Source organism: Mobula birostris, chromosome 1 (genome assembly GCF_030028105.1).
Source record: "Mobula birostris isolate sMobBir1 chromosome 1, sMobBir1.hap1, whole genome shotgun sequence".
Classification (NCBI taxonomy): domain Eukaryota; kingdom Metazoa; phylum Chordata; class Chondrichthyes; order Myliobatiformes; family Myliobatidae; genus Mobula; species Mobula birostris.
The window spans coordinates 111705656-111849834 of record NC_092370.1 but is presented as its reverse complement, the minus strand read 5'-3'; the positions used below and the strand labels follow the sequence as shown (position 1 = coordinate 111849834).

The window sequence follows — 144179 nt, the reverse complement described above, 5'->3', positions numbered from 1 at the left end:
GCCTTGTGAACTTTACACATCTGTGCACATATGCTCCAAGGTTCCAGTTATTGTATATTCTTTATCTTGTTTTGGACTCTGTCTCCCTCCCCTTTTCCAGTCGGATAACTTTACCCATTAACATTTACCACTTCCTTCCCAACTGACTAAACTAGAATATACTCAAAGCTATCCAGCATCCATGGAGCATGGAAGGTAGATGTGGGGAAGGTGGTGGAATATGTTGGTTCCGTGACAATTACTGAAAAAAAAATTACTGTGTAATCACACAAATTTTCTAGTGTTAAATAATTCAGTGTAATCTCCTTACCCTTTTACACAGTAAAGTTTTACAGATAAGATCTACCTATTGAGGCTCAATGGTAAAATGTAGCGAAGATAAACCAAATGAATGATTGTACTCATCTTCACATGAAGTGCCAAATCTTCAACATGAACCTTGCTGCGCATTATCATGCAATACGTGTAAATGAGCTGAAAACAACTTTTCATTCTTTCTTTGATAGCACTTGAAATTTCAGTTTGATGTTATTTTCATAAAAATAAAACAATCTTACGGATTTTATGTAGTGAATTTATTCCAGAATTTGGAAAGTGGAAACTAATTGAGCGTGGGCTTCAACTTCATCAGTTTCCCCCTATAGCTGTAAACTGTTTCTCAATATCCTGACCTCTCGGCCACTTTTTCCTGGGCTAGGCTATTGCTTAAACTAAAACACTTAAGTTGCAGTGTCCTTCCGAAATTCAGAATTATTTGCCATGTTCTGGATATTAGTGGAATTTCATCAAGTTCAGTGGAACATTTTTGAGTTGAAGTTGAAGGAGATTTAGGCTGACAGGTCTTTTTGGATAGATTCCTTATGTTTTTTTATGAAATATATAAAAACCTAACAGAACCCAGTTTATCAAATTCAATTAAAAAATCTTAGTATTCTTAGAAACCTTTGCTAGTATGTGAGTATTCCATACTAGGTAAATGAGATCATTGCTGGGACATTTAAAATATGTAATCTAACAATATGGATATGAATTCATCATCATTATATGCCATGTCTTATGATGTGGGCGACCATGGTCTCATGACAATGATAGTTCTTGGCAAATTTTTCTACAGACATAATTTACCATTGCTGCCTTCTATACAGTGTCTTTACGAGATTGGTGACCCCAGTCGTTATCAATACCCTTCAGAGACAGTCTGCCTGGTGTCAGTGGTTGCATAACCAGGACTTGTGATATGGACCAGCTGCTGATATGACCATCCACCACCTGCTCCCATGGCTTCAAGTGACTCTGATTAGAGTGCTACAAAGATGCTACACCTTGCCCAAGGGTGACCAGCAGGGTAGCGGAGGAAAGAAGCACCTTATATACCTTCTTTGGTAGAGACTCGAATATGACTTAGGAAGTTTTCAGGTGACAAAATGGTAGTATTGATTGTGGTGAGGAAAGTTGTAGGCTACAGCATGATATATAATGAGTTGATAAGGTTGACAGAACAAAGACAGATGGGATTTAAACCTGGCAAGTGCAAAGTGATGCACTTTGGAAGGACTAACAAGGGTAGTATCTACACAATAAATGGTAGGGACATACAGGGTAATGAGGAACAGAGGGCCCTTTGTATACAAGTCCAAAGAACCCTGAAGATAGCAACGCAGATGGATGAGGTGGTGAAGAAGATCGCATGACATTTCCTTTCACTAGTCAAGGCATAGAATACAAGAGTTTTTTAAGTCTTGGTATAATTTTAGAATGCATTGGTTAAGCCATTGTTGGAGTACTGTTTTCTGTATACTAATATAGGAAAATGTCATTCCATTGGAGGTGGTGCAGTGGAGATTGACCAGGACATTATACCAAGATAATGTTCTGGTAAATCACTGCACCACCTCCAATGGAATCATATCCTACCTATATTAGAATACTAGAGATTTTTTAAAAGTCTTGGTACAATTTTATAACACATTGGTTAAGCCATTGTTGGAGTACTGTTTCTCATTGAATGATGTAACTAGCTTCAGAGTTTGATGTTTAGCTGGATGAATCATTACTGCAGACAGAAGTATTTAATATGAACATCATAATTTCCTTTTTTTTTAAACTTTAGGTATCATGAGATATAAAGTTTGAAGTGCTTTTACCTGTTCACTTTGCAATGGCAATGACAGCCCGGCTCATGCCCAGGTGCATCCGGCACCTGAGTGCTTCGTTCCTCACTGTTCCAGTCTCCGCTACTGTGCTAACTACCTGCAGGCGAATCATGCCTGAACAGTACTGGTCGTCTGTGCCGTTTGCTGGTGTGCATATGTCTGCTGTTTGCCACCAAACTGACTTGCCTTCTGCTGCTGAAAAACCCCTCAGCCAGCACCCAGAGGACACAAAGATGAAGGAGCTGATTGAGTTAGCCCAGAGTGTAGAGGAGCTCCTACAGATTCCCAGTGACCAGAAAATCAATGGGAACCAAGCAGCCTCAGTGCTTATTCGTATTTGTGTCCTGAAGATAAGTCAGAAGCTGGACCCTCAGGATATCATGGGGGACGAGCGCTTCAAGCATCTTTTGAACACCATTGACAGACAGGTTGGTGACTTTCATTTTGTGAGAAACTTGTCTCATCAGGGATGATACATGTAGTGAAATACTATGTTGTCAGTGTATCACCAGCTGGAATAATAGTTTTTGGGTATTATACTGTCAGAATTATAATCCAGGCATGGTGAAGTTAAAGCATGATAGTTTTAAGAATTTACATCCAATTTATACGAACCTAGAATGTATATGCAGCCAGTAGCAAAAAGTGAGCGTGAAGGAGTCAAATGTCCTTCATGAATACTGGAAACCTGATGTTCATACTTGCTTTATCTTTTATATTGCTTCTGTTTATGATTGATCCTAAATTTCCTCCCCCACTACTTTCCTCCTCACTTGGTTTCCCCTATCACTCACCAGCTTGTACTCCTTCCCCTCATCACCTTTTTCTGGTGGCTTTCCCCATCCTTTCCAGTTCTGATGAAGTGTCTTGGCCTGAAACGTCAGCTATTTATTCCTCTCCATAGATGCTGATTTCCTCCAGCATTTTGTGTGTGTGTTGCTCCGGGTTTCTGGCAACAGCAGAATCTCTTATGTTTATGCCTTATTAAATCACTCTGTTGCAGTAAGGTAATCAGAGATGGGCAATAAATTTTGTCCTTTCTAGAGTATCCAAAAATGAACTTAAAATAAGAATAGAAAGTAATGAAAGCATTCAGCAGGTTAGGAAACATACATGCTTGAGAAAGAGAATTGATGTTTTGAGTTGATACTTTTATTAGAATAAGATAAAATCAGAATTTAAAAGATTTTTTTTTATAATGGTGGGTTTGGAAGGAACCAAAGAGTAGGCCTGTGTTACAGACCTGGAGTAATTGAATGACGGAAGTGGTGTTAGTGCCAGCTGTAAGAGTAATAAAGACTGCTGATGTAAGTAGAAGATGGATGAAATCTGAAATAACCAGAAGAGGGAAGAATAAAAAAACCTTAATGTTAGAAATATGAGAATATCTGAAATTGTCTTAACTTATTCTTTAGTGCAGAACATTTTAATATAAGTAGTTGGAAGGTGAGATGCTGTCCCTCGGGTTTGTATGAAGCTACAGTGAGATTGGGAATTATAGTGAAAAGCAACTGGAAGCTTAGTGTCTCCCGTACATAACAAAAACATTGTGCAGAACAGCTGCGCAACCTATGTTTGTCTTTTTCAGTCCACATCATAAATTGGTCAAACTTATATGGAAAGAGTTTGAGGTTCTGGATGATGGGATAGGAAGAAGTGAAAGAGCAGACCTTGGATCCCATGTTCCTAGACATTCTACCATGTGGGACCTTGTCAAATGCCTGATGGAAATCCATATGTCAATGTCTATTGCCCTACCTTCAATAACCTTAGTTATCTCATCAAAAAATCTATCAGATTAGCGAAATACGATTTTTTTACACAAAACATTCTATCTCTGATTACTTTCTACGTTGACAAATTTACATAAATTCTATCCTTTAGAATTTTCTCCAGAACTTTCCTACCACAGAAGTAAACTCACTAGCTTGCCTTTATCCAGCTTATCCTTGCTGTCCTTCTTGAATAAAGGAACAATATTGGCTGGCTATTCTTCACTATTCCCTTGTCTTTCACATTGTGAACATGCTTTCTTTTGTCCTCTTGGTAATTTCAGATTTAATTCATATCTTTCCCTCAGATGTCCTTTTTTATATTCATTAGCCTTTACCACCACCTTGTATCATTCAGTCTCTCTTGGTCTCCACATTTTTTTTCCTCTGCAAAAATCATTCTTTTGTATCTTCATTATTTTGAGTTATATTGAAATGTTGTTACCTGAATTGCTAATCCTGCTTCTTCATCCAGAAATACTGCCCAACCTACTGAGTGTTCCCAGCATTTTCTGTTGTCCTTTCCTTCATCTTCAGTACATTGCTTTTGCTTTATGAATGTAAAATACTCATGTGGAAATCTGTCTGTGGTTGAAGAATTCTGTGAATAATCACTCTAATGGACAGTTTCATATTCTGCCAAACTGACTTTCACTCTCACCATTGTTCAGTTGTGCTCACTTGGTCCCTCACTTTTTCTCATGTAAACGCACAACACCTTCACAGTAGTGCAGTGGTTGCACTGGACCTGTATTCTAAGGCATGTATAGTTGATCTGGGAGCAGAAATTAGAATTTTAATTTAATAAGTGTGGAACTAAAAAAGTTTATTATCATTAATGAAGATCGTGAATCTAGTGGGTTATCTTAAAAATATAGTTTACTTCCCTAAGGGAGGGAAATTTACCATCATTATTCTGTCTGGCCTAGGTTCTTAGATCACATCTATGTGCTTCTCAGTAAGTTACCAGATCAAGAGGATTTGTTAACTTTTAGTCCCTTTAATTTCTCCACTACTTCTCCTCCTTTGTATCCCCAATACACTCAGACCCCACTTAACATAGAGGATGCATTCCTCAGAGGTGGAGCGCTATGTAAAGCAGTGCTATGCAGGGTCTGAGTGTTTGGTCTTCTGTATTACCTCAGCTACATATTTTTTTCTGCATTTTCCTCCAATCTCTGCCTTTAAGCTCCACATGTACTTTGAATATTTTGCAGGCAGTTAGCACCAACACAATGGTTGTGAAAACTTTTTCATAACCTTTCTTCCTCCTCTGTCAATATTTCTTTCTCTCACTTGTAGAAATATTTGGATACAGACTCCCTGCATTTACCCTTGCTAGACTGCTCCACAAGATGCAAATTAGTAATGTGGCCACAAGCCATCATCAATTATTTTTGTACTGCTGGTTTGAGAAATATCTACAAAGGGATATGACCCAGGCCCATGATTCCCTTGTGTTGTAAAGACTTAGAAATTTCTCAATCTGCTCTGAATGTGAGTGATGATTCCAGGTCTTCTATCAACCCAAGGTACGATTCTGTCAACCTACTCTTGATCAACAAAGTACAATATAAATGGACCACAGAATGATTCTGTTCATCTGGCCCACCACAGTAAGCAGACAGCTACCTATGCTTGCCAATCCTTTGAGTGTTCTTAATGCTTTTAGGTACTGATTGGCAAGGCCCTGGGGAGCTTGGGCCCTTCCTGCTGTGCCTGGCCCTAGAAATATTTTAACAAATCCAAATGAAGGGTCTTAACCCATAATGTTACCCATTCACTTTTTTACTTAGAGGGTAGTGCCGTGGATGTGATCTACATGGATTTTAGTAAGGCATTTGACAAGGTTCCACACGGTAGGCTTATTCAGAAAGTTAGAAGGCATGGGATCCAGGGAAGTTTGGCCAGGTGGATTCAGAATTGGCTTGCCTGCAGAAGGCAGAGGGTGGTGGTGGAGGGAGTACATTCAGATTGGAGGATTGTGACTAGTGGTGTCCCACAAGGATCTGTTCTGGGACCTCTACTTTTCGTGATTTTTATTAACGACCTGGATGTGGGGGTAGAAGGGTGGGTTGGCAAGTTTGCAGACGACACAAAGGTTGGTGGTGTTCTAGATAGTGTAGAGGATTGTCAAAGATTGCAGAGAGACATTGTTAGGATGCAGAAGTGGGCTGAGAAGTGGCAGATGGAGTTCAACCCAGAGAAGTGTGAGGTGGTACACTTTGGAAGGACAAACTCCAAGGCAGAGTACAAAGTAAATGGCAGGATACTTGGTAGTGTGGAGGAGCAGAGGGATCTCGGGGTACATGTCCACAGATCCCTGAAAGTTGCCTCACAGGTGGAAAGGGTAGTTAAGAAAGCTTATGGGGTGTTAGCTTTCATAAGTCGAGGGATGGAGTTTATGAGTCGCGATGTAATGATGCAGCTCTATAAAACTCTGGTTAGGCCACACTTGGAGTACTGTGTCCACTTCTGGTCACCTCACTATAGGAAGGATGTGGAAGCATTGGAAAGGGTACAGAGGAGATTTACCAGGATGCTGCCTGGTATAGAAAGTATGCATTATGATCAGAGATTAAGGGAGCTAGGGCTTTACTCTTTGGAGAGAAGGAGGATGAGAGGAGACATGATAGAGGTGTACAAGACAATAAGAGGAATAGATAGAGTGGATAGCCAGCGCCTCTTCCCCAGGGCACCACTGCTCAATACAAGAGGACATGGCTCTAAGGTAAGGGGTGGGAAGTTCAAGGGGGATATTAGAGGAAGGTTTTTTTACTCAGAGTATTTGGTGCGTGGAATGCACTGCCTGAGTCAGTGGTGGAGACAGATACACTAGTGAAGGTTAAGAGACTACTAGACAGGTATATGGAGGAATTTAAGGTGGGGGCTTATATGGGAGGCAGGGTTTGAGGGTTGGCACAACATTATGGGCTGAAGGGCCTGTACTGTGCTGTACTATTCTATGTTCTATGTTCTATGCTGTCTGACCCACTGAGTTCCTCCAGCATTTCGTTTGTTGCTGCCGAATCCAGTATCTGCAATCTCTTGTGTCTCCAGTCATAATCACACTTCATAGCTGTGAAAATGCTTAAAAGTTCTTGCACATCTAGGATTGTGTCAATTAACCAAAAGTATAAATTACCTGAATCTTCATCTCTCTCTCTGTCCCACCTGTTTTTCCATTGTACCGAGTGGGGTTACTGAACTGCACTGCATGCCAGGCGCAAATTAAGTGAGAATATTTTCCACCATAAATGCTAGAAAACAAATCAAGGACAGTTTATATGTTGCTTTTTTTTCTTTTCAGGTTTCAATCGTATGGAATGGGAACTTGATCAGCTTGCTACGGAGCCTCTTTTTCATCGGAATTGATGCTAAAAACCCAGTCCTTCGGTCTATTGAAAACGAGGTCCACTGGCGGCTGAGACGGCTAACTTTTAAACATCTCACTTCGCTTCTTGACTACTACACCAGTTTTGCACAGTCAGACCAACAGAAGGTGTTGCTGAGTGATATAATAAAACATGTGGAATTGAGGTGGGCAGAGATCACGGATGCAAAGACTGTGGCCTTGTTAATGACAAAGGTTGGACACCTGTCAGATACGCTGATGGACAAACTGGAGGATAAGGTATGCAGGACTCACTCAGTGTATGTTATAATCAACATAGGAATAACTAGCATCCTTGTACAAGATTGACCTTGTTCTTTATTGTGCTGGCAGCATTGTCTCAGTGTTGACAAGTCCCACCCCAGAGATTTCAGTGTTTAATTCACTTCTACAATGCTGTGGAAACAGCACTGTTGAGGTTGCTGCTTTCAGAATGAATTATTCAAACTTGCCCAGTCTGCTCTCTCTTCTGGATGTAAAGGATCCCATGGCACCAAAGGAAGACGAAAAATGTAGTTGTCCCAGTGTCATAGAGTCATATAGCACAGAAACAGACTCTTAAGCTCAACCAATCCATGCCGAACAGTGGCCATCTAAGCTAACCTCATTGACCCTTATTCCTCTAAACCTTTTCCATCCATGTGCCTGTCCAAGTGCCTTTTAAATTTTGTCAATGTATCTTCTCAACCACTTCTAGCAGTTCATTTTATACAAGGATCACCCTCTGGGTTAAAAAAAAGTTGCCCCTCAGGTTCTTACTAAACCTTTGCCTCCTCATTTAAACTTATTCCCTCTAGTTCTTGATTCCCCAGCCTAGGGGAAGAAAAACTGCATTCACATCATCTATGCTCCACATGATTTCGTACATCTCTAAAAGATCATCCCTAATTCTCCTATGCTCCAATGAATAAAATCCTAGCCTGCTCAACTCTTTTTCTATTACACAGTCCCTTGAGACCTGGCAAACATCCTTGTAAATCTTCTCTGCATTCTTCCCAGCTTAATGACACCATTCCTATAGCAGAGTGCTCAAAGCTGAAAACAATATTGCAAATGCAGCATACTCAGCATCCTGGCTGTTGAAGGCCAGCAAGCAAATAGCCTTTTTCACCACACTCGCTACTTACGACCTCATTTTCAGGGAGCTATGTACTTCTTCTTGATCCCCTTATTCTAAAAAATTCTCTAGGACCTTACTGATTACTGTGAAAGCCCTATCTTGATTTGACTTTCTGAAATATAACACCTCATCCTTAACTGAATTAAAAGTCCATTTTCCTTCATCTGCTCTTGATCCCACTATAATTCTTGATGACCATCTTCAGTGTATACAACACCTACTTTAGTGACATTTGCAAATTTACTAAAAGTGTCTGTACATTGTCATCCAAATTATTGATATACATGAAAAATAGCGATCGGAACACCACTGGTCACTGACCTTCAGTCTGAAAAGCAACCTTTCACCATCACGCTCTGCTTCCTACCATAAAGCCAATTGTGCAGCCAATTAGCTCTCGCTGGATACCCTTTGATTTAACTTCCAGTAACAGTTTATCAAGCAGAAGCTTATTAAGGGCCTTACTGAAGTGTATATACAGTTGCAAGAAAAAGTTTATGAACCTTTGGCAATTACATAGTTTTCTGCATGAATTACTCAAAATGTGGTCTGATCTTCATGAAGTCACTATAATAGACAGACACAATCTGCACACAAACAAGTGTACTACTTCTCGTCGATACTGACTGCACTATTTAAACAATCACAATCTAGGTTCAAAAAACTATGTGATCCTCTGGGATAATGCCTCTACAAAAACTATCTGGAGTCAGGTGTTCCAATCAGTGAGCTGGGATTGGAAATGCCCTGCCCTGTAAAAAAAAAAGACACACAAAGTCAAGTTACTGACAGAGCCTGCTCTTCTGAAGAAAGATCTGTTTATGTGTACCATGCCTCAATCCAAACAACTTGTAGAGGACCTTAGAACAAGAATTAGATGCATGAAGCTGGAAAAGGCTACAAATATATTTCTAAAGACCTGAGTGTTCATCAGTGTACAGTAAGCGAAATTGTCTCCAAATGGAGGAAATTCAGTTCTGTTGCTACTCTCCCTTCTGTTAAGATCATACCAAGAGTACGGTGTACAATGCTGAAGGAGCTGAAAAGAACCCAAAGGGTTATGGAGTACTTGGAGAGACAGGGCATGACAGGACAAAGTCAGCATGGTTTCCTTAAGGGAAAATCTGGTTTGACGAACCTGTTGGAATTCTTTGAGGAGATTACACGTAGGATCGGTAAAGGGGATACAGTGGATATTGTATATTTGGACTTTCAGGAGGCCTTTGACAAGATGCCACGCATGAGGCTGCTTACCATGTTAAGAGCCCACTGTATTACAGGACAGTTACTGACATGGTTAGAACATTGGCTGATTGGTAAGAGGCAGCTAATGGGAATAAAAGGATCCTTTTTTGGTTGGCTGCCAGTGAGTAGTGGTGTTCCGCAGGGGTCGGTGTTGGGACTGCTTTTAATGCTGTATATAAATGATTTAGATGATGGAATAGATGGCTTTGTTGCCAAGTTTTCAGATGATATGAAGATTGGTGGAGGGGCAGGCAGTGTTGAGGAAATAGGCAGGCTGTAGAAGGACTTAGACTGATTAGGAGAATGGGCAAGAAATATTGTGGGTGATGAATATGTGGAATTTGTTACCATAGGCAGCTGTAGAGGCCAGGTTGTTGGGTGTATTTGAGGCAGAGGTTCTTGATTGAACACTGCGTCAAAGGTTACGGGGAGAAGGTCAGGGAGTGAAGCTGAGGAGGGGAAAGAGGGATCAGCCATGATTGAATGGTCGAGCAGACTCGCTGGGCCAAATAGCCTCATTCTGCTCCTATGTCTTATGGTCTTATGGTGTAACAGCAAAAGACTTGCAGAAATCTCTAGGACTTTCTAAAATCTCTGTTCATGTGTCCACTATAAGAAAAACACTGAACAAGACTGGTGTTCATAGAAGCACACCACAGAAGAAACCACTGCACTCCAAAAAGAAAAAAGTTTCTGTACGTCTCAAGTTTGCAAAAAACCTCTTGGATGTTCCACAATGCTCTTGGGACAATATCCTATGGATAGATGAGAAAAAAGTTAAACTTTTTGGCAGAAGTGTACACCACTATGCTATGTTAGTGTGCAGTGCCCTGTTTCCTCCAAACGTCAAAACCTCATCCCAACTCTGAAGCATGGTGGAAGGAGCATCATGGTTTGGGGCTGCTTTGCTGCCTCAGGGCCTGGACAGCTTGCAATTGTTGAGGGAACAATAAATTCAAAATTGTATCAAGGCATTTTACAGAAGACTGTCAAGTTAGTGGTCCATCACCTGCAGCTTAATAGGAGTTGTATGATGCAACAAGACAATGATCCGAAACACAAAAGTAAATCAACAGCAGAATAGTTTAAAAAGAAGAAAATTTGTGTTTTGGAATGACAAGTCAGAGTCCAGACCTTAACCCAATTGAGATCACAAACAAGAGAAGATCTGCAGATGCTGGAAATCCAAGCAGCACACTTAGTAGGAACTTAGTAGGCCAGGCAAATCTATGGAAAAGAGTACAGTTGACGTTCTAAGCTAAGACCCTTCAGTAGGACTGGAAAAAAAGATGGAGTCACAGTAAGAAAGTTGGGAGGGAGGGGAGGAAGAGCCACAAGGTGATAAATGAAATGGGGGAGGGGGGTGTTGAAGTAAAGAGTTGAGAAATTGATTGGTGAAAGAGATACGGGCTGCAGAAGGGGATATCTGATAGGAGAGGACAGAAGGCCATGGAAGAAAGAAAAGGGGGAGTAGCACCAGAGGAAGGTGATAGGCAGGTAAGGAGATAAGGTGAGAGAAGGAAATGGGAATGGGGAATAGTGAAGGATGGGGTAGGCATTACCAGAAGTTTGAGAGATTGATGTTCATGCCATCAGGTTGGATGCTACCCAGGTAGAATTTAAGGTGTTGCTTCACCAACCTGAGTGTGGCCTCATCGCGACAGTCGAGGTGGACATGGACTGAGATGTCCGAATGGGAAGCGGAATTACAATGGGTGACCACCGGGAGATCTTGCTTTTTCTGGCAAATGGAGCATAGGTGCTTGACGAAGCATTCTCCTAATCCGCAACACACACAAGATGCTGGTGGAACGCAGCAGGCCAGGCAGCATCTATAGGAAGAAGTACAGTTGACGTTTTGGGTCGAGAGCCTTCGTCAGGACTAATGGAAAAAAGAGATACTAAGAGATTTGAGAGGGGGAGACCTGAAATGATAGGAGAAGACAGGAAGGGGAGGGATGAAGCCAAGAGCTGGGAAGTTGATTGGCAAAAGGGATACAAGGCTGGAGAAGGGGGAATATCATTAGGATGGAAGGCCTTGGAAGAAAGAGAGGAGGAGAGGAGCACCAGAGGAAGATGGAGAACAGGCAAGGAGTTATTGTGAGAGGGAAAGAGAGGAAAAAAAATAAAAATTAGGGATGGAGTAAGAAGGGGAGGTGGGGAATTAACGGAAGTGAGAGATCAGTGTTCATGCCATCAGGTTGGAGGCTACCCAGACGGAATATAAGGTGTTGTTCCTCCAACCTGAGTGTGGCTTCATCTCGACAGTAGGGGAGGCCATGGATTGACATATGGGAATGGGAATGGGACATGAGACTAATCCGCATTGGGTTTTACCAATATACAGGAAACCTTACCAGGAGCACTGGATAGAGTATGTCAGCGGTCCCCAACCACCGGGCCGTGGACTGGTGCCGGGCCGCAAAGCATGCGCTACCGAGCCGCGAGGAAACGATATGATTTGGCGATATGAAAAATCTTTCCTCATTTTGGCACCTTTCCTCATTCCCTGTCACGGCCTCTGTTGAGCCATTACGCACGCGAGGTCATTACCCACGCATCATCCATGTCAGCGCGGGAAGAGGATCAACTCCTCGAGCTTGCAAATGAGGGCGGGCTGAAAAGTATGTTTGACATAACATCTCTGCCGGCATTCTGGATCAAAGTCAAGGCTAAGTATCCTGAGATAGCCACAAAAGCACTGAAAATGTTGCTTCCATTTCCAACATCATATCGCTGCGAAGTGAGTTTTCTGCAATGAAAGCAACGAAAACTAAATAGCGGAATAGATTGGACATAAAGAACCCCCTTCGAGTATCGCTGTCTCTCATCACCCCTCGATGGGACCGTGTTGTTGCAGGGAAACAAGCCCAGGGCTCCCACTGATTCAGCGATATTGGTGTGTTGCAATGATTTTATATATTCATATGGGGAAAATATGTGCTGTGTGTTTAATATCCAAACGTTACTTAAAATGTTATGATGCTATTGACTTACTTATATAACCATATAACAATTACAGCACGGAAACAGGCCAACTCTGCCCTTCTAGTCCGTGCCGAACGCTACTCTCACCTAGTCCCAGCAACCTGCACTCAGCCCATAACCCTCCATTCCTTTCCTGTCCATATACCTATCCAATTTTTCTTTAAGTTAAATATCGAATCTGCTTCTGCCACTTCTACTGGAAGTTCGTTCAACACTTACTTCAAGCTCCCCTGTCCTCCCCTGATTATTGACTTATCGCTATATTCCTGCGAGGAAAATATGCGCTGTGTTTAATATTAAATTCTTTAGATAAGCCCTTTTAGAAACAAAATTGTGTATTAGCCACTTATCACCTATATTCCGGTGGTGATTAACACCCGCCCCCCCAACAGAATCGGCATAAACGATTTGTAGAAAAAAAATCGGCAGGCACAAACGCGCAGGTCACGCATGCGCACTGGTGCCTGCGCAAGGCTTCATGGTCATTGTAGTCTTTCTTGGGTAAACACAACGTATTTAACTGCTACTCTTGTCCGTTGGCAACCTCACCCCCCCCCCCCCCCCCCCACCCCGCCGGGTCGGCCGGTCTGCAAGAATATTGTAATATTAAACCGGTCCGCAGTACAAAAAAGGTTGGGGACTCCTGGAGTAGGTGACTCTTTAACAGACTTGCAGGTGAAGTGTAGCCTCAACTAGAAGGACTGATTGGGGCCCTGAATGGTAGTGATGGAGAAGTTGTAGGGCCAGGTGTAGCACTTGTTCCACTTACAAGGATAAGTGAAAATGGGCCCTCACCCAATCCTCCCACCACCCACCAAGGATAGGGTTCCTGTTGTCCTCACCTACCACCCCACCAGCCTCTGCGTCCAGCATATAATTCTGCATAACTTCCGCCATCTCCAGCAGGATCCCACCACCAAACACATCTTTTCCTCTCCAGCCCGCACTTTCTGCTTTCCGTAGGGGTCACTCCCTACCCGACTCCCTTGTCAGTTCGTTCCTCCCCACTGATCTCCCTCCTGGCACTTATCCTTTTTCCCAGTCCTGCTGAAGGGACTTGGCCTGAAACATCAACAGTATTCTTTTCCATCGATGCTGTCTGGCTTCCTGAGTTCCTCCAGCATTTTATGCGACCCAATTGAGATGCTGTGGTATGACCTGAAGATGCTGTTCATGCAAGGTATCCCAGAAATATCGATGAACTAAGACAGTTTTTTATGGAGGAATGGTCTAAACTTCCTCTTCGCCATTGTGCAAATCTGATCAGCAGCCACAGTAAACGCTTGGTGGAGGTTATTGCTGTTAAAGGATGTTCTACCAGTTACTAAGTACAAGGGTTCACATACTTTTTCCAGCCTGAACTATGAGCAATAAAACAATGTGTTCAATAAAGACATGAAGAGTACAATTATTTGTGTGTTATTGATTTAAACTGATTGTGTTTGTCTATTATTGTGACTTAGACGAAGATCAGACCATATTTTATGAGTAATTAATGCAGAAAGACAGGTAATTGTAATGGGTTCACCAACCTTTCCTTGCAACTATATACCACATCTACCACCCTGCCATATCAATCTTCTTGCTTGCTTCTTGAAAGAACTCATGAGATACGATCTCCCACACACAAAGACTGTCCCAATGCTTGGACCAGCTAAAGAAGCTAATCTGGACTTTATTTTAGTGTTATTTGTAGGCCATCGCTTAATACCAGTTAATCACCTTATTTACTTGATTCCAACTGAAAACACTTGTCTTCGTAAAAGCAGACTTCATTTTTAAATCTCTGGAGTATTATGAGATTGTGAAAGGTGCTATTTAATTATAAATTTTTTCATGTTTTAGTCTTCTGAGTCTACATGGAATATGCATTCTCACTGTGTATTTGTCAACTTCATGTTTCAGAGCTTGGAACTGGCTGAACATTTCACTCCTGATGACACAAGAAAAGTGATGCTGGCCTTGGCATTTCAAAATCGGCGCTCTGTTCCTTTGCTACGTGCCCTGTCATACCACTTCATGCAAAAGTACTTTGATCTCAAGACTGAGTTACTGATTGACATGGCTTTTGCTTATGGTAAGTGCAAATTCAATGACAGTGCAGCATATAAACTTAACCAAATGCAAGTGAAATGGCTGTGTGGGTTTCTGCAATCTGTGTTTAGCTCTGATTACTAGGTAACCAAGTTTGTAAGCCTAGCACCAGATTCGTGAACAGACATTCTACTCAAACTCAATTTTGAGAAGAGGAGGGGGAAGGGTTCATCCCATAATACCATGTCATGTTGCAACATTTAAAAAATAAAGTATCTGCTTTTCAGAAACAAAGTAGTTTAATAAAAATAATAGCTGCTGAAAGTTTAATACTGGCTTCTTATAATCCCACAGGAAAGCTGAATTTCCAACAGACACAGGTTTTCCAGCGGCTGGCCTCTGAACTTCTCCCCAGGGTACCGGAGTTGAGTCCCCTTGATATCATGCGATGCACAAAGTCATTTGCTTACCTGAAGTGGCTCAATCTACCTTTGTTTGAAGCTCTAGCACAGGTGAAGTTGCAATCATTAACATTGACATTGGAGCTAGTTTGATCATTTCCATTTTCCTATTTTGCCTTGATCTTCTGTTCACTTAAAAGACTTGGTTGGGTCTGCCTAACATTTAGCAGCTAATAATGTGTTACATATTACCTTGTATAATACTGTTCAGTGTCTTGCTATGACCAATAAACTTTTGTGATTTTAATTTCTGTACGTAATTCGATGGAGAGCATTCATGCCCTTTCCAGGTACCATAATAAAATTATTGATTTTTGATGCTTATGATATCAATTCATATTTTCCAAAATTAAACTGAGAAAGTAAAATGTAAATTGACTCTCTTGAAGACAATGTGCTTCATAATCCTGTCTACAGATTCCTGGTTTCTCTTTTAGAACATAAAATAGTTTAGTTTAGAAACAAGCCCTTCAGCCCACGATGTCTGTTATGAACATGATGTCAAATTAAACTCAACCACTTCTGCCTGCGCATGATCCATATCTCTCCAGTCTCTTCATATGAATCACAATACAGGAAGGAGATAGAAAACCTTGTCACATGGTGTCATGACATCACATTCTCTCGCAGTGTCAGATAAATAAAAATGAGGTCATTGACTTCAGCAGGACGCACCAGTGCACATGGTCCTGTCATCATCAATGGTGCTGAGGTTGAGACGTTGAGAGTTTCAAGTAAATAAGAGTGAACAACACGATTAGACTTGAGCTGGTCAACTAAGTTGAGGTCACTGCTAAGGAGACTTGCTGGTACCTCGACTCGGTCCATAGAAAGCATCTTATCCAGATGTACGTCAGCTTGGTATAACAAATTCTCTGTCCATGACCTCGAGAACATGCAAAGAGTTATGGACACAGCTCAGCACATCATGAAAATCAGCCTTCCCTCCTTGGAATGTGTTTTCTCGCTGACTTGTTAAGCCAGCCAGTATAATCAAAAATCCCACCCACCCCAGAAATTCTCTTTGCTCCCCTCTCCCTTTGAGCAGAAGATACAAAAGTTTGAAAGTGCATACCATCAATCTCAAGGACAGCTGCACCACTGTTATATGATTAGTGAATGGTTCTTTAGTATAATGAGATGGACTCTTGACCACACAATCTACCTCGTTGTGACCTTGCACCTTACTGTCTGCATATATTGCACTTTCTCTGTACTGTAACACTAATCTGCACTCTTATTTTTTTTATCTGGCCTCACCTCAGCTTCTTGACACTCTAGAGAAAACAGTTGGCTTTTCCAAGTTTGTCCAATCTCTCCTTATAGCTTAAACCCTCTTATCCAGCCAATGTGCATGTACACTTCTGTACCCTTCCCAGAATCTCTAAGTTCAGCTTACTCAAAACTTGGCAACATGACTTACTGACTGTAGCACTCAATGCCCTGACCAATGAAGGCAAACATGTCATGCATCTTGTTTACCTCTCTATTGACTGTTTTACTTGATATAAGCACAGAATGTCATATAGTCCATCTTGATTGGTAAATTATAAAATTTGTACACGGATGGTATATGCAAAGAAAAGGCAGTTAGAGGTTGGTATCTAATTGAGAAATACAACTTTATGTATACAATAGTGGATCTCTGGGAGGGAATACTCATTTATTTGGGAGCTTTGATCAAATTCAGATGGTTTATGAACAGAGTATTATACCTGAAAGTGAGTTATGGGCATGGTGTATATGTAGAAAATTAAGTATTTAAGAAGATTAAGGAGAGTACCTAATACCATTCTAGAGACTGTAAGTTTGTTCATTTCTGTGTTTTTTGACTTTGGAACTTTGGAAAACGTGCAGATAAATTAATGTATTGCATTATCGTACTTAGTATGTATACGAGCACTGTGACGAGATGACTGAAGTGCAGCTCTGTAACATCATCATGGCCTTCGCTCGTCTTAATTATCAACCAGCCACTGGAGAGACCTTCTTTGCTAAGGTGGGGATGGTGATCTTTGAGAGGGAATGTATTATCTTTATGACAACTGTATCACAGTGGTAGCTTGCTTTATTCAGAGTTAGAAAGTGGTGATTGGTAATATAGTGGAATGTAAATGTAAAGTGTGGAAGGTGCGCTTGAGTAAGATTGTTCTTGTTCTCAGCTGTGATGGCTGTATTTAGTCTCTTCGAAAAAAATTCAGCATTTCAGGACTTATAATCCAGTGATAGGAGTGTGGGTGGTGGAGGAATGCTGAATTTCTTTTGCTCTTTGTGTTAAAATAACTGCTTCGTAATCAAGTTCTGAATTTAATTTACTGTATGTCCCTGTGTTTATAATTCCCTTACCAGAAAAAATAGTCTGCTATTAAAAGATTCCACTACTTTGATGAATGTTTCCTCCATATCTTCCAAGGCCAATCTATCCACATTGCTCTGATCAACTGAAGTACTGTCTTAATTACTGCTCTTCACTTTTGTATTTGTAACTTTAAAATAATTTTTGCAGCTTGATACCTAATTTAGTTTTAACTTATTTACTGGATATAGGCATTATAAGAAGACAAACACTTATTGTCCATGCATAATTACTTTTGATAAGGTGGTGGTGAATGACATTCTTGAACTATTGCAATCTTGGTGAAGCTACCCCCGTAGTCTTGTTGAGTAGGGAGTTCCAGGATTTAAAACCAGCAAAGATGAAGGAATAGTTATGAATTTCTGGGTCAAAATGGTGGGTGACTTGGAAATGTTGGTGTTCCTTTACTATTCCCAGCCCCTCACTATTTAGTCTTCAATATTTCTTTGATCCAAAGCAGATCTCTTTACTCTTGGTTTCCCTGGCTATGTGGAACAAAATTGGCTCTTGTTTGCTCTATACCCTGTCTGTTATCAGTAGGGCCAGAATATAGCTAAATTGATCACTATTATGGTTTAATATCACCATAAGAAACATGAGAAATAAAAGCAGGAGTAGACCATTTGTCCTTTTGTGCTTGCCCTGCCATTCCATCAGGTAATGTCTAATCTTTTACCTCAGCTGCATTTGTCTGCACTAAGCCCACATTCATTAATAGTCTCATTTCTAAAGAAACATGCGGATTGGTTCACTGTATCGATGGCTATTGGCACCCAGGAGAATGTGAAGTGTATTGTAATTTTGTTAATATTCTTTTAAATTTTTTTGTGAAATAGTAGCATTACATTAGAAGCAGTTGGCAGGACCAGTGGAAAACAGGATACTTTAAATAAGATCTAATTTTATTTTTGGCTGTAGATTCACAGTAAACTTAACAGTGTCCTGTTGGAGATGGATCCATTCCTGCTGGTTGATTTGGTATGGTCACTTTGTATATTACAACAGGTTAATCCTGTTTACCTCCGTCATGTACTTCAACCACATTTCTACCAAAGAGTTACAGGTGAGTCTTGTACTTCAGTGGTTTGTTTAAAATTCTTGTTGAATATGGAATCTTGAAGGCCCAAGTTCAGAACTTGTGTTCGGATAATGTACATTTGAACGTCTTATGCATTTATAGACAACAGAAAAATGAAAAGGCTGGAATTTGTCATTGAATTGCTGCTTATTAATCAGTGTATTTAGGGTTAGGATCTTGCCGTCCTCACCTAGTCTATATTGCGTATAACCCTAATTGTAGGATAATTGTGGAAAAACAGATTAATTGTTTATCATTGTTGTAGGCACTTGAAGTACGTATATACAAGATGTCACTGGGTTATGAGCGCCTGACGTATGGACACCCATACAGTGTCTTGAAAAGTATTCAGCCCCCAAGGCTTTGTTCACATAAATGAGAATTACAACAGGGATTTTGATCAATTTAACTGAGAATTTTTATTTGTGAATCACATGCTCCTTTTTCCCCAGCACAGCTCCAAAAATGGAGAATTGTAATGCATGAAAAACTAAAAATTCAAAACCTGAAATGTCAGCAGTTCAAAGGAATTCATCCCCCTTTCCTCAGTACTTCACTCCCACAGCTATCACAACCAGTAGTCTTTTTGGATAAGTTTATTAGCATTGCATGAAGTAATGGAGCATGGTTTTCCCATTCCTCCTTCCAAAATTGCTCAAGTTACGTAAGATTAGTTTGGGAGCGACAGCGGACAGCAATCTTGAGGTCTTGTTAGAGATGTTCAGTCATGTTAAGGTCAGGACACTGACTTGGGTCACTCAAGGTCATCAATTTTTTTTTCATTTGAAACCACTCCATGGTTGCTCTGGCAGTGTGCTTTGGGTTGTTTTTCCTGCTAAAAGACCGACTTCCCAGTTTAAGCTTTCTGGCGGAGGCTAGCAGGTTTTTATCCAGGATCTCTCTATATTTAGCAGTAATCATCTTCCTATCAATCCTGATCCGGCTTCTGAAAAGCGTTTCCATAGCATGATGCTACCTCCACCATACTATGGTGTTAACTGGTTGATGCACAGTATTAGAATTGCACCACATGTACCAGTAAAAAAAGCATATCTTTGCCCATAAAGACTTTGCAAAGCTTTGCTCAGAAGATACTGTAAGGATATGGAAGAAAGTTTTGTGGTGGGATGAAACTAAAGTGGAACAACTTAGCCTCAATACAAAGTGTACATGTGACTTAAATCTAATACTGCACATCAACCAGGTAACACCATTCCTAATGTTTTTGGGGACTCTACTGTGGGGGAAAATAAGAGCATGTGATTCAAAAAAAAATCAGTTAAATTGATCAAAATCCCTTGGTTGTTATACTCATTTATGTGAACAAAGGATTGAGGGCTGAATACTTCTTCAAGGCATTGTCAGTAAAAATGAATTCTCATAATACTACTCAGTTACAAAGTCTTTTGAATGACTTTAGAACTGAATAATACCCATCACCCACCCTCTTCCTCTCCGCCATCTTCCTGCTCTCCTCCCCATTTAGTAATTGTTTGTTAATGTAACAACCCATTGTAGTTCATTTGATATAAAACACTTCATCAAATATGTGAAAAGTGGCAAATGGATGTAACAGAATTTAAACCATCAGTTGAATTGGCTAAGCAAAATGTGTAACCATTAATAGATTTTTACAATCGTAACAGTAATTCTCCTATTCCAAGAAAATAAAAGGTTGTTTCTCCCTTTTGCTAAAGATAAATTGAGTCTGTTCTAGGCAGGCTCCTAGTGCCAGCCAGGTGTGTTTAAATTACCAAAGGTACCTTCAGATGGGGCATTAAATCATTCAGTAAATGATTAATAGCCGCCTTTGCAAGAGAAAGAGCTTTCTTGGTGTCTCGAGTAATATTGTTCCTGCAGCTATCAGAAATGAAACTCAGGACATCCCTCAGGTGAGTTGGAGGGGCTCAGTGGGGCAAGCAGCACCTATGGAGGATGAGGGACAGGTGATTTTTCAGGTCAGGACTCTCTTCCCTCCATAGATGCCACCTGACCTACTGAGTTCCTCCATCTCCACCTCCCTTGTCTGTTGCTCCAGACTTAAGAGTATCTGCAGTCTTTTGTGGCAACATGAAATTGTTATCTTTGTCACGTTGCCTACCAGAAACACAATGCCAGGCTAATCTCTGAGTGAACTATTATAGTAACTTAATCACAAGCTGGAGAAAAATCTGCAGATGCTGGAAATTCAAGTATCACAAACACAATGCTCCAGCATTTTGTGTGTGTTACAATAGTAGTTTGTTACATGCATCATCTGTGGGTTGCAATCATATCTTAGAGGAACAGTTTCCAGTCGGATTGCAACCTGTTGACTTGTTAATTTGTTTGTATTTCTGTTGGTACCAGAAGGGACCCAGCCACAGAAAGGGGAGAACTATAAACTGAAGTTGGTACATATCAATGCCACAGCTCAACTTGAATGTTCTGACTATAGTGGTCCCTTTTTGCCAAGTCAGTGCCTGGATGTCTGGAACTCAGGAGCCAGGAAGAAGCCAAGTCCACTAAGTAGTGGTGTATGTGAAGCTTTGCAGTCTGCCTTTGGAGACCAGACCAAATATCGCTGTGGTGTCAACACATTGTATGGTTGGGTTATTGGTGAGTTGTAAAATTGGTTTTCCTTTTACTCTCTTCCCCCTTCCCCACCATGCACATAATTTTAGCCCCTTGTGCTGACCTTTGGAAAGAGAAACACAGTTAACATTTCAGATCGAAGACCCTTCATCTATTTAAACTCAAGTTTAGACTGACATTGTAATGCAGGAGGGATGTATTAGAGGCTGTTAAATCAAAGCCTTATTCACAGTTCAGGTGGCTAGGAATAGAGAGGCTTCAATTTAAGATCAGCATCACAAAAATAAGGGGAGAGGTCTGGAGCAATTTGGTACGGGATGCTTGTTTGGGATCTTAAAAGAGATATCTTAAATATCTGGAATGAGGAAGTAAAAATAAATGGAGGATAGAACAAAATGGATTACTTTTGAGAGACTTAGCAACTGAATTGTTTTTTTTAGTTGTTAAAGACAGGTGCAAACACTTAAAGAAATCCCTAGGCAATATTCAGTTGTGAGTCAGTTGTTCTGATAAATTACTGCGCCCCTTTTCTCAACTAATATTTACTTGACCATTGCAGTTTGTGAAACTTTGCTGCAACAGAAAAGTTAAATGGTTTGTTTTGCATAACAATCATCACTATGCTTTTTACATCTTTCAACGTAGTAACATCCTATTTAAACATAGGCAACCTATACATAACAGGGACTTCCATCTCTTAAAGAAAAAGCTGCTTTGTGATTTTCTGAAATGTGAGACCCCTTTTCTCATGGAACTGGTTCATAATGCATTCCTATGAGACGTTTGCCTCTCATTAAACCATTTTTCAGTGATAATTAAGTGACTCACCTTATTTAACAACTGAGCCAACACTCGTGGCTTGTGAAGTAGGAAAAGATTTAGCAAATGAGGATATCAGGATGTAATTTGAAGGTCAGGGTCCATGGGAGAAAGGGGGCATAAAAGGAGTTCTAGGGGCTAATAGGTTAAAGTACGGTGACTTAGCTTTAGTGGAGTATAGGCTGAGGGATTACTTTGGACAGCCAAGGGTCTTGGCTGTCCACAATGTAATCAGAGAAATTGCTTCTCAAATGAAGAGTGCAGCACACTGCACTCTGAGATGTCTGTTCATGTGTCCTCAGACTGGAGAGAGTGTGGCAAAGGAGGGGGTTTCACTGAGACTGTGAACCCAATTGATGCAATGATGTCATCTTCAAATCTTCGAACCCAGAGTCTTGAGGGAATAAAAATACAAAGTGACAGCATTTGTTGTTTCTTTTGTATTTTGTGTTTACTTTTTCCGACATAAATTTTGTAAGACTGAATTTTATTCTGTATCTCAAATTTTTTGGATAGAGATTTGTGAGTTTTTAAGGACAAATTTCCATAATCCCAACAGTTGTAGTGCAACGGTCACCCATATTCTCTTTCACATAGTGACTAAGTATAGCTGCTAGAGACACCCGTTGATCAAATACAGGTTTCCCCCGCTGTCCGAGGTTAGAGCGTTCCTATGAAATGGTTCGTAAGCCGGAATGTCGTAAAGCGAAGAAACAATTACCATTTATTAATATGGGAAAAATTTGAGCATTTCTAGACTCAAAAAATAACCTACCAAATCATGCCAAATAACACACAAAACCCAAAATAACAGTAACATATAGTAAAAGCAGGAATGATATGATAAATACACAGCCTATATAAAGTAGAAATACTTTTCTGCAGCACCGTCTAGCGCAGCGAAAATCTCACGGCAGCACTCTCGGCGGAAGCGTTCTCGGCAGAAACACGGCGCAAGCGTTCTCGGCAGAAACACTCTCTCCAGTAACCTTTAAGCTACGAAGCTGCCAAATCATACCAAATAACACAAAAATACACAACCTATATAAAGTAGAAATAATGTATGTACAGTGTAGTTTCACTTACCGGAATCGGGAAGACTCCAATAAATTGCAGTTTCGTCACAGTTAAACACTTGTTTATACGAATAACCATCTTCTGTAATATTTTCTTCAGTTCTGCTGGGAACTTTTCGGCAGCTTCAGTATCAGCCAAAGCACTCTCTCTGGTAAACGTTAAACTATGAAGCTGCCCTTGCCTCAGAAACCGATCAAACCACCCATGACTACCTTTAAATTCCACTTTCGCAACACTTTCATCACCATCATCCAGTGCTTTCTGTTTCAGCTTATTAAAAAGGCTGACTGATTTCTCCTTAAGTAAAAGAAAACTTAACGGAACACCACTTGTACACCCATCAATCCACTCAAGCAATAGACTTTCCATTTTATCCATTATTGGATGCCAACTAAGAGAGACCACTTTGCTATGAGCAGAACCAACAGTTACATCGACAGCTTTCAAAATTCTTTCTCTCTGCATATAAATAGTGCAAATGGTGGACGCAGGCAAGTTCAACGCGTGAACAATGACCTTACTTTGTTCACCACAATCGAAACGCTTAATTATGTCTAGTTTTACGCTAAGCGTAACACCCTTACGAGTTCTTTTAGGCTTTTCCAATACGTTAGAACTCATCTTGCTAACGGATGCACAAAATAAATCGAGATAAAGCACGTGTTTAAACAATGGCGGCTAGAATGCAGTTCCAGGGGAGGAGCTCGGCTGTTCGGGTGCGCGCTGCCTTTTTTCGTAACAGTGAAAAGTTAGCAAAAACAGGTAACTAATGTAGATCTTTCGTAACAGCGAGGTGACGTAAAGCGAACGTTCGGAAAATGGGGGCCACCTGTACACTGAATGTCAGATTTCACGTTTGATTTTAGGCTTGTTTTCTTTTTGGCATCTTTTCTTTAGTAGTATGCAAGGTGTTGACGTGACAGGAAACTCTCTTGCCTGTAATTCTAAGTAGGGTTTTACCAGCAGAATGCCATCTTGCTGTGGTTCCATGTCACCTTGATTGAAATACTATTACTATTAAAAGGTTATGGTTTCTTTGTCTGCAGATGGAGAAGTTCTGATGGATTCTGAGAGTAAGCCTCTTGCCCTCCAGGAGTATACAGCCTTGCACATACTTCAACCTGAGGGGACAATGAGCCTTCCCTCTGGAGCCAAGAGGTAAAGAGTGAGCATAAACTGATACAGTAAATAGCTGCATGTCAATTGGAATTTAGTGTTCCCCAAAATAATAGAAACATAGAAAACCTACAGCACAATACAGGCCCTTCAGCCCACGCAGTTGTGCCGAACATGACCCTACCTAAGAAATGACTAGGGTTACCCATAGCCCTCTATTTTTCTAAGCTCCATGTACCTATCCAAAAGTCTGTTAAAAGACCCTATTGTATCCGCCTCCACCACCGTTGCTGGCAGCCTATTCCACGCACTCATCACTCTCTGCGTAAAAAAAAAACTTGACATCTCCTCTCTACCTACTCCCAAGCACCTTAAACCTGTGCCCTCTTGTGGCAGCCATTTCAGCCCTGGGAAAAAGCCTCTGACCATCCACACGATCAATGCCTCTCATCATCTTATACACCTCTAATAGAAAGTAAAATAATGGAAATGTTACTGTAATGATGGAGGCTACTCAGCCTATTCACCCCATATTATCTCACCGCAAATCAGTCTGTTCAATCCCACTTCTCAAAACTTCCTCTCAATAATTTATCTAGTTTTCCTTTGAAATTGCCAATTGAATTTATTTCCAATTGATCATGTAGACCAGGTGATGAATACTTGCTATGAGAAATGGTTTTCTTCATGTAACTTCTAGCCCTTCTGCCAATTGTTTTATTTGTTCTTGACCAGTAGCATTTAACATGGTGCTGATTCAAAGATTTATAAGGAAAATAGAAGCTCATGACGTAAGAGTTGGTTGCTAATAAATATCAATTAAGTTTAAATGGTTCTTTTTCTGATTGGTCAGATATCATCTGTGGTATGCCAGAAGAATTGGTGTTGAGGCTTCAACTTTTTACAATTTTACGTTTTATATAAATAAATTTGGATGAAAGCATCAAAGGGTATGTTGCTAAAATTGTTGATGACATGAGGATTGGTGGAAGGTAAGCTGTGATGATTTGAGGGAGTTAGCAAGGAATATATATGGATTAAGACTGGGCAAAGAAGGAAACATGAAATTGTCCATTTTAGTGGGAAAAATTGTAACTAAGGGTATTACCTAACTGTGAGAGATTACATAGTACTGAGATTACTAAGTATCTGGGTGCTTTAGTGCATAATTCGCAGAAGTCCAGAGTGCAAGTGCAACAAGTAATTGGGAAAGTGAATCAAATGTTACTGTTTGCTGCTTGTGGAATTGAATATAAAAACAGGATGATTATGTTGAAGTTGCATCAGGCATTGGTAAGACCTCATCTAGAGTCCTCTGCACAGTATTGGTTCAGAGGAAGTTTATTAGACCACTATATGAAGTAGGCAGGTTATCCTGTGAATACAAGGCCTAGCCTATTAAGGTTAGATAGGCTAGCCTTTATATTTACTGAGTTTAGAAGAGTCAGAAGAGATTTAATTGAAACAGGGTCCTAAGAGTTATCGACAGGATGGATGTGGAGAGAATGCTCCCTTTTATTGTGGGAGATTCTGAAAGTAGTAATTGTTTAAAATCAAGGGGTCACATATTTAGGACTGGTGAAATAAAAATTTATCAGAGTGTCATAAGTCTTTTAAACTTTCTTTAAAGGGCCATAGAAGCAGAAGCTTTGCTAGGTAGATGGATTCTGGAAATGTAGTGGAGTGACAGGTAGTGTGGAGTAGTTTGCAAGTTGAAGTCACTGTCAGATCAGGCATGATCTGATTATATGGCTACACATCCTAATTCAGCTTTTTTATGCAGTTTTGTATTCTCTTTTTAACTGCCTAGATTCTTTTTGATTTTGAAACTTCTACCATGTCACCTTTCAACCTTCTGGTGTGCAAGGAGAACAACTCCAGCTTCTCTGGTTTATTTATAACTAATTAAAACTTTGTAGTCAATAGGTACTGGGCTTCTCGTTGCATCTTTTATTGGAGCAATTGAAGAAATGCATGTGCTCTTATAGCCTCAATATTGGAACGAAACTGCCTTTAATGCTAATTCATTTTACCCTTCAGTGATCTTTTGCATATAATTCACAAAAGCATGCAATGAGGCTTTCTGCATTGTATACTACCCCCAGAACAAAGCAGCTTATCTGCTTGCTGTATTTCATTCCCCCCCCCCCACCACCTCCTACATTTGGGGGTGTGGGCAGAAAGCCCAGATACTCTGTGAACAGATCCCCTTGTATTATTACACAGAGCCCTTCCACTCCCATCAACCAAAGAAATAAACTATACCGGAGAAAGTAAATTCTTCATTCACTCTTTTATGATTTCCATAGCTTTTATTGTTACCTGAAGTGGATGGTAAGGTCACGTAGTTTTTGCTGAGGTACAGTGGTTGGTAGAATGTGATCCTGTCTACGAACTGATTGGCAGTTATTTATTACCTTTAACAAACAACACAGGATGTCCTTAAGTGCTTTTAAGTAAAGAAGCAGTCTTTAAAAGTTAGTTACTTTGTCAAAAGTAGCATGTTAGAAGTTTATGGCCCCTGTTCAGTTGGAATCAATATATCTCAGGTTAGTAGCAGCTCTATATTTCCCCAGTACTCATGGGTGACGCTGACTTGAATATTGGAACAAGCATGAAATTTGCTGTGCCTACAATTAAGTAGAGTGTACGGATGCTGTAAAAGACATCAACAAATGTGTAAGTTATTGTGGAATAGTTTATGTGACAACTTCTTGTGATACATTCTGTGTGGACTTACTTTATTGTTGTTTCCATGCAAGTTTTGCAGTTCTAGTCTCCATCTGAACACCTCTTTAAATTCACAGATTGGCGCTCATGGCTAGGGAATATCCAAATTACATGTCACGAAGCCGAGATTTGTTAGGACGGTTTGCAATGGCTCGTCGGCACTTGAAGGTTGCTGGATTCTTGGTTGTGGATGTAAGTCTCCAACTCTGAAGTGAGAGTAAACCATCTTTCTAAAAGTTCCTAAAATGCACAGGAGGAAAATCAAAAATATTTAGCTGGTAGCTCATGAGACAGGTATCAAAAAGCATTGGAGAATATTAACTGTTGCTTATGTTTGGCAAGGATAATGTCCACAAATGCCTTGAAAACAAAGACTGAACACCAGCAGAATTATAGGAGCTACCTGTATTAAAATGGGATAAAAACAAACAAGGGTCCTCTCTGCATATATTTTAACACTCCACAGATTTTTGGGCTTTAATATTGCTTCTAATAGCTTTGTACCTTACCTATGGTGTTTTTTTTTTAGGAGGGAAGGATGAATCAGTATTAACAATTTAAGTATCAGAACAACTTAAGCATTCTCAATATTATCTGGCAGGAATCAGGTGCTAAAGAATCCTAATGAATCTCAAATAGAGAGTTCAAATAGTCAGTCCCAGACTCTTAATACTATACAATAAACAGTTTTGATTTTTAAAAATATAATTTCTCATCCTCTACTGTAACAGTGGCATTCTGTTTGTCTCCTGTCTTCTGTATGAATCCAGTTTCTCTGCCACATTTGTCCTTCTCTACCCCTTCTAGTCTGTTTTCTGCTAAGTTCTTAATCCCTTCTGTAATATTTCTACTTATAGTATACTTATTTAAATACTAAGCAATTTTAAAATAAACTAATTGTCTTTTTATCAGCACTTCATCCTCATTGCTGTACTTTATACTTGACACTCCTTCTGTGGCTTCTGATCCACTTTAAGCGCTGCTTCTTGGTTGTTAAGCTCATTTACTGCTATATTGTTACCTTGTCTGTTGTCTCCCAGGAATTTTTTTGCTTTTCTTTTAGATTTGACCTTGCTTTCTTTTGTAATTTTTTTTTGAGTTCAACCTGTAAATCACCTACTGTTTGTTGTAAATGTGAATAATGTGATTCATTCTATTAGATTCTTGCCTTTATTTGTAAGTTATTCAATGCAATTGGACATCTGTCCTCTGAACTTATTTAGTTCTGAACTGGTTTTTTCTTCTATGTAGATATTAATCTCTGTATAAATTACACCAATTGCTTGCTTAAAAACCATCAGATATCTATTATTTAATATATTAATTGCACAAAGCCCTCAAGTTGAGTACAAATAAACCATGGATAAGTAATTTCTTCTGTGCATGATACTTGGGTGTTGAGAAAATAATGTGTTTGTTGTACCCATCCACTGTTTTGGCTCCATCTTTCTCTGCAGGTGCCATATTATGATTGGCTTGAACTGAAGTCAGAGTGGCAGAAGGTTGCATACTTGAAGGACAAAATGAGCAAAGCCATAGCAGAAGAAATGGCACAGTGAAGCACAGAGATCTGCCTCTCTGCGCTGTGAATCTTGCTTGAAGCTAGGTTGTGAAGACAGAAGTTCCTTCTAGAATGCATGTGATAAAGAGCAGTGGAGCCAATGATTTTCATTGTACATACTATATTTTAAATTAAAGGAATCCATTGGTTCTGCAGTTTGTATTTGAGAGGTGGAGAGATTTTATTTGCTAAGTATATGCAGTCCTGTTTAGCTTTGGAGCACCCAGCTCCCTATAATTCCCAATTTCACCTTTTTAATCCCTTTGCGTGGAAGTAAAAATACTTTGTTTTATCCAATTCTATACATAATGAGTAATGGTGACCAATACTTAAGATTCAAAAGACCAAATCATTAGAAGTCAACTACACTTTAAAGTCTGAAGTTTGAATTTTTTTTGTATTTTGGAGCAATAAAAAGTTTCCTTTGTTTAGATTTATAAGACCAGTAATTTTATTGCTTTATTTCCCCTCATTCCTTCTACACCTTCAAATCTGCATTCAATCAAGACAAGATATGCACTGAGCTTCTGCCTAGCCTGGGTTCAAAGTACATAAACGTAATGATATGCAACCCTGAGATTCATTTTCTCGTGGGAAATCACAATAAATTCAAGAAACACAGTAGGATCAATGAAACACTACACCCAACAGGACGGACAAAAACCAACGTGCAAAACAAACAACAAACTGCAAATACAAAAAGAAAAAAAAAATAATAAGTGAACAATAAATATCAAGAACATGAGATGAGGAATTCTTGAAAGTGTTGAATAGGTTGTGGGAAAATTTCAATGATTGGGGCAAGTGAAGTTATTCACTTTGGTTCAAGAGCCTGATTGTTGAAAGGTGATAACTATTCCTGAACCTGGTGGTGCGGGTTCTGGGGATCCTTGATGACGGATGCTGCTTTTCTGCGACAGCAGTCTGTGTGGATGTGCTCAATGGTGGGGAGGGCTTTACTGGACCATATCTATCATCTTTTTGCCAGCTTTTCCATACAAGGGCATTAGTGTTTCCGTACTTGGCTATGATGAAACCAGTTAATATACTCTCCACCACACATTTATTGAAGTTCATCAAAGTTTTAGATGACATGCCTAACTGAAAGCAGAGGTGGTGATGTGCTTTATTCATAATTGCACTTACGTGCTGGACCCAGGTCAGATTCTCTGAAATGATAACACCGAACAATTTAAAGTTACTGAACCTCTCTGCCTCTGATTTCCCCAATGGGGACTGGCTCATGGACCTCTGGTTTCCTCCTCCTGAAATCAATAATCATCTTGGTCTTGATGGCATTGAGTGAGATTACTGTTGTGGCACCACTCAGCCAGAGTTTTTCCCTCCCATATGCTGATTTGTCACCACCTTTGATTTGGCCAACAACAGTAGTATCACCAGCAAACATAAAAATGTCATTGGAGCTGTGCTTAGCCTCACAGTTCTAAGTATAAAGAGAGTAGAGCACACAGCCTTGTGGTGCACCTGTGCTGAGGGAGATTGTGGAGGAGATGTTGCCAATCTGAACTGAATAGAGTCTGCAAGTTGCATGTGGAGGTATTGAGGTCTGGACTTGAAGCTTATTGATTAGTTTTGAGGGGATGATAGTATTGAATGCTGATCTGTCATCACTGAAGAGCATCCTGATGAATGCATCTTTACTGTCCAGCTGATCCAGGATTGAGTGAAGAAGCAACGAATGGCATCTGTTGTTGATCTGTCATGACAGTAGCTGAATTAGAGTTGATCCAAGTTGCTTCTCAGACAAGAGTTGATGAGCTTCATCACCAACCTCACAGCACTTCACAGTGGATGTAAGTGCAACTGGATAGGTTACCACATTCTTAAGCACTGGTATAATTGAAGTCTACCTGAAGCAGTCAGTACCAAAAACTGCTGAAGTGAGAGGTTAAAGATTAATCGGTGAACACTCCAGCCAGTTGGTCAGCACAGGTCTTTAGTACTCGGTCAGGATGGGCTGGATGCTTTCTGTGGGTTCACCCTCCTGAAGGATGCCCTCACTAGTAGTATGCCTGAAGTTTTAGTGTGTGAAGGAAAAGAAGTGGGTGCAGTTACTATTACAAGGGAGAAGGTGCTCAAAAAGCTGAAAGACCTAAAGGTACGCAAGTCACCCGGACCGGATGAACTGCACCCTGGGGTTCTGAAAGAAGTGGTGTTAGAGATTGTGGTGGCATTAGAAATAATCTTTCAAAAATCATTGAACTCGCATGGTGCCAGAGGACTGGAAAATTGCAAATTTCACTCCACTCTTTAAGAAAGGAGGAAGGCAGCAGAAAGGAAATTGTAGACCAGTTAGCCTGACCTCAGGGGTTGGAAAGATGTTAAGGAGTCAATTGTTAAGGATGACACAGAACAAGATAGTACAAAGTCAGCATGGTTTCCTTCAGGGAAAATCCTGTCTGATGAACCTGTTGGAATTCTTTGAAGAGATTACAAGTAGGATAGCTAAAGAGGATACAATGGATGTTGTAATATTTGGACTTTCAGAAGACCTTTGACAAGGTGCCACACATGAGGCTGCTTACCAAGTTAAGAGCCTATGGTATTACAGGAAAATTACTAACATGGTTAGAGCTTTGGCTGATTGGTAGGAGGCAGCGAGTGGGAATAAAAGGATCCTTTTCTGGCTGGCTGCCAGTGACTAGTGGTGTGCCACAGGGGTCGGTGTTGCGACCACTTCTTTTTATGCTGTATATAAAAATTTAGATGATGAAATAGATAGCTTTGTTTCCAAGTTTGCAGATGATATGAAGATTGGTGGATGAGCAGGTACTGTTGAGGAAACAGGTAGGATGCAGAAGGACTTAGGAGCATAGGCAAGGAAGTGGCAGATGAAATACAATGTTGGAAAATGCATGGTCATGTACTTTGGTGGTAGAAATAAATGTGTGGACTACTTTCTAGACAGGGAGAAAATCCAAAAAATATGAGATGCAAAGGGACTTCAGAGTCTTTGTGCAGAGCACCTAAAGTTAACTTGCAGGTTGAGTTGGTGGTGAGGAAGGCAAATGCCATGTTAGTGTTCATTTCAAGAGGTCTAGAATACAAGAGAAAGGATGTGATGCTGAGGCTTTATAAGGCACTGGTGAAGTCTCACCTTGAGTATTGTGAACAGTTTTGGGCCCGTCATCTTAGAAAAGTTGTGCTGGCATTGGAGAGGGTCCAGAGGAGGTTCACAATGAAAGGGTTATCATATGACGAACATTTGATGGCTCTGTGTCTGTATTTGCTGGAATTCAGAAGGATGAGGGGGGATCTCATTGAAACCTTTTGAATGTTGAAGGGCCTAGACAGAGTAGATGTGGAAAGGATGTTTCCCATGGTGGGAGTCTAGGACAAGAGGGTACAGCCTCAGGATAGAGGGATGCCCTTTCAAATAAGAGATGGGGAGATATTTCTTTTGGTGAATTTGTGGAATTTGTTGCCACATGCAGCTGTGGAGGCCAGGTCGTTGGGTGTATTTAAAGCAGAGATTGATAGGTTCTTGATTGGACATGGCATCAAAGGTTTTGGGGAGAAGGTTAGGAACTGGGGTTGAGGAGGAGAAAATAAAAGCATCAGCCGTGATTGAATGGTGGAGCAGACTTGATGGGCCAGGTGGCCTAATTCTGCTTCCTATGTCTTATGTAGACCTCAGAGACTGAAATCACAGGGTCATCCGGGTCTGCGGGAGTCTGTGAAGGTTCCTCCATGTTTTGATGGTCAAACTGAACATAAAAGGCGTTGAGCTCATATGGAAGCAAAGCCTTACCTATGTTGCTTAGTTTCACTTTGTAGTGGGTAACAGCATTCAAGCCCTGCTACAGCTGTCCAGCAGCCTTGAGTAATTCACATTTGGTCCGGAATTGCCACTTTGCGTGTGAGATGGCTTTTTGGACCTCTTGACCAGACCTGAATGCCACTGATCCGGCCCTCAGCAGACTGTAGATCTCAGAGTTCATCCAGGGCTTCTGGTTAGGAAAGACTGAGTTATTTTTGGGGACACCCTCATCTATGACTGTTTGTATGAGGTCTGTAGCAACCGTGGTGTATTCGTTCAGATCCTCTGCGTCCTTGAACGTGGTCCAGTCTGCTGAATCAAAGCAATCCCACAGCTGTTCCCAGCTTCCCACAACCACTTTGTTGTCTTTATCTCTGGAGCCTTGCTCTTTAGCGTCTGCCTGTATGCAGGTAGGGGTAGGACAGCTAAGTGATCAGATTTCCTGAAATGCAGTCAAGGCAAGGAACAGTTGGTGTTCCTAATCGTAATGTTACAGTCGTTGAGTGTGTTGGGACCCCTGGCATTGCAGGTGATATGTTGATAATTATTGGGCAAAGATTTATTCAAACAAGCTAGATTGAAGTCCCCGACAAAGATGTGAAAGTCATCTTTCTTGTTTGCTAATCTCAGCAGTCACTACATCGATCACTCTGTTTAACATCTGCCTTTGATGGTATGTAAACTGTGGTCAGGATCACAGAGGAGAACTTTCTTGGTCAGTAGAATGGTCGGCACTTAATCATCAGATGTTCCAGATTGGGGGAACAAGAGTGGACCAGACTGCTACTTCCAAACACCACAAAGCATTTATCATGAAACACAAGGCTCCACCTTTTGCCTTCTCTGAATTACATATCTGGTCCATCTGGTGTATCAAGAAGCTCTTGCGTCTTACCACGCATCTGGTGTGTCCAGAGTGAGCCATGTCTCTGTGAAATACAGAACATTGCAATTCCTCATTTCCCTCCAATACAACAATCTTGCCCTTAGGTCCTCAGTCTTGTTCTTCAGTGACTATACATTTTCTAACAAGATGCTGGGTAGACAAATGTTTAGTCTGGCTTGGAGTTCTCTCTTTTGGTCATGGTGATGTCCCTTCAACCACTTAAGCATTTGAATGTCAGGTGAAGGCAGGATCGGGTTGATGATCTTATCTGAAGTAAGAACACTGGTTGAATTAAGTGTGAACAACCAATACTTGCAGGCTAGTATCCAAAGAGAAGCAGCTTGTTTAGTGAAATGTATATCATGTTAATTCTTGTTATTGACTTGATTTCCTGCAGCACATAAGCAGGACCACTCCCCTACCCTATTCCTTTACTTTTTTCAGATAAATGAATGATAAGTACATAAAATTTGACAGAGATACAAGAAACGACTTGAATGGATGACCAGGACCATTGTTGGAGAGGAACATTTTAAGGATTACTTTGAATAATGAAAGCTGGTGGAGAGATTTAGGCAGAGAATTCCTGAGCACCGGTAACTGAAATCATCAGTGGTAGTTTTGGTACAATTATATTTTGAATAATCACAAGCCGGATGTGGAAGTGGATGGACATCTCGGAGAGCAGTAAGGCAAGAAGAAATGACAGAGGTAAGATGGGGAACTTTGAAGACAAGGACAAGAATTATAAAATCATTAAGTTGCTTAAGCCAGTTCCTTCTGAGAATTTTGAGCACAAGGCTGATGAGTAGTTAGGGAAAGTCTTGAATGGCCTAAAGCTTATGGAGTTTAGAATGACCACCTGGAATTTCCCTGTCTGCAGTGTAGAAATGTGTGGCTAAGGGTTTACAACAGATGAATTGAGGTGTGTACTGAGTTGGGACATATTAGAATAATAGAATCACTTAGCAGAGAAATAGGCCATTTAGCCCAACTCGTCCATGTTCACCACTAGTGGGCACCTGTCTGTACTCATCCTGCAACCCAGGATATGGTCCATACTGTGCTCATTTAGACATTCCTTAAATCCTGTCAGCAAACTTGCTTCAACCACTATCAGTGCATTTCAGGTACTTACCACACTCAGGTGAAGGTGGTGTTATGAAGTGACATCACGGTTCTGCATTAAGATGTGGTCTGGAGTTTATTTCCTGGTCAAATATAATGTCAAAGTTACATACAGTATGATTAAGACACTAAGGAATAGAATTAGTAACTAGCAAACTAAAGTTGTGATAATGTCTAAAGAAAATTAAAAATATCAATCTGGTTTATTATCACACATCATGAAATTTGTTGTTTTGTGAGCAGTACAGTGCAAGACATAAAATATACTATAAGTTACAAATATAAATAGTGAAAAAGAGAATAACATGGACCCTTTCAGAAATCACATGGTGGAGGGAAAGAAGCTGTCCTAAAATGCTGAGTGTGGGTCCTCAGGCCCACCTCCTGCTCATTGGTATTAATATGAGGAGGCGTTTTCCAGATGGCGAGAGTCCCTAAAGATGAACGCTGCCTTATTGAGATACATCTTTTGAAGATGTTCTCATTCGTGGGGAGGATTGCGCCTGTGATGGAACTGGCTAAGTCTACAACCCTCTGCAGTTTTTTCAGTCCTAGTCATGGGAGTCTCCATACCAGGCAGTGTTGTGCCTGTCAGAATGCTCTAACTTTACATCTGTAGAAGTTTGCAAGAGTCTTACCAAATAGTCCCAAACTTCTAAAGTACAGTCATTGGCATGCCACCTTCATGATTGTATCAATGTGTTAGGTCCAAGGTAGATGCTCTGAGATGACGACTCCCAGTAACTTGAAGCTGCTCTCTGTTCCACTGCTGACTCCTCAATGAGGACTGGTGTGTTTTCTCCAACTTCCCTTTCATGAAGCCCATAATTAATTCCTTAGTTTTGCGAGGTTGTTGTAACACCACTCAACCAGCTTATCTAGTTCTGTACGCATCCATGTGGACGTCTTAGATTAAGCCAACGACAGTGATGTTGTCAACTGATTTATAGATGGCTTTTGAGTTCAAGATTCAGGATTGATTAATGATATTTCCAGTACACAAGTATAAAGGAGAACAAAATAATTGTTACTCTGGTTCAGATGCAGTCAACAATACAATAAATATAAATACATAAATTATATACATAGACTGTGTACACAGCAGGTACAGGAGTGTCTGTGCCTAATATGACTGGCAGGAAATGATAAGGTAGTGGCAGTGGGGTATGGGGTGAGTTAGTGCGTGGAAATGTTGATCAAAAGTTTCAAAGATACTTCTACTGTCAGAGAAATGTATACAGTATACCGTGCATCCCGAAATTCTTTTTCTTCGCACCCATCCACAAAACAAAGGAGTGCCCCTAAGAATAAATAACAGTTAAATGTGGGAACCCCAAAGCCCACCCCAGCTTCCCCCTCCCCCCAGGCATAAGCAGCAGCAAAGCAATGATTCCCCCCCCCCCACCAGCAAAAAAAAGCATCAGCGCCCCCCCTCTACCCAGCACTCAAGCGTGCAGCAAAGCATCAATAAAGACAGACTTGCAATACCCCAAAGACTACTTGTTCACCCAGTAATTCGACATACTACAGGCTCTCTCTCTCCCTATTAAGGGAAAAAGAGGTGACTCTGTTTCACAGCCTCATTGCTTGGGGGAAAGTAACTGTTTTTGAGTCTGTTGGTCCTGGTGTGGATGCTGCATAATCTCTTCCCTGATGGGTGTAGGACAAACGGTCCACGAGCAGGGCGGATGGGATCCTTCATGATAATACTGGCATTTTTCTGTATATATGTCCTTTATGGTGGGTAGGCTTGTGCCCATGACATGTTGGGCAGTTTTATCTGCCTATTGTAGAGCCTTGCTGTCCGCCGTAGTGCTGTGATGCAGTGTTAGGATGCTCTCTACTACACATCTGTAGAAGGTCATGTAGATGTGCATAGTCCAGCACGCTTCAGCCTTCTCAAGAAGTAGAGGCATTGATGAGCTTTCTTGATAATGTAGGATGTGTTCTGGGACCATGAGAGAATGTATGAGGTGTGCACTCCCAGGAGTTTAAAACTTCTCGCAGTTTCCACTGCTGTGCTACCAATGTAAAGAGTGGTGTGAGTTCTTCTGAAGTCAATACCCATCTCCCATGTTTTGTTGACATTGAGGAAGAAGTTACTTGCCTGCACCAGGTCTTGAATTCTTCCACCTCCTCTATGTAGGCCTTCTCATTGTTGTTGGTGATGAGGCCCACCACTGTTATGTCATTGACGAACAGTCATAGTGAACAGATTGTACAGCAGGTTTAGAATGAGTAAACTAGTGAATTATATAGTCAAGGCTTTAAACCAATAACATGGGGGAGAGGGTGGAAGTATTCAGAAAAGTAAGTTTTAAAACCTGCAAGTGAAATGTCAAATGGCTACAACAGCTTTGTGTAGAATAGGCAATGCACATCTGGAAGAGACAGAAAGTATGGCAAAGGTAATGGGATAACACTATCTACTGTGGCACCTAGGGAAAATAAAATCAAAAGTCATACTTAAAAGGCACTGCTTCTGAATGTGCATAACAGATAGAAACTAATAAGTTTCACTAAATGGCTATTGCAAGTCACAATTTCAAAATAACCATGCTTGTGAATAAAGAATTTCATGAAACTCGATTGTGAGAGATGATGGACAAAATGGAAATGGATGATGGACAGTCCTGAAAATGGGACAAAGGCGGTTAAATTAATGGAACTCTAGGAAATAATTGGGAGATGCTACAAAAAACAAGGGAATTTTTTATAAGCAACACACATCAAAGTTGCTGGTGAACGCAGCAGGCCAGGCAGCGCCTATAGGAAGAGGTACAGTCGACGTTTTGAGCCGAGACCCTTCATCAGGACGAAGGGTCTGGGCCTGAAACGTCGACTGTACCTCCTCCTAGAGATGCTGCCTGGCCTGCTGCGTTCACCAGCAACTTTGATGTGTGTTGCTTGAATTTCTAGCATCTGCAGATTTCCTCGTGTTTGAATTTTTTTATGCCCTGAAACCATTGTAGGCATCTGATAAATTAGGAAATTAGAGGTAAATGTAATAAATAAAAATGTAATTAATAATAAGAAGAATAATGAGCTGGGGGTTTATAATGCATTGGTCAGACTGCAATTAGAATATTGCAAGCAGTTTTGAGCCTATTATCTAAGAAAGGATGTGCTGGTATTGTAGACGCTCCGGAGGAGATTCACGAGAATGATCCTGCGAATGAAAGGGTTAATGTATGAGGAGCATTTAATGACTTTGAACCTGTAGTTGCTAGAGTTCAGAAGAATGGGGCTGCCGGAATTCTCATTGAATAGTGGATGTGGGGAGGATGTTTCCTACAGTGGGGAAGTCAAGGACCAGAGGGCACAGACTCAGAATAGAACAATGTCCCTTTAGAACAGAGATAAGGATGGATTTCTTCAGCCAGGCGGTGGTGAATCTATGGAATTCATTGCCACAAACCGCTGTGGAGGCCAAGTCATTGGGAGTACTTAAAGTGGATTTTGATAGGTTTTTGATTAGTAAGCGTGTCAAAGGTTATGGTGAGAATGGGTTTGAGAGGGATAATAAATCAGCCATGATGGAACAGACTCGATGGACTGAATGACCTAATTCTGCTCCTATGCCTTATGTTTTTTTTTTAATAATACACCACTTTAATCTGGCAAACAAATTAACAATGATAGCCTGGAGTATACAATACAATTTTCAATATCAGTATATCATGGAACAACCCTGGGAAGAGGCTATATAAGAATGTAAATAATACAATAAGGAAAGTTCAATTAATAATTTTCCAACATCCTAATTAACCTTTTAGGGTGAGTGGTCATATCATGATAGAACTTTCCATGAACATTGAAAATTATTTAGTTTAAATCTAATCTATGATACAAAGGCATTGGGGGCTGTGTTAGTCTGGGAAACTACATTAAGATACATGGTAGTGGACAAACAACAGCTAACATTTAAAGAATTAAAACACTAATACACAGTTTATAAGATTTTTTTCCCCTTTTAAATGCTCAAAAACTGAACAACGTAAGTGGTCCTATCATGGCTAACGAGAGGGGTTAAAGGCATTATCAGATAAATGAAAAAGGCTTTATAATATTGTAAGAAAAGGCCTATAAGTCCTAAGGATGGGGAACATTTCAGAATTCAGTAAACCAGTGAGAAAATCAAAGAGAGGAACTAAAATATGTGAGTAGCTAGACGCATAAAGGCCTCTACAGTCCTGCAACAAAGGTTCATTAGATAAATAAAATCAAAAATAGAACTGCAGATGTTGGGAGTATGAAATAAAATGCTTGATGAACTCAGCAACCAAGCAGCATCCGTGGAAAGAGAAACTGAGTTAATGTTCCAGGCACATCAAGGCACATACTCTTACCTGAATGAGGTGTTTTATGCAGTCCCTGATCATCAGTGATGATTTGTTTCTATTCTGGGGTTATGGGTTCTGAAACGGCTCGTGAGCACGTGTGAGATCTGCATAAACTTCCACAAATGCGGCAAGAAGGAACAGTTGAGGAGGATGGCCGTTTGGTTTGTGAGGTGGTGGACTCCTTCCATTGCTTACTCAGGTCTGAGTGAGTGTTGCTCCAACACTCAGTAGGTTCCACTGTACCCATGACAGAGCAGCCTCTTTATTTGGCTCCGAAGCATTTCTAATGCTTTCACTAATGGTACACTGCGGCTGCCATGCCTACCATCTAACGTTTGCACCATGTTGCTCATACTTCAAAATCACTGCAGATGCTGGAAATACGAAACACAAATACAAACAACTCAAAAATTCAACAAGGCAGGCAGCACCTGCAGTTTCTTGTTTAGGCTAATAGAATGGCGCTACCCAAGTCTGCAGCCTCTTGGAGAGATTGAGGTGAAGGAACCCTTAGGAGGCAGTGATCATAACATGATTGAATTCACTGTGAAATTAGAAAAAGAGAAGCCGAAATCTGATGTGTCGGTGTTTCAGTGGAGTAAAGGAAACTACAGTGGCATGAGAGAGGAACTGGCCAAAGTTGACTGGAAAGAGACACTGGCGGGGAAGATGGCAGAGCAGCAGTGGCTGGAGTTTATGCGAGAAATAAGGAATGTGTAAGACAGGTATATTCCAAAAAAGAAGAAATTTTCGAGTGGAAAAAGGATGCAACCGTGGTTGACGAGAAGTCAGAGCCAAAGTTAAAGCAAAGGAGAGGGCATACAAGGAAGCAAAAATTAGTGGGAAGACAGAGGATTGGGAAGTCCTTAAAACCTTACAAAAGGAAACCAAGAAGGTCATTAAGAGAGAAAAGATTAACTATAAAAGGAAACTAGCAAATAATATCAAAGAGGATACTAAAAGCTTTTTCAAGTATATAAAGAGTAAAAGACAGGTGAGAGTAGATATAGGACCGATAGAAAATGATACTGGAGAAATTGTAATGGGAGATGAGGAGATGGCAGAGGAACTGAACAAGTATTTTGCATCAGTCTTCACTGAGGAAGACAGCAGGATACCGGACACTCAAGGGTGGCAGGGAAGAGAAGTGTGCACAGTCACAATTACGACAGAGAAAGTACTCAGGAAGCTGAATAGGCTAAAGGTCGATAAATCTCCTGGACCCGATAGAATGCACCCTCTTTTTCTGAAGGAAGTAGCTGTGGAGATTGTGGAGGCATTAGCGATGATCTTTCAAAAGTCGATAGATTCTGGCATGGTTCCGGAAGACTGGAAGATTGCAAATGTCACTCCGCTATTTAAGAAGGGGGCAAGGAAGCAAAAAGAAAATTATAGACCTGTTAGCTTGACGTCGGTGGTTGGGAATTTGTTGGAGTCGATTGTCAAGGATGAGGTTACAGAGTACCTGGAGGCATATGACAAGATAGGCAGAACTCAGCATGGATTCCTTAAAGGAAAATCCTGCCTGACAAACCTATTACAATTTTTTGAGAAAATTACCAGTAGGCTAGACAAGGGAGATGCAGTGGATGTTGTATATTTGGATTTTCAGAAGGCCTTTGACAAAGTGCCACACATGAGGCTGCTTAACAAGATAAGAGCCCATGGAATTACGGGAAAGTTACATACGTGGATAGAGCGTTGGTTGATTGGCAGGAAACAGAGAGTGGGAATAAAGGGATCCTATTCTGGTTGGCTGCCGGTTACCAGTGGTGTTCCACAGGGGTCCGTGTTGGGGCCGCTTCTTTTTACATTGTACATTAACGATTTGGATTATGGAATAGATGGCTTTGTGACTAAGTTTGCTGACGATACGAAGATAGGTGGAGGGGCCGGTAGTGCTGAGGAAACGGAGAGTCTGCAGAGAGACTTGGATAGATTGGAAGAATGGGCAGAGAAGTGGCAAATGAAGTACAATGTTGGAAAGTGTATGGTTATGCACTTTGGCAGAAAAAAATAAACGGGCAGACTATTATTTAAATGGGGAAAGAATTCAAAGTTCTGAGATGCAACGGGACTTGGGAGTCCTCGTACAGGATTCCCTTAAAGTTAACCTCCAGGTTGAGTCGGTAGTGAAGAAGGCGAATGCAATGTTGGCATTCATTTCTAGAGGAATAGAGTATAGGAGCAGGGATGTGATGTTGAGGCTCTATAAGGCGCTGGTGAGACCTCACTTGGAGTACTGTGGGCAGTTTTGGTCTCCTTATTTAAGAAAGGATGTGCTAACATTGGAGAGAGTACAGAGAAGATTCACTAGAATGATTCCGGGAATGAGAGAGTTAACATATGAGGAACATTTGTCCGCTCTTGGACTGTATTCCTTGGAGTTTAGAAGAATGAGGGGAGACCTCATAGAAACATTTCGAATGTTAGAAGGCATGGACAGAGTGGATGTGGCAAAGTTGTTTCCCATGATGGGGGAGTCTAGTACGAGAGGACATGACTTCAGAATTGAAGGGCACCCTTTCAGAACAGAAATGTGAAAAAATTTTTTTTAGTCAGAGGGTGGTGAATCTATGGAATTTGTTGCCATGGGCAGCAGTGGAGGCCAAGTCATTGGGTGTATTTAAGGCAGAGATTGATAGGTACCTGAGTAGCCAGGGCATCAAAGGTTATGGTGAGAAGGCGGGGCAGTGGGACTAAATAGGATAAAATTGATCAGCTCATGATAAAATGGCGGAGCAGACTCGATGGGCCGAATGGCCTACTTCTGCTCCTTTGTCTTATGGTCTTATGGTCTAAACCAAGAATGGTAAAGCTAGTAAGCACACCATGCTCAGATTCCCCTCCAGGTCTGCCTGGAAATATATTGCCACTCCTTCATTGCCACTGAGTTTAGGCCCTGGGATTCCCTATCACACAGCTTTACGGCAAAATCTTCATTAGAACAACAGCAAGAATGACAAGCCAATTTGCTCTTGGGTCAGGGGTGCGGTGGAGGTAACCAGGTATAGACAGTAAATGATTACCTTGGTAATGATGCTCCATGCCCAGTACATGAAAAAAAACTACAAGTGGAAAACCGTATCCTGAAGTGACACTGAGGTGTTAGAGAAAGAAAGAAACATTATGTCTCAAGTAACTAATTCTTCAAAATGAACTCTTGGGATTCATGGGCATGAGTCAGCACAAAAACACACTGACTGGAGTTGAAAGTAAAGTCCTGCTCAAGAATGAGTGGAAGACTACAATTGTTTATTCCTTCATTCTGAATCCCCATATACAGGGGGTTTATCATGTTCATTAATTTCTCCTTTGCTACTATTAACTTATTTAAGTTCCTCATTTTGTTTACCCCATGATTCCTCGGTAGTTTTCAATTGTCTTCTACAATGAGGACAGATTAACATTATTTCTTTAAGTTTCTGAAATTCCTTATTGTTAACATAATACTTGCTTTCAATTGACCCATCTTTATCTTTTGCAAGCTGTTTCTCCTAATATACATGCAGAACCAGTTACAATACTGACAATACTGTTTATTTTTCCTCAGTTTCTACTTTCTCGCTATTCAATAGTTGTATTCAGATCTCAGTTTTGAAGATGATGCAGGCACCTTGAAGGAGTTAAGAGGTGCACAAAACATTTTGGACTACCTAAGCCACATGTAGTGTTTGTTAACATGTAGTTGCTATGAACTTTCCTGTTAACCTTCAAGTTAATATGACCCTCAGGATAATGATGTTATTAATGGCATTTGCCATTGAAGTCTATTGATATTTTCTACCAGGAAAGGAATGGAGATGTTCCGTGTTAAAAGTTCCACTCCTACTTTTTTTTTCAAAAAAAGGGAGTGGAAATGTTTGAGATCTTAAGAGTTCCTCAATGCACTATGAAATGAAATTTTGTAGCAGTGTTTTAACTGTTGTAATATCCAAAATAAAACAAACAACTTCTGCACACTAAGTATCTAGAAATCAAAATAAATAAATATATCATCTATTTTGTTGATGTTCATTGAGGCATCAAGGTTACCCCAGCACATCACGAAGAACCTCCCTGTACAATAGAAAGGGGTCCTCACACAGCTGTCTTGTCAAGGATCATTGTGGGGATAGCGAAAGATGTTAACTGGTTAATCTCCCCCCATAAGTAAAATAAACTATACTCAGGTTCTGTCAGAAAAACTTCTTTGCAGAACACATTATAACTAAGATTCAAATCCCAGCTTCAGTGTAATGTGACAAAAAGGCTACCTTTACCATGACTTGTAGAATCTAATAAGTTATCTTGGAATCCCAACAATCTAGCCTGAAGAAGAAAAACATCATCTTTAACATTGCTAGAAATTATAGGAAAGCTTTACTTAAATCTGACTCTCGTTGCACTTGGTGCAAGTGCCTCCGGTGAAGGGGAGTATTGTGTCCATTCCAGGGCAGCTCACCTACCTTTGGTCCCCGCTGGACATTCATCTCTCACCTGTGGCTCCAAGTAGTGGAGTAGCTGTTTGTGGGTGGCAGCATCCACACCCTGGTACTCTGCTTCGAGAAGGGTGGGGGGGGGGTGGAGGTCTAAACCAGGTGGGGGTAGCCAGCAGCCTCATACCCCAGTGAGATAGGGGCATGTCTATCCTAACACGCGAAGCCAGCTCCGGCAGACAGGGCAGATGAGATTTTCAGTGAGATCCAATGGCCTGGAAGGTGGTACTGCAGTGCTCCAGAGAGAATGAAGGGCATGACAAGGCGCAGAAGATGTCACGGTCATCCACTGTAACCAAGGAAGACCCCAGTTTGTGACGCTTGTTCATACCACTGGACTCGGACTTCCGAACTTGAGAGAGTGGAACTATCCAAGTGCAGGTGCTTTTCCACTTTAAAAACTCTGCCTGTCATTGTTGGACACGAAGGACTGCCTTAATCTGATAGACAATGTAGAGGGGTTGTTCCTGTATAAACTATATTGCACTGACACAGGCACAAGGATCCATCTGTGTAGTATTTTTACTATTACTAATCTGTAGAATATGAGGTTAGATCACACCTCGATGCCAAATTCTGTCTTAAGAGCCAGCTGTCAGTCAAGTGAGTATCAATATGTTGTTTAGTCATGAAAAAGATAACAATTCTGCAATGAACATTAGAGAATCAAACCAGCCATCCCTACATGCTATGAAGGGCTGAAGGGTCTGTGAACACGCTGCCTGATCCTTTATGACTATGACATGATTGTGAAGGGCAACAGGCTGAAGAAAACATTATTTTCTCCATGTCACACACCAGCCTGATTGCATTCTGCATTCCCTAATCATCACTAGATCAAAATCCAGCAACTCTTAACCTAGCAGTTTAATTAAACCATCTTCACCCAATGGACTGCAGCAATTCAAGAGAAAGGTCTTCTCACATTCTCCAAAAAGAATAAACAGTAAAAATGGCCTTCCAACAACGCCCACATCGCGAGTGAATTCTAAATTAGACATAATGCTTTCAGCTAGGAATGAACAGTTCCAGGAATGAGCCTGGGTTATGGGAAATGTGTGGCAGCAGCTCTGTCTGCTGTGCCACACTTGGTTACAATCCAGCAGGAAGGGGAGAAAATGAGGGAAAAGAAATACGGAGGAGGAAAGTGTTGGGGTGAGAGAGGCTGGTGAACGAAAGAAGCCATTTTGCTTTGAAGAATTTGTAATCACATAGCACCTTTCAGGATGTAGTGAAATACCTTATAGCCAGTTACCATAATTTTCTAAACAGGTCTTTCTTGAGATTTTTGTGCAAGATAATGTACAAGAAGCTGCAGTAAGTGACCATTAAATCTGTTTCAATGATACAGTTGAGGGATAAGTAATGGCATGTATATGAGGAAGAATTCCCCTGTATGAATTAATAATCATATTTTGTTTGATACCGTTTGTTTTTATAAATGTTTGGGATATTTGACTACATGATAAATGTTCAAAATCTGCAGGTTGTTTTTGACAATGTCGACAATTATGAATCCTTGTTCTCAGGTGAACAGGTACAACTCATACAACAGGAGCAGGCCCAGTTTAACATCATGTCCTTCATGAATTATCTTCCATGATTGCTCTCACATTTGTGAAATTTACCTTTTATAGTCTTAAGGTGTTAAATAAGTATTAACAATTTAATAGATTTTTTTTCCAGTGTGTGTATGGTGGAGGATGCCTTCTTAAAACATTAAACCACCTCACCTCTTTCCCACTGTTGACAGGCCCACTACCTACTTACAGCATTTGAAGAAAGCAACACACATAAAAGCTGCTGGTGAACGCAGCAGGCCAGGCAGCATCTCTAGGAAGAGGTGCAGTCGACGTTTCAGGCCGAGACCCTGCCTGGCCTGCTGCGTTCACCAGCAACTTTTATGTGTGTTGCTTGAATTTCCAGCATCTGCAGAATTCCTGTTGTTAGCATTTGAAGAAATATATTTTTCTGATTTCTAACATTATCAGCTTTCTTTTAAACTAAATCATCCCTTTTGGTTATTATCTGAGCAGAAATTAATTATCTGAGCAGAAAGTCTCAAATTTTCACTTTAAGAGAAGGCTCCCTCCTGGATTACTGTGTCTCTCCACAGGCCCCAGATCACCAGCACCTTTCCCCACCCCCATCCCCGTTTCTCCAAATGCCAACCTCCCCAGCTGTCTCACTGATGGTCTTTGTGCCTTGGTGATTATTGCGAGTGACACCCCTGCTGGTTCTTAAAAAGACACTGCTTGAATCTAAATGAATCCTTAATGAGGGGCAAAGAACGAAGGCTCAATAAAGACTGACACTGGAGAAAGTAGAGCAAAATATGCTTCATCTTTTAACTTTTGAAAAGATCAGACTGATGCAATAGGACGCAAGTCCTGAGAAGTGGCTTTATTTTCTGCAGTATTGATTACAAGCAAGCTGTCTCTTTTTCCTGTCTCTCTCTCTCACTCTCTCTACAATTCTGCAGTGCCTGGTACACACCCTGATTTTCTTCTGAATCCTGCTGACATCATCTAGCATGACACAGCGAAGTACAGTAGAGTGCACTGTCAGAAGGGATGCTGGTGCAGTGCACGCTCAGTCCCAAGCACACACACATAAATACACACGCAGGATCCAGCACACATTTCGGTCTCTCTCTCTCCCCCCGCCTTCTTTGCTTCCCCCTCCCCCAGCTCAACAGCATTGGTAAAAAGAGGTGGAGAGATATCAAACGACACAAGCTGGCTGCTCTACCTAAACAAATCCGCGGCATTAATCCTGAGATCCAGCTCAACAATGCCTGGGGATGCAACGAAAGATGCAGCAAATGTACATCAGGAGTTCCAACCCAAGCAAAGGAGCCCAGGTGAGTCAGTGGGGTGAATCAGTGGAGGGGGTGAGGATTTGATCTGGTTTAATATATATAAGAAAGTCTAAGAGGATTGCTGTTTAACAATCTTAACGTTGCACCCCTGCCTTCTGATGTAGAAATGCAGATTTTTTTTTGAACAGGGCACTGTCTGACAGACATTTTATAAAAGGGGAGGGTAAAAACATGAATCTGTCATCATTCATTAAAGTCTGCTTTTAATGGTTTTGAAATCACTATTAAAACACCAATAACAAATAAAACTGTGAACTGCAGAGCCTTTCTTCAATTGGGTTTAATCATTTATCATTAATATTAAAAATAAATCTCTGCCAGCTTCCATGATTATACATAGAACAGTTTCAGTTTGTGGGTTCTGGTATAAGGTTGCTAGGTGGTGGTGTCAGATTATATAACACTTATGAGCTTTGTAAATACACACTCAGGGATGCCTATTTTAAAATACAGTGCACATACTGAAGCCCAGTAGAAACGAAGGCCAAATACTGTTTACGGAGCTTAGATGAAATGAAATTCTAGTTTGACGCAGCTGGCAGAAATCTGAGCGAAATGAATGATAAAACAAAGTGAGGATGATCACAAATGTCTTTGAATATACAAGGCTGTAATCAAATTGAAACCCAAACAACTCGGCCCACAGCCAACAGACTAAGGTTTAAAGATGCCTTCCCATGTCGTTTCATCCTGGCTTGGTGGTAATGTTCAAATCTCAGGTCTCACCAGGCCGGGATGAATCATGTGAATCAAGCACTCTATCTAGGCCGACATTTCCAATGTCATGTGGAGGGAGTGCTACACTTTTGGACTTGCAAGCTTCAGATAAGGACAGAGAGCAGGGATTGATCTGATCTCTGAGGAAGATGATGTAAAATATCCTGCAACAATCAGTGGGACAAAACAGGAGAACAGTTTCTCAGCAACACACATCAAAGTTGCTGGTGAACGCAGCAGGCCAGGCAGCATCTGTAGGAAGAGGTACAGTTGACATTTCAGGCCGAGACCCTTCGTCAGGACTAACTGAAGGAAGAGCTGGTAAGAGATTTGCAAGTGGGAGGGGGAGGGGGAGAATTCCTCATGTTTGCGAACAGATTCTCAGTCCCATTCTGTCTCTCACATAACCACTGAAGGAGATTTGCTCTTTGATGTTTTATGAAGTTTACTGGCTGCCATATTTCCCACGCTACAATAGCGGCTGCAATTTTAAAATTCCTTTACTGGCTCTAAACAGTTTCAGATAAGTAAAAGAGCAATAGTTTATAAGTATGTTTGCTTCAGAGTTTATCTGATAGGTAACCATTGGCATGGATGCGCAAGAGCTTGGCCTGTGGTGTTAAGAAGCCTGAGGGAGTGCTGCCTTTTCAGAAGTACCAGCCTTCAAAAAAAGCCACGTCAACACCAATCCATTCAATTCAGATGAATGTAAAAGTGTTTGCAGATCTATTCAAACACTTATTACTCCAACGATGTCACTGTAAATATGGAAAGGATAATTGATCCTTCATTAGAAAACAATAGAATGCTCCTGTAGCTCTCCTCTTGAACAGAAAAATATCTCATGGAGATGAACAAAACCAGGGAGCAGCCATTTTTGGCCACTACTGACGTAAAATATCTACCATGTTTCCTTCTACTGTGATGTTACTGTGTTCACTGTCTGCAAAACTCTAAATTCAAAAGAAGATTTTAAGCTCTATCTGATACAGGTATCCAGGGGTACCCTCAGTATAGGGAAATTGTACTGTATCCACCTACTATTTAAGGACTTGCTTATTTCCCTGTTCCGTCTCTCTGGCAAGGTCTAACTGTCAATACACACTGCTTGGTGCTGGGCTACCCCTTCCTACCAAGGAGGGGATACTTCCAGTTAATGAAGTAGTTTTAACACAGTTTATTTTATTCTTAATGATACACATTTAAATTTAGATAAATAGTTCTTAACAAACATTTAAAACTCACAGGGGATTTCTGATTTATAAAACATTTCTGAATTACAAAAGATCTGTAAACTATGTCCAAATGATTTCCAAGGTACAAATTTTACAAACTAAAAGAATGTACCAATGAGTACAGATGAAGGAGTCATCCAATGCAGACTGAGGAATGAATTTTAGTTCTTCTGTCACTCTATCTTTCTGTCATTTCCCTTGTAGGTCCTAACAATCCCCAATGCTTTCTAATATTTATACTGTTTTGCTACTAGTTGACATTATTTGCATATGATGTTTCTCAGATATGTTTGCTGGGTTAAAGTAATTCACATGGATGGTCTAAAAGATTCTGGGGATAGAGATCCAAGACACCCAAATTCAATACCATGGTGGCTGGCTCTCTGAATATACAAATATCCCAACTATTAATAGATGAGCTACAGTATGTCTGTGCCTATGCTTGATGTGCTAAGTGACATAATCCTATTGTCCTGCATTTTGCTAATGCAGACAAGCCGCCTCGTGGTCACTTCACATATCCCTTGAGCAGCCAGTCAGCTGCTGTGGGCCAGCAGCCTGTGCTGTGTGAACAACACTGTTTGCAAGGCTGCGCTTTTAACTTCAAAACTAATTGATGCTTGCAATTTACATTAAGAACCGAAGACTGGTTCTTGTTTACAACAAGAAGCTGAGCAAGAGATATTAGTTAGAAGTTTGATTTTGTCACCAACAGATATAACCCTATGGAAATGTCATACTGCTGTACTAAAAAGCTAAAGTTAGCACAAGGCTCTCAGGCCCTGGAAGGCAAATACCTGTTGTACTGCAGTCACTGCACAAGCAGATGGCAGAAAGAGCCCAGAAATAAAGAAATGTATCTTCTTCATAGGACGACCCTCAGGGCATTGGAAAACTTGGTTTTATTATAGCTCTGTGGGTTGTGAAGAGGATAAAGAGACCTGTGTAGGACTTGGCTGCAAGTGGGGTAGTTAATACTTGGTTAGTTAGCTTGGGACATTGTGTGCATCTTTTACTGCTTGCACAAAACCAACACATTCTCCTGTGGAAGAGACTGAAGACAGCCAGTGCCTTTCTAAATGGTTATGAGCCAGGGATTTCCACCAGTTCATGAGAGTCTTCCACTTCTACAAGGAGGCTTTGAAAATGTCCTTGAAGTATTTTCTCTGACCTCTAGGAAATGGCTTGTCATGTTTGGAGCCAAGAGGAGAGTGCTTAGTTTTGGAATTCTGTCTGCATGCCAAACACCAATAATGGCCTGCCACTGAAGCTGGCTGAGTGTCATCAGAATCTCGAGGCTGAGGATATTTACCTCAGAGGACACAGACTGCTGTGGTCAGCCTTTACTGGCAGTGGAGTTGGAGGAGTTTGTGGAAATTGCAGTGATTGCTTTTCTTCAGTCATCCTCGCAGGAGACAGAAGTGCGGTGGCATTCAGGCAGCCAGAGGCTGTGCTGGAGATCTAGAGATGGGTGGTGTATTATATCATGAATGTCTGCCTTCATTGAAGGGTGGCTCCTGTGATATGGGAAGTTTTCCAGTGAGTCTCCATGGATCTTGTTACTTAAGAAGTGGGTTCTCCTGTAGTTGGAGACTAGTAGAGGACAATGCCTTCCAGATACTTGGTGTAATCCTTAGTGCTTCAGTGCTAGAGTTCAGTGTGACTTGGAACAGCGGTTGTCCACATTCAGTGAATCACTGATTGAAATTGTATCTGCAGTGTTTATGAATATTCTTGGCACAAAATGGCTGCTAGTTTCCTACTGGGCATGTGTTCACGACATTAAGAATACTTTTTTAAGAAATTTATCAATGAGTAGCTAAGCTGGTGGGTTGCAGCTCAGAATATAAAACATTGCTAGAGCTTGGAAAGTTTGTAGGAAAGATTCATTTGGAACAGAGAACAGTTAGAGAGCATATAGTTCAGAATTTAGAAGTCTGTTGATAGTAGAGTGGAAATACCGAGTGGAATAAGAGATTTTATGGTTATAAAATGCTAGAGTAGTATGTTGGATTTTAAGTGAAATAATTAGTTTTATTTTCAATTGTAAGAACGTAGTGAGAAGGATGTGAATATATAATGTACATGGAGGAGCACACATAACATTAAAGAATGAAGTCTGCTCACTGACTGCGGTTTCTCCAGGTGCTGCCTGTCCACTACAATGCAGGGCAGGAAATTTACTAACTTCCTGGGCACAGAAGTTCATGCATTGTTACTGCCATTCTCAGCAATGCTGAAATTACAGCAATTAGTGAACAAATCGCTCTCTGTGCATATCTGAAGTAACTCGGGGGATTAGGGGGTGTCTGGAATAGGCATACAGAAGAGTGTGGCAGTCTAGAGTGAGTTGTGCAGAAGATGGGCCTGAACAAGTTATGAGTAGTGAAATAAACTTAAGGTGTGCTTGAGGATCAGGCACTGAAGAGATCATCTTTGGAGTTCTGGGTATAGGACTGTTTTCCCTATTTAAGGAAGAATGTTAATGTATTGTTAATAATTTTTAGATTACTGGAATAATCTCTGGAATGGACCCATAGTCTTATGCTAAAAGACTAAACAGAGAGGTATTACATTCACTGGTCGATTGTCAATGGCAAGATAAATGTACATAAACATCTTGCAAACTAAAAACAGGACAAGCTTTAAATTTTAAAGAAGTCAAACCATTAAATCACAGTTAAGGATTTAAAATGGTAATAGTAATCGGTCCAATGGGGAACAGGAACACCTGTTTTGGCTGAGTTGCTTATGTGAAAGGCTGGGCAAGTTAGACTTGCTGGACTTCAGAAGAGTGAATGGTGACCTGATTGAATCACATCAGATCCTGAGAGGCCCTGACAAAGTGTTTGTGGAGAGGATCTTTCCTCTTGTGGCTAAATCTAGAACAAAGGTAAAAATAAGTGGTCACCTGTTTTGGACAGAAATGATAAACACAAGGGATTCTGCAGACACTAGAAACAGTGTTCTTACTGATTGTATCACTGGCTACATTAGTTTCTGTGTGAACGCTGTACAGTAATGCCATCAACGATTGTTCGCTATTTCCCTCACAACAAACCATGGGTCACCAGTGATCTAAAGGCTCTTCTCAACCACAGAGAGAGAGAGCCTTTAGATCAGGAGACAGGGAGGAATTGAAACATGTGCAGAGGGAGCTAAAGGAGAAGATCAAGGTGGCAAAAGAGGAATACAAAAGGGAGCTGGAGAACAAATTTGGGCAGAGTAAGTGGACAATTTGGGCAGCACCATTTCCAATTTAACCGTCTCTTTCCTATGTGTGATGGACAGTTTGCAGAAATCCACCATGCCATGCAAAGTACTAAGTGCAGTCCTCATGCAACTGTACAGAAAAGTGAAGCTCACCTGAAACTTAACATGGACACCTACCATCTCCTGAGAACTCCCTGTGGTCACCCGCCATCTCCTGTGAACTCACTGCGGTCACCTGCACAGTGGAAATAATTGGACATATGGAGAGGCATGAGGAACATCACTGGCGTCAATCGGCCTAGCTGTAGAGCCTTGTAATGCAGCCGTGAATGGGCTAATGAGTTAAACCAATTCTTCAATCGGTTTGATAACTGTCCTCATGACCACAGCCCCCTCACCAGTCCAGGTGCCGAGGCACCCAATGCTCCCTCAGCACTAACACCTCCCCATGTCCCTCCTCCCACCATCAGTTCAACATGTGGATGAATAACACAGGCAACCATTGTCTACACCCCTTCCTTGCCCTGCACCTACCATCCACACTTCCACATACCAACTGCTATTGTCCCGATCTTCACCCCTCCAACCCTGGCCCCCAATTTCAGCCAACTCCCCAGTTATCATGGACTCACTTTCACTACTGAGCAGGTGAGGAAGACTCTGGGGAAACTCAGACATGGCAAAGCATTGGGATCAGATGGTGTGAAACCCAGTTCCTCAGGGAGTGAGCTGAGTGGAGTTCTCCAGAGCATCTTCAGTTTGAGTCTCAGCCTGGAAAGGGTCCCAGCTGTGTGGTCCCAGTGCCCAAGAAGGGCCAACTGAAAGTCTTGAATGTCCACCATCCAGTGGCCCTGACCATACCCTGTATACCTTGGACTTTAGATACAACACTGAGTCATGTCATCTCCAGAAATTCTCTGATGACTCAGCAATAGTTAGGTGTATAAAGGGAGTACGGGATGATGTTTACAGAGCCCTGGTGGAGGACTTTGTCAAATGGTACAAGCCGATGGGGTTGGACTTTAGGAAGGCTAAGCCTGCACTGCTCCCTGTTACTATTGATGGTGAGGATGTGGATGTGGTGAGGATCTACAAGTACCTGGGGGTGCACCTGAATGACAGACTGGAGTGGAGCGCCAACACAGAGGCGGTGTACAAGAAGGGCCAGGGTCACCTCTACTTCCTGAGGAGACTGAGGTGCTTTGGAGTATGCAGGCCTCTCCTTCTCATGTTCTACCATTCTGCTGTCGCCAGTACAATCTTCGATGTAGTGGTGTGCTGGGGAAATGGCATCAACATGGGTGATGCCAACAGGCTCAATAAACTGATGAGAAAGACTGGCTCTGTTATAGGAGTCAAACTGGACCCACTGGATGCTGTGGTAGAACAAAGGACCCTACGGAAAATCCTGCCAATAATGGACAATATTTCTCACCCTGTGTATGCCACCTTGGCTAACAGAGGAACACTTTCACTAATAGACTAAGGCTACGTCCACACTAGACCGGATAAATCCATAACCGAAGCTTTTTCTCTTCGTTTTGACCCTCCGTCCATACTGAAACGGCGTTTTCCTCCCCCAAAAATGGAGCTTTTCAAAAACACTCTCCAGAGTGTTTAAATCTGAAAACACTGGATGGCCATTGTAGTGTGTACGGGGTAACCGGCTAATTTAAAAAATGCTGTCATGACGTGCCGGAACAAATGGTGGTGGCAGCGCAGCATTTCATTGTCTTCTTGAACACAATCTCCAACACCACAACAATATCTGACAATAGATGTGTAACAGCCTAATGTAACATTGTATGGAAATACAAGACAACACTGATGCAGACATGTTTTATACATTTAACAAGGTGCTTTATTAATGTATTGCTTGTGCAAACATTCAATAGATGCAATTGTCACTTTTGCCCAGTAACTCGTTTTATTGCACATGTTAAATACAGCAAAATAATACACAAAGACATGGCAAAAGTAAAGACAAACAAATGAGGTAACAGCAAATTTCACTTTTGCATTTAGTTGTAGCTGTTGTCCCTTTCATCGGTGAAGAGACTATGGCTGTAGGAAATGTTCCTGGACAAACCCGCACCAAGTCTTTCGTTTGGCAAGTTCTTTTTAAGTTTTTCTAGTCTGTAACTGGACAAACGCACACCAAGTATACCGATTCCTCTTCGCTTGTTTTCTGTGTGTCCTGCGCATGCCCAGTAGGAGGAGATTCACCCAAATATCCGTTTTAATGTGGACAGCGGTATTTTTAAAAACACCTAGTGTGAATGCCTGTCGTTTTTACGCAAAACCAGTGTTTTCAAAATTATCCGGTCTAGTGTGGATGTAACTGCACTGCCCCAAAGAGCGCTATAGGAGGTAATTCTTACTCTCTGCCAGAAGACTCTGCCAGAAGTGATGACCTCTTCCTGTTAGACTGTTTAAGGTAACTTAATTTTTTATTATTACTTACTTCTCTTCCAATGCTTGTATATTTGTATATCTGTGCACTTGTAATACTACGGTGACACTGAAATTTCCTTTGGGATCAATAATCTATCTAGTGAGCAATACACACAAAATCCTGGAGAAATTCAGCAAGTCTGGCATATCTATTGAGGGAAAAAAACAGTCAACATTTTGGCTGAGACACTTCATTAGGACTGGAAAGGAAGGGGGCAGAAGACAGAACAAGTTGAGGGGAGGGGAAAGAGTACAAGCTGGCAGGTGATAGGAGAGGCCAGGTGAGGGAAAAGATGGAGGGGATGAAATAAAAGCTGGGAATGGACAGATAGAAGAGAAAAAGGGCTGAAGAAGGAGGAATCTCATAGAAGACATTTTGGGAAGGAGCAGGGAAACCAGAGAGAAGTGAATGTGCAGGCGAGGTGAAAGGGAGTGTGGGTAAACAGAATGGGGAACAGAAAAAGGTGGGGGGGGAAGATGTTGAAGAAATTGATGACCTATACCGCCTCACACAACCCACTCACCTTCCCCCTCAATTGGTCACTTATGAGGAGTGTGAGTACCTGGAATAAGTTACTCAGGTGTTGGGGAGTGTCAGCAGTGAGTTACACAGTAGACAATGAGAATTATGAGATATTGAGAGTCAGGAATGAGTGACGTGGAGATAGTGAATGTCGGGTGAGAGCTACATGGGGGATAATGAGTGTTGGGAGTGAGTTATGCGCGAGATCCTACCTTAAAACAACATTAGACCATAGAATCCATGGGAGCAATCCCATTCATCCCATACCTCTGTCTTTATTTCCCAAAACTTCTGTAATTTATTCTCTCTCACACATGCCTTTCAACTCCCTTTTGAATCTTTTTACTGTTAACCTGCACTAAGTGGTAACTTAAAGTATCCTATTAACCTACCAACATTCCCAAGCATGCATTACTAAATCACAATAAAAGAGGACTGCGTGTCCTCATTATCTAATCTAATCTAATCTTTGGGACGTGAGCATAAATTGGAGTACCTGGAGGAAACACATACAGTCATGGAAAGCATGTAAAAACTCTTCAGAGGTAACTCCCAAGGTCAAGATCGAACCTGAGCCTCTGGGGCCACGAGGTAGCAGCATAACAGTTGTGGGAGTGTGTCTCTCACAGAGATGGTGGATAACTGGAGCGAATCACAATAGGGATAGTGAATATTCCCATGGTAAGATCCCAGAAGATAGTGAGTGACCACAGTGAGTTCACAGGAGATGGCGGGTGACCACAGGGAGTTCACAGGAGATGGCGGGTGACCATGTTAAGTTTCAGGTGAGCTTCACTTTTCTGTACAGTTGCATGAGGACTGCACTTAGTACTTTGCATGGCATGGTGGATTTCTGCAAACTGTCCATCACACATAGGAAAGATGCGGTTAAATTGGAAATGGTGCTGAAATATTCACGTGGATTTTGTCAGGACTAGACAGTCTGAGTTATAGGGAAGAGGTTGATGAGGATGGGTCTTCATTCCTTGGAACAAAGGAGACTAAGCGGCAACCTCACAGAATTTTTTAAGATTATGGGAGGCAGATCTATGGTGGAGGGAGATGGTCTTTTCCCCAGGGAAAGGGAGCCCAAACTGAGGGGATAGGTTTAGGATGAGAGGGGAAAGCTGTGAAATGGATCCAAGGGGCAACTCATTCATGCAGAGGGTGGTGAGTATATGGAATCAGCTGCCAGAGGTAGTGGTTGAAGCTGGTACATAGTATAATTTAAGAAGCACTTGAACAAGTGCAGACAGTGACAGGGCTTGCAAGGATATGGGTCGAACACAGGAAGTTGGGATCAGCTGGGAAGACACCTGATCAGCTCGGCCCTGTTTGGCTGAAGGGGCTTTATCTATGGTGAATGGCACTGTAACCATGGTGATCCAAAAGCAAATTTACAGGGATAATGGATATTGGAAATCAAGTTCATACACAGTGGTGAGGTCCTGATGGAGAATGACAGGAAGAGCAAGAGCAGTAATTGAAGCAGCGATCATAGCAGGGGATAAAGAATCATATCAGGCAAGCAAAGGAGAAGAGTAATGGGAGTAAGACAGTGAGAAAGTGGAGATTCAAAGGGGAGAGATAGTGGATGAGAAAGAGCCAGTACAGATTTAGAGATGAGAATATGAGAGAGAAAAGGAAACTGCAGAGGTAGAGGAGAGAAACAGTGAAAGAAGTGGCAGATACAAAGACAAGGAGGAGAAATACACACCTTGGTCAGCATCATGGCATCCATTACCACATATGGCAGAGTGCTGGGTAGTTAAATGCTATTTCCCTTTGCATTTTGGAGCTGCGTATTTCCGTCAAACCTCACCAAATTATCAGCTTATTCATTGAAATACTATTCAAAGGTCTTTACTCAGGCAATAATACATAGACGATAACAAGAAGTAGGGCCTCACTAAATAATGTTTCATATACTCCAGCCTAATAATGCTTTCACTAGCCCATTTCTTCATACTACACTCAGATACTCCTTACAGAGCCCAATATACTGACTAATCACACCTGAAAATCACATATTCAATTTGAGACTACAGATCTGTACATTAATGATTACCAGTGCTTCACCGCTAACTTCACTATTCCACTGAGTGGGAGTTCTAGCCAATATTTATCACTTAGACAATGTAATAGAACAAATTATTTAATCATTGCTATTTGTGAAAGTTTGTGAGAAAACTTAGAAGCTTCTAAATATCAAACATATCACCAAGGCTCTCTTTTCCAAGAAGAATCTGGTCTGTTTGTGCAATCCCTTCATATAATGCACTCACACAATTTTCTCAATCATCTGGTTGCTTTTACTGAATCTTTTCAATAACTAAACTCATCTTCCTCTACTAATGTCACCATGATGATGCATAAAGCACTCAAGTCATTTGACTAAAAAGCACCATGGTTCCTTTACTCTTTCAGCTCAATATCAACCTTTTAAAATGTCCCAGTCTTTGATCTCCCTTTTCCGATGCAACCAGACATTTTTATTGTGAGTTTACCATTTATCAGTCAGGACTCCTGCATCTCTATTACTATTTTGCAATGAAATTAAGCTTCTTTTATGAATTTTTACATTCCTTTACACTAAAGTCATCCACCATCTGTCTGCTTACTTTCCAAGAGCAAACATATCCTCCTTTAGCCTACCCTGTTTAGCTGTAAATTTCATCTGTCACCTTCATTAACTTTGTAGTATCTGCCACAGTATTGCTGATAAACTGCAGACATAAATTAAACAAATAGGCCTCCATGGACTCCCACTGATGTTGGTCTTTATACTATTTTTATAACCTTCTGGGTTCAATTAATTATCGAGTGCAAACTATTTTCAATGTTACTCACTTTACCTTCAATGCAAACGTTTCCAGAGGAATTGTATTAAAGATTTTACCAAAATCCAAATTCATCCAGACCCTCATATTCAAAACTCTTAAAGAAAACCCATAAGGCAGGCTGTTAATCTGCAGTTGTGTTGGGTCTGTGGTCTAGAAACGGCCACAAAATCCAAAATTGAGTCCATTATTAAGAGATTTGGGGTACTGCGAGGCACATGATAAAATAGACCAGAGTCAGTATGGTTTCTTAAGGGGAAACCTTTGCCTGACAGACCTGTTGGAATTCTTTGAAGAAATAACAAGCAGGATAGACAAAGGAGAATCAGTGGATGTTGTTTACTTGGATATTCAGAAGGCCTTTGACAAGGTACCATACATGAGGCTTCTAAAGAGGATCAGAACCCATGGTATTAAATGAAATATACAAGCATGATAGGAAATTGGCTGACTGGCAGGTGGCAATGAGTGGGAATAAAGAGAGCCTTTGCTGGGTGGCTGTTGGTGACTAATGGTGTTCCACAGGAATCTGTGATGGGACTGTTTCTTCACATGTTATATGTCAATGAAAGGGATAGATAACATAGAAGTAGGAAAGTTGTTTCCATTGGTAGGTGAGACTAGAACTAGGGGACATTGCCTCAAGATTCAGGGAGAAGATTTAGGATGGAGATGAGGAGAAACTGTTTTTCCCAGAGAGGTGAATCTGTGGAATTCTCTGCCCAGGGAAGCAGTTGAGGCTTCTTCACTAAATATATTTAAGATACAGTTAGATAGATTTTTACATAGTAAGGGAATTAAGGGTTATGGAGAAAAGGCAGGTAGATGGAGCTGAGTTCACGGACAGATCAGTCATGATCTTATTGAATGGTGGGGCAGGTTTGATGGGCCGGATGGCCTACTCCTGCTCCTATTTCTTATGTTCTCATGATTTGGAAGGTGGAATTGATGGCTTTGTGGCCAAATTTATGGATGATACAAAGATAGGTGAGGGAGGGTGGGTAGGATTGAAAAAGGGAGTCTAGACAGATTAGACAAATGGGCAAAGAAGTGGCAGATGGAATGCAGTGTTGGAATGATATAGGTATTGGAATGCACCTTCATTCAAAATAACACTATCCATTTTCATATTGTTAAATAAAAGAAGCAACCAGAAAGAAATACACACAAAATGCCTATCTTGCTTCGTAGAGCAATTAAGGAGAATAAGGAGCTTTCCCGATCAGGTGAATGAATGTAAAAAAGTTGTGTAGTTTGATTGATTTAACGTTAACATTTCAAGATAACACATTATATTTCAGCAAACATGATTCAGATTGTGTTTAGATAGTGCTGAGCAATGGCTTCCTGGAGATGCTTGTTCTCACTTAGCCTCTCAAACTGCCTCATATGCCAAAAGAAATCAAAATGCTCATTTGGTTTGCTTTTACATGTAGCCAACCACGAACAGTAAGAGTGAAGCCACACTTTGTTCCACATCATAGAAGACTCTGAGGTTCATGTGTTTTAAGGATATTTGTGTGTGTGTTTTATGGTGAGATTTCACTCCTATTCTGTACTCTTGGGCACCATTTCACATTCATAAACTGCTACAATAATGCTTGAACTCTTAGCTTCTAGATTTTTATCACTAGGCCAGAATCCATCATCCATCACCTCTTGGGAAAATTGATTGTTTCTGGGGCAAGGACACATTTTTATGGGTAAATTATGCCCTCCAGTACTTGTGTGAAGCTGTGCCACTGTTACTTACCGAGGGTCTCTGGATGTGTATTGCACCTTCCTCCATGAATCCCCTGTAAAATTCATTTAGTCATATTTCAGTCACAGCCCACAAAGCTGAGACGCCCTTGACCAGGGCAACCAATGCCAATCCGTTACCACGATGTCCCTTGTTTGTTCTTGACATACTGTTTTTAGTAAGGGATTTGATAAAGCCCAAATTTTCTTTATAATAAGTAATTGGGAGATTGATCAGAAAACTAAAAGCTTACTGCATCTATGAAGGTGTGCCAATTTAGATTAAAGTGAAGGACAGTAGACAGCACGGTTTTAGAATCAGGGATATGTTATAGGTTACCTAGCTCCATTGCTAGTTGATGTATATCAATGTTATGAACTTAGTTGTCTAATATTAAGTGTAGGTAAAACCATAAGACATTGGAGCAGAATTAGGCCATTTGACCTATCGAGTCTGCTTTGCCATTAATCATAGTTTCTGACAGATCATGTTTTTTTACAGTTTCATTGTTTTTATTTCCTGATTAGAGAATCAATGATTGTTTTGCTTCAGGCCGTGGTTGTTTTTATAATGGTCTCTGATTTGGTTTTCCATGAAAGCTCGCCATGACCTTGCAGGTGTTAAATTTAATAGCTTCATTTTTTTTCGGTTGATGTTCTAATGTCCTTGCATAACTTGTATTTGGTCGAGGGTTTGTTAGTCTGGCACTGGACCCTCATTAACTCGTACACTTGTTTGACTTTCTGGGTTGATTGTTTTGTCTGGTTTTGGGGGAGTAGTTAGCATGGCATGAATTCTTTCATTAAAGGGGCAATGCTGCCCCCCCCCCCCACAGTGCTCGGTCATTATTGATCCTAGTTTGGACTGTTTCTGACCGAGGTTTTCTGTTCTCTGTGTCCTTGTGTTACTCAAGGTTTGATTTAGTTTAACTCTTAATCTTACTGTTTACTGCTCTTTATAGTGATTTTTTTTGATATTTAGAAACTTTTCAGTTCATTACTTTTGGAAGAATCTTTGCTTGACAGATCTTTTTCCATACATGTGTCTAAGACTTTTGCACAGTACTGTATAAGGGGTGCTGGAGTAGCAAATTGTTCATGCTGGAATTAGCTTTTTTAGAACAAAGCCAACAGAGGGGAGATTTAATTATAAGAGGGATAAGAGTGTACAAGGAGCTATTTTTCCTAGTTGAGGGGGGTCAATAACCGGAGAACGGAGATCAAGATAATTGGTGTGGAATTGAGGAAAACATTTTTCACCAAGGAAGAGTAGGGGAATGGAACCCAGTGAGGCTGTTAAAGGCAGAGATTCTCAGGTCGTAATTATAAATGAGAATTTGAAGCTGTAATGCACGAGGACATGGGCAGTGAGCTTGAAAGTGGAATAATCCTTGTTGATCTAAAATTATTGCCAAGTGCCCTATTTTCTGTTGCTGTACTTTTCTAAAATTCGCTGATTCGTTTCCATGAGTACTTTAATTCAGTCAGGGATGCTATTTTTGGATAAATGAGAAATACCTGCAATTGAACTTAGAAAATACCGAAAGCCAAGACACATTTGCCTCCCAGTAATTCAACAGTTTCTCAGTGACACTACTGGCTGTTTTGCACTGACACTGCCATTTTACATTGGTGCACTATGCCCCACCCAACTCCTTACCTTCATTTTAGCAATTTCCTGAATTCCCTGAACAGATATCCAGAACTTTATCCATATTGATAATCTGTTCCCTTTGTCTTCAATTTATCTCCACTATTACCCTTTCCCATAAAATAAGTGAAGCAAACAAGGGAGTGAGATTAGAGCGAGTGATATTTAAGTAACAGCTAAACTTTAAGTGTGTCGGCACTGAGCAAAAGAGCGGGATAAGAACATCAGACTTTACCTGATGATCTACTGCTGTTTTTCAAAAGGCACATCTGAAATTTTCAGAAGTTTTAACTATTTGGCCTGGCAGAGTTTTTATCTTCTCTGGTTGTGTTATTGATATAAGGTCAGGTTCAGCTTACAAAGTATTATCCCCGAGAGGTGCTCAGTCCATTTAAACTATCGCAGAGGATGATTACCTTAGACCTGAAATAGAACAGTGATCAAACTGCTTACTTAGAATGACTTTAAACACAATGTCATTGAACCTTGTTGTCATGTGACAGCATGCCTGCGCTGTGCTTCATTTCTAATTACAAAAACAAGGAATTAACCATGAAATTGGCATTATAACAAATATGCTAAAATAATCTGAACAATATTCCAGGAAATGTTAGAATATTTAGTTTGCAGCAGGAAAGAGTAATGAATGAATGAATTAATGATTGAACAAATGTTGCAATTCTCAAACAAGAAAGATACTGCAGAGAAATTTGAGACTGTAGTTGCTTGCACTACATATAAATCAGGAAGCCCACATAAAAGTTGCTGGTGAACGCAGCAGGCCAGGCAGCATCTCTAGGAAGAGGTACAGTCGACGTTTCGGGCTGAGACCCTTCGTCAGGACTAACTGAAAGAAGAGCTAGTAAGAGATTTGAAAGTGGGAGGGGGAGGGGGAGATCCAAAATGATAGGAGAAGACAGGAGGGGGAGGGATAGAAATCAGGAGCAGCTTTAGGCCATTCAGCCCCTCAGTTCTACTCTGTCAGTTAATAAACTGTTGATCTAATCGTTTCAGTCAAATCACTGCAACCTTTTATTTCCACGTTCATCGAGAATGTATCCTTCTCTGCTTCAGAATTACTGAAAGACTCTGCCTCCATTGATCCTTGAGGGAATGAGTTAAAAAAAAGCACTGAAAATTTGCATGATAGGCGGCGCTTCATTTTTAAACAGGGACCCTTTATTCCAACTTCTTACACAACATCCTCTTCACATTCCCAAATCTCTCAGGATCTTACATTTTCATTCGCTCCCCTTTACTCTTCTAACCTCCACTGAATATAAGGCCGGCCTGTCTGACATCTCTGCACAAGACGGCCTGCTGACGTATTAGTCTAGTAAAGTGTGCCCCTCACCCTCGCATTCCTGCACTGATAACCTTCTGAATGGCTTCTTATGCACGTGTTTAAATAGGAGACAAATACTGTATTCAGTACTCCAGGCATGGCCGCAAAATTGTGGGCCAAATCTCGCCTTGCTCTGTGTTCTAGAATTCAGCCAACACCCAATATAATTGAAGTATAGCCTCCTTTTGAATTCAATTCAGCCAGCAGGGAGCAATGACATTTTATTACCTTGCCTAGTGCCTTGTAGTGCCTGAAAACTAAAGATTTATGAATTGTGCACAATGACATCCACACTGCTTCACATTCTAGGGCTCTGCATTTGGATGATATGCCTTTTTCACTTTTTCTGCCCAAATACATTTCTCTTATCATCTATCTGCTTTTCAGCTAAACTATCTACATCCCATTATGGCTTCCTTAGGCCTTCTCCACAATTCACTTTCTGACCTATTTGTGTGGCATCAGCAAATTTAGAAAGCAAACCTTCACTGCCTTGATCCAGGACGTTCACTAAATTGTAAAAGGTTGAGGGTCCAGCATTGGTTGCTATGTCAGAGCACGCAATCCCTTCCCTAAATATCTTTCTGCACCCTTTACTTTGATGAGCAAAAGAACATACTTAGTGACAAGTGAGGGGAACAATTTTCAACCTAATCATTCTACGCTGGTAGTTATCTTGTGCAAAAATTAATAGCTTTAATCATATTTGAATATTGCGTTATTCCATCTCTTCACTCACTTCACTCGTTCAGCTATTGAATCGTAATTGTAAGTACCAAAATAATTTTTTTGCCTTAATTACTAATATTTTGAAAAAGTCAACAACCTGACACAAGACAGAAAATGCTGGAAGTTCCCTGCCGGTCAGGCCACACCTGTGAGAACCAAACGAGTAAATGTTTCAGCTTGACAACCCCAAAACTGTTTTGTGTGTTTATGAGGGCAGTGGTGGAGCTCTTTCTTTCAAAGTTGTCCCAATGGCGAGGAGGCTCCAATGTTGAGGCTGCCTCATCTAATCGGGTCCTGACAGAGGAGCTCCTACAGGATCTCAGCATAGTATTTGCTGAGGCCTACGAGTTAGGAAAAGCCACGTTTACAAGGGATTACAGAGAACTAATAGTTCCTGTGATCTCAGAGCAAGAATGGCACCTTTTAAATGAATCATATAGGACAAATTGAAGGATTTTATTTCACTACTGAGCAGGTGAGAAGGGTTCTGGAGAAATTCAGACATGGCGAAGCATTGGGACCAGATGGTTTGAAACTCAGGGTCCTGAAGGTGTGTGCTGAGCAGCTGTGTGGAGTTCTTCAGTGCGTTGTCAATCTGAGTCCCAGCCTGGAAAGAGTCCCAGCTGTGTGGAAAACATTATGTGTGGTCCCAGTACCCAAGGGCCAACTGAAAGCCCTGACCTCACACATCATGAAGTCCCTAGAGTGGCTGGTTTTGGCTCACCTCCAACCCCTGGTCAGATCAGCTTCGGTCCCCTGCAGATTGCCTACCAGGAGCACATTGTAGTCGACAATGCTGTCACCTACCTGCTGAACAGAACCTACTCCCATCTGGGTAAGCAGGGAGGCACTGTGAGGATCATGTTTTTCGATTTCTCAAGTGCCTTCAATACCATACAGCTCTCACTGTTGGGGGAAAAGCTCTGTTTAATGCAGGTTAGCACTTTCGTCATATCCTGGATAATGGTCTACCTGACTGGCAGACCACAATTTGTATGCTTTAAGGGCTGTGTGTCAGACATTGCTATAAGCAGCACTGGGACCCCACAGAGGGCTGTATTGGCTCCCTTCCTGTTTACCCTGTATATCTTGGTCTTTAGATACAACACTGAGTCATGTCATCTGCAGAAATTCTCTGATGACTCAGCAGTAGATGGGTGTATAAAGAGAGGATGAATACAGGGCCCTGATGGAGGACTTTATCAAATGGTGCAAACTGACTCATCTGTAGCTCAACATCAGTAAGACAAAGGAGATGGTGGTGGACTTTAGGAAGACAGTCTGCACTGCTCCCTGTTACTACTGATGGTGAGGCCGTGGATGTGGCGAGGACCTACAGGTACCTGGGGTGCACCTGGATGACAGACTTGAGTGGAGCACCAACACAGAGGCTGAGTACAAGAAGGGCCAGAGCTGCCTCTACTTCCTGAGGATCCTATGGAAAATCCTGGCAATTCTGGACAATGTTTCTCACCCTCTGTATGCCACCTTGGCTGAACAGAGGAGCACTTTTAGTAATAGACTAAGACAACTGTGTTACTCCAAAGAGTGCTATATAAGGTCAATCTTACCCTCGGCCATTAGGCTCTATAATGAGTCAACCTATAGCTGGGGAAGTGATGACCCCTTTCTGTTAGACTGTTTGAGGTAACTTATTTTCTATTCTTTCTTACTTCTCTTCTAATATTTGTACATTTGTATATCTGTGCACTTGGAATGCTACTGTGACGCTGTAAATTCCTTTGGAATCAGTAAAATAACCATCTGTCTATCTATTAGGTAGAGGAGGTACCTAATAAAGTATTTATGTATGTTCATAGTCTTCTGCTGCTGTAGCCCATCTACATCAAGGTTTGCCATGTTGTGCCTTCAGGGATGCTCTTCTGCACATCACAATTGTAATGTGTATTTATTTGAGTTACTGTCACCTTTCTGTCACCTGTCTAGTCATTCTCCTCTGACCTCTCTCATTAACAATATGTTTTCATCCACAGAACTGCCACTCACTGGATGTTTTTTGTACCATTCTCTGTAAACTCTAGAGAATGGTGTGAGTGAAAATTCCAGGAGATCTGCAGTTTCTGATATACTCCAACCACCTTGTCTGGCTCTAACAATTATTCCATGGTTAAACTCAGTTAGATCACATTTCTTTCCTATTCTGATGTTTGGTCTGAACAACGAAACCTCTTGACCATTTCTGCATCCTTTTGTCCATTGAGTTGCTGCCACATGATTGTTTGATTAGATATTTGCATTAATGAGGTGTACCTAATAAAGTGGACACTGAGTGTACGTCAATATCTTGGACAGAATACCAAAGAGATTACTGGAATGTCACCAGGGAAGATGGAGGAGAAGAAACAATCTAGGATTGTTCTCAAAGCATTGAAGATACAATGGAAATGCTTACAAATCCAAACCATTTCCACTGGCATGCTAGTCAATAACCAGAGAACCTAAACAAGGTAATTGATGGAAGAAATTCAGGTGAGATCAGGGTTTATTTAATGATTATTCAGTGCAGTGTGTAGGTGGGAAGCAGGGTAGCGGCTGATTCTAAAGTAACTACTAAAAGAAAATTGGCTAGATAATTGGGAAGGTAAATTTGAAGCTCCACGTGCAAAAAGAAATAGTGGAGAGGAACCATTTCCAAATAACTTGAAAAGAAGTGGCAGAAAAGTAGCGGCCAGAACGGTTTCCTTCTACACGCTATGCTTCCACTGATGAAACCTGGTGAGAGAAGCTTTTTTTGAGCCACAGGATGATTTCTCCACCTTCACTCATCATGTACAGGAACGGCAATGAGATCAGCGCATCAAGGCAGAATCAGTAATTGGGTTAAAAGCTTTTCCTGTCTGAGTGCAGTAGAGAAGCTTAAAGTGCATCAGTTAATCAATAGAAAGGTTTCTATTTCAGCTCAGAAGCCGCTGTAGATGCAGAGTTTTGATTGCACACTGGAGAAAAGCAAATTTGCAGCATCCAGCTCCTGTAAATGTACAAGCTGCAGATGATGATGGAGTGATTTGCTCGCATCTGGTAAGGTACAGTTCATGTATTGCTGTGTCATCCCTCAATGTACGCCGTACTCTGGGGATGTGATTCGCTCTCAGGTAACGTACAGATGTTTGCACGTTCCTTGTATCTCAGATGTAAGGAATGAGTCATTCACCTCCAGTGCCACGTTACTAGTGTGTATCTCAATGTCAACTCCTCTGTGTAGCGTCCCTGCTGGCCAAAGGGAAAGTTTCACCCAGCCTGCTATTGTAATACCAATATCTAATGTTGAATTCCTATGCACTACAAACCAGGTGAAAATAGCAAATCTCTGCTTGAGGAAAAAAAAAGTGTGGCTGTTCTGCCGAAGGGTTTTGGCCTGAAACATCAACTGTACTTTTTTCCCCATAGATGCTGCCTGGCCTGCTGAGTTCCTCCAGCATTTTGTGTGCGTTGCTCGGATTCCAAGCATCTGCAGATTTTCTCTTGTTTGTGGTTATAAATGTTTATTTTGCATCTTATTGTTTATTTTATATTGCGCTGAATGAGTGACACATTAGCAATGATTTGCCCCAGCAATGCAGTCTGATGATCATGCCACACCCCTCAGCCGGAGGGTACTGTATCTCCAATCTAATGGCTGTGCAATTTTAACTGATCTGCCTTTCAATTGTTTTCTTCGAAAAGCAGGCACACAATAATGTCTCAAGCCATTATGGCGTGATCCGGGAGCTCTCTTTGCGATTGTTCCAGAATGTTCCTTGCACGAGAACACAGAGACCTAATTAAATCTCTGAGAGATGGCAGTGCGTTTCAATAAGGTGGGGACTCAACATGTGTTGTGACACACACTGGAACAGTGCTGCCTTCCGGGCAGTTTGAAAACAAGCTCTCCGAGATGATCACAAGTCAGTTTCCTGCTCACACAATAGCGTCAGATCACCACTCATTGCTTCCTTTACAATGATGATAAATTGCTGTTTATTGATCACTGCTGCTTCTTCCCATAGATGTATTACTGATGGAATCAGACCTCACTGCAGCTGGTCTGTATCTTCAGGGGAAGGTTGAAATTGCAAATCTCTTAACTATGTTTCTTTCCGTGACTCTGATTTACTTCTTTTCCCTACTGCATTCACCGTGTTGTAGAGGCTTAGCCGACCCTTCATGCTCACCGCCAAATCCCTATCTTCATTAATCTAATCTTCCATCATTTGGCCCAAAGCCTTCAAGCATTAGCAAACCAAGGGTTTGTCTGGATACTTTGTGCTGTGAAAGTACGTAGAATCACTGCCCAGTCAGATAGTGTGTTCCAGATTCCAACACCCTCTGATAGAAATAGAAAATCTTCCTCAGATCCTCCCTAAACCTGCTACCCTTTACCTTACACTAGTGCACTCCAGTACTGGGCACTTCTGGTACAATGAGAAAAGTTTCTCACTCTCTACCCTTTCTATGCCCTTGTAATTTTGAACACCTCACTCCGGTCTCCATTCAGTCTCCTGCTCTACAAGAAAACAAACCCAAGTTACCCACTCTCTCCTCATTAAGGAAATGCACCACCCCGGACAAAATCCTGGTGAATCTCCTTTGATCCCCCTCCAGGGCAATCGTGTTCTTCCAATAGTGTGGCCACCAGAATTGCATGTGGTTTAACCAATGTTCAATGTTGGATCTGATCTGATTGGATTTGACACAAAGCTAATCTTATAATCTGTTCTATAAAGTGGGACCATAACCTCCTGCTCTCAATTTATATGCCATGATAATAATGAATTGTATATACCATCTTTCCCACTTTATCTGTCTGTACTGCCACCTTCAAGCATCCTTGAAGATATATACAAAGTTTCCTCTAATCCTCGATATGCTCTGGGCTCTACCATTCATTGTAAATACACTAGTTTTATTAGTCCTACCAAAATACATCACCATCTTTGAATGGTGCTCTCACCTGATCTTTGATCTCCTTGGGATAGATTCCCTTCATGTACGTCTAGATCCTTCAGTCTGGGGCAGGGCCTCAACTTTGACCTTCACCTTGGGATGGTGTCCATCATTGTGGTCAAAGTCCTTTGGTGTTTGAAGCTGACTCACCAAGGAGCTGTGAAGATGACATGACAGTTAAAAGACCACGCCTCTGCCTGCATGGGACTTCCTCCACTGAAGTGCTGGGGTTTTGTGCTCATTTCTCTGGGCAGGGCTTGAATCCATGACAAAAGAGATAACATTCAGCCAGAAGCATAACACCATGATGCTTGAAATCCAAAATAAAAATAGCGTTTCCAGTATCTGCAGATTTTCTCTTGTTTGGAGAAATAGGAAGTGCCGGATCAGGCAGTATCCATGAAGTGATAAACAGAATCAATATTTCAGGCTGATGAGCTACGATAACTTCACAAACTAGAGAAAATCTGCAGTTGCTGGAAATCCAAGCAACACACTCAAAATGTTGGAGGAACTCAGCAGGCCAGGCAGTATCTATAGAAAGAGTAAACAGTTGACGTTTCGGGCTGAGACCCTTCATCAGGACTGGAGAAGAAAAGATGAGAAGTCAGAGTAAGAAGGCGGGGGGAGGGGAGGAAGAAGTACAAGGTAGTAGGTGATAGGTGAAATCGGGCGAGGGTGAGGGGTGAAGTAAAGAGCTGAGAAGTCAATTGATGAAAGAGCTAAAGGGATGGAGAAGGGGGAATCTGATAAGAGAGGACAGAAGGCCATGGAAGTAAGGGAAGGGGAAGGAGAACTAGAGGGTAGTAACAGTAAGGTGAGGGAGGGAAACGGGAATGGTGAAGGGGGGGTGATGGGCAATTACTGGAAGTTTGAGAAATCAATGTTTATGCCATCAGGTTGGAGGCTACCCAGATGGAATATAAGGTGTTGCTCCTCCAACCAGAGTGTGGCCTCATTGCGACAGTAGAGGGGGCCATGGATTGACATGTCGGAATGGGAATTAAAGTGGGTGGCCACTGGGAGAGCTCGCTTTTTCAGGCAGTTGGTGCGTAGGTGCTTAGTGAAGGTGTCTGCCAATCCACCTTGGGTCTCATCGGGATAACTTCAAGCACTTTTTGATATTATTTAATATTTAGCCACAATGGGCTTGGAAGAGTGGAGAAACCATGCAATGTTTATTTCCCAGAAAGAGTATGATACCACTGAATTTTTGACATGAAGGACGACCAGTCATGACTATACTGTATATATATAAAGCCCCTTACAGAAAACTGCATGTTGGCTCACAACCAGCCTGTGGCTGAATTACTACAGAAAGACTGTGTAGTAATGATCGCAGGAAACCTCCGAAGCCTTGAACAGCTCTCACTCACATTAAGCATTTTAGATTTATGGAATCTGTGCAATCATATTTCAATGTTAATATCAGGAAAACCGTATCTGACTGGCAGGTTGGACATTTTGAGTTCAAACCCATCCATCGTGGTGTTGGAAATTGATGTGAGAAAATGTTTCCATTTATGCATGAGACCGAAACAAAGGGCACAAATATTAGATAACCATCAGAATATCAGATGTTCACTCAGCCCTGGAACATTTGGACAGCAAAGGTGTATACATCAGGATGCTCTTTATTGACTACAGCTCAGCATTCAATACTTACATCCTCTCAAAACTAATCAATGAGCTTCAGGACCTTGGTCTCAATACCTCCTTGTGCAACTCGATCCTTGATTTCCTCACTTGTAGACCCCAAATAGTTTGCATTGGCAATAACATCTCCTCCACAATCTCCATTGCCACAGATGGACCACAAGGCTGTGTGCTTAGCCCCCCGCTCTGCTTGCTTTACACTTACCACTGTGTGGCTAAGCACAGCTCCAATGCTATATTTAAGTTTGCTGACAATACCACCATCTTTGGCTGAATCAAAGGTGGTGATCAATCAGCATATAGGAGCTGGTGATGAATCAATAACCATGGAACTGATTATTGACTTCAGGAGGAGGAAACAGGGGGTCCATGAGTCATTCCTCATTGGGGGATCAGAGGTGGAGAGGGTCACCAACTTTAAATTGCTTGGAGTTATCCTTTCGGAGGATCTGTCCTGAGCCCAGCACATGTGCAATTACGAAGAAAACACAGCAGTCCCTCCACTTCCTTAGGGTTTGTGAAGATCCTGCACGTCATCTAAAACTTTGACTAACTTCTATAGTTGTGTGGTGGACATATTGACTGGCTGTATCACAGCGTGGTATGGAAACACCAATGCTTTTGAATGGAAAATCCTACAAAATGTAGTGGATACGGCCCAGTCTATCATGGGTAAAGTCCTCCCCAACATTGAGTACATCTACACGGGGCGCTGTTGCAGGAAAGCAGCATCCATCATCAGGGACTCCCACCACACATGCTCTCTTCTCACTCACACCATCAGGAAGAAGGTACAGGAGCCTCAGAACTCTCACCATCAGGTTCAAGAACAGTTATTACCCCTCAACAATCATTCTCTTGAACCAAAGGGGTTAACTTCACTTGCCCCGTCACTGAACTGTTCCCACAACCTATGGATTCATTTTCAAAGACTTCATCTCATGTTCTCGATATTTATTGCTTATTTTATTTATTTATTATTATTATTATTATTAATTTTTTCTCTCTATTTGTATTTGCACATTTTGTTGTCTTTTACATATTGGTTGTGGCCCTATTATGGTTATTGGATTTACTGAGTATGTCTGCAAGAAAATAAATCTCAGGGTTGTATATGGTAACATATGGTTTCTATTCAGTGGGACTAGGCAGAAAATGGTTCGGCACAGCCAAGAAGGGCCAAAAGGCCTGTTTCTGTGCTGTAGTTTTTCCTATGGTTTCTATATATGTACTTTGAAAATAAATTTACTTTGAACTTTGAGAATGTAGCTGGCTGTTCTTCTTACAGAGAGTGTTAGAATGAGGAGCATGCTGCCACGTGGAGTGGCTGAGTGGTTAGCAATGAGGGGAGGTTTGGTGCTCACATGTAGGAGAAAGGGATGGACGGAGAAACGGAGGGATAGGAAGAAAAGTATTAATAAATAAAGCATGCATAACAGCGTAAATAATTGGTGCCATGTGAGCTATGACCTGCTTCTATGCCATGATTTCAAGAACACAGAACATCCCGACACTGGAACGGGGCCCTCTGCACTGTGATGTCTGTGCCGAACACAGTGCCGATAAACCAAATCCTTTCTGGCTCCACGTGATCCATATCCCTCCATTCCCGGTTTTTATCCATATGCCCATTTGAAAGCCTCTTAAGTACTATTGTACCTGCTTCTACCCATACCCCTGGCAGGCCAGCAAAATCTACTTGTCTGATAAAAGGAGTAGCTTGTGAGATCTCCTGAAAAAAAGCCTTGAAGCAGCTGGATTGACCTCACATTGATCACAGATACATGTTGATGAAGTGGAGTGCCGTGATAGTCTGGGCCTAGACGTGATTGCAGCTCGCGCTATACGGCCAAGTCTTGATAATCTTTCAAGCAATGGGTCAAAGCATTTTGTGATGAGAAAAGCCCACCTTTAATCGGGGGGGTGGGCAAAACAAAAATTAACCTTGCCAGTAATAAACAGAAATGCTGAGAATCAGGATCAGGTTTATTATCACCTGCATGTGACGTGAAATTTGGTAATTTAGCAGCAGCAGTTCAATGCAATACGTAATATAGAAGAGAGAAAAAAAATAATAAATAAGTAAGTAAATCAATTACAAAATGCTTGGGAAGTTCTGCCGCCTGATTAGCTGCGTACCCTCTGTGTTTTTCTTTTAAATTCTCAGCACCAGCAGCATTTTGCCTTCATATAACCTTGCCAATGTGGCTCACAATCTGAACCAGGAAGAAATGACTTTAAAATCAGACAGAACCCTTTATTATTATGATGTATTTGCCTCACTACTGGCTTGTGATTTCTTTTCCCCCTAACAAATCTCTATTTTTCAATATATATTCAGTCCTTGGAGACATTTGCTCCTTTTTGAATGGCTCCTTGCACCCAATGCATTGTTTAAATCAACTCACAGACAATCGGCAGGCCTGGCTGCAGAGGCAGTGCCATCTGTTTATACCCTGAGGCCTGTCTATGACGAAGGTGCCATCTGGAGCTCCTCCCCTTACCTCCTCGCACTGCAGCCAACACACTGCAGCAGCTCTTTCTAAACCCAGGCTGCTGAACAGAATTGGCATGGCTGCATTATCTGATAATGCAAACAGATAGCATTCCACTCATCCCCTGTAATTAGCCAGCCATCTGTCCTTGCTGCAAAAAGGGGAGGATAAAAGACACGCACCAATCAACTATGACGAGGTGGAGGTAAAGGATGGATTTATGTAACTGAGTTTATGCCGAACCGGTTAATCTGCTTGTTTCTTGTATTCCTTGTTTCCCTGACACCTTATTTCACATTTTCGTGAATAGTCAAAGCTGAGGACGTAGCCAGTGCTTAAAGGTAAGCAAAAATCAAAACTCACCTGCAGAAGAAAATGTTTCAGTGGAGAAGTAGTTAGGTTCATGGAATGTGTTTCTTTGCAAGATGGTTCAAGAAGTTACCAGGAAACGGGTGAAGACAAGGCATTGGATGTTGTCTATATGGACTTTAGTAAGGCATTTGACAAGGCCCCACATGGGAGACTGATCAAGAAGGTTCAGTCACTTGGCGTTCAGGATGAGGCAGTAAATTAGATCAGACATTGAGTTGGTGGGATAAGACAGAGAGTGGTAGTAGAGGGTTGCCTCTCTGACTGGAGGCCTGTGACTCATGGTGTGCTGCAGGGATCAGTGCTGGGTCCTTTGTTATTTGTCCTCCAAATCAATGATCTGGATGATAATGTGGTTAAATGGATCAGCAAATTTGTGAAGATTTGGGGTATAGTGAGTAGTGATGAAGGTTATCACATCTTACAGAGGGAACTGCATTAGCTGGAAAAATGGAAGATGGAGTTTAATTAAGGTTTTGAACTCCAGTAGGACCAACCCAGGTAGGTCTTTCCCAGTGAATGGTAGGGCACGGAGGAGTGTGGTAGAACAAAGGGATCTGGGAATATAGGCCCATAATTCATTGAAAGTGGCATCACAGGTCGATAGGGTCATAAAGAAAGCTTTTGGCACATTGTCCTTCATAAATCAATGTACCGAGTGCAGAAGATGAGATGCTATGTTGAAGTTGTACAAGATATTGGTGAGGCCTAATTTGGAGTATTGTGTGCAGTTTTAGTCACCTACCTACAGGAAAGATGTAAGCAAGGTTGAAAGAGTGTAGAGAAAATTTGCAAGGCTGTTACCAGCTCTGGAGGACCTTAGTTATAAGGAAAAATTCAATAGGTTAGGACTATATTCAAATCAGAATGTAGAAGATTACAAGGGAGGTGACAGAGGTATACAAAATTATGAGGGGTATAGATAGAGTAAGTGCAAGCAGGCTTTTTCCACTGAGGTTTGGTGGGACTACAACCAGAGGTCATGGGTTGAGGGTGAAAGTTGAGAAGTTTAATAGGGATATGAGGGGAAACTATTCACTCAGAGGGTTACAAGAGGTGGAATGAGTTGCAAGCACAAGTGATGCATGTGAGCTTGATTTCAATGCTTAAGAGAAGTTTGGATAGGTACATAGATAGTAGGGTTATGGAGGACTATGGGCCCAGTGCAGGTCGATGGGAGTAGTCAGGTTAAATGGTTTCAGCCTGGACTAGATGGGCTGAAGGGCCTGTTTCAGTGCTGACCTTCTCTATGACTTTAAGACGATAATATCAATTTAATCAAATTGGATAGATTTCTTCCTGAAAGTTATATTTTAGGATAAAGTACATGAACATTTTAACAGTAAAATGTGAAGTACAGGTGACTTTTGACCCATGGTCTCCAAGTGCTGGATTTTCCTTGACTTGAGATTGGGTCTGTTATGAGCTAATTGGAAAATATTTGAAATACCTCACCAAGGGTGTGTACTGAAGAAGAACATTATGAGTTTGCATCTTTTAAGGATGCCCCTGCATGCTGTTATATTTTAGTAGCAGAACAATTAATATTCATGTTACAAGTGTATCAGGGAAGGACTATCTCCAACAAGGAAGATTCTCAACACCTACACTTGACATTCAATGGCAACAGCATCATTGAATCCCCTCAGTAGTATTTTGAGGATAACCATTGATCAGAACTTCAGTTGCACATACATACACAGGGTGCAGGAGCGGGTCAGCACTACAGGGAGAGATTCACTAGTGCTTTTCCACCATCTACAAGTCAGGAGTATGAAGCAATACTCCCTACTTGTAGAAGTAAGTGTACTGTATACCCTACAATGCTCAAGGAGTGTGGCATTACCCAGAATAAGGCAGCCATTTACCACTCTAAAGATTTGTTCCCACTGGCATGCAGTAACTGCAGTAATATACCATCAGCACGACGCAATTGGGTTACTTTTCAAACTACCCTGACTAAAATTCTCAAGCTCTGGCCTCCACCTTTAAGACAATCAAGACCATTATGTGCTGAGTCAGACCGGCCATGATCATATTTGTTGGGCAGAGCTGGCATGAGGGGCCAAATGGATTACTCCTACTTCCATTTTCTTATGTTTCTCTGGGAACACCACCACACAACATCATGATTTGGAAATATATTACCTGTAAATATACTGCAAGACTTGGAAATATATATCCAGTAATATTGGAATGATACATTTCCAAATCATATTTTTATAATATACGAGGGGTGATTGATAGGTTCGTGGCTTAAGGTAGAAGCAGTCAATTTTAGAAAACCTAGCACATTTATTTTTCAACATAGTCCCCTCCTACATTTACACACTTAGTCCTGTGGTTGTGGAGCCTAAGGTAGAAGGAGGTGAGTTATACAGCTCTTGTTACATGCACATGCAGTTCAACTCTGAGTGATTATGCAGAAAGTTTGAAGTTAATAAGTCATCTCCTTCTACCTTAGGCCACGAACTTATCAATCACCCCTGGTGAGTTATTAACTTCGAACTTTCTACATAATCACTCAAAGAGTTGAACTGCATGTGCATGTAATGAGAGCTGTATAACTCATCTCCTTCTACCTTATGCTCCACGACCACTGGACTAAGTGTGTAAATGTAGGAGGGGACTATGTTGAAAAATAAATGTGCTATGTTTTCTAAAATTGACTCCTTCTACCTTAGTCCACGAACATGTGTGCATGTGCGTATGTGTGTGTATGTGTGTGTGTATATATATATATATATATATATATATATATATGATATCCTAAGTCCTGCAACTTCCTCACAGAGCACAGTAGGAGTCTGCAGTAAAAAGCAATAGTAGGTCAAGGAGGCATCTCACCACAATCCTCTCAATGGGACAACCAATAAAGACTTATGTCGAGAACCAGAATCCCAGAAATGATTAAAACTAAGACATTGTACAACACAGGGCATACATAGCACACGCTTAATGATGCAGACTTTGATTGGTTGGTATGGGAGCCACCCGTTCACACCTGAATGAAGGTCAGGAGCCCAGGGGCTCCACAGATAAATAAAGGGTGGTGTCAATGTAGAAGCAACGTGGAAAATGGACGTGACAGCCTATCTCACTAGGATGAGTATTTCAATTCTATCTGTATTCAAACTTTATGAAGATGTGACTATTTGACTGTCCAATTAAGAATTGCTGCTTTGTCTGTGGTTTAAAATTGTCCTGTCTAACTGGATTTAAATTTTTATTTAGTAATCACACCACATTCTTCTGTAATGGGCTTGCAATAAATACACATACAAATAGAATTTTCCCATGTCATGGTCTTTTTAAGATTCCTCATTGGTCACAGCATCGAGGAATATGGTGAGAGGGCAGGTGTATGGGGTTGAATGGGATCTGGGATCAGCCATGATGAAATGGCACAGCAGACTCGATGGGCTGAATGGCCTAATTCTGCTCCTATGTCTTATGGTCTTATTTGACATGCTACTAGCAGAACTGAGAGTAGCTTACCAGCGTATATAAAAGGAGTTTTATTTCTCTTTTAGTCTCAGGTATTACACATTTAAATTTTTGTCTTGGATTTATTTAAGAAATGTGCGTTATTGTGAAACAAACCAAGTGACAAAAAAATCCTTTCCAGCAAACCAGCACAATTTTCCGCATGCCCACCTTTCATATGTACTGTTCTATGGTTCTACAAATCTAAGATTCATTAGAAAGTCACTCCAAGCTGAGGGAGGCCAAGACATTTCCTCCAATCTCCTTCCTCCCTCTTCCCAAATAACCATTTAAAATTGATTGTCCCTTGCAACTAATTTCCAAACAAAAAGTATATTACATTCCCAAAGTCCTGAAGAAGGGTCTTGGCCTGAAATGTCAACTGTTTATTAATTTCCGTAGATGCTGCCTGACCTGTAGAGTTACTTTAGATCTCCAGCATCTGCAGACTTTCTCATTTATAATATATATTCCTTTTTCTGAAATTAAAGCCCTTGGATTGAAGGACTTGCCTTTTTTTTTTTTAAATAACAGGATGTTACAGTGCCAGAGAGGGATTGATCTGGGCCTAAAGACAGATTTTCAATGGGTTAATATTAGTGGATGTAAAGATAAGTGATTAGTTTACCAAAGCAACAATTTAATATTGGATAATTGCAGTGCAAGTTCAAACCATGATAATTTGAATTGCTCTTTTTAAATAAAATATAACTTAAAGTAAAAACAATTCTCTTTTCTATCACTTCCTTAAATGCTTGTTCTTTATTATCTGTTCTATGCTCATGAAAATATTTTATATGGTTCATAAAAATCTAAACCCTTTATAATTCTGAACCCTTATAGTACATTCAAGCTGACTTTAACATTATCTGTTTTAACCTTGTAATCTTGTCCCTGACACCACTTTGATAAAACTCTGCACACCATACCCAAGGAGCTTCTTTGTGAATAGCTTTGAAGTTGTATGCACTTCGGGGTTCCTTGTCTTAGCAAGAAATAACTGGAACAGAATGAAATCTGTGGGGGCTAAGTGTTAAATTGTGACATTAAATTATTCATGTATTAAATTCTTAAAATGCTGTAGGGTTATCTCATTGCCATGTTTAAATTGAACTAAAGGATTTGACAAGATAGGCAGAGAGGACTATTTATTTCTAAGGCAAAGTGGCATATTCTTAAAATTAGAGCTGGATTGCTCAGGAGAACACTTCTCTCAGTTTTGCATGAAGTGCTCCCCTGAACAAACCAGGCAAAGGTAAAATATTCAAAGTGAGATGGGTACATTTTTAGCATGGTTCTTATGTGGAGTGGAATTTGGGTGATCGAGTCAAGATACCAATTAGCCATGACCTTATTGAATGGTGAAAAAAAATCTAAATAGATTTTAGTTGCAGTCAATTACATAATTGTATTTGGAGTGAGATGAGGTCAGGCATAAAGTATGTCACTTTTGTGGAAAGACTAGAATTATTTATCAATGGTAAGTAGTTAGGGAGAAAGGTTCTCTTCCCTATATTTACCTTTCCATCAGTACTCTGTTTCTTGGTAGGCATCTTGCCTTCTATCCCATTCAAATCTGGTATACAATTCCAAAACAATGAATTTTATCTTCCAGCACAATCTTTCATTGCAGCAGCTTATCAAAAGCCTTCTGAAAACTAAATACAGAACCTACATTGATTCCCCTATATTTATATCTTGTATTGCTTCTTCAAAAGACTCCATAGTTCTTGCTGACAGGAATTATGACAGGGGAGCCCTGCACTGACTTGTCTTACTACTCCTGGTGGTCACCCATCTATCTGAAATCTGTACATTAGGCATGACCACCTCAGCAAAAGTTTAATTTATAATCTTATAGTTTTCCAGTTGATTCAGCTCCAGCTCCTTGACCCAGACTGTCAAGAGCTGCACCTGAGTGCACCTCATACTGGTATCATCATTAGGGAGACCAAAAGGTTCTCTGACTTCCCACAATCTGTTGGTGGAACTTTCTACTGACCAACCATCCCACCAACACTGAATCAAGGACTTAGGGTCAACAACAAAATAAAACCTTACCTGTGCCTCTCAATTTGTTATCTCTATACTGTTATTTCTACTCCCCACACCAGAGCCATCCTCATCCTCTTCACACTAGAATCTCAACTCTCCTCTCCACTTGAGCCTACCTTCTTTAAATTGGCTATTTTAATTACCTAATTAGTCAATCAATTATTAACAATTTGTAAATGTGTCTCTTTTAAGGCCAAGTTAAATGAAACTCACCAGCAAGTTCCAAGACCTACCACTTTTAAACATTGACATGTTTCTCTGCAAGTTCTGTTTTCTAATAAGTGCCTCTGGTGTCTTCTGTCTGGTTGACTCCAGAAGGTGCTGCTTTAAGAACATTTTCTCTCATTCCTTTCCCTGAAAATGTATTGACCTTGAGTATTATCTCTGCTTCTGTCTCAACAGATGCTGACCAACATGCCGAGCATTTATAGTGTTTTCCATTTTTATTTTGGATTTCCAACATCTTGCTTTGTCAAGGTTTAACTTCTTGATGAGACCAGGACCTTCATTTCCAACACCCATTCACTCTCATCCTACCATAACTCCATTTTATTCTCAGCAGCACTACTCCAAGTCTACTATTTACCTGGCGGACAGGGGCAAGTTGTAATGCCTATTAAAACTATTGTTGAACCCCACCTTATAGTGAATTAGCCTAATAATTATTTGCATCCTGGGGAAAGTCCATTGATTGTTGATACTAGAGGCTTATGGATAAGAATAGGAAATGACTCATTCTTATTACTTTTTAAAAAAAGGATGTCTAATCGTATCCTACTGATGGAAGCATACCCAGAGGGACTGTCAGAGAGAAATTGAATGGGTTTGAAAGTGAAAATTACCACAGCAGCTGTAAGCAGTGTATAAAATTAGGGAAAACATTTTGGAGCTGTGTGAAACCCTGGTTTGACTTCATTCGGTGTATTGTGTGCACTTCTGGTTGCTCTATAGTGGGAAAGATGTGGGCGCTTTAGAGAAAAACTGTGAATGAGGTTCATTAGGATGTTGCTTGGATTAGTATCAGATATAATGAAAGGCTGGGGTGGCAGAGACCTGATAGAAGTATATCAAACTATGAAAGTTTTATGGTGGATAATCTCTTTTCCAGGGTGGAAATGTCAAATATTGGGGGGCGGGGTGGAATTTGAAAGATTTGGATGTACCAGGTGAAGGTATTTGGGCAGGCACATAAACAGGCAAAGTAAGGAAGGATTTAAGCCATGTGTTGGCAGGTGGGATTAATACAGGTTGGCATCATGGTCAGCACAGATGTTGTGGGTTGAAGATCCTATTCCTGTGCTATACTGATCTGTGTCCCATGAGTGCAGAGAAATGGAGCCTGATAATTCAGGATAAAATATAATGAACAAAATTCTAATAAAAATGTTGTAAACATTTTTACTCTACGTGTTAAAATTGGCTTATTTTGTCACGTGTACAGAGCTATAGTGAAAAAGTTTGTTTTGCATTCCATCCATACAGATGATTTTATCATATGGGCCCTTTGAGGTAGTACAAGAGAGAAAAAAGTAACAGGATGCAGAACAAAGTGTTACAGTGATTTCTATTTTTCTCATATCTTCACATTTCTCATGATATAGAAGGACATTCCAGAACATTGGCATCAGTCCTATTGACAACTTATTTCCCTGTAGATTTGCCTGCCTCTCACCTACACCTGAGGTAATTCAGTGTCCTTCTTTGGGCTTTGGGAGGACGTTGGGGTGCTCATGTGGTAAATGGGAGAACATGCAAGTCCACACCACCAGCACCAGAGTACAATATAGAACCTGTACCTCTGGAGCTGTGTGGAAAGTTCTTTTATCTGCTCTATCCAATCCATCTGCCTTCACTTCTTGTTTCCTTTTGTCAAATCTGCAGATATTTCTCCTGATGTTTCCTGTGGCTCCTCCCTTGGCATCATTACCCCGAAAGAGCTGACTTCGCCCCAGGACTCCCCAACAATGGACTCATCGTACCTGATGCAGTTTGCTGACAGCTCAAAGTGGCCCGTGGGAACAGAACAAAGCGAGGTACTGACTGCCAGCCCTGTTTTGGACCACGCCGCTGAAAACCTGCCTGTTGAGTGCCCCGCTGATGAAGGTGCCCGACCTCAGCCCGAAGGAGCGAGTTGCGATACGGACGCTGATCACTCGTATCCTGAGTCGTCCACAGCTGCATCTTGCATCAAGGGGAGCCCTTCAGAAAATGAAGGAACCAAGCACAATCTGGATGTGGCTGGAGAAAGGGTGGACATGTTTGGACTAAGCACTGCTGACAGTGCCCAGCTTATCGTTGCAGATATTGGCTCAGGGATATCCAAAAAGGAAGCTCGAGACGTTAACAGTGGCTTACAGGATGGTTCATTGGCCTCTGCTGACTCTCTCATTTCCACCACGCGAGCCAGCTTGGAGGCCAGTGCGGGCTTGCCCTCGGGAGTGTCGGAGGTGAGCAGCACTTCAGACACGGACACAATATCCAGGGAAGAACCAGATGGAGACACACAATTGATAGATACCAAAGCAGACAGGGGGGCAGAGATGGGCACTTTGGAGGTGGAGGGAGATCATGATCTGCCCAGCATACAAACAGACACATCAGTTCAGTTGTCTTTCATTGGGAAAGACACAGCATGTGCAGAAATGGACCAAGATGTACTGAAAGCAGGTGATAATGGAAAAGATTTTGCTGATGATACACTCTGTCTTGTCAATTACCCTCTCAATAGCTTGAGTGGTAGTGCTGAGTGTTCACCAGCACCAGAACATCAGGAGCTTTCAGACACTGGAGGTGAACACCCTGTGTCTATAGATCCACTCCACGTACTGACTGTGCAATCAAGGGCTGAAAATGTAAAGACTGAACCTTCACAAACTCAGGACCAAGTTACAACCATAGGACTCACTGATATGCCTTTGTGTTATTTGGAACCCACCAAAGAATTGCCTGTGTATTCCAGTGCTGTGGACCATATGTGTGCCACAGATCCAGATCTTTTCTTCACTGCACCATCCACTCCAGTAAAGTTAGCAAGTGGCGCCCAGAAGTTCTTTTCCTATCTGACAACTGGCTTACACGAGGAGTCTGTTGAAGCCCTGGAGAGTGAAGGAAGTGAGAGCATCTGTTCTCCACCAACCTCTCCCTCAGGATCATACAGAACTGCAGAAGGAGGTAGCTGGACATCATCAGGGACCCCAAACACACCGTTGTCTTGCTCCCCAAATTTACTAACGGAAGCTGAAACAATGGAAGTATCTGCTTGCTATGTCGAATCATTGTCTGCTTTTGCAGAGGAACTCAATGAAGAGCAGCTTGATGAAGTGCTGCCTCTTGCTAATGCTCCTTATAATATCATTGATGAGGAAATTTGGACCTCCACAGAGGAGTCAACTGAAAGGTGCCTTACTGAAACACAAGATGACCTTGCTCCTTTAGCATTTGACAATGAAAATCTTGAAACTAGTGAAGATGATGTTGATGATGATGATTATTATGGTGTTGATGTAGATGGTGAGGATGATTATGGTGTTGATGAAGATGGTGAAGATGAAGATGGTGAAGATGAAGATGGTGAAGGTGAAAATGGTGAAGGTGAAGATGGTGAAGATGAAGATGGTGAAGATGATACTGATGATGAAGGTGATGACAATGGACAAGAAACTGCAACTCTTAGAGATCAGGACATTTCCAGTAAAGGTCCTAGATTAATTAAGGATAATAATATGAATCAACAATCAGATATGACAAACTGTGATGTTGGCACAGAGTTAACGGACTCACCAACACAGAATATTACAATTGAGGAAAAGAATTGTACAATCACTTCTGATGATTTCCATCCAATATCCATTCCTCAGGAGGAAGAAGACAAATCAGAATCAAAATGCAAGGAGGAGGAGTTCAGTGATGATGAATCTAATTGTGAAAATATTGCAACAGTACCTGGTAATGAAGAAAACCCAATAGGAACGTGTGTACCCAAAATAAACGCTAATGTTCATGAAGCTTCTTGGCAGCTTGAGTCTAATCCTGTTCCTGTTCAAACTGAGGAAGAAAGCACAAAACTGGTGGGATTATCTAGCAACTTTCCTTGTCAGAAATTAAAAGACAGTGATTTGTTTTCTGCGTTGGAATGTACATCAGTGGAAGAGATGGATGTAAATAATGGGTCACCTAACATGGATGATAGCACAACTTACTCAGCACATAACTATTTGCTCACCTCTAAGACAGAAAAGGACCAATATGTTTGTAGGAAACAAAACAATGATTGCACTACTAATGCTCCTCTTGCTTCCTCTGAGGAACTTGCTGAAGATTGCAATGACTCATTAAAAGAAGAAAGAGGCATAGAAACAGAGAAAGAACCTAATATGCAATTTGAAACTGTAAGCTCTAGTCAACTCAATTTAGCATTGGATGACCCAGTCAAGGAAATTTCTAAAACTTTTATTAGTTCTGTATATGACAGTTATCTTGAAGTAGAAGACGAATTTGAAAGTTCTATTCCATTAGCTTCAGCACATTGTATTCCAGGGGAACAATCATCCATTCAATTTAAAATGTCAGACATAGAAATTGGTCCTGAAGGCGAGACTGGTGGGATGCCCCAATCTCCATACGAAGCTGTTGGTAATGAGAGGATGGTGCCTTTGTCATTGCTATCTTTTCAAGGCAGTATTATTTTTGAGGCAGAGTCTATTGAAATTACATCACTGTCTGCAGTGGCTCCAACAGAACAGGCCATTTTACAGGATCATGGTGATGTTATTCCCTGTAATGAACCAAGTGACTGTGGTGATGTCAATAAAGGTGAACATACTGTTGATGTAAACTGTGATGTTGGAGATGAAGATGAAGACAGTTCAGTGTCCTTCCTTTACTCACTTTCTGAAAACTCTATCACTGCAGGAGTTGATGAATCATTCGCATTTCAAGACACCACGTCAGAATCATCGGCTTCTGCATCACTTGAAGGAGAGGATGAGAGGATCACTGCAGAGCACTATGACCTACTATCAGGAGCTAATGAAGAACACACTGAAAGACCAGAAGCTGAATCTGTTGATTCAGACAATGATAGTGAAGTAGAGATGTCTTCAGCAACATCAACATCAGACTCTGAAGCATGTGGGCCTTACTGCACTACAAGTATGAAATTGCGTGACATGGCATCAGTGCTGCAGACTGTGAATTTTGGCAAAGATGAAGAACAACCAAGTTCTGTAACAGAAGTGCAAAACAATTGCAGAAAGGAACCTGAAGGCATAGACTCCACTAGCAAGGATGAGGCCCAATCTCCATTACCTGTACACAATTTACACACAGATACACTGTCAGAAGTCAGGCCATTGCCTTTTCTTAGTGCGCCAGGTGAGTCGCAGCAAATGCCATTGGCTGAGTCTATTAAAGAAAGCCCAGAGAATCTTTCAGAGATGGTGGTGAAGACTGACGAAAATGAGATGTGTTCAACTGAATTACACAATGAAGATCTGTTGTTTAGCTCTTCAGCATCTGGTGAAATGACTCGTGAGCTGGAACCTTGTGAAGGCCAACTATCAGAGCTGGAATCTCTGCCCACCTTTGGACAGACACAATCAGATGGTTGTGGCGGGACACTAACTTTGTCTCAGGATATAAAGGAGCATTCACCCACAGAATCAAATTCAGCAAGTTTCACATCTCATTTGGAAAAGGACTCGAATAAAGATGAACTTGACATTGAATTAGCTTCTAATTTACCTGAAGGTATGAATAAATTTGATGATTACCACAACGACCTTATCAGCACACTGTCTGGAGATGATGAGAACAAAGGGCCCAATTCTGAGATGTCCTTGAATGTGCCTGTTGACCTGGCTAGTGATGCTGATGTACCAAACATCAGCTCAAGTGAATCAAATTCTGAAAACAACAATTCTGTGTTCACCATACAAAAACTCTGTGAAGGTGGTCAATATTTCATTGGGAAGTCCATAGATTCCACAAATATCAATAGTATCAGTGAGGATTTAGAGTCAGTCTGTAAGAAAATTGACAATCAGACTACTTTTTTTGAAGAAACTGAAAAATCTTCTGATGTCAGTCATCTCCAATTAGAATCAACCATTTTAAACACAGCTGAGTCCTCCCCTCCAAGTGAATCACAAATTTTAGATGTCGATGGAGATTATCTCAGACCAAAGTCATCTTGTTCTATACTAGCTTCCTCAGAGGATGGTGTTGTTGAGGAACGTGATGTCTCTCTTCATGCTGAAGAGTTTCTGGAAATATTACCGAAAAGCAAACCAGAGATGGGATCTGAAAATGTTATTGCATTGGGCTTCAGAGATGTAACTCTGCCTCCTTGTGAAACCACTAATGAGAGCATGAATGACAGACAACTAATTCAGGAAGTATCTCATTCCTTACCAGGCGCATGCCAGTCTGAAATGAGGTCTGGCCTCAATAATCTTTCTGATTTAACAAATACAGGAAAAATAGCTGGAACGCCCACAAGAAACCTTGGAGAAAATAACCTGGAGGAGCAACATAATGAGACTTTCAACATTGCACCAACAGAAATGATGAACATAGTTCCTGGGGACACTTCAGCGAATGGGGATTCAGCATACGAGGATCATCAAGATTTTACAAGCAACCCAGTATCTCTACCATTAAAAAAATTATCTTCATCAGAAACAGAGGATTATGACATGGCCAGTGAACCAGAAATTTCTGAATCTATTACCCCTGCTAATGATACCAAATCTACAGATGAGCTTAATAGTTCTTTGCCAGATGTGAGCACTCAACAGGATATGACCTCATTAGATTCATTTCAATTGCTCTCCACCAAGGTGGGATCTAGTTACTCAGATGCATTGTCAGATCAATCAGATCAACAACCTGAAGATCAACAGGTTGAAACTGAAAAGGGAAATGAAGCTTGTACCATTGCAAGAGAAGAACATTTTAATCCTGAACAAGATGTTGACATTGATCAACCTGATTTGCCAGATCCCGAGTTCAGTTCAAACTCTATATTCGGAAATGATCCCATATTGTGTTCTGCCCCCCTGTCACAAGAGTGCTTTGACCCTGTAAGGTTCTGGAATGTTCAAACTATAACTGCTGTCAGCCAGTTAAAGGTTGTGAGTTCCAGTTTAGAAGAGGGCACACATCCAGTAAACAACTCAGACGATTGTGATAATCAGATCAAGCTTCCCTCTGCACCTGTTGAAGATATTGATAGGCAAGCAGAACCCTCTAATATTCTGCAAAACAATGGTGCTGATAAAGCAGAAGATTTGGATTCTATACACAAAGAGAATGATGATCAAACAGAGCTCATAGAAAGCTTAGCTGACAACACAGATCAAGTGGATAGTGTGGTCTTGTCATTAGAGAATACTCCCAATACCTTTTTGAATCAGGTGATAGAAGATGACAGTAATCACACAGAGATTTCTAGCAGTAAATCAAAACCTGATTCTGTTGAGTTACAGACCATAGAGACAACACTCAGAGATGGACATGGGAAACTGGAGGCCCCCAGTGCACTTCTAGAAGATCACATTATGTCAGAGATCCAGACATCAGAAGTTGGGGATTTTGTTGGAGAGTTGGAAGTAGCCAGTATCCATTCAGGAGATGGTGCTTGTAAATTAGAGGGTGCAGACAGTGTAATAGATGATATTAATCAAGTAAATGGTTCTCACCTCTCACCAGAGGATAATGCCAGTAGATCTATAGGTGTAGATTTGCCAGCTGTTTGTGTGGATGGGCAACTGGAAATTTCGGAAAATGTTGATGCAGGCAATTTGGACATTTCTGGTGTCATTACAGAATGTGCAAATCATACCTTAGACAAACTCCAAGAGGATCCTGTTGGTCAACTGGAATTATCCAACAGCAGCTCCAGTGAGGATACTGACCAATTAGGAAATGTGAAAACGATACTCAATGATGGTGAAAGTGAAGTAGAATTATCTGAAACATTACCAGGTGAGATTACGGCATGTATATCAGATGCTGCCAATATGTCAACCGGAGAGTGCACTGAGCAAGTCTTAAGTAGCCACTCAGGAAGTGGCATTGACAAGGTAGAGGTTTCTGGCACAGGAGTAGATGAAAACTCTGAAGACAGTTTATCATGCAAGGACCACAAAGAAATAATTGAAGATGTTGATGCAACAGTGAAACTCTGCAACACATTGCCAGTGGTGGAATCTGACTGTTTTGAAGGCATGGGTACGCTTCCATTGGAGGAGGAGAGTCAAGAAAAGGTTGGTAATGTCAAAATAGGCAGTGATACTAACCAGATTGAAGATGCAGAGACTCTGCAAGTAATAGAAGATAAACAAATAAAAGTCAGTCACATTCAACCAGATGATCGTAAATCAGATTCAACTTGTTCAGTATTATGCCAAGACGAATTGTTAGATGGTGATTTTGCTAAAAACTCAGATACTCTACAAATAAGCTCCACTAAAATATCAGATATTTCAGGAGACCCTAGTTCCCAGATAGAGAAGCCCAGTAGTCTGTTACAAAATGATTGTCTTGAAGTAACAGATGAAGGTCAAACCAAGTTATCTGAAACATTACTGAAGGATGATCCCTTGGACACAGGGCCAGAAGATGTTAAAGATCAAACAGAGGTCACCGACGCTCTTTTGGAAGATGCTCCTCATAATTTGGAGATTGTGGGTGCTCTGTCAAGTGAAGATAATAATGATGAAGATGACAAATTCACATATATGTCATTAAGTGGAGATCAGAGAATAAATGATTTGGCACAAATCATACCACATAATGAAGCAAAGATCTCTACCAACATATCTGAAGAAACTGATTTAGTAGGCACATCAATAGGCAATGGTGATTCAAAAGTTGCAGATGATGGGAAACCAAATACATTTGATTCAGCAACAGCAAACAACACAAGTGCAGAAGAGAACATGACTAAGAGTTCAGAAGATAGTGCTGACGAAATAAGTTCCTTCCCCCACTTGGAAGGACGTAATGAAAGCACGTTAGAAGTTTCAGAGGCAATATCAAAAAATAATGATCAAAAAATAGAACCAGCTGGTACCCAGCTGAGAGATAATGTTTGCCCATTGAATGTAATAAACTTAGTATCAGAAAGTGAACACAAAGACACTTCAGATATCCCGCAAATCAGCAAAGATGGTCAACTAAATCTCCTTGACCCCTGTCAGACAGATCTCTCAGAAATGTCACCAGGGAACAATGTTAGCCAGCTGGAGGATTTACACTCTGAACAAAAGAACATTAATAATCAACTTGATCTCCCAGACCAAGCTCCAATAGTGAATGATCACCAACCGGACATCAGTGAACCTGTGTCAAAACCTTCTCATCACAATTTTGAAGTCTCAGTTTCTGCAGAAGGAGTGGGTCTTCCTATCTCCAGAGGAGAATCAACTGATGAATGTCTCAAGTGTCCTCAAAGCCCCATCAATAACGTTACAGAGATAACTGATCAAGGAACTCCTCATGATCTCACGGATATCACTCATCATGATGTGACTCCAGTAACTCAAGATGTTTCAAAGGGTGGATCAGAAAAAGTAGATGACATTAGTAGCCACACTTTAGCTGCAGAACCAAATACAGAAACGGATGTTTATGAGGCAGTGTCATCCTCTAATATACCAGAGTTTGCACCTGAAGCTGAACTTAACCTTTCCACTGATGAATCCAATAACTTAATATCAGAAGTTTCCAAGTCAGAGGATGTTGAGATCTGTGACCATGTAATTCTTCCATCAGAGCCTGTTTGCACGCCTTCTTCCATCTCTCCTGTCTGTCAACGACTGCAAGATGTCATTCAGGACTGTAGAGCAGATGAGGTTGCTTTAAAAGAAGTGGTGGTGTCAGGAGAGTTGTCAAAGAAGGCGCCCACTGACCTAAAAGAAAGTAAGGGAGACAAGGGGGTGCCAAGTGATATGTTGGATTCAGGTGAATACCATGAACCGGAAAGATTGAGTTGCACCCAAGGTGTTGCTGATTTAGAAGTAGACTCACATTCTAGTTCAGATATAAACCAGACTGAATCTAATACTCCCTTTGTCACACAAAATAGTGAACAATTGCATTGCAACAAAAAAGGCAATCATACATCATTGGAGACTCCATGTCAAGATGAAAAACCTATTTGCTTTGTGGGCAGTGACAGAGAAGAAAAGGATGACACTTATCCCCACATATCACTAGATGTGACTGGAGAAAACTCTCAGGATAAAAAATTGGATACTTTGCATCATTCCGAAAATTTTTCCTCCATTGGTCATTCACTGGTAGAGGGACCAGAATTTAATGTATTGCTTAATGCACCTTGCAAAACTCCAGATAGACCTCTTCCATGTTCTCATGCAACACTGAGTAAAATTCCTTCAGCGAGTTCAACGTCAGAATTTGGTTTAGCTTCTGCACCCATCCATTCCACTGCAGACCCTCCCTGCCTAGATGAAGCTTCCTTTGCAACCTGCCCCGAACTGGATAATGATGGCTTCTCTGCTGCTGTATCTTCCCCATCAAATACACTGACTTCGGGACAACAGGACCAAGAACGCTTTTCAAAACATGCTGCTCCACCTGAAAGAGCACCAGGGGAAGAAAAAAGCCAAGAAGAGTTTAAGCTGTCTGATGCAATGGACCTGGAGGCGAAACAACCAGGTAAAGTTTCTGTTGCATTAAAATGCTGAGAATGAAGCTAATCCTTTTGGATTGCAACCTGAAAGGAATTTCTCTCCTTCTCAACATTTTGGTTCTCTCATTTATCTCAATTATGCTAGCTTGATTTGCATATAGTACTGTGCAAAAGTCTTAGGTATATATAGAGCTAGGGTGCCTAAGTCTTTTGCTTAGTACTGTAGTCATTTTATGCATTGCTGCTCTAAGCAAAAGCAAATGTCATGATATATGTGATGATGATAAAGGCTGATTCTGATATAGATCTCTGTTGTGGATGGAGAGTGGGAAGGGGGTTGGAAGAGGGAAATCATGATTGGGAAAAGGGAAGCACCAGAGAGGCATTCTGGTAATGATCAATAAATCAACAGTGTGGAATCAAATTACCATGCTTGGTGTCTCAGGGCTGAGTGCACCATCCCTGACCCCTGGTATTCCTTCTCTGCCACCTGTCCCACACCCCTCCCACAGGGCTCCACCCTCACCATTCCTAATATCCTTTGCATCTGCCAGAATTACAAACTTGCTATCCGCTTTACACTTTTGCAAAGTTATGTGACTCATCCCTTCGTTGGTGGCACGGCAGCATAAAGGTTAGCGCAACACTTTACGGTGCTGGCAGTCAGGGTTCAATTCTTGTCACTGTCTGCAAAGACTGTGTATGTACTCCCTGTGACTGCACGGGTTTCCCCTGGCTGCTCCCGTTACCTTCCCCATTCCAAAAGTGTACAGTTAGGGTTAACGAGTTGTGTATGTTGGTGCCAGAAGCATGACGATACCTGCGGGCTGCCCCCAGCACAGTCTTTGGACCGCGTTGGTCGTTGCCTCAAACAACGCATTTCACTGTGCACTTCGAAGTCTCGATGTACATATAAAAAAAAGCTAATCTTTAAAAATCTCTTTTTCCTTACATCAAAAGATTGTGGTCCAGTGCTTCTTCATGCAGATAGCTCACAATCTCGTTGGCACTTCAGAGAGAGAACTGCATTATTGGAGTTTTTCTCCATCAAAAAGATCATTAAGATCCCAGTTACTTAAGTCAGAATACCATTTTATTTTCTATGATACTTTTTGATGAACAACTGGACTTTTTAGCTAGTGCTCCATCAGCCAAAAATGCTGTGTTAAATTAGAATACCCGTGAGCACATGTCAGATAATTCAAGTCTGAACAATGTGATACGATGCCATATAACTATTAGACCTTTCCATAGTATTTCACTATTTTTGTTACTTGTTATATAAAATGCATGCTTATTTTAGAATCAGACTTGTAACTATTCATGCTCTCTTGCTGTAACTAAGATAAACCACCTTTTGAATTTGTCAATAATAGGAACAAAATTATACTACCCATTCCCCCAAGCTTGTTTTACCTCTCAGTTACATCATGGCTGATCTGTACTTTACCTGTAAGCCATAGTCCTTGAACCCTTTATGCAAATTATTTTATTTTCCTAATTTTCAATCAACATTTAGATCACCGACTGTTTTGGAGGAAATTTCTAGCATGAGAAAATGTCACTGAAAGCCCTCCATGATTCAATACATTGAGTCCTCACAGAAGTGTGTGTTTGGTCCAAAGAATGAATGCTGCAATTTTTTAAACTTCTCAAAACTTTGGCAGGGAACATGGAATGAGTGCTTCAGATATTTTAAACTTTTCCCTCAAGAAAATTTCCAGTAATTTTATACCCAGTAATGAAAAGCACTCTAGGAGCAGCCAACATGTGAAGAAATGTTCCACTGAGGTATTGGAAGTCACCTCCAAAAAGAGAAGCAGTGCATGCCTCTCATGAACTGAGAGGTTAGCCTCAGGCACTTGCGTGCTCAAGCACATCAGCTAAGATGGAGGTTCAGTGAGGTACTGAGGTGATGGTTGGAGACCTCCTCTTTGAGATAATTCATCAAAGTAAAGTTCCATCTGTCTTTTCACTTGAACCTAAAGCATAAGTTGTCGGGAAGCACCAAAGATTTTGTAATAGCCTGCTTAATAGTTACCTTAATAAAAACCTAAAGGAGATTGCTCTGTTTTGTTTAGTTTGTGGAAATTTGCTTTATGCTCATTGCTGCAGTGCTCCCATGTTACAACAGAGCTTTCACTTCATTGGTTGTAAAGCACTCTGAGATGTCCATGCTGCGTCTCCAGGGTGTGAAAACAGTGACATGTTTGCATACCTGAGCTTAAACCCTAAACTTGGCCACTTTTCAAAGTCAGACGTTGGTGTCCATTCCTTCAGGCTTTATCTCCTGTTGTTTTCACCCTTGGTAGTATCCCATTTAGTGGCATACATTACAATTTCGATTAGTCAGAAGTAATAACACAGAACAGCAAAGCAGAGGAGGAGGTCCGTCAGCCCACAATGTCTGCTCCGAACACAGAAGTGGAACTACAATGTAAACAAGTGGTGCAGCAATAACTTAAAAAGATGTGTTTTTGTAGTCCCACAGATTCCTGAGAAATTGGAGCAGTGTCCTGGAGTTGATCACCTGGACTCCACCCAAGCAGAAATCAAGTCCTTGGACACAAAACCCATCCGCCGCACCCGTCAAGCTTTCAGTCCATCAGATTCCAGTTCCTCCAGTGAGAATGAACTGCCGTTCCCGATCCCACTCGAAGATGTTAGGAAAAGAATCCCTCCCCAAGAGGACCCTGTTAAATCGGAAGCCACGGATGCACAGATTCCATTGGAGCAAAGGGCTTTTGAGACCACTGCTGTCAACAGAGGTAAAACAGAGGAGCTTTAGGGAAGGAAACCTCCAATCCTCACACAGTTTATTGGGAGCCACAGCTAGTAGCTCTGCTGTCTCACAGTTCCAGAGACTCAGGTTCAATCCTGACCCCTGGTGCTCTCTGTATACAGTCTTTTTTTTCCCCTGTGAGTTTCCCCCAGATACTCTGGTTTCCTCTCAAAACCAAGATGGTAAGTTAATTGACCATTTTAAATTTCTCCTAGGATGCTGGTGGGTGTTATAATCAGATTGGAGTTGATGAGACTGGAATGGTAATAAAATAGAGGTAGTAAAATAGTGGTATTACGTTAAATAGGTTTTTGAAGGTTGATATGGACAGAGTGAACGGGTCTCTTTCCATACTCTATCACTTTCAAAGTGACTCCAGTTCCACATCACTGTGATTCATAAGTGCCCTGTACCAGCAAGCTCACGCTGTATCATCATCTTGGAATAAATTTTGACCTTGTTGATAAAGGCCGTATTCCAATATTGCGGATGAGGAGGTTACCTTCTGAAGTTTATAGGACGACTGTAGCTCAGGCTTTCTGATTGGGAAGAACCTCTGCACCAGAGCCAACCTTAACCCAGCTCAGTGCACTCTATCACTTAGAGAGTGATTTATATGCAAGTTGCATGAGACATGTATCAAACCAATGGACAGTGATTTTATTTGTACAGCCCTATTGGCTTACTGAAACAAAGAACATTTTAAAACATTTTGCCCCCATTGTTTAAAATAGAACATATTCAGTTTGCTTCTGAGGGCTGCGGTCTGAGGTCAGAGGGGGTCTGCGGTCGGAGGGGGTCTGCGGTCGGAGGGGGTCTGCGGTCGGAGGGGGTCTGCGGTCAGAGGGAGTCTGTGGTCAGAGGGGGTCTGCGGTGTGAGGAGGGCTGCGGTCTGAGGGGGTCTGCGGTCTGAGGGGGTCTGCGGTCTGAGGGGGTCTGCGGTCGGAGGGGGCCTGCGGTCGGAGGGGGACTGCGGTCGGAGGGAGTCTGCGGTCGGAGGTGTCTGCGGTCGGAGGTGTCTGCGGTCGGAGGTGTCTGCGGTCTGAGGTGTCTGCGGTCGGAGGGTGTTTGCGGTCGGAGGGTGTTTGCGGTCTGAAAGTGTTTGCGGTCGGAGGGGGTCTGCGGTCTGAGGGGGTCTGCGGTCTGAGGGGGTCTGCGGTCGGAGGTGTCTGCGGTCGGAGGGGTCTGCGGTCGGACGGGGTCTGTGTCAGAGGGGGTCTGTGTCAGAGGGGGTCTGTGGTCAGAGGGGGTCTGCGATCTGAGGAGGGCTGCGGTCTGAGGAGGGCTGCGGTCTGAGGGGGTCTGCGGTCTGTGGAGGGCTGCGGTCGGAGGGGGTCTGTGGTCGGAGGGGGTCTGTGGTCGGAGGGGGTCTGCGATCTGAGGAGGGCTGCGGTCTGAGGGGGTCTGTGGTCGGAGGGGGTCCGCGGTCGGAGGGGGTCCGCGGTCGGAGGGGGTCCGCGGTCGGAGGGGGTCCGCGGTCTGAGGAGGGCTGCGGTCGGAGGGGATCTGCGGTCGGAGGGGATCTGCGGTCGGAGGGGGTCTGCGGTCAGAGGGGGTCTGCGGTCTGAGGGTGTTTGCGGTCTGAGGGGTTCTGCGGTTTGGGGCTGTTTGTGGTCTGAGGGGGTCTGTGGTTGGAGGGTGTTTGCGGTCTGAGGGGTCTATGGTCTGAGGGAGTCTGTGGTCTGAGGGGGTTTGAGCAGGTTTCCCTCCTTTGATCAGTTTCTTCATCAATCTTTGATCTCTGAGCACTCGGCCTAAGATCAAGCAATACCATTTCTGATGCAGCCAACAGCCACAGTATATCTTTCTTGTGTACCTAATTATAACCAAGAGTAACAAAGCAGTACGAATAGTGTTAGATCCACAAGAAGCAAAAAAAAAAGTAGCATGCCTGAAGAATGGGAACACTTTAGAATGCAGCAGTGAACCTATAGAAAATACGAGGTAAGGAATATAAAAGTGGACTGTAAGTCCTTACTACAACATAGCTCTTTTGAAGGGTGTGCTGATTGTGCAAATATTGTGTAGGAACTGCTTGCTGTGATCTCTGTTCTGGATTACTTTCAGGAAAACACACATCAGTATCATAAAGCACTCCTGAGTAAACCCCATTACAGCACCAATATGGTTACAGAGAATACATGAGGATATATGACAACTTTTAAATTTGATACATCTAGACAAAGATATTCAAGTAGTCAACACATTTATTTTAAGGACAAAACCTACTTGAACTATATTGAATTTGGGACAAGCAACTTCTAATCACTCAGAAAACAATGCAGGAAGTCAAGAAGGTCAGACAGGATGAAAAGAGATAACATGGGTTGACTTTTTCTCAAGTCATATTACCACCTGAAAGATGAAATGGATGCTCAAGGTGACCTGATCTTCAGAGGTGAAAGGATAATTCTTCCCAGACTGAAGCTTAGATTTTTTAACTTTTCACATCTGAAAGTGAATGGTCATTGCAGCTGAATGAGACAAATTTTCTATTGCCCGAGATCGAGGACAAGCCCTCCAGTTGCCGAGCAAGGCACCAATCATATTGACTCTCAGAAAGCCTCAGGTAGATTCTGGGCCAAGGTTAGATCAAATTTGCTTTGCCTAGAGGAGAAAATATATTTGTTATTAGTATTGATTTATTATTATCTCATGTACTGAGATACAATAAAAGCTTGTCTTGCATTTTGTCCAATAGATCAAATCATTACACAGTGCATTGACGCAGAACAAGATAAAACACTAGCAATGCGGAATAAAATGTAACAGCTACAGAGAAAGTGCAGTGCAAGTAAACAATAAGGTACAAGGTCAGAATGAGGTAGATTGTGAGGTCAAGAGTCATTTTATTAGACTCGGGAATCATTTAATAGTCTTATATCAGCGGGGTAGAAGCTGTCCTTGAGTCTTGTCGTACGTTCTTTCAGGCATTTGTATCTTCTACCAAATGAGGGGTGGGGTTACGAATAGAGATTGTCTAGTTTCTGGAGATATTCACTGGTGACAATTTTACAAGGCTCTCAAAGGGCTGGAAGAACACTGGAAGATGCTAAGTTCTGAGCCATCTAGCCTTCTACAATACCCTCATACAATGGATTACAACCAGTCTTATTGCAATGAAGTAAAATTCTATTCCCCACAACAGAAAGGCTGTTAGAAGCAGAAGTGGCAAAAAGAAGATGGGCATACTATCACAACAGAAATGACAAAACCTTGTCATCATTGAAGGTTGGAGGCAAAATGAGGGTGAAGCCCGTTAGGTGAACAGTAGATGTGGCATCAATACGGATCATGTTGTCATGTCAAAGGGAAAGGTCTCAGCTCAAGAAGACTATTGGAGACTTGCTTTATGGAAGAAATTGTGAAGATACTAAAGGGCACATTTTGTGCCATTTTGTGTTCCATGAAGCAGATTGAGAAGACTGCAGCTCTTAGCAATAGTTAGGAGAGAACTAGAACCGGGTGGGGATAAATGTTTGCTCACCAGTGTCTGGAGGACCTCTTACCAAAGCATAGAAAAGGAGACAGAAAAGTTCATTGGAATGTTTATTTTTTGACCTATTGCTTTGTTTTCATTATTTGAAGAATAATACTGTGACCACTGGAGTAGCGTGCATATGGCAAAGAAATACTGTCTTGTATTTTGTATTTAAATAAAGTTTTGGTTTGATAAAGCATGTTGCTATTTCGATTAACTATTCCAAGCAGATGGTGATACTGCTCCTTCCTGTATTCCTCAATCCCAATGGTTTAAAGTTACAAAATTCTGCAATATGGATTAAATGAGGCATAAATTAATGTTCAGGTTTACCTCTACCTGGGGTAAATCGGTGATATATTTACCATTTAAAATTATCTTTAGTTTTCTTAAGACCTTTTTTTAAATGACCTAGTCTCACTACTGCTGCTGTTCTGTGTTACCAGGGTCTTGCAATGAATCAGACAGTGATGACTCGGTCCCTGAGCTTGAAGAGCCAGAAGTTTCTGTTCCACTAGCTGGACAAGAACAGGTGCGTGGCATAGACATTAATGTGAATGCTTTAATTTGCATTGCTTTGATTGCTAATTGTATGAAGACCTTGCCCAAAACTTAGGGAATTTTGATATGTGGCCTGGGTTCATCTCAAGGGAAGTCTTACAGGTCAATCATGAGATCTTGGATGGTGGAAGCATCTGGGATCCACTATTTTTGTGGAAATCTCCTTTAAAGAGTTTTACACAAAATGGCTCCTTCAAGTCTCTGTTATGCAACATCTTGGAAATGCACTGCAGAGACATTGTGAATGTTGATATAATCATTGTTCGACCTTCGGAGTGGGAATAATTGCTCCATTTCACTGGCTCTGGGGAGGGTGGGGGCCAACATTGGTGAACCCCCTACCTCAGGTCCTGGGTGCTAGTGGAAGTGGACTGACAAGGCCTAGGTACAATAACAACTTTTAAAATCCACTTGGACATGTGCATGGATTAGAAAGGTTCAGAAGATTATATGCCAGTTGTTGGACAATGGCACTAGCCTGGGTGGAGCACCTTGATTGGCCTGAGCCATTTGGATCAAGGGGCCTGTTTCCATGTGCTATTTGTTCTAAGTCCAGGTGCTCATATCTCACCTTATATTTGCAATTAATTCTCAATTTTTACCTGACCACCTTCATGCTAGGTTTTTAACAGAAAATTAATATGGTCTTATTAGCTATAAGAAAAAACTATTGGATTGCTGTGAAAACCTGCCTGATTTATAAACCTCCTTCAGGGAGGAAATCAACTACCTGAACCAACCCAGCCTAAATGTGATTTCAAACCCATCAGTGTGGCTGGCGTAAAATTGCTTTTACAAGGAACAATTAGGATGGCCATAAATGTTAATATTCCTCTTGACATCTACATCCATTAAAAGAGAAATCAAAATGGTTGGAAACAGAAATTAATTTCTATCATTTGCAGAATTCTCTATTTTCCACATTATTGGAATAATGCTCTATCAAAAAACAAAGGATAGCCATATTTATTAACTTTGTACTTAATTGTTCCAAAGATTTGTTAGGATTAACTGGTGATGAGGGTTCAATGCAATGTAAAAACTCCCTGATGGGAGTTACATACAGGCCTCCAAATAGTAGCCAGGATATGGGCTACAAATTACAAAGGGAGATAGAAAAGACATATAAAAAGGGCAATACAATAATCATGGGGGATTTCAGTATGCAGGTAGATTAGTGCTGGATCCTATAAATTGGCTTTTTAGAGCAGCTTGTGGTTGAGCCCACTAGGTGAACGGCATTTCTGGTTTGGGTGTTATGTAATGACCCAGATTTGATTACAGAGCTTAAGGTAAAGGAATCCTTAGGAGGCAGTGATCATAATGGTGATAGAATTCATCCTGCAGTTTGAGAAAGAGAAGCTAAAAATGGATGTATCAGTATTATAGTGGAGTGAATAAAATTACAGAGGCACAAGAGAAGAGCTGGCCAAAGTTGATTGAAAGACGACACTAGCGTGGATGATGGCAGGACGCCAATGGGTGAAATTTCTGGGAGCAATTCGGAAGATGCAGGAAAGAGGCATCACAAAGATAATGAAGTATTTTAAAGGGAGTGTGAGGCAACTGTGGGTGAAAAGGAACTCTAAGGTAACAAAAGAAAAAAAGAAGGCAAATAATATAGCAAAAAATAGTGGGAAGGTAGAGGATTGGGAAGCTTTTAAAAAGCAACAAAAGGCAACTAAAAAACTATAAAGAGAAAAAAGATGAAATATGAAGGTAAGCTAGCCAATAATATAAAAGAGGATACCAAAAGTTTTTTTCAGATATACAAAGAGTAAAAGAGAGATGAGAGTGGATATTGGACTACTGGAAAATATTGCTAGAAAGGTAATAATGGGGACCAATAAATGGCCGATGAAATTAATAAGTATTTTGCATCAGTCTTTACTGTGGAAGACACTAGTAGAATGCTAGAAATTTGAGCATGTCAGGGGGCAGAAGTGAGTCTCGTTGCTATTTGTCAGGAAAAGGTGCTTGGGAAGCTGAAAAGTCTGAAAGTAGGTAAGTTACCTGGACCAGATGAACCTACATCCTCGGGATCTGAAGGAGGTGGCTGAAGAGACTGTGGAGATGTTAGGTAATGATCTTTCAAGAATCATTATATTCTGGAATGGTTCTGGAGGACTGGAAAATCGCAAATGTCACTCCACTTTTTAAGAAGGGAAGGAGGAAAAGGAAAGAAAATCATAGGCCAGTTATCCTGACTTCAGTGGCTGGAAAGAAGTTGGAATCTACTGTTAAGGATGAGTTTTCAGGGTACTTGGAGATGCATAACAAAATAGGCGAAAGTCAGAATGATTTCCTGAGGGGAAATCTTGCCTAACAAATCTGTTTGAATTCTTTGAGGAAACAGTAGGCAGGATAGACAAAGGAGAGTCTTGGATTTTCAGAGGATTTTTGTCAAGATGGTACACTTGAGGCTGCTTAACAATATAAGGGACACGGTATTACAGGAAGCATGCTAGCATGGATGGAATATTGGCTGATTGACAGGAGGCAAACAGTGGGAGTAAAGGGGGCCTGTTCTGATTGGTTGCCAGTGACTAGCAGTGATCTACAGGGGTTGGTATTGGGACCACTTCTTTTCACATTAATGTCAATGATTTGGATGATGAAATTGATGGCTTTGTGGCCAGGTTTGTGGACGATGTGAAGATTGGTAGAGGGGCACATAGTGTTGAGGAGGTAGGATGTCTGCAGAAGGACTTGGACAGATTAGGAGAATTGGTAAAGAAGTGGCAGATGGAATACAGTGCACGGCCTTACACTTTAGTACAAGGAATAAAGGAGTTGACTATTTTCTAAATGAGGAGAAATCTCAAAAATCAGAGGTGCAAAGGGATTGGATATTCTTGCGCAAGGTTCCCTAAAGTTTAATTTACAGGTTGAGTCAGCGGAAGGAAGACAAATGCAATGTTGGCATTCTAGTCATCACAAAAATGAATGTAAAAGCAAGGATGTAATGCTGAGGCTTTATAAGGCATTGGTCAGACTGCAATTGGAGTATTGTGAGCAATTTTCGATCCCTTATCTAAGAAAAGATGTGCTAGCATTGGAGACGGTCCAGAGGAGGTTCATGTTTATGAGAATGATACGGGGAATGAAAGAGTTAACATGTGGGGAGCGTTTGATGGCTCTGGGCCTGTACCTGCTGGAGTTTAGAAGAATGAGGAAGGAGCTCATTGAAATGTATTAAAATATTGAAAGGCCTAGATAGAGGAGGTTTCCCATGGTGGGGGAGTCTAGGTCCAGAGGCACAGCCTCAGGATAGAGGGATGCCCCTTTAAAACAGAGATGAGAGGGAATTTCTTTAGCTTGTGGTGGTGATTCTGTGGAAGTAATTGTCACTATGGCGTGCAGGCCTAGTTGTTGAGTATATTTAAGGCAGAGGTTGATGGATTCTTGATTAACCAGGGCATCAAAGGTTACGTGGAGAAGGCAGGACACTAGGGTTGAGAGGGAAAATAAATCAGCCATGGTGGAATAGTGGAGCAGACTCAATGGGCTGAAAGGCCTAATTCTGCTCTTATGTTTTGTGGTTTTATGGTCTAATCATACAGGGTGGTTAAAATTTCTTATTACAGGAAGAAATGTGAGAAAACAAAAGCTTATTTTTAAAGAACAGAGAAAATCAAGGTGAGATTTGTGTGACTATAGAAATGCACAGCAAACAGGCCCTTCGGCCCATTTTGTCTGACAGAACATGATGCCAAATTAAACTCCACCCATCTGCCTGCACATGGTCCATATCCCTCGTTTTCTGTCTGTTCATGTGTCTGTTTAAGTGCTTCCTAAACATTGCTCTTGTATCTGTTTTTACCAGCTCCCAGGCACCTTCCGGAGGGTGGTGGGGTGAGTGGGGGGGGGCAGGTGGGAAAACATGCTTTGCAAGTCCTTTTTTAAACTTTTCCTCTCACCATATATCTGTGCACTCTGGTATTTGATTTGTTCACGCTAGGGAGAAAGATGTGGACTATCCACCTTTTCAAAGCCTCTCATAACTTTATGAAGTTCTATTAGGTGTTCCCTCAGCCCCTGATGCTCCAAAGAAAACAAGCCAAGTTTGTCTTCCCTCTCCTTGTCGCTAATACAATCCAGTCCTGGTACCAGCCTGCGAACTGCTTTTGCACCATCCCCAAACCCTCTATATCTTACCTATAGTGTGAGAAAATACTATAATTGCATAAAATAGTCTTAAATTTGGTCTAACCAAAGTCTTCCACAGCTACAATATGACTTCCCAACCTTTATACTCAATGCCCTGATCAATGAAGGTAAGCAAGCAAAACATACTCTTTAACACCTTGTGTCTCTATTTGTGTTGTCACACTCAGGGAGCTATTCACTTGAACCCCAATATCCCTCTGCGTCTTATTTCTCCAAAGAATTTTGCTATTTACTGCATATTTTCGTTTTGTATTTGATCTCCAAAAGTGCATCACTTTCCACTTATTAAGTTCCGTCTGCTATTTCTCTGCACAAATTTCCACTGAACCACTGTATAGCTTGCTACAGTATACCCTTTTATAACTTTTCTTGCTACTCACAATGCCAAAAGTTTTCTAATCACTGTCTAACTTGCCAATCTGACAGTCCACACATTTATTTATACTTTATGATATATGTTCCTACGGAGGACTCAGCACTGATCCTGGAGGGACCACCACTAGTCACTGACCTCAAGCCAGAGAAACACCCCTTTGCCCAGTACTCTGTCTCCCATGACCAAAGCAATTTTGAATCCAATTTATCAAGTCTCCGTGTGCTTTAATCTTCTGGACCAGCCTAGCATGAGGAATCTTGTCAAATGATTTACGAAATTTCATGTGGATAACTTCCACTGCCATAATTTCATCAATTATTTTCATCACCTATTCTAAAAACTCTGTCAAATTTGTGAGGCAGGGTCACCCCAGCTGACTATTCTCTATATGTCCATGCTTTGCCAAATACAAATAAATTCTATCCTTGAAGATCTTCTACAGTAATTTCTCCACCACTGATGTAAAGCTTATCAGCCTATACTGTACTTTGCTGATTTGTCCCAGTTGCCCTTCTCATATAGAGGAACAACACTGGCTACCTATCAGCCCTCTGGCACCTCGCCTGTGTCTAAAGAAGATACAAAGATATAGATCTGTTAGACTTTCAGAAGGCTGCAATATTAACTCAGGAGGAAACTACTCCCAAGATCAAGAAGTGTCAATAATAGTAAGATGCAGATACAAGGTGACTGAAAATCAATGAAAAGAATTTTTCATTTTGCATAAAATGCTCTTATGATCGAGCCTGCACTGCCTAAATCGCTGCTGCAAGTAGATTCAATACAACTTTCAGAAAGAAATTGGATAAAATCTTGGAGGAATTACTGCCAAACTGCCCTTGCTGAACTGAGGTAAGCATTCCTCCAAGACGCCGAAGATGAATTAATCTTTTAAAAAGCTGGCAGGAAATAAAGCAGATACAGGGGCAGAGTTTGTAAATGAATCAGATTTGGGATAGAAATTTGTCCTTGTGAAACCTGATAAAAATCAATGGAACTGAACATCAGAAGCCAAGTATGACACACAGCCGCTATTTATATGAGCAGCAATTGGATTTATTTGAATATTTGAACTTTTCTAAAGGGTATCTGTGCATACTTATTCACAACCATTGATCCACCATTCCATTTTAATATATTTCCTTTGCACTTCTGTTCCAAATCTTTAATGACTTGAGTGTGTTGCTGACTATTGTCTACAAAATTCCAACTGTGCCTTAACTGGTGATTTCTAAGAGTTTATCATGATTTATTTGTTCTGTCCTTGCGTTAATAAAACCAAAGATCTTGCATGTGTGTTTAGTAGTCTTGTTGTTTTCTCTTGGTGTGTTCAGGGATTCCCAACTCACTCTGATCTTCCTCTGTAAATAGGCAAGTTAAACATGTGACTATGTGTGTGTCTGTTCTTCCTCATGCAGTGCACATTGGTGATAATATATGGCAGTCCATATCACTGCGGGAAACGAGGGAACAGCGGGGTTCAGGATTGACACATCTGTGCTGTAGCTGCCCTGAGAGTGACTATGGCCGCAGTGGAGGATAATACGTTTTGCTATAATTAACCCCCATTCCTGTTATATCTGAATAGGAATGGTTGATGTTGGTACAGCAAGGCTACTTTGTCTACATCAATGGGATGATAATCAATGTCTCTGAAAATTAAGTACAATTCATTCTTTTTGTTTTTTTGGAAAAATATTACTTGTAGTCACAGTTGGCGCAAGCGGTGGGGATCGGTGATGAGCCTGTGAGTAAAGCTAAACAGAGCCGCAGTGAAAAGAAAGCACGAAAGGTGAGTCAAAATGTGCCCTTAGACCAGGGGTTCCCATCCTGGGGCGCACCGACCCCTCGCTGAATGCTAGTGGTCCGTGGCACAGACAATGTTGTATAGCTGTGCAGATAGGCATGCAGCTAGACGGAAGTGTTCAGATTTGCTGTCAACATGCAGCTATCAGTACGTGCGGTGAAAAGCCATGTGCCAAGACACAGATCTGCAGACACAAATATGCTTTGAAAATTGCCTGTATGGACATGCACAGATATGCATATAGGCTTGTGAACCTAGACTTGCATGTAAAGATATCAACAGGCATGTAAGTACCTAGTTGTACAAGTATGGACATGAGCAAAGTGAATCATCTATGTTTGTGGAGACACAGGAACGAGTATGCAGCATGTGTATGTGTGGGCATATGTACATGAGCAGGCACAAAGGTGGACATGAAGGTAGATATATGAACCAACAGGCACCTGGACATTTGTAAAACATAGATGCATTTATCTACAAAGATCTTGTACATTAATAAGCATGAATACTAATATTTAGTTATGCAATAGGAATAAGATAGTATAGCAGTTCTATGACTGTAATTTGACAATCACTCAGGAAACAAATTTTAAAATGACAAAGCATCCTAGCCTAACCTACAAATACCCTGTCATTAATATTGGAAGACTTAGGAGAATATTTACATTTTTCAAGAATTTCCATGGGTTTGTTTGGCGAGAGCTATCTGGCATGAACCTAGATATGGAAGTGTAGTCACATGAAATGAGATACACCTTCATATGGTTAGATAGGCTTACTCACAGAATTATACTGTCCACTAATGGCACAGGTACCTCCATCAGCTCCTTGGGTATGAGTTATTCTTTTACTTGTCGTCAGCTCCTGAGTGATTACTTCTCCACACTAAACATAGTTTTGGAAGAAGCACCAAGAGTAACAAGGGAGATTCTTTGAATTTCATAGTTACCAATAAAATACAATGTTTTGGGAAATGGTCTAGACTAGAGGTTTTCTGCCAGGAATTCACTCTAAATAAGTAACCCACAATACATGGATCAATGCAAGAGTTGAGCTGCATGTTGGTCTCAGAACTTAGTAACTTTTGAATCCACTAATCAATACTTCATATCAAATGCCAAGAGGAAAGTTATTGAACAAATAACAATTTGCATATGGATTTTAAAAATGTTTTATAATAAATATTACCTCTCACTCTGACTTTCTCTGCTCTTTTTTTGACCTGTAATTAATCATTTCCCTCTTATCTTTCACTTCTTCCTTTCTCTCCCCCTTCTCTGTCTCTCTATATTTCTCTCACTGTTTTATGCACTTTTTTCACCCATCTGTGATATGTTGCTTTCCATTTTGATACCCCTATTGTCTCACTGCTCCCTCATCTTTTCTGCCTCCCTCTACAATGGCCCCATCTCGCTCTCTCCATCTAATCCTTCCCCTTACTTCCCTTCACTGTTGCTTCTTGTTTCTCTTTTTTGCCCTTTTATATTCTCCTATGATCATGTACGATCTACCCATGTGTCACCTGCATTTCTCTTTCACTCCATTATTCATTCCTTCTTTCTCTTATTCTTTGTCTCTGTTTCTGACTCTCACTTCCTCTCTTTTACTCGTCTACCCCATCCCACCCCACAAATTCTCTCCCAGGCTATGTCCAAGCTCGGTCTGCGACAGGTACATGGTGTAACAAGGATCACAATCAGAAAGTCTAAAAACATCTTGTTTGTTATAACGAAACCAGATGTTTTCAAGAGTCCGGTGTCTGATATCTACATAGTCTTTGGGGAAGCAAAGGTAAGGATCCATTAGTAACTGTCGATAATTGGGTCCTTTAGTATCATTGACTGCCAACTGTTTAATTAAAACATGGGGATTAGATATACGGGAGGCTCTGCTCTGTATTTGGACTTGTCAAATTATGACAGAAAACCTTACTATGTATGAGCTCTGTTTTGTAACTGTCCTGGGGACTTCAGTGAGATGGGGAGAACATGGGTATACAGCTGCATTTTCCACTAATTGGAGATTGTGCTGTCACTGGAGTAAACTGTGGCCAAATTGTCAACTTCTCTGAGTCTTTGTTCCGTATCCCTAAAGAACTTCATCCATTAAAAGAACACCAGCCTCAGTCTTGACTGTTTTATTCTGGTTGTTTGGTTGAGGTGCTGAGAGTGGGAACGCCCATATATCTAGTAAGAAAAAGTGAACAGATTAGGTCGGTAGCCTCCTATAACTGATTTGCCATTCAATAAGAGCAAGGTTAATCTTTCAGTTCTGCACTGTTTTCCTTTTATTAATTCTATATCCCTTGATACTCTCAGTATCCAAAACCCTTTTAGTGACTGAGCTCTACAGGCCTGCTAGTCAGTGAATTCCAATGATCCTCAACCCACTGGATGACAGAAACTACTTCTCATCTGCCCTGAATAGCCAACCCCTTATTTTGATGCCGCTACCCAGTGTCATCCCAGTATCTTTACAATTAAACCCTGTAAAACTGTTTTATGTTGTATTGAAATGGGATGTAGAGAAATAACTAAGCTAAGAAAGTGGATCAGTGTCTGCCTTTGCAGAAGACAGAGATGTATTGGTTGGAAGTGGTCTCATCACTGAGTTAGAGTTACAACCTCAGTCTTCAGAACTGCTTCTGTGAACTGGCTGAACTTCAGAGAAATAATTTTCATTACAATCATTAATTGGAACTCCAAAGTGGCCATTAAAGATCCCAAGGTGCTAATAAAAAAATGGAGAGTTTGTTTGTGCCCTCTCCAATAACTTTATTATTACAACCTGTGTCTTCAAAATCAGATTTTTGACTGATTTATTTTATCGCCATGTTGTGCGTAAGTTGATGTTTTGTTTATACTGACAAAACTACAGAAGTACTTCAAGAAATCTTGGGTTCTTAATAGGTGCTTTGTAAACATAAGTCTTTCTCCTGCTTTCTCTTTTTCCAGATTGAAGATCTGTCCCAACAGGCTCATAAAGCAGCTGCTGAAAAGTTCAAAGTTCCTATTGAACATGCAACTTTGATCCCTGAAACAACTCCAACCCATAGCATTAAGGAGGAGAGTGAGGAAGAGGAGGTAAAATGCTTCTGCATCATTTTGTGTTCAAACGTTGACCATTACAGTCATTAGGGCACAAACCAGTATCACCCTTTCCTTCCCCACTTTTGTAATGTACAGTAATCTCACGTCACAACAGTCTCGGGGAAATACCATTATGAAACTTGCTCCTGACCTTTATTGTAGCTTTTACCAATATTATTATTACCTTAGCATACTAAGGAGTAAGTTCTTTGTAGAATGATTGCAAGCAATGACATAAATTAACTTAGTACCTCATGAGAAGGAATGAACATCGAGATGTAGTCATATGAATAGTATCTGTGACATGACAGCCTCTTTGAGCTTCTACAGATATTACCTAACATCAAAATACTGCAGTTGTTGGAAGTCAAAGTATACAATGCTGGAAATAATCAGAAGGCCAGGTAACATCTTTAGAAACAGAAACGGAGTTGATGTTTCAAGGTGATGTACTTTCCTCTTCCTGATGAAAGGAGTTCAGTTTGGTGTTGATTCTATCTCCACGGATGCTGCCTGACCTGCTGAGTACATCCAGCATTTTCTGTTATTGTTCCTGTTATTACCCCACAGTCACAATTGAATCTTTGTACTTTGATATTCTTAACTAAAGACCTGATATAAAATGCGATTCTAAAATGAGTTTTTGAAACCAAATGGTTTCCATAATTATCCTTTGATCATTTCTAATGTGCTGACTACGAAAGGCAGTTAAATCTTAACGGACTCATTAAAACTGAGGAAATTAGGAGTAAGAAGAAAGGACTCAGGGTGGGGATGATTAATACCCTGTCAAATCTGACTGCAAAATTAATTAACTAGATAAAGACATCAACATAAGGCGAACAAATAGACTCAAGGCAGTCAAACAATGGAAAATTTAAGAAAAGGCGGAGGCTGGAATTCTGAAATGAAAATGGAAATGCTGAAAGTTCTCAGCAGGTCAAGTGACGCATCTAGAAAGAAAACAGAGTTAAAGTTTCAGGTTAACATTCTGATGAAGGGTCTTCAACTTGAAATGTTAATTTTGTTTCTGTTCCAAGAAATGTCAAACCACCTTACTTGCTGAGTGTCTCCAGTATTTTCTGTTTTGAGTTAGATAAATGAAGAGGATGATAGAGTTCACAGGGGTGTTAGGAGATTGAAAATAAATGACTTGGTTCTGCAGCCTTTTCTGTCCTATAAATTCTTATCTGTCTGTGACAGCTAGAACATAGATCATAGAACAGTACAGCACAGGAGCAATGTTATGTTGAACCAATTAAATTAGTAATCAAACAGTTAACTAAACAAGCCTTTTTTTTTGCCTACACAATATCCTTCCATATTCCTCACATTCATGTGTCTATCTAAACATCTCATTAAAAGATTCTAAAGTATCTGCCTCTAGCACTACTCCAGGCAGTGCATTCCAGGCACCCACAACTCGCAGTGTGTTTAAAAAAAGAAATAAAAACCTTACCCCTCATATCTCCTTTGAAATTGCCCCCTCACCTTTAAATGCATGCCGTCTTGTATTAGATATTTTTCAACCCTGGGGTAAAGATATTGTCTGTCTACTCTAACTATGCCTTTCATAATCTTATAAACCTCTATCAGATCTTCCCTCTGCCATTCCAGAGAAAGCAACCTTAGTTTCACGTGCCTTCTCATCCAGGCAAAATCCTGGTAAACCTCTTCTGCACCCTCTCCAAAGCCTCGACATCCTTCCTATAAAAGGGTGACGGAACTGTATACAATACTCCAAATGTGGCCTAACTAGAGTTTTATAAAACTGCAACATAACTTTCGAACTCGATTCCTCTACTAGTAAGGGCAAACATACTATATGCCTTCTTAACCACCCAATCAACCTCTGTAGCCACTTTCAGGGAACTATAAACTTGGACCCCAAGATGCTTTTGTTTATCAGAACTGTTAGGGCTCCTTCTCTTTACAGTGTACTGTTTCTTCACATTTGGCCGTGTTAAACTCTATCAGCCATTTCTCCGGCTAAATATGCAACTGATCTATATCCTGCTGCATTCTTTGTCATTCTTCTATGCTATCTACAACATCACCAATCTTTGTATCATCTGCAAATTTACTAACCCACTGATATAAATGTTTGACCAGGTAATTAATATATATCACAAAGAGCAGTGGTCCCTGTACAGATCTCTACGGAATGCCACTAATCACAGACCCCCAGCTAGAATAAGTCCCTTTGACTACTACCCTCTGTCTTTTATGGACAAGTCAGTTCTGAATCTAAATTGCCAATTCATCATGGATCCCATGTATCTCAATCTTCTGGATGAGCCTCCCATGAGAGACCTTGTCAAATGCTTTACTAAAATCCATGTAGACAACATCCGCAACTCCTACCTTCATCAATCACCCTCGTCATCTCATCAAAAAAACTCTATCAAATTAGTAAGACAGTCTTTTCCTGCACAAAACCCTGCTGGTTCTCCCTAATTAGGCCATGGTTTTCAAAATACTTGTAAATCTTATCCCTAATAATTCTCTCCAGTGTCTTCCCTACAACTGACAAAAAACTCACTGGTCTATAGTTTCCAGGATGATCCTTCTTGAATAATGGAACAACATTAGCTTCTCGCCATTCTTCCAGGACCTTGCCTGTGGACAAGATAATATCAGTTAAGGCTCCCGCAATCCCTTCTCTTACTTTGTCAATAACCTGGGGTATATCCCATCAGGCCCTGGGTGGGGGGGGGGGGGAGATGTTTATGCTCCTTAATCCTTTTTAAGAGTCCCAACACTACCTTCTTCTTTACCTCAAAATACCCTAGCATAGCAATGTGATCAGCACTGATCTCCCTATTGTCCATGTCCTTCTCCTTGCTAAATACTGATGTTAAGTACTCATTAAGGACCTCACCCATATCCTCCACATCTAAGCCAATTTTCTCCCTTTTATCCTTGAGAGGTCCTACCTTCTCCCTGGTTATCATCTTGCTCTTGATGTATGTACAGATTGCTTTGGGATTCTCTTTGATCCTACTTGCCAAGGACTTCTCATGACCCACCCTGGCTTTCCTAATTCCCTTTTTGAGTTCTTTTCTGCCTTTGTTATAATCCTCAAGGGTTCTGTTTGATTCTAGCTTCTTACTTTTACTTAATTTTCTTTTTTCTTCTTGACTTAATTTATCACCTCTGTCAACATCCAAGGTCCTCTTGTCTTGCCATCATTATCTTTCCTTCTACTGGAATATACCCGACCTCTCTTCTGTGCATTTTGTCTTTAAATACCCTCCAGATGTCAGATATGGACTACCTAAAAATAAACGTTCCCAATCAGCTCTCCCTAGTTCCTGCCTAACGTTTTCTTAATTCACCCTGCTCCAAATTAATGCTCTACTGCAAAGTCCATATTTATCTTTATCTATAGCTGTCTTAAAACTTAAGGAATTATGATTACTATTCCCTAACTATTCACACACTGACAGGTCGGTCACCTGGCTAGGCTCATTACCCAACACCGGGTCCAGTACAGCCACCGTTCTTGTTGGACTATCTACTTATTGATTTAAGATACCATCCTGGATGCACCTAACAAATTTTGCCCCTTTTAAACTGCTTGCCCTATGAGGGACCCAGTTGAAATGAGGGAAGTTGAAGTCCTCCATTACAACAACCCTATTGTATTAACACTTTTCCTTAATCTGCCTACATACCTGTTCATCATTGTCCCGGTGGCTGTTGTGGGGGCCTGTAGTACAATTCTATCACCTTCCTATTTTTGAGTTCTACCCACGCTGACTCAGTGAATGAGTCCTCCATGATCTCCCCTCTGTGTGTCACATGTCCATCTGAGTTATAGAACCCAGGAAACTCTTAATTTAATATTATTTAGGCTTGAAGGTTTCACCTCACCTTTTTAGAGCATCAAAGATAGCCACATATCTTTATTTATTTATTGAGATACAACATTGAATAGGCCCTATTGACCCTTTGAGTCACACTGCCCAGCAGTCCCCTGATTTAATCCTAGCCTATCACGGGACAATTTACAATGACCAATCAACCTACCAACTTGTACGTCTTTAGGCTATGGGAGGAAACTGGCGCACCTGGAGGAAATCCACGTGGTCACGGGGCGAACGTAGAAACTCCTTACCAACAGCGGTGGGAATTGAACCCTGGTCGCCTGTACTATAACATGTCATGCTGTCAGATAAGATTTAAAAGATAAAGACTGCAGCTGACATTCCATTTGTATACAGTTCTCAAAGGACTTGAATTCATTGCCGTGGCATATTTTGCTGGTTTGGATTCCCTCAGATGAAGGTAAGAGGGGAAACAATTCTCAGTTTGGATGACATGGTTTCCTATGCTCCACAACGAACAAAGTGAACCCCAGGGTCATTGGGAAATACCAAAAGGTGCTTATTCCAGACTGGCAGTAATCCTTGTTGGGGAGGACCCAAGAATGAAGAGGGTTGACCGTAATAAAGCTGTAAAATGTAGCAGCAAAATTAGGCTATTGAATCTGCTCCACCATTTGATCATGGCTGATTTATTTCCCTCTCAATCCCATTCTCCTGTCTTCTTCACTTACTTTTGATGCCCAGACTAATCAAGACCCTATCAACCTCTGCTTTAAATATACCCAGCGACTGGGCCTCTACAGTCATATGAAGCAATGAATTCCACAGATTTGCCACCCTCTGGTTTAAGAAATTCCTCCTAATCATTGTTCGAAAGAGACATCTTTCTTTTACTTAATGACTGCTTCACAAGTGAGGTGCATTGGGAGCATGGCTACTATTGTAACCAATTTGATGTAGTTACATCAAATTAACAGCAACATGATGATGATTAAGTCTTTTTTATATATATTGCCCAGACTTGAACATTTTCTGATTGGACCATTATAATCTTTGCCATGTGCTTACACTTCAGCTGGATGAAACGGGACTGGAAGCGAGAGACATAGAGCTGGTAATGGCCCAGGCAAATGTCTCAAGAGGCAAAGCTGTACGAGCTCTCAGGCACAACAAGAATGATATTGTTAACGCTATAATGGTGAGATACCCTGGAACTTCTAGTTTTGTTTTATAGCTGTCTTTGTATTTACTCTTTTCTTTTAAACTATCTTCTTACTTCCTTTGAAAAAGGTGGCTTGCTTTAAGTGGGTTCAGACACTCTTTCTGACTATTCCCACTGGACCTAACGTTGAGTTTGCCCCTACCCAATCAGGCGAATCTCCCATCCCTGCAGGTTGGAAGAGCCTTGAGTGAGAAAAGCCTGTGGCTGTCCATTCCATTGTCTGAAAGAGAAATAAATTTGCCACATGTGATTGAAATCTAAATTAAACATTGTGACTGCTGCAGCAACAAGTAACAAAAACTGTCACTTTAAACAAATAAGTTGTTTTTGGAAGTTCAGCAGATTCATTAATCAACCTCTGCAGCTAGGAACTGGAATCTGATACATCCTGGATTCCTTGACTCTAGTCAAACAATATGTGGTCTGCTATTTAAGCTCTCTCTAGCTTTAGTTAAATACTCAGTTTTTCCCATGAATTGACAATAAAAAACAGCCCTGCTGCCATTGCCCACTATTGGAAATATCTTTCCCCAGTGCGTGGGTAATAAACAGGAACCCAAGGGAGATCTTATCCATTGGCAGGAATGGTGGACTCAGGCTAGACCTTACTGGCATGGTGCTGACTAATTCCTGACATCCCTAGTTTAGAATGGTTACATATCTAGAGCCAGTGTGGAAATTTCAGCAGCTATGCATGAACGGATTAGATGGGGTCAGGTGTCAGGAGAAGTGGTGGAGGGATGCTGGGTGGCAGTGGTTGCGGTTGAGGAAGTGAGCTGACAAGAAGGGTCTCTCTACTTGCTGATGAGTCAAAGGAAAGAATAAGCAGCAACACACACCTTTAGCTTCCAATTCCCTCTAGATATATTCTCTGCTGGGCTTTCTTCCTCTGGTCAACATTAAACCTGGTTCTCTTATTTGATAGCTGCTCAGGAAGGCAGCTTTAAAATGAATATGGGAAGCTCCAGATATCACTACTAAAATGTTCATCAATGAGTGGGTTCCCTGCTTATTCATTTTACCTGTTGAGCAAGTTGGAACCAACTCTTTGGAGTCATATGGATGCGACAATCTGCTGAGTGATTATGTTTAATTATTCTGTTTTCTTTCTCTTCTAGGAATTAACAATGTAAACTGCAAAATGGAGATCTATTTCTATATATATTCGCTGGATATTATCAACATTATAAAGTATAACCAAATTGTAAATCATTCAAGTTTGCATCTGTAATACTGCTAATAAACTCAATCTATGGAAACCAAGCCAAGAGATTCTTTAAGTGTTTCTTTAAGTAATCACTGGGATGGAGAAGAGTTTTTCATGGGCTGAAAGCTCACCAGAAACATGTACACACATTGTAGAGCAAAGGTTCCCAACTTTTTTTATGTCATGGACACTCACCATTAACTGAGGGGTCCGTGGACCCCGAGTTGGGAACCTTTGGTCTGGACTGACATACTGAAGGGGTATTGGACTGCCAGAAGCACTATCTTTAGGTTAAGATATTAAATCATTTGCATTCTCAGGTAACTATAAATCTTCCCCAATAGTTGTAGAAGAGCAACAAGAAAATTTGCGGCATCTTGGCCTATTTTATCCTTTAAAACACCCAATTAAAATCCATCATTTGATCATTATCTCTTTGCCTTTTTATGGAATCATTTTCTTGTGGAACTTCGGCCAGCTTGTAGATGTATGGCTGTTCTGTTACAAGAAGGATGTGGAGGCTTTGGAAAGGGTACGGAAGAGATGTACCAGGAAACTACATGGATTAGAGGGTATGAGCTAAAAGGGGTGGTTGGACAAACTTGTTTTCTCTGGAAAGTCGGATGCTGAGGGAAGACCTGGTAGAAATTTAGAAAATTATGAAAAGCATGGGTAGGGTAGACAGAATCTTCCTCCTAAGGTAAAAATGTCAAATTCTGGAGCATGTGCATTTAGGGTGACAGGGGAAAGTTTAAGGGAGATATGTAGGGCATGACCTTTTCTGGTGCCTTGCTGTAGTGATAGAAACAGATATGATAATGGCATTTAAGGAACTTGTAGATACACATATAAGTATGCTGCGAATGGAGAGATTTGGATAATAAGCAGGCAAAAGAGATTGCATATTTTGGCATCATGACTGACACGAACATAATAGGATAAAGGGCCTGTTTCTCTGCTTTACTGTTTTATATCCTATTGTGCCTTAGTTAAATCCATGTTCCCTGATGGACTCTCCTTGATGTAGTCCTTTTTTCATCCTGCTTTTGCCTCCTCAGCACTCATCTGTCTTCTTCCTCCTTTTAATCATGTTGGAGATTCAAGGCATCTGACTCCAAAACCCACTCCAAATCGGGAGCTTCATCCATCCTATAAATCGAGAAACCTTCAGGTCTTACCTACTTATCCAGTGTGTCCAGATTGAGCCTTATCTCCATGAAACAGACCAGTTAGCCTGACCTGAGTCATTGCTAAGATGTCCCCTATTAAGGATGACGTTCTGGGATACTTGGAGGCACAAGAGAAAACAGGCTGATGTCAATGGGGAAACAAAAGAAAATCTGCAGATGCTGGAAATCCGAGCAACACACACAAAATGCTGGAGGAACTCAGCAGGCCAGGCAGCATTTAGGGAAAGACTACAGCCGATGATTTGGGCCAAAAACCCTTCGGCAGGACTGGAGAGAAAAGGATTAGGAGTAGATTTAAAAGCTGGGGGGGGGAGGGGGGAGAAATCACAAGGTGGTAGGTGAAACCTGAAGGGGGAGGGGTGAAGTAAAGAGCTGGGAAGTTGATTAGTGAAAGAGACAGAAGGCTATGGAAGAAAGAAGAGATGGGAGGAACACCAGAGGGAGGCAATGGGTGGGCAAGGAGATAAGGTGAGAGAGGGAAAATGGGATGGGAAATGGTGAAGGGAAGGGTCATTACCAGAAGTTAGAGAAGTCAATGTTCATGGCATCAGGTTGGAGGCTACCCAGACAGAATATAAGGTGTTATTCCTCCAACCGAACTGTGGCATCATCATGATACTGGAGGCCATGGATAGACATATTGGAATGGAAAGTGGAATTAAAATGGGAGATCCCACTGCTGCTGTAAAGCCTGTCTCCCCTTCCCCCACCACCACTCCAGAATCCCGTCTCCCCTTCCCCACCACAACCCCGCAATCCCGTCTCCCCTTCCCCCACCACCACTCCGCAATCCCATCTCCCCTTCCCCCAACACCACTCCACAATCCCGTCTCCCCTTCCCCCACCACCACTCCGCAATCCCGTCTCCCCCTCCCCCACCACCACTCCACAATCCCGTCTCCCCTTCCCCCACAACCACTCCGCAATCCCGTCTCTCCTTCCCCCACCACCACTCCGCAATCCCGTCTCTCCTTCCCCCACCACCACTCCGCAATCCCGTCTCCCCTTCCCCCACCACCACTCCGCAATCCCGTCTCCCCCTCCCCCACCACCACTCCGCAATCCCGTCTCCCCTTTCCCCACCACCACTCCGCAATCCCGTCTCCCCCTCCCCCACCACCACTCCGCAATCCCGTCTCTCCTTCCCCCACCACCACTCCGCAATCCCGTCTCCCCTTCCCCCACCACCACTCCGCAATCCCGTCTCCCCTTCCCCCACCACCACTCCGCAATCCCGTCTCCCCTTCCCCCACCACCACTCCATAATCCCGTCTCCCCTTCCCCCACCACCACTCCCCAATCCCGTCTCCCCCTCCCCCACCACCACTCCGCAATCCCGTCTCCCCTTCCCTCACCACCACTCCGCAATCCCGTCTCCCCTTCCCCCACCACCACTCCCCAATCCCGTCTCCCCCTCCCCCACCACCACTCCGCAATCCCGTCTCCCCTTCCCTCACCACCGCTCCGCAATCCCGTCTCTCCTTCCCCCACCACCACTCCGCAATCCCATCTTTCTCAGGTCCCACCGCCAGCTCTTGGGTCCTCAGACTCCATCTTCCTCTCACCCTACCATCCTTGAACACCCCAAACCTTCTTTCCCCTCAGACACGACCAAACTTTGTTCCCCCTCCGATCCCAACTCTCATCTGTGTTGATTCTTCACCATTCCCTCTGACTTTCCCCTCTGAGGCAGAACGCTCTGTCCTTAGTAAGGGCTTCACCTCTGCCCCCGTGCGCCTACACCTTAGTAAGTTCCTTGCCCGCCATGATGCTGAGCTCTTCTTCTGTTGCCTCCATCTGTGAGCCTATTTCTTTGGCAAGGACTCTTCACTCCGCACCGATGACCCCCTCTCTCATCTTTAACCCTCCTTCTCTTCCTGGACACCCCGCCCTAGTCTTCTGCCTGCTCTGGATGTTGTCATTGCCAACTGCCGATGGGACATCAGCTTTCAACCTCATTCCAACCTCACTCCTTCCAAACGCTCAGCTCTCCACTCCCTGCACACCTATCCTAACTTCACCATCAAACCCGCAGATAAGAGGGTGCTGTAGAAGTCTGCCGTTCTGACCTCTACCTTGCTGAGACCCAGCACCAACTCTCAGACACCTCCTCTTACTTACCCCTTGAACATGATCCCACTAAGGAATACCAGGCCATTGTCTCCCATACCATCACCAACCTTATTAACTCTAGAGATCTCCCATCCACCTTCACCAGCCTTCTAGTTCCAGTACCCAGCACCTCCCATTTCTACCTCCTACCCAAGGTCCACAAACCCACTTGTCCAGGTAGACCCATTGTTTTAGCTTGTTTCTGCTCCACTGAACTCATATCAGCATACCTTGACTCTGTTTTATCCCCCCTAGTTCAGTCTGTTCCCACCTACATCCATGACACTTCACATGCTCTGGATCTTTTCAATGATTTTAAGTTCCCTGGCCCCCATCACCCTATTTTTACTTTTGATGTCCAGTCCCTATACATCTGCGTCCCCCACCAGGAAGGTCTCGAAGCTCTCTGCTTTTATTCTGGACACCAGACCCAACCAGTTCCCCTCTATCACCACCCTCCTCCACCTAGCGGAACTTGTCTTCACTCTCAATAATTTCTCCTTTGGCTCCTCCCACTTCCTTTAAGCAAACGGTGTAGCCATGGGCACTTGCATGGGTCCCAGCTATGCCTGCCTGTCTGTCAGCTATGTGGAACAGTCTATATTCCAAGCCTACACTGGTGACCGTCCCACACTTTTCCTATGCTATATCAACGACTGCATTCGTGCTGCTTCCTGCACCCATGCTGAACTCGTTGACTTCATCCACTTTGCCTCCAATTTCCACCCTGCCCTCAAGTTTACCTGGTCTATTTTCGACACCTCCCTCCCCTTTCTTGATCTCTCTGTCTCCGTCTCTGGAGACAGCTTATCCACTGATGTCTATTACAAACCCACAGCCTCTCACAGCTACCTGGACTATACCTCTTCCCACCCTGTTACTTGTAAAAATGCCACCCCCTTCTCTCAATTCCTCCATCTCTGCTGCATCTGCTCTCAGGATGAGGCTTTTCATTCTAGAATGAAGGAGATGTCCTCCTTTTTCAAGCAAAGGGGCTTCCCTTCCTCCACCATCAATGCTGCCCTCAACTGCATCTCTTCCATTTTGTGCCCATCTGCCCTCACCCCATCATCCTGCCACCCTACCACCCTCCTCTTGTCCTCACCTACCACCTCACCAGCTTCTGTGTCCAGCACATAATTCTCTGTAACTTCTGCCATAAGGAAATAACAGGCAGATTAGACAAAGGGGTCAGTGGATGTTGTTTACTGGGATTTTCAAAAGGCCTTATCAATTGAGCTGCTAAACAAGGTGAGGGCCCATGGTATCACAGGAAATATACTAGCACAGCAATAAAGTCAAAGTCAATGTAAAATTTATTATCAGAGTACATACATGTCACCACATACAACACTGAAATCCTTTTTCCTGTTGCATACTTGGCAAATCTACAGAACAGTAACTATAAATAGGATCAATGAAAGAGCAAGAGCATGGAAGACATCTAACTGTGCAAATGCAAATATAAATAAATAGCATAAATAATGAGGGTTTAAAAAAGCAAGATAAAGAGAACTTAAAGCTAGGTCATTGCTTGTAAGAACATCTCAATAGATGAAGGCATAGTTATCCTCTTGTTTTTTTGAGAGCTTTGTGGTTGAAGGGTAGTAATTGTCCTTGAACCTGGTGGTGTGAGTCCTGAGGCTCTTGTACCTTCTACCTGATAGCAGCAGTGAGAAGAGAGAATGGCCTGGGTGGTGAGGTTCTTTGATGATGGATGCTGCTTCTCTACAGCAGTGTTTCATGTAGATGCTTTCCTTTGACAGCGTTTCATGCAAAAGATTGGCTGACTGGCAGAAGACAGAGAGTGGCAATAAAGGGGACCTTTTCGTGCCGACTGCTGGTGACTAGTGGTGTTTTCAGGTATTGGTGTTGGGTCTGCTATTTTTTGCTTTATATGTTAATGACAGAATTGATGGCTTGTGGACAAGCTTCCAGATGATACAAAAATAGGCAGACAGGCAGGTAGAGTTGAGGAAACACAGAATCTACAGAAGGACTTGGACTGATTAGAAGAATGAGCAAAGAAGTAGCAGATGCATTACAGTATAAGGTATTGTATAGTCATGCAATTTGGTCAAAGAAATAATGACCTGCTCTATTTTCTAATTGGGGAGCAAATTCAGTAATGAAAAGTGCAAAATGACTTGGAAGTCCTAGTGTAAGATTCCCTAAATGTTAACTTGAGTTGGTAGTAAGGAAAGCAAATACAATGTCATTCGAAGAGAACTAGAATAGAAAAACAAGGATGTACAGTAATTTTAGACCATAAGACCATAAGGCCATAAGACAAAGGAGCAGAAGTCAGCCATTCGGCCCATCGAGTCTGCTCCGCCATTTTGTCATGAGCTGATCCATTCTCCCATTTAGTCCCACTCCCCCGCCTTCTCACCATAACCTTTGATACCCTGGCTACTCAGATACCTATCAATCTCTGCCTTAAATACGCCCAATGACTTTGCCTCCACTGCCGCCCGGGGCAACGAATTCCATAGATACACCACCCTCTGGCTAAAAAAATTTCTTCGCATCTCTGTTCTGAATGGGCGCCCTTCAATCCTTAAGTCATGCCCTCTCGTACTAGACTCCCCCATCATGGGAAACAACTTTGCCACATCCACTCTGTCCATGCCTTTCAACATTCAAAATGTTTCTATGAGATCCCCCCTCATTCTTCTAAACTCCAAGGAATACAGTCCAAGAGCGGACAAACGTTCCTCATATGTTAACCCTCTCATTCCCGGAATCATTCTAATGAATCTTCTCTGTACCCTCTCCAACGTCAGCACATCCTTTCTTAAATAAGGAGACCAAAACTGCCCACTGTACTCCAAGTGAGGTCTCACCAGCACCTTATAGAGCCTCAACATCACATCCCTGCTCCTATACTCTATTCCTCTAGAAATGAATGCCAACATTGCATTCGCCTTCTTCACCAGCGACTCAACCTGAAGGTTAACCTTAAGGGTATCCTGCACGAGGACTCCCAAGTGTCGTTGCATCTCAGAACTTTGAATTCTCTCCCTATTTAAATAATAGTCTGCCCATTTATTTCTTCTGCCAAAGTGCATAACCATACACTTTCCAACATTGTATTTCATTTGCCACTTTTTTGCCCATTCTTCCAATCTATCCAAGTCTCTCTGCAGACTCTCCGTTTCCTCAGCACTACCGGCTCCTTCACCTATCTTTGTATCGTCAGCAAACTTAGCCACAAAGCCATCTATTCCATAATCCAAATCATTGATATACAACATAAAAAGAAGCAGCCCCAACACGGACCCCTGTGGAACACCACTGGTGACCGGCAGCCAACCAGAATAGGATCCCTTTATTCCTACTCTCTGTTTCCTGCCAAACAGCCAATGCTCTATCCACGTATGTAACTTTCCCGTAATTCCATGGGCTCTTATCTTGTTAAGTAGCCTCATGTGTGGCACCTTGTCAAAGGCCTTCTGAAAATCCAAATATACAACATCCACTGCATCTCCCTTGCCTAGCCTACTTGTAATTTCCTCAAAAAATTGTAATAGGTTTGTCAGGCAGGATTTTCCTTTAAGGAATCCATGCTGAGTTCTGCCTATCTTGTCATATGCCTCCAGGTACTCTGTAACCTCATCCTTGACAATCGACTCCAACAACTTCCCAACCACCGATGTCAAGCTAACAGGTCTATAATTTCCTTTTTGCTTCTTTGCCCCCTTCTTAAATAGCGGAGTGACATTTGCAATCTTCCAGTCCTCCAGAACCATGCCAGAATCTGTGTACTTTTGAAAGATCATCGCTAATGCCTCTGCAATCTCCACAGCTACTTCCTTCAGAACACGAGGGTGCATTCCATCTGGTCTGGGAGATTTATCTACCTTTAGACTATTCAGCTTTCTGAGTACTTTCTCTGTCGTAATTGTGACTGCGCACACTTCTCTTCCCTGCCACCCTTGAGTGTCCGGTATACTGTTGATTTCTTCCTCAGTGAAGACTGATGCAATATACTCATTCAGTTCCTCTGCCATCTCCTTAACTCCCATTACAATTTCTCCAGCATCATTTTCTATCGGTCCTATATCTACTCTCACCTGTCTTTTACTCTTTATATATTTGAAAAAGCTTTTAGTATCCTCTTTGATATTAGTTGCTAGCTTCCTTTCATAGTTCATCTTTTCCCTCTTAATGACCTTCTTAGTTTCCTTTTGTAAGGTTTTAAAAACTTCCCAATCCTCTGTCTTCCCACTAATTTTTGCTTCCTTGTATGCCCTCTCCTTTGCTTTAACTTTGGCTTTGACTTCTCTTGTCAACCACGGTTGCATCCTTTTTCCACTCAAAAATTTCTTCTTTTTTGGAATATACCTGTCTTGCACCTTCCTCATTTCTCGCATAAACTTGCAGGAGTTTAGAAGAATGAAGGAAGATCTTAGAGACAGAGTGGACGTGGAGAGAATATTTCCACTAGTGGGAGAGTTTTGGACTAGAGAGTATAACCTCAGAGTATAAGAATGTCCCTTTAGAGCAGCGGTGAGGAGGAATTTCTTTAACTAGTGAGTGCTGAATCTGTAGAACTCATTCCCACACCTGGCAGTGGAGGCCAAGTCATTGGGTATAATTAAAAAGGAGGTTAATCTGAACTTAATTAGTATGGGGTTCAAACGTTACTGGGAAAATGCGGTTGAGGGGGAAAAATCAGCCACGATTAAATCGTAGAGAAGACTTGATGGGCTGAATGGACAATTCTGCTCCTGTTTTATGGTCTTATGATTTATTTCAACTAAATGGCCTTTTTTCCTTCTCCCCCATCTCCCAATATCTCAAGGGATGTTCTAAAAGCACTGAGGAGCTTGGAGTTGCCCACTAAAACAATAAAATCTCCATAACAGGTTTAATGCACTTAATTGTCCCAAAGTGTTGTACCAGAACATCAAGCTGATAAGAAAATGTGCTTACAAACATTTGAGGAGCAGAAGCATGCCACTTGGTCTCCCTGTTCTTCTACTTAACAGCATCTTGGCTGATCTGAAGCCAAAAAACAAATCACTGGAGGAACGCAGCAAGACAAGCTGCTGTGGAGGCAGAGATATTATTGACATATTGTGTTGCGACCCTGATGCACCATCTCAAGCTGAAATGTTAACCATCCCTCTGCTTCTGCAGATGCTGCCTGACCTATTGAGTTCCTTCAGCAATTTGTTTGCATTTCAATTTAGAGCTTCTGATCTCTTGTGCATCCAAGATTAATCTGACAGAAATTACAACTCTGCACTGCCATCCACTCAAGGTACTTTTAGGAGGCTTCAAGGAGCTTCCTAAACGTGGAAAGATAGGTAGCCAGAATTCTAAAGTTTAGGGTTTTGACGGTTGCAGGGACATCTGTCTGTGATAGAATGATTCAATTAAAGGATTTGCATTGGGAGATCATATCTCTCAGTGAGTTTTAGTGTGGTGGAGATTTCAGAGGTAAGGAGGTTTGATACAATATTATTCCAGCATCATATGGCCTTAGCTTTTGGAATTCTCTCCACTGTTGCACATCAGCAAGGCTTTTATTTTCTGTTCCTGTCGCAGGTGGTTGCAGCTCTCTGTGTGGAGTCCTTTTCAGAATCAAGGTCAGACAGAAAATTCCATTTGTCACCTTAATTTTAAATGTCGTTTATCACAACTCTCGATATGACAACATAAGAAATAGAGTAATCCATAATGAAAATTGGCCCTTTTGGCCAACTCATTCATGTCAGCCATGGTGCCTGCCAAAGTAATCCCATTTGCCTGCTTTTGTCCTATATTGCTTGAACACCACTCCTCCCCACCACATCCATATACTTATCCAAATGTCTTCTAAAGTGAACAAAGATTTATACCCCTTAAACCTGATCTGATATTTCACCAAGCTCTGACAAATCATCTACCTTGGCTCTATTTCCCTGGACAAGTCCTTAATTCCCTTAACGTTCATACTCTGCTCTGAATGAAATCAAGTACCAAATCTACATAGCCTTCTTGGGCAGAGAGTTCCAAAGATTCACAGCCCACTGCTTTGCATTCTGCCATTTATTCTGAGACAGTGATACACACAAAATGCTGGAGGAACTCAGCAGGCCAGGCAGCATCTATGGTCAAAAGCACAGCCAAAAGGTAATGTTGCAGCTATATAGGACCCTGGTCAGACCCCACTTGGAATACTGTGTTCAGTTCTGGTCACCTCACTACAGGAAGGATGTGGAAACTATAGAAAGGGTGCAGAGGAGATTTACAAGGATGTTGCCTGGATTGGGGAGCATGCCTTAAGAGAATAGGTTGAGTGAACTTGGTCTTTTTCCCTTGGAGCGATGGAGGATGATAGGTGACCTGATAGTGGTGTATAAGATGATGAGAGGCATTGATCGTGTGGATAGTCAGAGGCTTTTTCCCAGGGCTGAAATGGCTAGCATGAAAGGGCACAGTTTTAAGGTGCTTGGAAATATGTACAGGGGAGATGTTAAAGGTAAGTTTTTTTTACACAGAGTGTGGTGAGTGCGTTGAATGGGCTGCTGGCGACGGTGGTGGAGGCAGATACGATCGGGTCTTTTAAGAAACTCATGGACAGGTACGTGGAGCTCAGAAAAATAGAGGGCTATGGGTAACCCCAGGTAATTTCTAAGGTAAGGATATGTTTGGTATAGCTTTGTGGGCCAAAGAGCCTGTATTGTGCTGTAGGTTTTCTATGTTTCTATGTTTCTTAGTCGACATTTTGGGCTGAAACCCTTCGGCAGGACTGGAGAGAAAATGCTTAGGAGTAGATGTAAAAGGTGGAGAGCGAGAAGCACAAGATGATAGGTGAAACCTGAAGGGGAGGGATGAACTAAAGAGCTGGGAAGTAAATTGGTGAACAAGACAGAGGGCCGTGGATGAAAGAAAAGGGAGGAGCACCAAAGGGAGGCTATGGGCGGGAAGGAGATAAGGTGAGAGAGGGAAAAGGGGATGCTCAGATTTCCAGCATCTGCAGCTTTTCCTTGTCTGAGACAGTGATCCTTGGTTTGAGGCTCCTCAGCTGGGAGAAACATCATCCCTACATTTACTCTGTCAAGCTCTGAAATAATATTTCTAAAGTTAATGTACAAAATAATTTATACATCTGAACATTAATAACCATCATATAGGATCTAGAATCTAGGACTAGAGTTACATGGCAACTAATGAAGTGAGACTAACAGCCAATCGTTTCATAGTAGAGCAATGGTAATGTAGCATAGAATAGTACAGAATAGGAACAGACCCTTCACCACACAATTGTGTGCTGAACTGGCTAAGCTACTAGCACCTAATTAAACCAGTTCCTTCTGTCCATTAATCACTCATATGCTTCCATTCACTGCAAGTTTATGTGTCTATCTAACACCGCCACACTGGCAGCTCATTGTGGGACCTGCCACTCTCTCTGTAAAATAAATTTTCCCTGCTCTTACCTTAAAATGCATATTCTCTCGTTCCTGACGTGTCTATCTTGTGAACAGATTCTGGCTCTCCACCCTATATATCCCTCTCATAATTTTATAAGCTTCTATAAGATGGCCAGCATTTTGTGTGTGTTGCTCAGAGTTCCAGCATCTGCAGATTTTCTCACGTTCAAGACCAAAGTTGATGGTTGGGGGGAGGGGAAAGTAAAGAAAAATATGTGTATAGAGGAAGTGTAAATATGGCAGGTAGAGTCATTCTGTGAAATTGCTGAACTCAATTAACTCGGTATTGTTCTAGCTTCAACTGTTTGGGCTGTCAGTTCATTACCAAGTTTGTTAACATGAAGGACAAACTGTATAGGAAGTGAAGTTACTTCAAGATGTACTTGATTTGTTTTACGAGACTGCCAATACTTGTTCAGGATATGGCAGAGTAGTGTTGGATTGCTTCAATAATGCCTTTCAAGAAATAGAACCTAGTTCCTTACTGAGGGGGTTTCCAAACTGGGGTCCATGGACACTTCCTCCCCGGTTAATGGATGGGACCCATGACATAAAAATGGCTGGCAGCCCCTGCCTTACTGGGTCTCACCCACACAAGAGATTCATCATTAACTCTCAGTTTCATCATACAAAATATGAGCAATAGAAGTGGCCTTGTCTGTGTCACCTTAATACCAAGAACAAATTGAGAAAGTTTAGAAGACATCAAGGTTGAGAAGATTATGCATTAGGATAAACAATAAATTATTATTAGCATGTTTCTCTGCATCCGCTGTTATCTTGGGAGAGGAGATGTCGTAACCTGGAGTGAAACATTAGATTTCCATTGTCGTCAGGAGAGAAGAGGCTAAAAAGGAAAATAGTTTGTTTTATTTTCAAATGGCCTTGTAATGACTTTGCTTTGCAGTAAAATGTAGGAACCAAATAAAAAAGCAGATACCATTGCATAACTTATCTGTAATCCAACACTTTAAAATAGACTTTGCAGGTTGAATTACTGAGGGACAGATGGTGAGCAGACTATTAATTTGTACCCAGTGCTTGATGCCATCAGAAAGTGCTGACTGACTCCCAATGTGATTTTATTTACACTGAAGTGATGCTTGCCAAGATCAAGGTCATGCCAGGCTCAATTACTCAGCACAACAGATAGGATGCTTCTGGCTTCTGTCCTTGCACTTGCTCACATCAAAAGAGCCTATTTGTTTTTTTGGGAAAAAAAAGGAAACAGAGCCCCATTCCTTTCTCATTTTGTTTTCTAATACTACAATGCAGCCAGCAATTTCTATGAATACCCCGATGCACTTTGGGGAAAAGGTACAGCGTTACAGGGGGTTGGGTATAAACTGGAAACATTGGCTTCCAAACATCCTTTTAAATGACTTTATTCAGCCTGCATAACAGTTTGCTTCAATCTCATCCCATCCATCTGAGCACAGAAATTAATTAATAGCATTTACGGTTAATTCTTCAGAATTCCTGGCAACCTACTCTTCCAGAAGATCTCTATTCAGATCCAAGCATTTATTTAGCCAAGGAACAATGGAGGGTACCACAGTATGTGCCAGGGCAAATCTTTACTTCAGCAGCATGCATCTGGAGGTTGAATGGTTGTGGCTGGATTACACAAATAATTCCCTAACACTTATTCCTAGGTAAAAAGACTTCAAGGGTCATATGCTTGAGCTGTGTAAAGCTCACTTTTATCAAGAAGAAATTATTGAATAGGTTTGTGTGTTGTCATTTCTTACCTTTAAATGGGAGGTATACCAGCTCATGGGTAGGATATAAATAAATAATTTTAACATACTAGGTAATATTAACAGTATTGAGACAATTCATTATCCTGGCTTTGATCATTTTAGGGACCCAGAAAGGAACATTCAAGAAATTTCTCCCAATTTATCTTGTTTTTTTTGCTCTCAACTATGTTGAGTATGGCTTATCTAATCTTGATCCTTAAGACATCACAAAAACTAGGATGAGGCTAAAAGATCAAAAAGTTATTTTTCTGGTCAATATAGTTTTCCCCTCCAATTCCCTTCCATTGATTCTGCTTGATCTGCTAATTCCTCCAGTAGATTGCAACTTTTTTTTGGATGTCTGTCTGTACCAAAAGCACAAGTCACAGGGTGATGAGTAGTACAATTTTGTATTCAGTGAGGCAATACAGGGATCAGTCCAAGGATTCTAGCTGGTTACAATATTTATTGATGACTTGGATGGTGAGATCAGGGATAATACATCCAAGGTTGATGATGCAAAGAAAATCCCATATGGGCTGTGAGGAAGCTGCAGTAAACCACAGACAGGTAAAATGAATAGGCGAAGGCTAAGTGACAGAATACACAGAAAATAAAAAGGCAGACCACTATGGTAAAGATGCCTTGGAACATGAATCACTGAAAGTTGACATGCAAGGACTTTATGGCTTTGAATTGCAAGGTCGTTTGAGGACAAAAGTATAATTGCAGTGGAACATTGTTAAATAGCTATGACAAGACCACATTTGGAATATTGTGCACAGATCTGGTTGCCCCACCCAATGATGATATAATTGAGACAGAGTGTAATGAAAAGTTTGTTCCCCAATTTGTAGGGAATGAGGTAGATGCAGAAGTGGAAGGGGAAAATAGTTTTGCTGTGGAAGGGAGGTCAGAAGAATGAGAGATAATTTCATTGAAACATAAAAGTTTTCTTTTAAAAAACAAAACAGTACTTTAAAAAAGGTAGATGCATTGATATGAAACAGGGCTGGGTATCCACATTAGAAAGGCAGCCATTCAGAGCAGGCCAGAAGAAATCAGTTCATACTGAGAGAAGGAACCCTTTGGAATTTTCTACCAATGGGAAATTGATTGTTAAATATATTTGTTTTGATGATAAATGTATGATTCTTACTATCAACGACTAAAGTTGGTTAAATAAAAGATCAGGAAAGGGATATGCACAGTTAGGAGAATATCTGGCTAAGTTGCCAGGAGGTGGTAGTGCAGGCAGATACATAATGTTCAGAAGTATTTAGGAGAGGTACCTTGTCATTTTCCTATGCAAGGATATGGGCTTATGGCAGGTAAGCAGGGGTCATGTAGATAGACATCATGGGTAAGATGGGACAAATTCTGTGCTCTTCAAATTTTTAGAGGAGCCTTATATATCCTAAAGTGAAGAATGATGAAAGAGAGCTAATCAAGCATCCCAGTTTCATTTCAGTGCAAATTTGAGTTACCTTAACAAGACTACTCCATAGATGAATCAGAAATCATGGATTCAAGTCCCATGCAGATGGGAAAAATGTGGTCTAGACCACTGGTTCAATCCCTGCCATTTGTTGGGAGAAAATTTGCAGTCAAGCTCCTGCATGTCTAATGTCCAGAGGATTCAAACAGCTATAAATGGTCATTGTAAGAAGATTTAACATCATTCTGCTCTATATCTTCAGCAAGTCACTCGAAGTAGATAGACAACAGAGTCCACCCTAACTAAGAGAGAAGTAGTTTAGTGTTGTCATTTACACAAAGCAGCTCCATAATGCATTACACTATCAAATTTGGGTAATGGATCAAAAGAAATTCCCCATTTTACAAATTTCATTGTTGTTTCAGTCATACCAGTAGTGACTTGGGAAGGAGGAAAGTAACCAAGAACAAAGTGTGATTTAAGATTTATTTACTGTGTTATATAGAGTTCCATACTTTGATAATAACGTACAGATTAGTTCAGATTTGGACATCGAAAAAGGCCATCAAAACACACATTTGGAAGAAGAGTCAAAAACTGGCAGCCTAGAAGAACAAAGCTTGTACAATATTTAACTGGAGTACTACATTCATTAGACCATTTACATCAATAGCTTGTTGACAAAGCAGACTGAACTTCTCTTCTTTAAGAGATTCAGTGGGATTCAAGGCAGTGGGATTCAAGTTAATACAAGTTATGCCATTGATTAAAAAATTTAATAAATATGGATGCAAAGAAAATCAGTTCTGGTAGAAAATAAATGTCACATTGTCAAACCCTAACCATGGGAATTGGCATGTCGAGATCTCATTTCCCATGCTAACTTCCAGAGCACATTTCAGTAGTGTACAGAGAATCTAAAATCATTTCAAGTTGTAGAACAGAAAGAGGGCCTTTGACCCTTACGGTCTGTGCCAAACTATTAAGCTGCCTCGTGCCATTGACCTGTATCCGGACCATACCCTTCCATACCCCTCCCAACCATGTACCTATCCACATTTCTCTCAAGTGTTGACATTGACCCTGCATCTACTTGTATTGGCAGCTCATTCTACACTCACATCCGAGTGAAGAAATTTCCCGTCATTTTCCCCTTAAGCATTTCACCTTTAACCCAAGATGTTGAGTTCTAATCTTACCCAACCTCTCTGGAAAAAAAACTTGTTTGCATTTATCCTATCCATACCCCTCAATTTTGTACACCTCTATTAAATCTCCCTTCCTTCTTCTATGCTCTAGGGAATGAAGTCTTAACCTATTCAATCTTTTCCTATAACTTGGGTACTCAAGTGTTGGAAACATCCTTGTAAATTTTCTCTGCGTCCTTTCAAGCTTATTGATATATCTCCTCTAGTAAGTGACCAGAACTGCACACAATACTCCAAATTAGGCCTCACCAACATCTTATACAACTTCCACAAAACTTCCCAACTCCTATACTCAGTACTTTGATTTATGAAAGCCAATGTGCCAAAAGCTCTGAGACAGCCAAATGCAAATCATCCCTATTTACTTCATCTCTAAACCCCTTCACTAAAATGTAAGTCTACAATAAGCACACTTTGAAGCGAGCTTAGCAGCAACGTATACTTTGAACAAGCTCATGGAGATGCGAGGAACAAAATCTACATTTAAAACAGGAAATACAATGAAACTGGTACTGTACAATTTCAAATCATTATTTAACATTTTTTAAAAGAACAAAATTCAGTTGTCACTTTACTGGATAGAGATCATGACTAATTGCAAAAAGCTCTCAAGCAAATGTTAGTTGCCCAAGGTGACTTAGAAACCCTTGGTTCCAATTGTGTACACTATGAAAGAGTTGGTTTAACAATTTTGTACTGCCAATGATCAGCCAAACATGTCAAGGGCAGTGCATGATAATAGAAAGATTTGCAAGGGTGCGTACAATTTTTGATAGGACTAAACCAAGACACCTCTAGGCACAAACTGGAAAACCTGCCTACAAGATAGATATCAATACGCATTTCAAACAGCATAGACAAAAAACAAAATTTAGCAGCTTGAAGAAAATGTTCTACATAGAACACAGCTCAATTAAACTCAGAAGCATTTGCGATGGACTATGGACGGTCCGGACTCATCATACTCCTGCTTGGTGATCCACATTTGCTGAAAGGTGGAGAGAGAGGCCAAGATAGAACCTCCAATCCAGACTGAATATTTCCTCTCGGGCGGAGCAATGATCTTAATTTTCATTGAGCTTGGAGCCAAGGCTGTAATCTCCTTCTGCATTCTATCTGCAATGCCTGGGTACATAGTGGATCCACCAGACAATACCGTGTTGGCATATAGATCCTTCCTGATATCTATATCACATTTCATTATACTATTAAAGGTGGTCTCATGTATCCCAGTTGTCTCCATTCCTAGGAAAGAAGGTTGGAATAAAGCCTCTGGGCACCGGAAACGCTCATTGCCGATGGTGATGACTTGGCCATCGGGCAACTCGTAGCTTTTCTCCAAGGATGAGGAGGCAGCAGCCATCATCATCTCAGCCTCAAAGTCAAGAGCCACATAACACAACTTCTCCTTTACATCTCGTACAATCTCCCTCTCAGCTGTGGTTGTGAACGAGTATCCACGTTCAGTCATAACCTTCATTAAATAGTCGGTGAGGTCCCTGCCAGCCAGGTCTAGCCGTAGAATGGCATGGGGCAAGGCATAGCCCTCATAGATGGGTACTGTGTGGGTCACCCCATCGCCAGAGTCTAACACAATGCCTGTAGTGCGCCCAGAAGCATACAAGGATAGCACAGCTTGAATGGAGACATACATGGCTGGTGTATTAAATGTCTCAAACATGATTTGGGTCATCTTCTCCCGGTTGGCCTTGGGGTTCAGAGGTGCCTCTGTGAGGAGAACAGGATGCTCCTCTGGGGCAACTCTCAGCTCATTGTAGAAGGTGTGGTGCCAGATCTTCTCCATATCATCCCAGTTCGTCACAATTCCATGCTCAATTGGATACTTTAGGGTCAGAATTCCTCTCTTGCTCTGGGCTTCATCACCAACATAGCTGTCTTTCTGACCCATTCCCACCATAACACCCTGAAAATAATAATAAAAGGCTAGTATATATAATCCAAGTACAAAATCAAATGGAAAGCTTTCACAAATATTGTTACCTTGAGAAGGCACCAGGCAAATTCTTTACTTTGTCATTTCAGAAATCAGCCAAAGTCAAGGAAATAGAACTGCATTTAAAATTAAGCAGGGTTTCTTTTGTTTAGGGGTGTTCCCAGCATGGAGTAGACAATTTAAAAGTAAATGCATTTTTATAAGTTAGATTTAAAATCCTGTATCCTCTAGTTTATAGCCTAGGTGTTTAGACACCATCCCAAAATTTAATAAACTGCAAAATTCAGTTTGAACCTTGGAGGACAGTAAACACAAACAAGTTTGTGTACATCAACTCTTGATGCAAACACAATGTGAAAAAAAATGAAATAAAGAACCATATTGATGCACAGGAGTCACTTGTGGGAAGCAAAATCTATTGATTTGCAGGTAATGAGAGAGATTCATAATGCAAGCACCTTGGGCAGCCTTGTGCCATCAATAAAAAAAGTTAAAAAAAATTATAATCAAGAAATATGAAGATCCAATTGAAAACAGGACAAGAAAATTCTTTCCATCTGATGTAATATGGCATGAAGAAAAATGTATTTCATCAACATTTATTTAATTTCAACTAGCATCAGAATAAAAGCAACACAATTTTAAATTAATTCTCAGATCCTCCATTTTCAAGAGTTGGCCTTTAAGGAACACTGGACCCAGAAATGTGATACTAATTGTAGACAGCAAGCACCATTCAGGTCTCCTAGCAACCCAGAATTTCACATCTTCTGATGAATAAGATTTTGGGCAAGGTGGGAGGGAGTGGAGAAGCAATTTTTTACCCAATCCTATAATAGCTCAATTGACAATAGAATTTTTTTGTTAAATTCTGGACATTTTCAAAAGTAGTGAAGAACCATGCATGTTGGTCTAGGTACAAGTCTCCTCTCTCATTAAATAAGCATGCTATTCTCGATCCATTTTTCAAAGACCAGCATTTTGAAAGAAGGGCTTCCAGGCTTTAAAATTTTATTAGCATTTAATACCAAAGTTATAAAACCATAATAGTGAAATTTAGATTCTAGAATGTTAATCTACACATCTGAAGTGTTAAATCAATAACAGAAATAAGAAAGAAAAATCAAAAATCTAATAGCCACATATTCAGGTCCAGAGCACAAATGAATTAATTTGTACTCAAAAGACGAAGTGAAACTTTACCTGATGTCGAGGGCGTCCCACAATGGAGGGAAATACAGCCCTGGGAGCATCATCGCCTGCAAACCCAGCCTTACACATCCCAGATCCATTATCTACAACCAAGGCTGCAATCTCATCATCCCCCATGGTTCTAAATCTGTTAGAATTCACTGCAGATAGGAATAAGAACAGCAGATTAGAGACAGGAAAATTAAACAACTCTTACATTTGCAATTGACTAGTAAAGCTTACCTTTGAGAAGGCACTCATTTAAGACCTCTCTGTACTTAAGATTAAGAACACATTCCTTACCTTAGTCACTGTTCTTTTATACTGCACAGGGTTCCCGTTCGTCTAAAATCACATGAGCCAGGCATAGGGGAGGAGCTAAAAATTAGCTTAACCACACATCATTATATTTATTTTAAACCTGGAATTTTCTTGAAAATTGTTTTTCTTTTTATTTGTTACAAATAGAAATGACTGAATCTTTCCTCTAAATCTGGTACTGAGTTTAACCTCTTCGTTGCCTGAATTCAATTACCAGGAATATTTAGAAAGGAAGACTTGAGAAAGCACTGGTCTGAAGCACTTGACAAACATCGGATTTCTTTGAGGTAGGCAGCCTATTAGCGGTTTAAAAAAAGCACCTACTGTATGGTAGACTATAGGATGTTCCCACAAATTCAATGTTCAAGATTCAAGACTGGCTACTGTCATTCTCCAGTATACAAGTGTACAAGAGAACAAAATGATTGTTACTGTGGATCTGATATAGCATTGAAAATGCAATAAACATAAATATAAAAACAAATAAAAATACACTGGAAATAACTCATATTCTTCAGCAGCCCTGATTAAAATTGAGTGATAATGAAAATGTTAACTAATCTTTGTTGTGAAAAGGGTCTCGGTCTGAAACGTCGACTATCTATTCATTTTCATAGATGCTGCCTAACCTGCTGAGTTCCTCCAGTATTTTGTGTGTGTTGCATTGTAATCAATTAATCTATCAAAGATCCTGAAGTGACACAGGGATCATCCCCATGGTGGAAAGTTGGCAAAGAGAGTTGTTCCTCAGCCTGCATTTACAACACCTTATACCTGACATTACTCAAAGTTATTTGACTTCTATTGAATGTTGTCCATTTCTAGTATATCTCTAACGTTTCCCTGAAACTGAAAATTCACATTTTGGAAAGGTGGGGATGAGGCGTATTCCCTCATTTAAAAGGTGATACCACTGACAGTTCAGCATTCCCTCAGCACTGCTTTGAGGTGTTAACCTCATCTACACTCCTAAATTGGCGATTCCACGTGAGATGAGAAAACATTATCATTGGAGATAAAGGACTGAAACCTTTGTACTGTATGATAAACCATTCTTTGTTCACTACATCATTACCTTGGTAATTGCAGCTATCATGGAGTAAGGAAGAAATAAATCAATTTAAAGGGAGAAAAGATCAGTACGTTTCCGTTTCTGGTTCCCAGGAGATGCTTTAAATATGCACAGTTCTGTTCAAAGTGTCACAGGGGCCCTTGAGGCAACAACCAGCTTCTCAATTACAGACAGCAGCCTTTTCCAACCACAATCTAGAAAGTGTTACTTGTTTCTGCTCTGGGGGAGCGAAAACAGCAAATAGCCATTATCTTCACAAAGTTCTGCTTCTTTCTCTGAATAAAAAGCACCCAATTAATATCTAGTGAGCTTTATGGGATGATTGGTGTGACTGTGATCAAAGTCACGGGAGAGACACTGAAGCTGGCGATATAGAAGTCTTTATTTGTCACAGCAAGCACGCATTCTTGTGGAGACACTCATAATAGAGTCTCACAAACTCGAATGTATATCACATTTTAATACCTTTAAGATCAAAGATAACAGTAGGTGATACAATGCAACTTCAATAATTACAATGACATTGTTTACTTCAATACTTTGGGTTGACAATGCTTCCTTTGAATTACATATCTACAGGGGAGACACCTCTGAACATTCGAACACCTGCTGGGACAAACTAACTAGCACAGATATTCTAAAAACCTCTTAAGAGCCCAATGCCTAAGATTAGTGTTGTCAGGGGTGACACTGAGAACAGCTACTAATTGCAATTATATCTGTGACAACATCAGCCTGGTGTGACAGCTTGAACTCAAGACATAATGGAGCAAGTAACTTAACCATGTAATACACACTAAATGCTGGAGGAACTCAGCAGGTCAGGCAGTATTTATGGAAAAGAGTACAGTCGATGTTTCAGGCCATGACCTTTCATCAGGACATATTGCCTGATTTGATGCAAGCCAATTAACATAACTCCATTGTCTTCATGCTTGGCTGATGCATATGTGAACGTCTCATGGTCACCATTTTGCAAACTATATCTCTTAGTCCATGAGCATCCTGTGCTCCACTGACAGTGCAAAGGCATGCTTCTAACTTCAATTTACTGTTTACAATTTATAATCCACATTAAGACCTGAATACTGGTTCTTGTTTGCAGTAATATCTGCTATGTTCACATAACTCCAGAATACTGCCTAACAATGGTTATAATAATCAATATTGTTAACAGCTAAGAATTACTGATCTTTCTCGTAAATTGGCATAGAAATAAGGTGGAGGAAATGTAGTGGGTAACTAGTGTTATTCCCAAGTCAATTAATGTTCTTAGGCTGCATATGGTGACAATACTAAAGCCAGCCAAAATGGCTTGGGTAAGGAAAACTCCCAGCCAATGATTACCTGGCTACCTGATTGAGATTGATTTTATACATAGAATTAATATATAAAATCGCACTCATTTTATTTTCCGGATAAAAATCTTTGTTTTTACTAGGAGATTCCCACTGCTGTCTGTAAAGAGCTTGTACATTCTCCCCACGAATGTGTGGAATTCCCCTGGTGTTCCAGTTCTTTCCCACAATCCGAAGACGTACCAGTTGGTAGGTCATTGTAAATTGTCCTGTGATTAGGCTAGGGTTAAATTGCAAGTTGCTGGCCGGCATGGATGGAAGGGCTGGGAGGTTCTATTCCACGCTGTATTTCGATAAATAAAATAAATACCCAGTAACACACAAAAAAAATGCTGGTGAATGCAGCAGACCAGGCAGCATCCATAGGAAGAGGTACAGTCAACGTTTCAGGCCGAGACCCTCTGTCAGGACTAACTGAAAGAAGAGATAGTAAGAGATTTGAAAGTGGGAGGGGGAGGGGGAGATCTGAAATTATAGGAGAAGACAGGAGGGGGAGGGATGAAGCTAAGAGCTGGAAAGTTGATTGGCAAAAGGGATATGAGGCTGGAGAAGGGGGAGTATCATGAGACAGAGGCCTACCCAGACAGTCCTTCCAGGTGAGGTGACACTTCACCTGTGAGTCGGCTGAGGTGATATACTGCGTCCGATGCTCCCGATGCGGCCTTCTATATATTGGCGAGACCTGACGCAGGCTGGGAGACCGTTTCGCTGAACACCTGCGCTCTGTCCACCAGAGAAAGCAGGATCTCCCAGTGGCCACACATTTTAATTCCTCGTCCCATTCCCATTCTGATATTTCTATCCACAGCCTCCTCTACTGTTAAGATGAAGCCACACTCAGGTTGGAGGAACAACACCTTATATTCTGTCTGGGTAGTCTCCAACCTGATGGCATGAACATTGACTTCTCCAACTTCTGTTAATGCCCCACCTCCCCTTCTCCCCTTTGTACCCCATCCGTTACTTATTTATTTATTATTATTATTAATTTTTTTTTCTCTCTCTCTCCTTTTTCTCCCTCTGTCCCTCTCACTATACTCCTTGCCCATCCTCTGGGCTTCCCTCCCCCTTTCTTTCTCCTTAGGCCTCTGGTCCCATGATCCTCTCCCTTCTCCAGCCTCATACCCCTTTTGCCAATCAACTTTCCTGCTCTTAGCTCCATCCCTCCCCCTCCTGTCTTCTCCTATCATTTTGGATCTCCCCTCCCTCTCCCACTTTCAAATCTCTTACTATCTCTTCTTTCAGTTAGTCCTGACGAAGGGTCTTGGCCCGAAACATCGACTGTACCTCTTCCTATAGATGCAGCCTGGCCTGCTGTGTTCCACCAGTATTTTGTGTGTGTTGAATAAGCTAAATATACTTCTGCCAGTTGTCAGCAATGTGAATATTATAAGTATAAATTCAGCACAGCAGCTTTTATTATTTTGTGAGCAATGACTGATTTCCATATATACACCTTTTCCCATATTCTTTAATCTCTTTGGCAAATTCGATATGCTGTCAGGTTTAAATAATTGACCTGGCATTGATTCACATTTTTGGAAGAGTTGCAAACATCTTCTCCATCTGCCTGCTAAATCACATCTTGCTTCACTTCTAAAAGGCCCTGGCTTTAATTTTTAGATGACTTTCACTTGTCTGATACCATCCAATTAGTGGAACCACCTTCTGTCTCCTCGATGCCACTAATATCTTGGAAGATGATCAAATCAACCTTCAAGCTTCTGCCTTCCAGGGGATGCAAATCTCTTTAACTCTTGGAATGCAGAGATCACTTAATGAACCTATACATCAATCCCTCCAAGAAATTTAATGGAAGGAGGATTAAAGGATTAATGAAAAGCGTAAATTTAAGCAACACCAGGGGTTGAATTAGTAGGTTAGGATTCAAGCTTCACTTCCAAGGTTTGAGTAATTAATAGATGTGTTTAATTTGACGATCCAGTGCAGTATTGCAGGTGTGCTGCATTGTCAGAGCACTGTCTTACAATCAAAAGATCTAACAGAACAATTGAAAGACAACTACCTGGTTTCCTTGGCTAAATCCCACTCTCAATTAATATCACAAACAGGTACTATGTAATCATTTACTTTGTTGTTATGTGGCAATTAGCTCCTATTACTACACTGCACCACTACTGTGACCTTAAATCAACAAGATGCCATCGATTTTGGAATGTTTCATAAATTTGAAGGGCGTCGTTTTTTAAAAATTTAGATGGATAAAACAGATGGCCAATTACTGCTTTCTCTTTTCTTTGTAAACTGTCCAAGTAAATGATCTTTGCTTTATCATCAGCTCTACATGCAGCCATTTGCTTTTCTTCCCTGCATTATTTGTAATGCTCTGGTACTTTGTGTTTCCAATGCAACTGCCTGAGGCCCCTTCTGTCTCCAAATATTAGTCACTTTATATAAAATCTGGGGCAGAGACAACATCACAGCAGATGCGAGATGGGAAAGATTAGGGAGCTGATTTTATTTCTTTTTGCTTTTTTCACTTTGATATTTCAATTAAATTTAAATTTACTGTAGCTTATTTTATCATGTAACATTTGATCAGCTATTACTCTGCTCAGATATAAATTTAAAAAGTTAAACTGTCATTTCCCAAAAATAGAGTCATCACATTTCTACAATTATTGCTGGAGTTATGGTTTTTTATTCATATTTGTATATTTCTACCACATTGTGCCTGTTGTGATCTAAGGGATATGGGAACATAGAGCACAGCACTGTTTGGGCCCTTCGACACATAATGTTGTGCTGTCATATAAACCTTCTCCAGAACCTCTCCTTCACAGCCCATAGCCTTCCACTTTTCTTACATCTGTGTACCTATCTAAGAGTCTCTCAATTGTCCTGCCGTACCAGCCTCTACCACCACTCCAAGCAGTGCATCCCTACCACCTTCTGTATAAAAAAACCTACCTCCGAATCTCCCCTAAACTTTCATCCACTCTCCTTAAACACATGCCCTCTGGTATTGATGACTGCCACACTGGGGTAAAGGTGCTGGCTGTCCACTCTATCCATGCCTCTCATAATCTTATCAAGTAGCCTCCCTTCCTCTGTGGCTCCAAAGGAAAAAAAACATTAGTTCATGCAAACTATCTTCATAAGACACATTCTCTAATACAGGTAGAATCCTGGTAAATTCCTCTGCACCCTATCTAAAGTTTCCACATCCTTTCTATAATGAGGTGATTAGAAATGAACACAATACTCCAAGTGTGGCCTAACCAGAGTTTTACGGAGCTGCAACATTACTTCACAGCTCTTGTACTTAATTTCCCTGCAGAGACTTGGCTGGCACCAGGGCAGGAATGGATTCTCAATATTCCTGGATTTCAGTGCTTTGAAAGGGATAGAGAGGGGAGAAAAAGGGGTGGAGGGGTGGCATTACTGGTCAGGGATACTAATATAGCTACAGAAAGGGTGGGTAATGTAGCAGGATCTTTTGAGTCAATATGGGTGGAAGTCAGGAACAGGAAGGGAGCAGTTACTCTTCTGGGGGTATTCTATAGGCCCCCTGGTAGCAGCAGACATACTGAAGAGCAGATTGGGAGGCAGATTTTGGAAAGGTGCAAAAATAACAGGGTTGTTGTCATGGGTGACTTTAACTTCCCTAATATTGATTGGCATCTGATTAGTTCCAATGGCTTAGACGGGACAGAGTTTGTTAAGTGTTTCCAAGATGGATTACTGTCACAGTATGTTGGCAGGCTGACTAGAGGGAATGCCATACTTGATCTAGTATTAGGTAATGAACCAGGTCAGTTCACAGATCTCTCAGTGGGTGAGCACCTGGGGAACAGTGACCACCGCTCCCTGGCCTTTAGCATTATCATGGAAAAAGATAGAATCAGAGAGGACAGGAAAATTTTTAATTGGGGAAGGGCAAATTATGAGGCTATAAGGCTAGAACTTGCGGGTGTGAATTGGGATGATGTTTTTGCAGGGAAATGTACTATGGACATGTGGTCGATGTTTAGGGATCTCTTGCAGAACATTAGGGATAAATTTGTCCCGGTGAGGAAGATAAAGAATGGTAGGGTGAAGGAACCATAGGTGACAATTGAGGTGGAAAATCTAGTCAGGTGGAAGAAGGCAGCATACATGAGGTTTAGGAAGCAAGGATCAGATGGGTCTATTGAGGAATATAGGGTAGCAAGAAAAGAGCTTAATAAGGGGCTGAGAAGAGCAAGAAGGGGGCATGAGAAGACCTTGGCGAGTAGGGTAAAGGAAAACCCCAAGGCATTCTTTAATTATGTGCAGAACAAAAGGATGACAGGAGTGAAGGTGGGACCGATTAGAGATAAAGTTAGGAAGATGTGTCTGGAGGCTGTGGAAGTGAGTGAGGTCCTCAATGAATACTTCTCTTCGGTATTCACCAATGAGAGGGAACTTGATGATGGTGAGGACAATATGAGTGAGGTTGATGTTCTGGAGCATTTTGATATTAAGGGAGAGGAGATGTTGGAGTTGTTAAAATACATTAGGACAGATAAGTCCCCGGGGCCTGACGGAATATTCCCCAGGCTGCTCCACGAGGTGAGAGAAGAGATTACTGAGCCTCTGGCTAGGATCTTTATGTCCTCGTTGTCCACGGGAATGGTACTGGAGGATTGGAGGGAGGCGAATGTTGTTCCCTTGTTCAAAAAAGGTAGTAGGGATAGCCCGGGTAAATATAGACCAGTGAGCCTTATGTCTGAGGTGGGAAAGCTGTTGGAAAAGATTCTTAGAGATAGGATCTATAGGCATTTAGAGAATCATGGTCTGATCAGGGACAGTCAGCATGGCTTTGTGAAGGGCAGATCATGTCTAACAAGCCTGATAGAGTTCTTTGAGGAGGTGACCAGGCATATAGATGAGGGTAGTGCAGTGGATGTGATCTATATGGATTTTAGTAAGGCATTTGACAAGGTTCCACACGGTAGGCTTATTCAGAAAGTTAGAGGGCATGGGATCCAGGGAAGTTTGGCCAGGTGGATTCAGAATTGGCTTGCCTGCAGAAGGCAGAGGGTGGTGGTGGAGGGAGTACATTCAGATTGGAGGATTGTGACTAGTGGTGTCCCACAAGGATCTGTTCTGGGACCTCTACTTTTCGTGATTTTTATTAACGACCTGGATGTGGGGGTAGAAGGGTGGGTTGGCAAGTTACACAAAGGTTGGTGGTGTTGCAGATAGTGTAGAGGATTGTCAAAGATTGCAGAGGGACATTGTTAGGATGCAGAAGTGGGCTGAGAAGTGGCAGATGGAGTTCAACCCAGAGAAGTGTGAGGTGGTACACTTTGGAAGGACAAACTTCAAGGCAGAGTATAAAGTAAACGGCAGGATACTTGGTAGTGTGGAGGAGCAGAGGGATCTGGGGGTACATGTCCACAGATCCCTGAAAGTTGCCTCACAGGTGGATAGGGTAGTTAAGAAAGCTTATGGTGTGTTAGCTTTCATAAGTCGAGGGATAGAGTTTAAGAGTTTTGATGTAATGATGCAGCTCTATAAAACTCTGGTTAGGCCACACTTGGAGTATTGTGTCCACTTCTGGTCACCTCACTATAGGAAGGATGTGGAAGCATTAGAAAGGGTACAGAGGAAATTTACCAGGATGCTGCCTGGTTTAGAAAGTATGCATTATGATCAGAGATTAAGGGAGCTAGGGCTTTACTCTTTGGAGAGAAGGAGGGTGAGAGGAGACATGATAGAGGTGTACAAGATAATAAGAGGAATAGATCGAGTGGATAGCCAGCGCCTCTTCCCCAGGGCACCACTGCTCAATACAAGAGGACATGGCTTTAAGGTAAGGGGTGGGAAGTTCAAGGGGGATATTAGAGGAAGGTTTTTCACTCAGAGAGTGGTTGGTGCGTGGAATGCACTGCCTGAGTCAATGGTGGAGGCAGATACACTAGTGAAGTTTAAGAGACTACTAGACAGGTATATGGAGGAATCTAAGGTGGGGGCTTATATGGGAGGCAGGGTTTGAGGGTCGGCACAACATTGTGGGCCGAAGGGCCTGTACTGTGCTGTACTATGTTCTATATTCTATGTTCAATGAATACTTCTCTTCGGTATTCACCAATGAGAGGGAACTTGATGACAGTGAGGACAATATGAGTGAGGTTGATGTTCTGGAGCATTTTGATATTAAGGGAAAGGAGGTGTTAGAGTTGTTAAAATATATTAGGCCAGATAAGTCCCCGGGACCTGACGGAATATTCCCCAGGCTGCTCCGCGAGGTGAGGGAAGAGATTGCTGAGCCTCTGGCTAGGATCTTCATGTCCTTGTTGTCTACGGGAATGGTACCGGAGGATTGGAGGGAGTCGAATGTTGTTCCCTTGTTCAGAAAAGATAGTAGGGATAGTCTGGGTAATTATAGACCAGTGAGCCTTGCATCTGTGGTGGGAAAGCTTTTGGAAAAGATTCTTAGAAATAGGATTTATAGGCATTTAGAGAATCATGGTCTGATCAGGGACAGTCAGCATGGCTTTGTGAAGGGCAGATCGTGTCTAACAAGCCTGATAGAGTTCTTTGAGGAGGTGACCAGGCATATAGATGAGGGTAGTGCAGTGGATGTGATCTACATGGATTTTAGAAGGACATTTGACAAGGTTCCACACGGTAGGCTTATTCAGAAAGTCAGAAGGCATGGGATCCAGGGAAGTTTGGCCAGGTGGATTCAGAATTGGCTTGCCTGCAGAAAGCAGAGGGTGGTGGTGGAGGGAGTATATTCAGATTGGAGGATTGTGACTAGTGGTGTCCCACAAGGATCTGTTCTGGGACCTCTACTTTTCATGATTTTTATTAACGGCCTGGATGTGGGGGTAGAAGGGTGGGTTGGCAAGTTTGCAGATGACACAAAGGTTGGTGATGTTGCAGATAGTGTAGAGGATTGTCAGAGATTGCAGAGAGACATAGATAGGATGAAGAAGTGGGCTGAGAAGTGGCAGATTGAGTTCAACCTAGAGAAGTGTGAGGTGGTACACTTTGGAAGGACAAACTCCAAGGCAGAGTACAAAGTAAAAGGCAGGATACTTGGTAGTGTGGAGGAGCAGAGGGATCTCGGGGTACATGTCCACAGATCCCTGAAAGTTGCCTCACAGGTGGATAGGGTAGTTAAGAAAGCTTATGGGGTGTTAGCTTTCATAAGTCGAGGGATAGAGTTTAAGAGTCGCGAGGTAATGATGTAGCTCTATAAAACTCCGGTTAGGCCACACTTGGAGTATTGTGTCCAGTTCTGGTCACCTCACTATAGGAAGAATGTGGAAGCATTGGAAAGGGTACAGAGGAGATTTACCAGGATGCTGCCTGGTTTAGAGAGTATGCATTATGATCAGAGATTAAGGGAGCTAGGGCTTTACTCTCTGGAGAGAAGGAGGATGAGAGGAGACATGATAGAGGTATAAAAGAAATTAAGAGGAATAGATAAGGTGGATAGCCAGCGCCTCTTCCCCAGGGCACCACTGCTCAGTACAAGAGGACATGTCTTTAAGGTAAGGGGTGGGAAGTTCAGGGGGGATATTAGAGGAAAGTTTTTTACTTAGAGAATGGTTGTTGCATGGAATGCACTGCCTGAGTCAGTGGTGGAGGCAGATACACTCGTGAAATTTGAGCGACTACTAGACAGGTATATGGAGGAATTTAAGGTGGGGGGGTGGGTTATATGGGAGGCAGGGTTTAAGGGTCGGCGCAACGTTGTGGGCCGAAGGGCCTGTACTGTTCTGTTCTGTTCTATGTTCTATGTTCTAATGAAGGTCAGCATATTATATGCCTTTTTAACCTCCCCATGAAATTGTGCAGCATTTTTGAGGGATCTATGGACTTGGACCCTAAGATCGCTCTGTTCCTTCACACTGCAAAGAGTCCTACCAGTAGACTTGTACACAAACTTCAAGTTCAACCTTCCGAAGTGTATCACTTTATATTTTCCTGGATTTAACTCTACCTACCACTTCTCTGCCCAACTCTGCATCCTGTCTGTAAACTTCTGACAACTTTCTACACTAACCACCAACCTTCATGTCATCTGCAGACTTACTGGCCCACCTGCCCACTTCCTCATCCAAATCATTGATGAAAATCATGAACAGCAGGGATCCCAGAACAGATCCCTGTGGAACACTGCTGATAGCTGACAGAACACAGAATACAATCCATCTACTGCCATGCTTCCCTGGGTCCCGTGTTTCATGACTTTCTGGAAGAACCTTCGATAGGAAAGTTGACCAGAATTTTACTGAAGAATGAGAAGCTGCAGTTATATGGAATGACTAGGATCGCTCTCCTGAGTTACTGACGGCTACTGTATGAGGAACATCTCGCATCTCTTGGGCTGTATTCCCTGGAGTTCAAGGAATGAGGGGGATCTCATAGAAACATTCTGAATGTTAAAAGGCCTGAACAGATTAGATATGGCAAGGTTATTTCCCATGGTAGGGGAGTCTAGGACAAGAGGGCATGACTTCAGGATTGAAGGACGTCCGTTTAGAACAGAGGTGCGGAGAAATTACTTTAGTCAGAGGGTGGTAAATCTGTGGAATTTGTTGCTGTGAGCAATTGTGGAGGCCAAGTCATTGGGTGCATTTAAGGCAGAATTCCTTGTGTTTGCATTTTTAAGGCAGAGATAGATAGGTTCTTAATTAGCCAGGGCCTCAAAAGGTATGGGGTGAAGGCAGGGGAGTGGGGGTGACTAGAAGAATTGGATCAGCCCATGATTGAATTGTGGAGCAGACTTGATGGGCCAAATGGCCTACTTCTTCTCCTATATCTTATGGTCTAACTGGCAGGCCTAAGAAGTTACCTAAGAAGTTAAAGGGTTTTGAAGTAGAGATTAACTGTGAATCTGTACAAAAGGACATAAGTTTAAGGTAATCTGCAACATTTTTGATGGCATGAGTTATGATTTGGAGTACAGAACGATTGATAAAATTAGATTCAAGAGTAACTTCCAAACAAGGGAATTGGCGAGCTCTTTGCAGTGCGGTTGTGATGAAATGAATCATCTCCTTCTGGCTGTGAAATTTTATGCAAACATACGGAAATTGCAAGAGAGAAACAAATGACTACAAATGGCAACGTTTCAGCTGTATCTCCTTTTGCTAAAATGGCGCTGTAAACAACTTTGGAAGCACAATCCCCTGCAAACCCTGACTTGTATGTTACTTATTCATTATCCATTATCTATAACCAGGGCTGCAATCTCAAATCCCTTGTGATTCAGAGTGTTCAAAATTCATTAACAATAATAAAAGGTGATTAGAGGGATACACACCGTGCAAGCAGTCCAAGTGCTCTACCTGCTGATTCACCTCCTCCCTCACTTCCATTCAGGGCCCCGAACAGTCCTTCCAGGTGAGGCAACACTTTACCTGCAAACCTGCTGCTATCATCTCCCGATACGGGCTCCTCTACGTCGGTGAGACCCGTCGTAAATTGTGGGACTGCTCCATCGAGCACCTTCGCTCCATCGCCAAAGATGGAACTTCCCGGTGGCCAAACATTTTAATTCCAATTCCCATTCCTGTTCCAACGTGTTGGTCCATGGCCTCCTCTTGTGCCGTAATCAGGCTACGCTCTGGGTGGAGGAGCAACACCTTATATTTCATCTGGGTAGCCTCCAACCTGATGGCATACAAAAATATTGATATCTCTTTCTGGTTAAAAAAATCCCTCCAACTCCTCTCTTCTTCAATTCCCCACTCTGGCCTCTTACCTCTTCTCACCTGCCTACCGCCTCCCCCCGAGTCCCCTCCTCCTTCCCTTTCTCCTATGGTCCACTCTCCTCTCTTATCTGATTCCTTCCACTTCTGCCCTTTACCTTTGCTACCCACCTGGTTTCACCTATAAACTTCTAGCTATCCTCATTCCTCTTTTATTCTGACACCTTCACCCTTCCTTTCCAGTCCCGAAGAAGGGTCTCAGCCCAAAACGACAACTTGACTGGAGGAACGTTATTTCGTTTTAACTGTATACTGTACCAGCAGCTTATAGCCGAAATGACAATAAACTTGACTTGACTTGACTTGTCTTATTCATTTCCATGGATGCTGCCTGACCTGCTGAGTTTCTCCAACATTTTGTGTGTGTGTGTGTGTGTGTGTGTTTTGCTTTGGATTTCCAGCATCTGCAGAAATCCTCATGTTTATAATTCGCACACCCAGAGCTTTATATAATCATAATTCTTAATTATTTTATCACTCTGTCATCTGACAATGAGTTAATGATGATACTGTACCATTCGTATATTCTTAGTGCCAATGTTTCCCAGTGCCTCACTGGGACAGGTGATATGAGGATTGGAGGTGAAGTGGACGGCGAAGTATGTTGTACATCCCACTGCTGAGTCTTGGAAAGTGGAGAGCTCAGGTACAGAAGTCGCATTGCTGTTGGATCTCTGTTTATTTTCTGATCCTTAGGGTTCTTCTGGGAATCAGGAATGATGAGCAGTCTTAATTCCAAGATTTTGGTTTGTTTTGGAGCACAATTAAACATACAAACACTAAGCAAACTAAATAAAGAGCTGAAAAACAATGCTGGGATGTGAATGTGAAGACAAGAGAATATAGAATCAAAGAAGCCAAGACGACACCTCTGAAAAATCTATCACTTTTATAGATAAGGAAAATTTTTTGGATAGACAATGAACTAGCTACTGTATAGGCTACATAATTAAAACAATTACATCACATGGATAATGTGCTAATACTTAGCCAATGAAAAATGAGGAAGGTGAGAAACCGTTAACTGCTATACCGCTTTCTGCCAGTGAGCGGGGCTGCACCACCACATATTGTGAAAAATATGTGAATTTGTTAAAAAGTATTCTTAAAAAAAAGTGGTTTCCAACACTGAGTACAGTTTTTTACTACAGTGCTTTCATTATGGCTCTTTATTTGTTGGGAGGAAATGAGAAGCAAACGGGATTACATCTCCTTGCTGCTTCTTCACCACTGTGAAAAACACACACTCTGCCTGCCTGCAGGCAGACCTGGCATCATGGAGACAAGCTTCCTCCATTGTATCCTCTGCTTCCAGACCGCCACAGGGCTGAGGTCCTGAGGGAAAGTTAAACATCTACCACTGGAGATCACTTTCTGTACCTTTTGGACATATTTGCCTGCAAGCCTGTTGAGCAGATTGCAGGAGGTGCTGGAATCGAAGATTATGAGAAAATGCCTGATGAGTCTGTTCCAATTCCTTTTAAAATTGCATCCTGTGCCCTTAATGTCACCTCTCAAATGAATCACTGTGCACATCTTGTGGAGTCCCAGCACCATATAGCACAGAAATAGCCCTTCGTCCCAGCTTGTCCAGCTCATCCCAACTATTGTACTCATTGTCTTGTTCATTGAAGGCAAGTGTGCCATTTGCTTTTATTCTCACTTTGTCTACCTGTGTCACCATTTCCAAGCCATCAGATTTCTGAACGTTCATCAACACATGAACACCACCTTGTTATTCCTCTTTTGCACTATATATTTATTTTTGAAATTTACAGTGATTTTTATCCCTTGCAACGTAATACACTGCAAAACAGCAAATCTCTTGATGTATGACAGTGACGGTGAACCTGATTCTAATTCTAATGATTCTAATTTGTTCTGATTTAAGATGGCGCTGGTGAAGCTCGGTGACTACTTACTGCTGGCAAACAAAATAAAGAGAAATACTAACTAGTTCATTAATCACACTTCTTCTGGTAAACGATCACTGTAATCAATAATCCGTTACTTCCCTTTTGGAGCTGAGCTTTTGAACCGCCTGTACAGCTGCCATTTTTGCAGTGTGAATTGAAGTTTCCAAGGAGCAGGACGGTTGTGGCATGGCGTGAATTGAGGTGGCGGGTCCCAGCCCTGAGGGTGGGCAATGAGCCAATATTTGCCCATAGCTGGAGCGGACGTGGAGGCGATTCTATGCGGTAAGACTGAGGTGAGGCAGAGTCAAGGTGGCGAGGCCCTAGCCCGGAGCCAAGCACGAGGAAAGAACCGAGGATTAATTGATTTAAGCACCAGGCCGAATTGAAAAGATCTGGTAAGGTGCGAGTAGAGGTTCAAGAGCGAATTGAAGTGTCCAAGAGTGAGGAGCAGCCCCAGGTTTGGATGATTTAAGCTCCGGGCCAGATTGTAAAGGTCAGAGTGTCAGAGCCAGAGCCGAGGGTTGGGCCAATTCAGCTCACTGCTGTGCGAGGTTTCCTCGTCCCTGTGCTGAGCTGAGACTACAGACATGACTGCTTCATGATTGTGGATTCAGGTTTGTAAACTCCAGTTGCTTTCTTGCTTTTCTTGTTGCACAACTTGTTTTTTTTCCTGCGCATTAGGTGTTTGGTGGCTTTCGTTTTTTTAAATGAATTCTATTAGGTTTCTTTGTTTTGTGCATGCCTGTAAGGAGATGAATCTCAAGGTTGTATATAGTATACATACTTAAATAATAAATATACTTTTTCTTTGACTCTGATGTTCTTGACTCCTTAGGTCTCTGTCTACAACGCTCTCCTAGGCCCTATCATTTACTGTGTAAGTGCTGGCCTGGTTAAATTTCCAAAATGCATCATCTTACACATG

General features: G+C 41.5%; 3 protein-coding genes across 7 annotated transcripts in view; 2 read left to right on the top strand and 1 right to left on the bottom strand.

Moving 5' to 3' along the window:
- Nucleotides 1-28909, top strand: part of tbrg4 (transforming growth factor beta regulator 4) — a 32413-nt gene extending 3504 nt beyond the window's left edge. For both annotated transcript variants that reach the window (XM_072260252.1, XM_072260259.1), the window contains exons 2-11: nt 2111-2581; nt 7236-7559; nt 14578-14749; nt 15061-15218; nt 17056-17166; nt 18442-18586; nt 20951-21199; nt 24118-24229; nt 26995-27109; nt 28375-28909. In XM_072260252.1, coding sequence (XP_072116353.1) covers nt 2159-2581; nt 7236-7559; nt 14578-14749; nt 15061-15218; nt 17056-17166; nt 18442-18586; nt 20951-21199; nt 24118-24229; nt 26995-27109; nt 28375-28476 — 1911 coding nt within the window. In that variant the 5' untranslated portion in view covers nt 2111-2158 and the 3' untranslated portion in view covers nt 28477-28909. The remainder of the gene's footprint in view (nt 1-2110; nt 2582-7235; nt 7560-14577; nt 14750-15060; nt 15219-17055; nt 17167-18441; nt 18587-20950; nt 21200-24117; nt 24230-26994; nt 27110-28374) is intronic.
- Nucleotides 28910-45741: 16832 nt separating this feature from the next.
- LOC140198941 (uncharacterized) lies at nt 45742-110656 on the top strand. 2 transcript variants are annotated; one of them, XM_072260234.1, is made up of 9 exons: nt 45742-45957; nt 79309-88110; nt 90568-90852; nt 94794-94879; nt 101163-101246; nt 102906-103052; nt 104216-104344; nt 109256-109378; nt 110521-110656. In XM_072260234.1, exons 1-9 carry the CDS (start codon nt 45888-45890, stop codon nt 110533-110535), a joined length of 9741 nt encoding a protein of 3246 aa, XP_072116335.1. In that variant the 5' UTR covers nt 45742-45887; the 3' UTR covers nt 110536-110656. The 2 variants fall into 2 exon arrangements, with proteins under 2 accessions (XP_072116335.1, XP_072116342.1); XM_072260241.1 differs by lacking the exon at nt 45742-45957 and adding an exon at nt 71587-71722.
- A 15989-nt stretch (nt 110657-126645) lies between these two features.
- LOC140198929 (actin, cytoplasmic 2) lies at nt 126646-129009 on the bottom strand. Of its 3 annotated transcripts, XM_072260220.1 has the most exons (3): nt 128884-128986; nt 127166-127650; nt 126646-126973 (listed from the first exon to the last, which is right to left on the bottom strand). In XM_072260220.1, the coding sequence occupies exons 1-3, from the start codon at nt 128959-128961 to the stop codon at nt 126646-126648; spliced, it is 891 nt and encodes a 296-aa protein (XP_072116321.1). In that variant the 5' UTR covers nt 128962-128986. The 3 variants fall into 3 exon arrangements, with proteins under 3 accessions (XP_072116321.1, XP_072116301.1, XP_072116311.1); XM_072260200.1 differs by having other exon boundaries at nt 126646-127650; nt 128884-129009; XM_072260210.1 differs by having other exon boundaries at nt 126646-127521; nt 128884-129009.
- Between the last annotated feature and the right edge of the window lie 15170 nt (nt 129010-144179).

Bases quoted from the DNA above. Each gene is read 5' to 3' on its own strand.
- LOC140198941 (XM_072260234.1), top strand. From the start codon at position 45,888: ATGCCTGGGGATGCAACGAAAGATGCAGCAAATGTACATCAGGAGTTC. The intron at 101,247-102,905 runs GTGAGTCAAAAT...ATTCTCTCCCAG, and splicing joins GTGAAAAGAAAGCACGAAAG to GCTATGTCCAAGCTCGGTCT. The intron at 103,053-104,215 runs GTAAGGATCCAT...CTCTTTTTCCAG, and splicing joins TAGTCTTTGGGGAAGCAAAG to ATTGAAGATCTGTCCCAACA.
- LOC140198929 (XM_072260200.1), bottom strand. From the start codon at position 129,009: ATGGGGGATGATGAGATTGCAGCCTTGGTTGTAGATAATGGATCTGGG. The intron at 127,651-128,883 runs GTAAAGTTTCAC...TATTATTTTCAG, and splicing joins TGGGACGCCCTCGACATCAG to GGTGTTATGGTGGGAATGGG.